General features: G+C 40.6%; 4 protein-coding genes and 1 pseudogene across 5 annotated transcripts in view; 1 reads left to right on the top strand and 4 right to left on the bottom strand.

Annotated features, from left to right (window-relative positions):
- LOC110502544 (kinesin-like protein KIF11) overlaps nt 1-7,361 on the bottom strand; it is an 18,497-nt gene extending 11,136 nt beyond the window's left edge. The window contains exons 1-11 of the mRNA XM_021580663.3: nt 7,129-7,361; nt 6,794-6,904; nt 5,103-5,235; nt 4,895-4,992; nt 1,467-1,545; nt 1,190-1,375; nt 909-1,033; nt 735-825; nt 383-625; nt 183-278; nt 1-64 (exon numbers count right to left, since the gene is read on the bottom strand). The exon at nt 1-64 is cut by the window's left edge and continues 25 nt beyond it. Of these exons, the coding sequence (XP_021436338.2) occupies nt 1-64; nt 183-278; nt 383-625; nt 735-825; nt 909-1,033; nt 1,190-1,375; nt 1,467-1,545; nt 4,895-4,992; nt 5,103-5,235; nt 6,794-6,870 (1,192 nt within the window). The 5' untranslated portion in view covers nt 6,871-6,904; nt 7,129-7,361. The remainder of the gene's footprint in view (nt 65-182; nt 279-382; nt 626-734; nt 826-908; nt 1,034-1,189; nt 1,376-1,466; nt 1,546-4,894; nt 4,993-5,102; nt 5,236-6,793; nt 6,905-7,128) is intronic.
- A 9,635-nt stretch (nt 7,362-16,996) lies between these two features.
- On the top strand, nt 16,997-17,993 carry LOC110503099 (early growth response protein 2b pseudogene; annotated as a pseudogene).
- Nucleotides 17,994-18,941: 948 nt separating this feature from the next.
- On the bottom strand, nt 18,942-26,237 carry LOC110502543 (2-aminoethanethiol dioxygenase). Its single transcript, XM_021580662.3, has one exon. The coding sequence runs from the start codon at nt 22,539-22,541 to the stop codon at nt 21,783-21,785; it is 759 nt and encodes a 252-aa protein (XP_021436337.1). The 5' UTR covers nt 22,542-26,237; the 3' UTR covers nt 18,942-21,782.
- Nucleotides 26,238-39,791: 13,554 nt separating this feature from the next.
- LOC110502542 (protein ZNF365) lies at nt 39,792-43,450 on the bottom strand. Of its 2 annotated transcripts, none has more exons than XM_021580661.3 (5): nt 42,961-43,450; nt 41,399-42,166; nt 40,988-41,159; nt 40,568-40,611; nt 39,792-40,246 (listed from the first exon to the last, which is right to left on the bottom strand). In XM_021580661.3, exons 1-5 carry the CDS (start codon nt 42,981-42,983, stop codon nt 40,066-40,068), a joined length of 1,188 nt encoding a protein of 395 aa, XP_021436336.2. In that variant the 5' UTR covers nt 42,984-43,450; the 3' UTR covers nt 39,792-40,065. The 2 variants fall into 2 exon arrangements, with proteins under 2 accessions (XP_021436336.2, XP_090073167.1); XM_090217041.1 differs by having other exon boundaries at nt 43,086-43,428.
- A 23,794-nt stretch (nt 43,451-67,244) lies between these two features.
- LOC110502541 (AT-rich interactive domain-containing protein 5B) lies at nt 67,245-143,663 on the bottom strand. The gene is made up of 10 exons (XM_021580660.3): nt 143,275-143,663; nt 142,746-143,000; nt 134,293-134,527; nt 115,790-116,020; nt 92,429-92,559; nt 91,943-92,183; nt 82,975-83,027; nt 81,374-81,471; nt 72,653-72,866; nt 67,245-72,510 (listed from the first exon to the last, which is right to left on the bottom strand). Exons 1-10 carry the CDS (start codon nt 143,293-143,295, stop codon nt 70,588-70,590), a joined length of 3,402 nt encoding a protein of 1,133 aa, XP_021436335.2. The 5' UTR covers nt 143,296-143,663; the 3' UTR covers nt 67,245-70,587.
- Nucleotides 143,664-144,179: the final 516 nt, after the last annotated feature.

Genomic DNA, 144,179 nt, shown 5'->3' with positions numbered 1-144,179 from the left:
CTCCATTCTTGTCACGAGTGGCAGCCAAATCCCGTTTTAGACGCTCAATTTCCTCTGTGTATTCCTGATAAAATACAATATTTTAGTACAAACATTTCACCAAATAAGATATTCTTAAAAACATACATAAAGTAAACAGAATTCTCCAAATTTCAATTTAGAGTTTCAGTTCTTATATTCACCTTGATAAGAGTTCTCTTCGTCAACTTCTGGTTCACCTCAGGCTTGTTCATGATGTTCTTGGCCCTGTTGGCATATTCCAGCGTGCTCAGAGTTTCCTGGGGATTTCCCGAAATGAAAAGTTAGAGTATTGAGGCATTGCTAAAAACTAGACATCAATCTAGACACACATGCCAAGAGACAATAAGACAGCCAGACACACCTCCAGGTTTATTGAGGCTGGGGAAACGGTGGCGATGATGGAGGTCTTGGTGCGGCCTCCGAGTGAGTCCTGGAGGATACGGGTGAGTTTGGACTCCCTGTAGGGCACGTGGGGCCTCTTCTCCACCAGTGCAGTGATCACCCTGCCCAGTGTCAACAGAGACTGGTTGATGTTGCCGGCCTCGCGCGCCCGCTTGTCCACAGCCCCCGATCGGCCGATGTTCTCACTGCCAGCAAGGTCCACCTACAAGATGAGGTCACATTAGCGAGAATTCCTGGTGGGCATCACAAGCAGGTGCACATACAGGACAAATATGTGATCTTTCTTTGTAAGTAATACCAGTTAACCGTACCAAATTCAGTTTTCCAATCTTGACCAGTTCCTCTCCTTCAATGGTGATCTCCTTCATATGAATCGTGACAGAGAACACAGAGTGAGAGCGGCTGAAAAACAAAAAGGGGCAGATCAATATTACACTATAACGCCTTGCTATGAGAAGTTTAGCTGGTTAGACATGCAGGTTTACCTGGAGTAGGCATTCATAAGAGTGGAGGCAGTTTTTCTCTTGGCAGATCCACGCTCCAGAATCTGGTAAATCTCATTTTTGTTGTGTACCGTGATTTCCTCCAGGCCCTTGATTATGACACCCCTCTGATGGACAGAAAGTACATTTAAACATCATAACTAGTTTAAGAACATCACCCCATTGGTGGAATAGCAGGTTGTCTATGGAAACAGCAGTGACGTGTTGACACTTGTGGAATTCAACTAATTAGGAACGTACATAAATGTGAGAGTGAGTACTACCTTATTACGTGGATCATCAAACAATTGAAGGCGTTCAGTGACATCGGGACAAGGACTTAGCAGGTCAAACAGCTCTTCATTGTAAATCTCCAGCAAGGAAACCTTGACAGAAAACTCTGTCCCATTCTCAGACAGCTTCTCAAATATCTGATGAAGTGTCCGGGGAATGATACCAGCAAGAGGGTCCTGAAAGAGTAGATTCAAATCACACATTAGTACACATACAGAGGACAATAACAAAAAGTCAACTGACAAATCTGACACAATTATGTTATACCTCTTCCCATGTAAATTCTTCATTCGGAGATCTTTCTCCTTCCATTGTGAAGGTCTTTCCTGTTCCAGTTTGGCCATATCTACATGACAAAAGCCATTTAAATAAAAAATATTTTAGAAAAACAGACAGACAAGTCTTCAGTGGCCAATGTCAGCTTCTTTTTTTGGGGGGGGGGGGGGGCACTCGGTGTTTGGTCGCTGCTCATGTTTTTGTTTGTTCATTTGTGGATTGCGCTGTACTCTGCCACTAAATGTTGTCTATTGCTTGCTAGTGAAGGGGAATATATACATTTTAGAATAAGGCTGTAATGTAACAAAATGTGGGGAGTCGAGGAGTCTATACTTTCCGAATGCACTGTAACTGCCTTAATGCTGCTGGACCCTGCGAAGAGCCTTAATAAATAAACATATTGCTCACCATATGTCTGCTGCAGAGGGACAAGAGCCATGAGAAAACAAGTTTAGATGAGTTTTGGAAATAAGTTAATTATTTAACAATATCACACCGTTTGGACACTGACGAAATGTTATTCTTGCACCAGTTCAGTACTTTTATTTCCATGACTCATCTAAACTTGTTTTCTCATGGCTCTTGTCCCTCTGCAGCAGACATATGGTGAGCAATATGTTTATATTTATTAAGGCTCTTCGCAGGGTCCAGCAGCATTAAGGCAGTTACAGTGCATTCAGAAAGTATACAGACACCTACACTCCCCACATTGCTACGATACAGCCATACTCTAAAATGGATTCAATATTATTTTTCTTAATCTACAAACAATACCCCAGAATGACAAAGCAAAATCAGGTTTAGACATTTTTGCAAATGTATTAAACAACTGAAAAACTTTATTTACATACAGTTGAAGTCAGAAGATAAACGTAGGTTGGGGTCATTAAAACTCGATTTTCAACCACTCCACAAATTTCTTCTTAACAAACTGTAGTTTTGGCAAGTCGGTTAGGACATCTACTTTGTGCATGACAAGTTATTTTTTCAACAATTGTTTAAATACAGATTATTTAACTGTATCACAATGTCAATGGGTCAGAAGTTTACATACACTAAACTGACAGTGCCTTTAAACAGCTTGGAATATTCCAGAAAATGTCAGGGCTTTAGAAGCCTCTGATAGGCGAATTGACGTCATTTGGAGAGGTACCTGTGGATGTATTTCAAGGCCTACCGTCAAACTCAGTGCCTCTGCTTTACATCAGGGGGGGCGAAAAAAAATCTAAAGAAATGAGCCAAAACCTCAGAAGAAAAGTTGTATAACTCCACAAGTCTGGTTCATCCTTGGGAGACACCTGAAGGTACCACGTTCATCTGTACAAACAATAGTATGCAAGTAGAAACACCATGGGACCACACAGCATTCATACCACTCAGGAAGGAGACGTGTACTGTCTCCTAGAGATGAAAGGACTGGTGCGAAAAGTGCAAATCAACCCCAGAACAGCAGCAAAGGACCTTGTGAAGATGCTGGAGGAAACAGGTACAAAAGTATCTATATCCAGAGTAAAATGAGTCCAATAACAACATAACCTGAAAGGACGCTCAGCAAGGAAGAAGCCACTTCTCCAAAACCACCATAAAAAAGCCAGACTAAGGTTTGCAACTGCACATGGGGACAAAGATGGTACTTTTCTGAGAAATGTCCTCTGGTCTGATGAAACAAAAAATAGAACTGTTGGTCATAATGACCATTGTTATGTTTGGAGGAAAAAGGGGGAGGCTTGCAAGCCAAAGAACACAATCCCAACTGTGAAGCGCAGGGGTGGCAGCATCATGTTGTGGGGGTGCTTTGCTGCAGGAGGGACTGGTGTACTTCACAAAATAGATAGCATCATAAGAGAGGAAAATTGTGGCTATGTTGAAGCAACATCTCAAGACATCAGTCAGGAAGTTAAAGCTTGGTCGCAAATGGGTCTTCCAAATGAACAATGACCCCAAGCATACTTCCAAAGTTGTGGCAAAATGGCTTACGGACAACAATGTCAAGGTATTGGAGAGACCATCAGAAAGCCAAAACCTCATTCCTATAGAAGATGTGGGCAGAACTGAAAAACCATGTGCGAGGAAGGAGGCCTACAAACCTGACTCAGTTACACCAGCTCTGTCAGGAGGAATGGGCCTAAATTCCCCCAACTTATTGTGGGAAGCTTGTGGAAGGCTACCCGAACCATTTGAATCAAGTTAAACAATTAAAAGGCAAAGCTACCAAATACTAATTGAGTGTATGTAAACTTCTGACCCACTGGGAATGTGATGAAAGAAATAAAAGCTGAAATTCTCCACTATCATTCTGACATTTCACATTCTTAAAATAATGTAGTGATCCTAACTGACCCGAGTTAGGGACTTTTTACTAGGATTAAATGTCAGGAATTATGAAAAACTGAGTTTAAATGTATTCGGCTTAGGTGTATATAAACTTTTGAATTCAACTGTAAGTATTCAGACCCCGTTTCCATTGATCATCCTTCTACAATTTGGGAGTCCACCTGTGGCAAATTCAATTAGACATGATTTGAAAAGGCACACACCTGTCTATATAAAGGCCCCACAGTTGACAGTGCATGTCAAAGCAAAAACCAAGACATGAGGTCGAAGGAATTGTCCATAGAGCTCAGAGACAGGATTGTGTCGAGGCACAGATCTGGGGAAGGGTTCCATGTAGCCATGGCTCTGTGGTACTGCCTTGTTCCGAGCCAATTGTAATTTGTGGCACCTGACCACACGACTGGACAGTAGTCAAGGTGTGACAAAACTATGGCCTGTAGGACCTGCCTTGATAGTGTTGAAGCAGAGCTTTATTATAAAAACAGACTTCTCGCCATCTTAGCTACTGTTGCATCAACATGTTATGACCATGACAGGTCACAATCCAGGTTTACTCCAAGCAGTTTAGTAATCTTAAATTGCTCAATTTCCATACTCATTACAAGAGTCACTTGAGGTTTAGTGAAAGGTACAAATCATTCACAATGCTTTTAGTTTGAAAGATTTAGGACTAACCTATTTCGAACCATTCTGAAACAGACTGCAGCTCTTTGATAAGTGCTGAAGTAATTTCACTTGCTGTAGTAGCTGACGTGCACAGTTTTGAGTCATCCGCATACATAGACACACTTCACTGAAAGCCAGTGGCATGTCATTAGTCAAGAAATAAAAAAGTAAAAAGGGCCTAGACAGCTGCCCTGGGGATTTCCTGATTCTACCTGGATTACGTTGGAGAGGCTTCCATTAAAGAACACCCTCTGCTATAGTGTGGATAAAGTGTTACTTGTTGTTAGACAACATCAGATGGTATCATGAGGTCCCTGGCAATTCCCAGCCCTATGGCTTACAGCAAGTAAAATTCAGAGTATGAGTAAATGTACTTGGCAAATAAAGATGATTGACGTCAGTTATTACTTAGTACTTACGCAAAAACTGTACAGTTGTATCCACTTATCACTTCATCCAAAATGGGACATACAACACTCTTGTAGACGTCGATTTGCTTTGCAGCTGGACCGAAAACCTGAGGGTTTGATAACATGTAACTTAAATGTCCAACCTTACAGATGGCCTTCCAACCCAAGTAGATATTGGTGTTAGTCCATTTTACACAACATTAGCTACATTAGTTACCATATCAAAAGTGTACATTTTCCTAGCTGCCTTGTCGCCAATCCCTCCCGTTCGCACATTGATCTCTTTTCTGTTTTCAACCGTATCAATGACTCCATGGGAGGCAGACTTGCGTTCCGCGTTGTTGAAGGGTCTGAAAAGGCAAGGGCAGAGAAGTTAACGAGACATTAGTTAAGCCTAGATACAGTGCATTCTTAAAGTATTCAGACCCCTGGACTTTTCCCACATTTTATTACGTTACAGTCCCCCCCCCCCCCCCCCCTCAAACAAACACCCCATAATGACAAAGCAAAAAAGTTGACAATTTTGCAGGACAACGCTCCCCATCCAACCTGACCGAGCTAGAGAGAATCTGCAGAGAAGATTGGGAGAAACTACCCAAATACAGATATTTCTCCCAATCTTCTCTGCAGATTCTCTCTAGCTCAGTCAGGTTGGATGGGGAGCGTCGCTGCACAGCTATTTTCAGGTCTCTCCAGAGATGTTCGATAGGCTTCAAGTCCGGCTCTGGCTGGGCCACTCAAGGACATTGAGACTTCTCAGGATTGGCTTCAGGACTTGTCTTGGCTGTGTGCTTAGGGTTGTCCTGTTGGAAGGTGAATCTTAAACCCAGCCTGAGGTCCGGAGGGCACTGGAGCAAGTTATCAACGATCTCTGTACTTTGCTCCATTCATCTTTCCCTCAATCCTGACTAGTCTCCCTGCCGATGAAAAACATCCCCACATATGGTGGTGGCAGCATCATTTTTTCACCGTAGGGATGGTGCCAGGTTTCCTCCAGACATGACACTTGGCATTCAGGCCAAAGAGTTCAATCTTGGTTTCATCAAACCAGAGAATCTGGTTTCTCATGGTCTGAGATTCCTTTAGGTTCCGTTTGGCAAACTCCAAGCGGGCTGTCATGTGCCTTTTACTAAGGAGTGGTTTCCATCTGGCCACTACCATAAAGGCCTGATTGGTGGAGTGCTGCTGAGATTGTTGTCCTTCTGGAAGGTTCTTCCATCTCCACAGACAAACTCGGTCAGAAAGGTGACCAAAACCTGATGGTCACGCTAACAAAGGCTGTTATCCTCCGATTGCGCAGTTTGGCCGTGCAGCCAGCTCTAGGATGAGTTCTTGGTGGTTCCAAACTTCTTCCAATTAAGAAATCATGGATGCCACTTCTTGGGGACCTTCAATGCTGCAGACATTGAAAGTGCCTCGACACAATCCTGTCTCGGTGCTCTACGGACAATTCATTTGACCTCATAGCTTGGTTTTTCCTCTGACATGCACTGTCAACTGTGGCACCTTACAGACTGGTGTGTGCCTTTCCAAATCATGTCCAATCAATTTACAACAGGTGGACTCAAATCCAGTTGTAGAACAATCTCAAGGATGAGCAATGGAAACAGGATGCACCCGAGCTCAATTTCGAGTCCCATGAAGGGTCTGAATACTTCCGTAAATAAGGTGTTTTTTTATATTTTTAATACATTTGCAAAAAAATGTCTAAAACCATGTTTTTCCGTTGTCATTATGGGGTATTGTGTGTAGAACGATAATGTTTTTATTTAAGCAATTTTAGAATAACGCGCAAGAAGTGTGAATACTTTCCAAATGCACTGTATCTGGCAAGTGTTGCTGTGACACCATGTCCAAATGTTTGTATTTAAGTCCCAACTGGTTTCATACAAGTCACGTTTAGCTTACCTGCATCTCACAACAACTTGAATATTTCTCCCCTTCTCATCCTTTTTGGCAACATTGAACAAGTTGTTCGAAGCCATGTTTGCAGAACACTCAAAATCCTGCCAACGTCAACTGTAACAAATAACGATACCGTTTTTCAATTGAAAAACGCACATGTTGTATTAGTTAGCTAACATAACGTTACTGTTATTCTAACTAGGCAATTAGCTAGTTAACGGTAGCTATCTACTGTTACTAACTAGCGATTATCACTTCAATATATTTGCTAACGTTATCTTGCTTAGTTAGCTTGTTTACATAGGTTACATAGGCAACCAATCCAAATTTGTCATTACCAAATCTTTGCTCTCGGATTTCTCTCGAACAATTATCTTGTAGATGGCTAGCTAATTTTAACAAAAACAACTTGATTTGATTGCTAGCGCTCTTTCGTACCGACTGTGTAGTATTTCAAACTTTAAATACTTTCATCCGAGTTCAGCCAATTGCTAAATCGGAATGTCTCAAACGCGATTTTATTGGCAGTCTGTGGTCACATGAAAAATGGAGGAGTGATGCATCACGGGAACTAAGCTATAAATTGGGACACGTGCTAAAATACACTGCATGACCAAAAGTATGTGGACATCTGCTAACAGCTTATTCCAAAATCATGGGAATTAATATGGGATAGAGGTGAGGGCTCTGTGCAGGCCACTCTCATGCCATATTCCTATTGCTAACGTTATAGTTATTGCTATTCTATTACTTCAGTTCCATTTCTATAGTTTATGTAGTCCGGTGGCCAGTTAGTATATGAAAAGATAAAGATTTCCATTCTTCTCATCACGGAGATGATGATGATGGGACACCAGGAGGGTGCAATAATGATCAAGTAGAACAGAAAAATGACAGTTCTCACAATCTCCATACACGGACCTCTAGCTACTGTCCTCTTAAATTCCACGAGTACAAAATTACTAGGTGATAACACAATTCATGTTTGTATTTACATCATATAATGTAGTGCTTAGTAGAAAGTATATTTATTGTTAAATTGTAACTAGGTTTTCCCCAATGAAAATTAAGTCGTATGCTGTAAAACTCGTTGCTGTGTAATACGCAAAATATCGTTGTAGTGAACGGGAATATGACGTCATTACAAAATCTGTATCCCTTCTAGCCATGCTATTTTTTGGGTGGGAGGAATTATCACATTTGGGTTGGCATTGTGGCTCAAGCAGAGTTTCTAACGCAGAGATGCAACATCGCGAAATTTACGGGACCGCTTGCTGAACAGACCAAGCAGACCAGGCTGGGATTTTGGGTTTACAAAATCAGCGAGAACATTTTTTCTTCCTTAGTTCATTTTCTCGAAATCTGAAGGCACAACGTAGATTCGAACCAATGTCTTAAGTACTTGAACATGTTATTACCCCAACCTCTTGAAAGAGACAAACTGACACGTTTTAATTGACGTCAAAAACAACTTTATATCAAAGGAGTGCCTTTGATTTGACGGCCGGGACATGCGCAGTTTGGCTTGAGACAATCATTAGACCCGATGATTTATTTCTACGCATGAGTTTAGCTAGCCAACAGCGATTTATTTTGGAGAAGCAGTTTCTGCCTATCTTTATACTGTACTGTCTTTGATTCAAGGCAAATAACATTTACATGACAAACATTGCACTGGAAGTCAATGTCATTTTTTTTCTCCCCACATTTTGTAAAATTTGCCATTCACAACGTAAGTCGACTATTTGTTTAAAAAACAGTTGTTTGAAACACACTGTGGTCAATACAGATCCATCAGTTGTCAATTCAACCATAGTAAGTGTCTCAATTATTGATAACAAAAAATGTAGGTGGAAGTTGCAATGTGTTGTAAATTGACCAAAGGTATGGACTTTATCATACAAAGTGAGAGACACACTTTAAAATAACTCATAGATATTACCCGTTCAACAAAAGTATTTGTTAGGATATCACCTTTCCAACAAGTCAGTTTGTCAAATTCCTGTCCTGCTAGAGCTGCCCCAGTCAACTGTAAGTGTGGTTATTGTGAAGTGGAAACATCTAGGAGCAACAATGCCACACAAGCTCACGGAACGGGACCACCGAGTGCTGAAGCTGTCCTCGGTTGCAACACTCACTGCCGAGGTCCAAACTGCCTCTAGAAGCAACATCAGCACAATAACTGTTAGTTCGTAGTTTCATGAAATGGGTTTCCATGGCACACAAGCCTAAGATCACCATGCACAATGCCAAGCATAAGCTGGAGTGGTGTAAAGCTCACTGCCATTGGACTCTGGAGCAGTGGAAGCAAGTTTTCTGGAGTGGTGAACGTTTCACCACCTGGCAGTCCGTAGGGAAATCTGGGTTTGGTGGATGCCAGGAGAACGCTACCTGCGTAAATGTATATTGCCAACTGTATGGAGTGCATACAGAAATGGTTTGTCGAGATCGATGTGGAAGAACTTGAGTGGCCTGCACAGAGCCCTCACCTCAACCCCATCAAACACCTTTGGGATGAATTGGAATGCTGACTGCGAGCCAGGCCTAATCACCCAACATCAGTGCCCGACCTCACCAATGTTCTTGTGGCTGAATGGAAGCAAGTCAATGATCCAACATCTAGTGGAACGCCTTCCCAAAAGGGTGGATGCTGGTATAAAGAGCAAAAGGGGGACCAACTCCATATTAATGCCCATGATTTTGGAATGAGATGTTATACGAACAGGTGGCCGCATACTTTTGCTCATGTAGTGTATATTCGAAATGTTCATGAGAAATTTACATTTTGTTGATCTGTTTATGTGACTATGTTCTGGGTGGATCTTCGGCTAGACTTGGGTAAAAAAAGATTTGGTAGGGACATCGATCTGCAAGCTTGATGTTCTTTTTCTTTTTGATAGTCCAAGGTATTCCACTGAGGAAAAGTATGTGTAATTTGATTATAATTCTTGCTAAATTTTACACCCATAAAAAAAAAAAATTCAATTAAAAATGATCCTATTCAGGTAGATTTAAATCATTACTTTGCCAGATACTATGCGCTATGAGAATAAGAAGGTAATGAAATCAGTACTCTTAACCTTTTCACATTTCTTTAAATGTAAAAACCCGTTATGCGTTTCTGTTTTTGTGTTTCTGTTTGTTTGATGTTTACATGATCAATTCATCAGTTATGTCACCCTACAGACTTGAAGCTGACCAAATAGCTCAGAACATAATTTCTGTTATCTCAGTGGCTACTTGACTGACTGGTGGAGGGAATCTGTATAAAAAACTATCAGGAATTTTGACACTCAACTCTTTATCACATAATTTTTTTTGCCCTTATAAACCAGGTTTCATTACAGGCCTGATGGAAACAGAACATTTTGGGGTCAACTTTCCAAGGTGGTTCTTTTTGTGTCGGTTAAATTAATTATGTGAGAAATGGCAGTGCACAAATATCGATTTAGTAACCATCATATTAAAGTAAAACTTGTAGTCACACTATGATATGGTGTGTGGTCCTTCCACTGCGATTCTGGAAACCATGCAGTTTATTTGGCTACAAATGAAATTTCTGGCTGTTGGGCTGCAACCTGGTCTCAGAGCATTTCGTATTATTCTGCTCCTAAATATGACACACTCCATTTAGTATGATATGGTATTACGTATGGTATGTATTAAGGTGTGGATGTCATTCACCCATTTCGTAAGATATGTTCTGAATTACAATTGGCATTAAATGTTACGAATTTACAAAACGTATGATATGTTACGAATTCTAGTAAGCCAGCTAACGTTAGGCACCTAAAGTTAGCTATGCTCAGGGTTAAGTTATGGCTAGCTAAAAGTTTTTTTTTAACCTTTATTTAACTAGGCAAGTCTTATTTTCAATGACAGCCTAAGAACAGTGGGTTAACTGCCTGTTCAGGGGCAGAACGAGGGCCTTGTCAGTTCGGAGATTTGACCTTGCAACCTTTCGGTTATTAGTCCAACGCTCTAACCACTAGGTTACCCTGCCGCCGGTTTAGGGGAAGGCTTAGCTAATATGCTAAGTAGCTAAAAATTAGTAAGTAGTTGCTAATTAGCTACAATACTAAAGTTGTTTGTGATGAGATTCGAACTCACATCCAGCCACCCTACTTTCGTTTTTGCCTTAAGTAACAATCTTTCTAACGTAAACATACCAGACAAAATTTGGCAGTCACTAATGTACGTTTACTATGTTACGTCTAGTGTATGAGACCAGGCTGCAACAATTTATGACGTACTTCCCTGGATGGTGAAAGTGCACTGTGATCTTGATGCTCCTTTCCAATAAACATGCTTGACTGCCGTTTGACAAATATTCTGGCTCTTAACCATAATCTCATCATGTAGACTAGCCTAAACACACTATTTGCGAGCTGTTGGGTAGAGCACATGTGCCAAGACCATTTGGAATTCACTATTTAACCCAACAGTTTTTGTGACAAAACTATTGGTAGAGTTGAAAACTGCGATAGAAACACATTATTTCATGTACCAAATAAATATCTAAAGTGATAAAGTACATGTTGTGTGCACTACGTCATCACGCACTGTTTTTTCTATCTGCAACAAGTAGGTTTGGTGGAAACACCACCGGTGAAAAAATGTGCATATTTTATTTTATGCATATTTTAGAATATTCGCATGGAAATTTGTCCCCAATTTGATGGAAACCTAGCTATAGAAACACAATATGAGCCATTTGAGGAGCACACTTCCATCTAGTGCCAATATCCTTGAATAGACATTTAGTAGGTCGTCATACAGCTATCATATTGAGGTAGATGAACAACTGTTTGAGATGAAATTTGTTATAAGCACATGCACTGGACTGGTGAAGTGTACCATTGAAAACAAGAGCCTAGTCTCTGTGCTTAATTCATGTGATAAACCTCAGCAAGAAAATAACCCATCCTTCTGTGCTTGCTCAATAATTTGCCTTCAACAGAGTTGATTTATTGTTTGTTATGTCTGACTGTTGAAATACAACATGATTATGAATAATAGAGAAAATAGATTGGATATTCTAAATTAGAGAAGGGACAAGATGTATAGGACAATGTTTGATATAATTGTTTTCAATAATTCATTGTTCTAGTATTTGATCATGTTTCCCAACAATAAGTTAAAGTAACTAGCTGTGAGTCAATTCAGTTCTGCCCTACACCTCTGTCAACAGATTCTTTGTTTTACTTGCCAAGAGAAACCTCCTCTCCCTGCAATCTTTGTCTCATATTTTATGACATAACACCACCCATCAGCCTTGCAGAGCAGTCATCCATCTCCAGTGGGGCATCCACCCACTCAACCTAGGGGGGGGGTATTCCCTCATTTTGCTCTCTCTCTCTCTCTCTCTCTCTCTCTCTCTCTCTCACCACACACACACAATTTTCCTACCCCGGTGTGACTACTCAGCAATTAAGCACTTTCTTTAAATAATCTGAGCCTGTGTTTATAAACGATGGCGGAAAAGGGCAACTCATCCCAGTCCTCAATGGTCACACAGTCCACTGATTTACTCACTTTTAGTACAATAATAAACACATTATCTAGGTAATCAAAAGGGGGAAAACTAATAAAAGCACATTGCATGCATCTTCTGTTTTTCCTATCCAAAATCACATGGGCAGCTGGTGGAGGATATGAAGAGAATGAGGGTATATCATGAACACATGAGCACATACCCCAATTATAATGTAGCGAAATGGAGTAATCTAAAACTGTGTTGTTTGGATATGAATCCTGCATAGATGGTCGCTGGGTCTCTGAGATGAGCCTCTCCTGGAGTTTCGTCGTCATGAGAGCAGCTGTCCCCCAGGCCACGCCCCAGGCATGGGGTTTGAGTGACCCAAACACCTCCGGTTCCTCCGATCAAAGAGACCTTTTCTTTTACAATCTGCTGGGTCTAACAAATCCACTTCATTATCATAACCATTTTAACTGCGAGGGTGGAAGCAAAGTGAAGTGGGAACAATCCTATTGTTTCTTTTTTCCATCAGTCAGAGGAGTAAGGAGTAATCTAGTCGGTAACTTTGGTTGATCAGATGTTAGGGGACTGCCACAGCAGAAGCATCTCTCTCTCCATCTATCTGAGGCCCTGCTATCACTGTCTCGGGGGCTATTACAGGTAAGCAATTGAGGGGCTGTTTCAGCTGTTTTTTTTGTTTTTTTTTGTCTCCTATTTTCTTAGGGCCAGATTCCCCAGACATAGATGAAATGTAGTCCTGGACTAAAATGCTATGGAGAATCTCAATCTGTGTCCAGGAAACAGGCCCATAGTAACAGTATCGTTGTTTTAAGCTTGTAAAAAAAAAGAAAGTAGAATAGATCACTTTTAAAATGCACATGTAATCAACACCTTTACAATATATACTCTATATGTAAACTGTTAGGTATGAAATTAAGCTAGTATCATCAGGATCTATTACAAATACAACTCACTCTTGACGAAGCACAGTATGTCACTGTACACATACTACTTATCACGAGTGCCACTATGTATTGGTAGGCTGCATGGTAATAGACTATCATTCGAATGTTGTAGTTTATTGATGCTCAAAATACTTGACAAACAATCAGGCCTCAATTTCACAATAAAGGGTTCTGAAAGTAAATGTAAATGTAAGTGATGTACAATAACAATACTGTACTATAAAAGATTCAAGTCATGGGTGATTCAAACACATCAAGACATACATTCATCACATTTGCAATACATGCATTTATGAATGTATATTCTCTGGTCTGTTTTTAATATATAAGAAATTTTACTGCAAACCTCAAACATATCTTCAAATCAAATTCACGCATGTATTACCTATTTTACAAAAAAAGTGTTATAAAACAAAGATTCATAATAACAAAAACCACACATGACATTTGATTAATCGTCATGCAGGGGTCTCCAGACCCCTAGGTGACACAGGCATAGGCAACACAAAACGCCCCCCTCTAAATCCCACTCAATGTGGCGGGGCGTGGGCGTGGGGTGCAGGGAGGGCACCATTCCCCACGGAGGCACGCTGTGCAGAATAACGACCGGACACTGGACCTGGAAAAACTCCCATCTGCCAGAGGGAAGAGGCATTCACCCAATACACTAACATTTTTGTAACTGTGGGCGTTAAAAAGGGAACAATTGGGTTAATTTCCCCCACTGCAAGGGGAAAGGGGAGTTAGGTAGGGAAGACCGTTCCTAAACTACCCACTAGTCATTGGGATGTCTTATTTAAGTAGGTCTATCATTTTTAGGTGGACAAGTTGTTGCCTGTGTTAAAAAGCCTATGGACAATTGTTTTTGTGTTTCCTACATAGTCATATGTGCTATAACAAATTACATACACTAACTAGTCTATTGTGGAATATGTTGAAGGTTTCACAAATAGGAATACACATAGATGATGTCATTAGGAACATGTCAGACACATTTTGTATAAGAAAGAAAGTGGGTCTAGGATGTCAGGTAAAGTAGTGGTGATATGATCCTTAACTAGACTCTCAAAGCACTTCATGATGACAGAAGTGAGTGCTATGGTGCGATAGTCATTTAGTTCAGTTACCTTTGCTTTCTTGGGTACAGGAACGGTGGGCATCTTGAAGCAAGAGGCGACAGCAGACTGGGATAGGGAGAGATTGAATATGTCTGTAGACACTCCAGCCAGCTGGTCTGCACATGCTCTGAGGACGGGGCTATGGATGTTGTCTGGGCCAGCAGCCTTGCGAGGGTTAACACGTTTCAATGTCTTACTCACGCCGGCCACGAAGGAGAGCCCACAGTCCTAGGCAGCGGGCCGCGTTGGTGGCACTGTGTTATCCTCAAAGCGGGCGAAGAAGGTGTTTAGCTTGTCAGGGAGCAAGACATCAGTGTCCGCGACATGGTTGGTTTTCCCTTTGTAGTCCGTGATTGTCTGTAGATCCTGCCACATGTCTTGTGTCTGAGCCGTTGAATTGCGACTCCACTTTGTCTCTGTACTGACGTTTTTCCTGTTTGATTGCCTTACGGATGGAATAACTACACTGTTTGTATTCGGCCATATTCCCAGTCACCTTGCCATTGTTAAATTCGGTGGTTCTCGCTTTCAGTTTTGCGAGGATGCTTCCATTTATCCACGGTTTCTGGTTTGGGTAGGTTTTGATAGTCACAGTGGATACAACATCTCCTATACACTTCCTGATGAACTCAGTCACCATATCTGTGTATTTGTCAATGTTATTCTCAGAGGCTACCCTGAACATATCCCAGTCCGTGTGATCAAAACAATCTTGAAGCATGGATTCTGATTGGTCAGACCAGCGTTGAATAGACTTTAGCATGGGTACTTCCTGTTTAGGTTTCTGCCTATAGGAAGGAGAAGAAAAATGGAGTCATGATCAGATTTGCCGAAGGGAGGGCAGGGGAGGGCCTTGTAGGCATTTCGAAAAGTTGAGTAGCAGTGGTCCAATGTTTTTCCAGCACAGTACTACGGTCAATATGTTGGTAGATTTTCGGTAGTGTTTTCCTCAAATTTGCTTGGTTAAAATCCCCAGCTACAATAAATGCGGCCTCAGGATTATCTACTTGTGTAAGGAGAAGTCTCATTACCTGTGTGTCATAGTGGACGTGCAGGCATTTTGTTTAAAGGGCCTCCTCTTGCTTTGTTACTAACTGCCACAGCCCTTGGATCAACAACCTTGTCACATGCACAGTATGCCTACAGACATCAGCCATATGTAATTTACACTGAATGAGGGCAGCTTGATGAGAAGAGAGGAAGGAGTCCCAAGATGATCCCTTCAATAGTGTGGGATGTAGAGTAGGTGCAGCTATGTCATACATACTTTCAGTCCATACAGGTTGGCAACCCATAACTCAAGAAAGATTAATAGTCTATCTAATGACCATCCTGTTCACTGGGTACAAATGTTCCAACTTTATGGGGTGATATGAAGCACATGCCTTATAAAGCATTCTAAAGCATATACCTTCATACATTTTTTGTTTATCCTACACTGATTATTTCCCCCAAAAATGTTTTAGGTAGCTATAGAACTTTGACCAATTCAAATTTCAATTGTTGCACATAAAATCGCTCTTATCATATGCCTCTGTGTGTGCTTCTTCCTTCCCACGACTCTATATTTCATGTATGCAATTTACCGGATGTATTTAATATCAGTAGAAAGTGGGTGTCATCTATTACACCAGTTGAATCCATTTTTGGTGAAGTGTTACCAGAGTTCCTGTAAGCTTTTGTCAGCATGCCGATTATTATATAGACAATAAAATGGGAAATAAACTTTACATGGTAATATTTACTCAACTGAACCAGGCTAACAAATACCATGCAAAAAGAAAACTAATTTGTCATGTATTTTTTTAATTAATTGACAAGTGTTCTTTGATGTTGTAATCAAGCTTGAGGCCTAATCCTAGCCCGGTTTTTTCCCCGTTTTAATCACCTAGTCCTTGGATGGCCAGTGACGTCAAGAGACATTATTAAGAGACTCCCTTCAAATTCAAACTACAATATTGAATCCCCATAATACAACGATATTATATTATATTTGTCATGCGTAGGCGACACTATAGGCTATGGCAGAGAATACATCACTGGATTTGAAGGTTATATATTGAGTGCGTAAAGGCACGTAAAGGCTTGAAGCGCATACTCTTGGTAAAATAAATGACAGCTAAAACCATGGATAAAATGTGGGTACCAATCTGTGTTTTTTTTACACGACATTCACGAGGGAATTTACTCAAAGGAAGAGGTCATATCCGTATCATTGCCAGAGACGGAACTGGGTTAAAAGTTGAGTCATTGTAGAAACAGCACAGCCAATTAGATAAAGCTTATTTAGAAAAGATTCATTTCAATTTCGCTGCTCTAGCCAATGGAAGGGAAGCCAGGTGTTCTCATCAACCTTACTGAAATGTCAGTATTCAAATGCATTATTAGTCATTTGAGATGATCGTAAATTGAGGAGAATAATCCAAATGATTGGTCAATATTAATCCAATAGATTCATTGTCTGCTATAGTAAGCCAATGTATTTTTTAGAAAGCACTATGTGACATGAAACTTAATTCGTACCCATTACAAAACCACAAATTGGTGCTCAACCGCAAGCGAAAAACCCATGCATAAAATGAAAAACCCGTGCGTAAAAGTCACAATAAAAAATGTTTTGGCCACATATCTAACAGTACTTTTTCTTTGCTCCGCAGGTGATCGTTTGAGTGAAGAAAAGGACAATTTCGAGTTGTCTTTCCAGAGCAACTTTACGCAGCCCCCGCGCACTCAGCCTGTTGCATACAAGGACACCGGAATCCCAGGGGCTTCAATAAGTCGTTTGTGATTTAACGACAGCAGCTTCCTCCCCGGTGTCTGCCTCGCCCTCGCCTGAACCACAGAACCTTTACGCATAAAGCCTCACGGTTCGTGAGCTGCACCATGGCGCAGAGTCAACATGATATAAACCACATGTATGCTCCATCATCTTACTCTTGTAGCAGGGAAATGTACCAGGACCAATCAACCTACCTGGCAACCTCGACCTGCCCCATGTCCTACCAACAGCCGTCCCACTCATACACGTCACCAAAGTCGACAGTGGACAGTGCGCTCTTAACCATCATGCCTGACTACAGCGGGTTCTACCAGCCAAATTGCCAACGAGACATCCAGGCTTTTCCTGACAGGAAAGTGTTACCATATTCACTGAACTCGCTGAGGCTTCCACCACCTCTGACACCTCTGAACACAATAAGGAATTTTACACGTGTGGGACCTGCGACAGAGGGCCCTTGTCAACCCAATCCCTACAACACTCCAAATGTACCCCTGAGGCCAATACCGAGGCCGAGAAAGTATCCAAACCGCTCGAGCAAAACGCCTGTCCATGAGCGACCATACCCTTGCCCGGCAGAGAGCTGCGACAGGAGGTTCTCTCGGTCGGACGAGCTGAGCAGACACGTCAGAATCCACACAGGACACAAACCCTTCCCATGTCGGGTCTGCATGCGCAGTTTCAGTCGCAGCGACCACCTCACTACGCACATCCGCACACACACTGGAGAAAAACCATTTTCTTGTGACCACTGTGGAAGAAAGTTCGCCAGGAGTGATGAAAGAAGGAGACATACGAAAATCCACTTAAGACAGAAAGAGAAAAAGTAATCATAATGACCCTGGCATAATTGGTTTGAACAATGTTTCCATGCAGTCCAAAAATAATTTTATAACATCCAAATCACATTCATGCTGAATTTAGCAGACATGGTTAACTAGGACGACTACTGAATGTGGATATAAGGTGCTGAATGAATAACATCATAAATGGACAGGGCTATCACGTGTATATTATAGAAGTTAGTCATAGAGCCAGTTAGCCATAACTTAACTGTAAATGTGCACAAACACTAGTGCTCAAGATAGAACGTGTTTAAATAGAGCAGGTTAGGAAACAGTCATAGAGATGCTGAATAGCAGGCAAGAAGATTCAACGCCAATACTAAAGGGTATCAGCCGGCAAGTAGATTCTCTTTTGCCAGTGTTTAAAGAGCAGCTGAAAAAAAGATGATACCACAATAGATGAGACTGTGATGGGCATCCCTGCATTTTAGCTGGAAAGGAGTGCAATGACCAATATCACAGAGTCTAGAGGTCTGTTCTGTTCTGCTGAATATCATCACCATTCTGAGAGTGGGGGCTTGACTCCCATGTGTGCAAAAACTGGAAGTTTTGTACAGTCTGTCAAGAGAGACAATTAACTGAATTGATTAACCTGCTGTTTGATAACTTTTTAAAATCTCCTGTTACTTGTTGGATAAAGATGACAGAGTAACAAACAATTGATGCCACTTAGCCTCTCAGCTGTAAGATCATTACAGAACGTAACAAAGGAGAAAATTTTTTTGACGTTGTTGGCATAAAGAAAACTGCTTGTTTGTTAGTGTGCTTGTGCATTGTTCCACAAATGTATTCTTAATTAGCCTAGTACAAATTAAATTACTGGGCAAAGGACATGGTTGAATATTTTAAACAACAATCAAATCCACTTTGTGTTGTAGAATATGTATTTTTGTCTTATTTTGGTCCTTTGAAAGTAGGCTATAGGCTATTGTATATAAACTCAGCAGCAACAGAAGAACATCCTCTCACTGTCAAATGTGTTTATTTTCAGCAAACTTAACATGTGTAAATATTTGTATGAACATAAACAAGATTCAAAAACTGAGACATAAACTGAACAAGATTCACAGACACGTGACTAACAAAAATGGAAAAATGTGTCCCTGAACAAAGCGGGGTCACAAAGGGTAACAGTCAGTATCTGGTGTGGCCACCAGCTGCATTAAGTACTGCAGTGCATTTCTCCTCATGGACTGCACCAGATTTGCCCGTTCTTGCTGTGAGATGTTACCCCGCTCTTCCACCAAGGCACCTGCAAGTTCCCGGACATTTCTGGGGGGAATGGCCCTAGCCCTCACTCTCCGATTCAACAGGTCCAAGACGTGCTCAAAGGGATTGAGATCCAGGCTTTTGCTGGCCATAGCAGAACACTGACATTCCTGTCTTGCAGGAAATCACGCACAGAATGAGCAGTATGGCTGGTGGCATTGTCATGCTGGAGGGTCATGTCAGGATGAGCAGGGTACCACATGAGGGAGGAGGATGTCTTCCCTGTAATGCACAGCGTTGAGATAGCTTATTGTCATTGCAGGCAGTCTGATGATGCTGTGACACACTGCCCCAGACCATGACGGACCCTCCACCTCGATCCCGCTCCAGACTACAGGCTTCGGTGTAACGCTCATTCCTTCAACGATAAACGCGAATCTGACCATCACCCCTGGTGAGACAAAACCGTGACTTGTCAAATAGCACTTTTTGCCATTCCTGTCTGGTCCAGTGACGGTGGGTTTGTGCCCATAGGTGACGTTGTTGCCGGTGATGTCTGGTGAGGTCCTGCCTTACAACAGGCCTACAAGCCCTCAGTCCAGCCTCTCTCAGCCTATTGCGGACAGTCTGAGCACTGATGGGAGTGATTGTGCGTTCCTGGTGTAACTCGGGCAGTTGTTGTTGCCATCCTGTACCTGTACCGCAGGTGTGATGTTCGGATATACCGATCCTGTGCAGGTGTTGTTACACGTGGTCTGCCAGTGTGAGGATGATCAGCTGTCCGTCCTGTCTCCCTGCAGCGCTATCTTAGGCGTCTCACAGTACGGACATTGCAATATATTGCCCTGACCACATCTGCAGTCCTCATCCTTCCGTGCAGCATGCCTAAGGCACGTTCACACAGATGAGCAGGGATCCTGGGCATCTTTATTTTGGTGTTTTTCAGTCAGTAGAAAAGCCTTTTTAGTGTCCTAAGTTTTCATAACTGTGACCTTAATTTCCTACCATCTGTAAGCTGTTTGTGTCTTAACAACCATTCCACAGTTGCATGTTCATTAATTGTGTGTGGTTCAATGAACAAGCATGGGAAACAGTGTTTAAACCCTTTACAATGAAGATCTGTGAAGTTATTTGGATTTTTACGAATTATTTCATGAAAGACAATGTCCTGAAATAGGGACGTTTCGGTCAAGGGAGGCCTATACTGTATACAGTATTCTACTAGTCACATTGTCCTTCTCAGGTAATACTCAGTATGTCCACAAGAGGCCCCTAAGCCGCAAGCAATGAACTCAATAGCACTCTGCCAAATATGAGCTAAATTCCCAAATTGATGAAGCAAGCAAAGTTATTATGGGGATTAAGTTTAATTGGTGAAGTTCGATTAACTAACCAATGTTTAAGATAATTATTCAGTAACCCATGTCCCATGGGACTATCTCAAAGAATGTAGTTTGATCCAATCAAAACATACCTATAGTAAATGATGACATATTTCATTTGTAAAGTCTGATTAATTCAGGCTGTAATACACAATTGGTATATACAACCTGAAAGTAATGACTTCAAAATAATGTAAATGTTCCATAGAAGCCAGAATGTTTAATAAAATTACATTTAAACTTACGCTACTGCTTGTCTGTTAGGTTTGTCTTTCAGTTGCTTAACCAATCTTTTTAGAGAGCCAGTTGGTATATGGTTCAGTTTGGCATAGAGGTAAAGTTAGGCAATGAAAATAGTACATTATGAATCAGGGGAGGATGGAGGACATTACACACTGTATTTTTGTTGTTGAAGGTTTGAAATCTGAATATAAATTAATAAAAATCTCACAAAGGTGTGGATTGTTCTCCATCCTCCCGATGCAGAATATAATTTTCATTATCATGGCATACTTGGTTCAACAGCTATTGACTAAATAAAATGTAAAATTCAATATAAACTGTTTATCTCAGTGCCCGGAACTGAACAATATACCTTCCAGCTCTGTAACAAGTTGGGTAAACAAAATTTTCCTTGGGATATTTTGTTTCAAATTTAGAGCAGCCAAAGAATAAACCAGACAACTGGTAGAGTAATTTTAAATGTTATTTGAGTCAACATTCTGGCTTGTAAGAAACACTTACACGATTCTTCAGGCATTAGTTTCAGGTTGTATATACCAATTAATTGTGTATTACAGCGTACCCCATTTAGTGAATTCTTGAGTCCCTCAATATTGTTCTTCTTAGAAATGTTATGTTTAATGTATGGTTTCAGTTCATTTCAAGACATGATAAACTTGGTGTAATTTCAGATACATTAGAGATGATGTACAAAGATCACAATTTATCAACTGAGTAACTACTTTCATTACAGGCTAAATGCATTGTGACTGGCCAACCCCTAAACTGAAGAGACGATTGTGAGCATTTGTCCAACTTTAGTATAAGTGCTATTAGTTCACACAACATGTTTTCCCATTACACACCACAGTGACATATCCATTCCATAATACTCCATCATTGTAGGAATTATGACCATCATACATTTATACCATGTTGTGACACAGCCCTGAGAATCAATGGTTCACATCAATTCAGCGTTCATAGTGCGCTTCAGATATTGACTTCAGGGCCGGGGTAAGGTTCACCACCACACCAAAAATCAGAAGGTTGCGGTACTTCCATGAGCCAAACTTCCTTTTGCCCCTGAGCCTCAGCCTTTTTGTCCTCCGAGTCCGAGGCAGACTCCAGAACTTTGTAATAATGACAGTCTCTACCGTCATCTGGATCATATGGTGGTGCCAGAATATCGAGGAAAGCAGTAGGTCCATCGACTGCGTCGATTTGATGAAGGTTGTCTCGGTCAGGGGTCAAAATACACGGGCCACTCTCTTCTGTAAACTCACCGACCGACCGGAGTATTGACCTCCTCAGCGTATCTCTCTGGAAAGGTAGCAGGGGAGGCTTGAATTGCGTGTCACTGGCCACGTTAGTTGATTTGTCCAACCTGTCAAAACAGGTGATTCTGACCTTGCCATACATAACTTTTAACATGCCGTACATTCCCGGGTGGTCGTGCAAGGGGATGGAAGCACCGCTCTTCAGCAGAAACACCCCCATGCTGAATTGGTCTGTCTCGCATATGTGCATGTATGTGACCGGGGGGTTGTGTGGCAGAGGTGTAGACGCGCAGTCAACTTTCCTTGGAGCAATCTTCAGATCCGCAGCTCTGATTTCGGTCATGAGGGTTTGGAGTTTACCTTGATTATCCAGAAACGCTTTATCACCTACCAAAGATGGGTTTCTAAAAGTTACAAGCGCCTGTCTACCAATTTTCTGAACGAGGGAGGTCATGTTGTCGCGAGGCATCATTAAGCCCGTGAAGTACTGTTCTGTAATTCCACACTAGCCTCGCGTTTGCTAGCTAGCGTTTTGCAGGCTGGGCTTCAAGCACAGCTGCCGTTGATCCTGTCTGTCCCTCTCTCGGTGAGAATGATTGTTTACACCTGGTGAAATATATATTCCAACTTCACATAAAAATAGAAAGTCGAATTCAATTTTAAGTGAGGGGTACTCTGTATGACACAACATCAAATTTCTCTCCAACTCCCCATTTACGGATATCTTTCACACACGTCCGCAAAGGAAAACGCTTCAGTTCGTGACGCGGGGCATTGTGGGAAATGTGGTTTAATAATGCACAGTTGGTATTTATCTTCACCCAAACACATCGTTATTAGATAAAACATATAAAGCATATGAAATGTGTATAATATTTGTTATGATACTATGTTCAATTACAAGTCTTACATTTCATATCATTGTGAGAGATGATAAACGTATTTATGTATGTACTACAATAACCAAAATACCATTCCTCCCCTCCTTAAAGGGGAACAGCAGTGAGGTTGTTGACCTTTTCATACTTGAGTCTACTGATTCTGGACAATACAGAGCGCAGCAGTGTACTATGAGTAGGCCTACCATATAAGACTAAACTCGTTTATTATTCTATCAATTGAAAAAGCAGAGCAGCATTAGGTTTGAAATAATGGCAGGACTTTGAAAGAATGGTAGAATTTTCTCTGAAACATAAGAGGGTCTATCAATCTCACCGAGCAGCAAGCCCAATGCACATTTTAATTTGAGTAATTTAGCTGACACTGTTATCCAGAGCAACAAGAGTTAAGTGCCTTGCTCAAGGGTACAACTACAGATTTTTCACTGAGCCAGCTCAATGATTCGAACCAGCAACCTTTCGGTTACGCTCTAAACACACTTTACCACTAGGCTACCTGCCATCTCAATGTATGTTACGGCAGCCTAATTTCCTTTAACAATTTGGCCACCAAAAAATAATTAATGAATCATGAGTGATCTGTCATATGGAAGCTATTAAGCATGTTATCTAAAAAGAGTGACAGATGGTTCCACATTTGGTAATCGTTCCTCATCAGGTTGTTTTTCTGTTATTTTTTCCCCACAATTCTCCATCATCACACACACACGCACGCACGCACGCACACACACACACACACACACACAAAGGATACACTCGTGCAGGAAATGACACCAACTCCCCCGTCCATTCCTTTGTTCCTCTTATTCTTGGCTCCCGGTAAAGTGTATTTCTGCTACAGATAATTTGAGGCATAGCCTAACCACATTTATAAATGTGTTTTGCAAACTTGATTAATTAGGTGGGTTCATGTGAAATACAACTGGATGAAAGCAGGTGGAAACTCTGGAGCTAAATTGAAAGTAAAGCTTAGCAAGAAGCATAGCTAAAGCAAGAGGACTCTGTCCTGCTTCCTTAATTCTATTGTGGTGCTTCTGTCGAAACAAAACAAACAAGATTTTTATCTGCAAGAAGCTGTTTATTTGTGGCCTTGGTTCACCAGCAAACCCCACAAACCACTTGTATATTTATCACTGTGTCTTAGAAATTCCTCGAGAGCAGCAGTAGTATCTTTCAAAACATCATGGAGTTTGTATGCTGCTGGGCCTGTAATGAGCTGTAGAGCACTCCTCCATTACTCAGGGAGTCAGCTTGATTTCTTGTGAAACAGCAGTATGGTAATAGGGCATTGTTGCAGTTAAATTACATAGAGATATTTTGGGTTTGATCTTAAAACGGATATCCACTGTGCTTTGGAGCTAGGCAAGACAAGCCTATTCCCCCCCCCCCCCCCCACCCCCAAAATTCTTCACATCGAATGCTACGCATGGCCAGTAAACAGGATTTATGTTTTCCAGAATCACTCTCAAGGTCATGATGGATATAATATGCTTAGAGTTGTCGGGTCTCTCAACCCAGAGTCATTGTGTGCTCTCCCGACACTCCGCTGGGTATTTGCAGGAAGCAAGGCTGTTGTACAGTCCCCCCACATGCTATCTTATCCCTAGGGATCCATAAGGAGTGGCTAACAGCTAGCTAACACAGTCTTTTTTAAATGTATGGCTTATAGCCATAATCTTTATTACTAAACAGTTGGTCCTCCCAACTAAAGTAACATCGGTTTTCTGTCTCCTGTCACCACACTTTATATGGAGCGTATATCAATTGTGGATATACCAAATTAAAAACAACTAATTGATAACAAAATATTCTAGGGTAAAGGGTCCCAAAATGTTGCATGCATATCATTCTGTCAACAGAGAAACATAAAAAAAAGTCATATTTGGCATCACTGATGTCATTTCAAGTTTAAGAATCTAGCTCACTGATTTCATAAAGCCACAATGTATTTACACAGCTTCCAAGGAAAACAAAGGTTCTGGCTGGAGCCTTTGATTCAAGCTGGCCTTTCAGGGATAAAAAGAGGAATAGAGAGAGGGTGGCGGGGAGAAGAGTGAGCTTAGGCATTGGCTTGCAAGTGCAGGGCCTCATGGCCCCCATCCACTAACAGCCCATCCTCTCTGCTTGTTTCCTATCGACATAGGGTCCCTGCACTGTGAACAGGGGACTCAGAGGACTTAGGTTCTGTTGATAATGGGCCCTGTTTCTCCTTTGAGAAGTTTATTATCTCTGGCAGAGGAATCTTCAAAAATTCTCTCTGGCCAGGCCTGGGCCCACTGACTTCATATGCTAGATTTCATATTGTCAGTTTGAGTTTGTGTTGCTGGGTGAAAAGTTATGATTTAACAGATAATTCATATCTTAACCAGGGTGGCTTTATGAATGCTATATTCAAGGAGCCATACAGTATAGATAAAATGATCAATACAGAGCCAAAGAGATACTGATTTAAATAGTTATGTGGCTGGGCACCCAAATTCAGGTCAATCTGTTGAGATTTGTTTATCTTCTCAAGGAAAGATAAAAACATGCTACATGCAGTATTATTGCATTGTAATGCAGCTTTGTGCATCATAATGTATGGTGAGGTGTTGTCTATATCAAAGATGAAGATTCTAAAGCAGAGTGGAGGATGTTTGGATTATCACTTCCAAATGGACTACAAGAGTCGCAGCGGGGACGGGACATGTACACAATTCAAGTCCCAGTATAAAGCAGAGTAGAGTTGATGTCAACAGCAGGCATGTGGTATACAAGACTGTAAAGGTCCAGTGATAAATGGTTATATATTATGGCACCACAACTTACTTTTGTCAAGCAATGTCCAGAAACATAACCTATTTATATCTTATTCCTGTCAAGGATGAGGAACATTATTTATCATTGGGAATGTTATTATTTGTTACAGTTAGCCAATGTGTTGGTACATCATTTGTGTGTGTTGTGTGTGCGGGGGGGTGTCATTACTGCTTATCTCTACGAGATCAGTGTTGTGTATTGTGTTGAGAACAAACCTGTTTTCCAAACAGTAGATTTCAATGAGAAATCCAATGTGGAAGTCTAGGATGATTCTACAGCAAGCCTACAGCAATCCACACAGATTTGAAAGGTCTAACTCTAAACTTCCTGCCTGGACAATTGCAAACTTTCTTTATCTTTACCATGATCCATCCTAGGGCTGACCCCATTTAGTCGACTGGTCGATTGTTTGGTCAATAGGCTGTTGGTCGACCGATATTTTTTTTAATTGAGCAGTTGCAAAAAAAAAAAAAAGTTTTATGGCACATTTTGATTGACGCCTGTCTCAGTAGACTAATCCATTGCGGAGGCAACGGGGATGGCACACCAGTATCACCAGTAGTATATTTACTGTTAATTCATATAATTTCTCATCTACAATGTTTGTTTGGCTGCTGTAATTTCTGTTATTAATGAATTCAATATGTTATTATTACAGTGTTTTACAGTTCTTATTGTCGGAGTCACAACCTAGGCTACGCTTGTGCGAAAGAAGTTTGGGTTTATTTCATTCCATTTACGAGTTATCAATTTATTCATTGTGTTTTGTTTGGAGTGATCCTGTCAATGTTGAGTAAGGAGGCACATCTAATTATGCATAGAAGTAGGCCTAGGCTTCCTGGCCTGCGCGCAAATGTAGGCTTATAAATGTGCCCATTTGGGGATCTGATAGTATTTCTGATTGTCTTAACTCAACACCACTAATGAGCTGTGGAGCTTCTCAAAGTCATTTTTTCCTTCACCTCAAACAAATCAAATCAAACAGCAAGTGAACAAAGTCTGTTTTTTACATCCATTGAGAACGACAATAGTTCCTCAACGTAGCCTACTTGAAAAACCTTTCCAGCTCTCTCCCTTTGACAACCACTTGGCATTAAAGGAAATAAATTGTAATGCTCTGATCTGGTGGAAACATCATAAAATAGGCCTACCTGATTACTTCTTATCCCTTGCGCAAATACAGCTGTGTCTGTCCAGAGCTCACTGGTAGCAGGAAACTACTGTTTCCTGCTGGTCCAGAATATTCTATACAATGTTGTAAGTTTGTTAGCACAAGCTTTGGGCTGCACCAAGTTGATAGTTGATACAATGTTTCAAGTTTCTGCAGACAGGCCATGAGTAACCAATGTGATTCATTTTTATCTGGATATTTTCTACCTGCAGGCTGCAATGTTGTTATTTATTGGTTTTATGTAGGCTATTTTGACTAGTTGGCGATGGCAATAGAAGTTACTTTTAGATTTTTATTATTTTCATTTAGATTTAGATATAATTTTTATTAATCTCATGACAATGATTTTAAGATATGAAGACTTGATTATAAAATAAAATGTGCATATGAAAATCCTAACTGGCACACAGATCGGTAGAAATTGTAAGATACATTGGCGCTCCAAATGGAAAAGGTTTGCCGACCCCTGATGTAGCCTATAACCGGCAACTTCGGGAACATAAAGGCAGAATCTGTGAAGGTCAGCAGCAGCTGGCAGCGAGAGGAGGGTAAGGAACAGGTTTTTGTCTTCCAGTTAGGCTATCTTGATCTCTGGCTCCCTCTTGAGTCAATTGTGTGTTTTAATTATTGAATCACAGTGTGCTTAAAGCATCAGACAAGCTCAGTAGCCTACATATACTGTAGTTGATTTTAATAAAACACATAAGGTGTTTCTATATATGGAAAAATAAACATTTTAAAATCGAAATGGTCGGACTCTTGGTCGACCAGTATTGTTTTTAGTCGGGGACAGCCCTAATCCATCCACAACACTTTTGTTGATTATGAGATGTTTGAACTTGGCAACCTTTTCATAGGAACTGAGAGAAAGGAGAAGGGACTGTCTCACCCATTGCTACCCAGAGGTACAAGGCAGCCCCTCATAAGAGTCTCATTCAAAATGCAGTTTTGTGAATGGATCAACAATTATACAGAATTCAAGGGTACATTTGGAGACAGTGTAGACAGAGATGAATCAAATAGCAAAAGTCTACAAAGGACTTGTCTACCATGCATCTGATTATGTTCTGGCAATGTTGGCAGTATTGCAATTACAGTGTAACAACTAGAGTGCATGTTGTATTATTTTATGGGGGATGGATATATATTTTTCATATATTATTATTTATTTTTTTTACAGTCAGTAACACTTTATTTGGACAGTCCATCTGTAGATGCTCTACAGACTATCGGTAACATTTCAACTACACTGAACAAAAATATAAATGCAACATGTAAAGTGTTGGTCCCATGTTTTATGAGCTGAAATAAAAGATCCCAGAAATGTTCCTATACGCACAAAAAGCTTATTTCTGTTTACATCCCTGTTCGTGAACATTCTCCTTTGCCAAGATAATTAATCCACCTGACAGGTGTGGCATATCAAGAAGCTGATTAAACAGCATGATCATTACACAGGTGCATCTTGTGCTGGGGACAATTAAAAGGCCCATCTAAAATGTGCAGTTTTGTCACACAACACAATGCCACTGATGTCTAAAGTTTTGAGGAAGCATGCAATTGGCATGCTGACTGCAGGAATGTCCACCAGAGCTATTGCCAGAGAATGTAATGTTAATTTGGCAGTACGTCCAACCGGCCTCATAACCGCAGACCGCGTGTAACCACACCATCCCACATCCAGCTTCTTCACCTGCGTGATCGGCCACCCGGACAGCTGATGAAACTGTGGGTTTACACAACCTAACCTAACCTAACCTAATTTCTACACAAACTGTCAGTAACTATCTCAGGGAAGCTTATCTTCGTGCTCGCCATCCTCATCAGGGTCTTGACTAGAGGTCGACCGATTATGATTTTTCAACGGCGATACCGATACCGATTATTGGAGGACCAAAAAAAGCCGATACCGATTAAACGGACGATTTTTTAATTTTTTTTATTTGTAATAGTGACAATTACAACAATACTGTATGAACACTTATTTTAACTTAATATAATACATAAATAAAATCAATTTAGCCACAAATAAATAATGAAACATGTTCAATTTGGTTTAAATAATGCAAAAACAAAGTGTTGGAGAAGAAAGTAAAAGTGCAATATGTGCCATGTAAGAAAGCTAACGTTTAAGTTCCTTGCTCACAACATGAGAACATATGAAAGCTGGTGGTTCCTTTTAACATGAGTCTTCAATATTTCCAGGTAATAAGTTTTAGGTTGTAGTTATTATAGGACTATTTCTCTCTATACGATTTGTATTTCATATACCTTTGACTATTGGATGAACTTATAGGCACTTAATATTGCCAGTGTAACTGTATAGCTTCCGTCCCTCTCCTCGCCCCTACCTGGGCTCGAACCAGGAACACATCGACAACAGCCACCCTCGAAGCAGCGTTACCCATGCAGAGCAGGGGGGGGGGGAAACTACTCCAAATCTCAGAGCGAGTGATGTTTGAAACGCTATGAGCGCGCACCCCGCTAACTAGCTAGCCATTTCACATCGGTTACAGCAGCCTAATCTCGGGAGTTGATAGGATTGAAGTCATAAACAGCGCAATGCGAGCTGCTGGCAAAACGCACGAAAGTGCTGTTTGAATGAATGCTTACGAGCCTGCTGGTGCCTACCATCGCTCAGTCAGACTGCTCTATCAAATCATATACTTAATTATAACATAATAACACATAAAAATACGAGCCTTTGGTCATTAATATGGTCGAATCCGGAAACTATCATTTCGAAAACAAAACGTTTATTATTTCAGTGAAATACGGAACCGTATTGTATTTTATCTAACGGGTGGCATCCATAAGTCTAAATATTCCCGTTACATTGCACAACCTTCAATGTTATGTCATAATTACGTAAAATTCTGGCAAATTAGTTCGCAATGAGCCAGGCGGCCCAAACTGATGCATATACCCTGACTCTGCGTGCAATGAACGCAAGAGAAGTGACACAATTTCACCTGGTTAATATTGCTTGCTAACCTGGATTTCTTTTAGCTAAATATGCAGGTTTAAAAATATATACTTCTGTGTATTGATTTTAAGAAAGGCATTGATGTTTATGGTTAGGTACACGTTGGAGCAACGAGTCCTTTCTCGCAAATGCGCACCGCATCGATTATATGCAACGCAGGACACGCTAGATAAACTAGTAATATCATCAACCATGTGAAGTTATAACTAGTGATTATGATTGATTGATTGTTTTTTATAAGATAAGTTTAATGCTAGCTAGCAACTTACCTTGGCTTCTTACTGCATTCGCGTAACAGGCAGGCTCCTCGTGAGGCAGGTGGTTAGAGCGTTGGACTAGTTAACCGTAAGGTTGCAAGATTGAATCCCTGAGCTGACAAGGTAAAAATCTGTCGTTCTGCCCCTGAACAAGGCAGTTAACCCACCGTTCCTAGGCCTTCATTGAAAATAAGAATGTGTTAACTGACTTGCCTAGTTAAATAAAGGTGTACATTTTTTTACATTTTTAAATCGGCCCTAATTAATCGGCCATTCCGATTAATCGGTCGACCTCTAGTCTTGACCTGACTGCAGGTAGGCATCGTAACTGACTTCAGTGGGCAAATGCTCACCTTCAATGGCCACTGGAGAAGTGTGTTCTTCACAGATTAATCCTGGTTTCAATTATACCTGGCAGATGATGGATGGTATGATTTGATTAATTAGGATCCCCATTAGCCGACGCCAATGGCGACAGCTACTCTTACTGGTGTCCGACGCATAACGAAAAAGACATTACAGACAAAAGGCAATTTACATACATTTAAAAACATTAACATGTAGTGTGTGTGTGTATCAAGTAGGTGAATGGCGTCGTGTGGCGAGTGTTTTGCTGATGTCAACGTTATGAACAGAGTGCCCCATGGTGGAGGTGGGGTTATGGTATGGGCAGGCATAAGCTACGGACAATGAACACAATTTCATTTTATCAATTTGAATGCACAGAGATACGGTAACGAGATCTTGAGGCCCATTGTCATGCCTTTTATTCACCGCTATCACCTCATGTTTCAGCATGATAATGCACAGCCCCATGTCTTAAAGATCTATACACAATTCCTAGAAGCTGAAAATTTCCCAGTTCTTCCATGGCCTGCACACTCAGCAGACATGCTACCCATTGAGCACGTTTCAGATGCTCTGGATCGACGAGTACAACAGCGTGTTCCAGTTCCCGACAATATCCAGCAACTTTGCACAGCCATTGAAAAGGAGTGGGATAACATTCCATAGGCCACAATCAACAGCCTGATTAACTCTATAGCGAAAGAGATGTGGGGCGCTGCATGAGGCGCGCTGGTGGTCACACCAGATACAGACTGGTTTTCTGATCCACACCCATACCTTTAAAAAAAAACATGCATATCTGTACTCCCAGTCATGTAAATTCCATAGATTAAGGACTAATGAAATCATTTCAACAGACTGATTTCCTTACATGAACTGTAACTCAGTAAAATCTTTCAAATTGTTGCATGTTGTTTATATTTTTTGTTCATTGTAACTATCTCTAACCCTAAACCTTACTATTATTATAAACCTACTCCTAGCAAGCAGTTGCTTATCAACAGATGGTCATACTATCAACAAACTATATAGAGCATCTACAGACGGAAAATCCAGTCTATCCAAATAGTGACACATTATTATAACTGTAGCAGGGGAGACACTGAGTGGCCATCAGTGAGTATTGCACTTTTTTGTGGCACGTGTGTGTTATAGGCTACAGTATTATATATTCCCAAATAAGTTCTGATAAATTGACATCAAGGTCTAATACATTAATTTCATGTTTTTAATTAATTATTAAATAAGTTAGTGACCTCTCACTACCTTTGGTCAAGTAGTGGTTGACCAAAGCTCCAACTACTCACCGGATATGAAAGGGCACTAGATAAAGGGCTGACGTCAAATGAGCAGAACTCTGACGCACTGTTAAAGTGAGATGAGAGCAACCCATTCATTCTCAAAAAGACAAGCCTGTCCTCTCCATTGTCAATGTCTCCACTCACAAATATGCATGACAGATTAAGGATTTCAATGTCCACTATACACATTTGTGAATAATCAAACTTTAAGTTAGGTACTTCACTAATGTAGAGTAATATGGTGTTTGAAGTACAGTAGAAGTAGCTTAATATACAACCATCAATAATGCTCGAGTCTCTAAATGTCACAAAAGATGACTGAAAAGACAGCAATAAATACACACTACAAAAAAATTGTTGTTCTCTCCATGCACATATGCACACAGGCTATTATTTTTACATTTGAATAATGAAACAGAAAGAGATTTTTTTGTATTTTGTTCTTTACTCATGTCACACAGGCCAGCAAGTTTAAACAAAAGTAGTATAATTGTTCACAGTATTGCATTTTGCACAGTGTTATACAGACTACAGTGTTTCAAGTGAAGGCACAAAACAAGAGGTTATTCTTGCAAATAAACCCCACCTACAAACATAAACCAGGGAGACTAAACTTGTAGATAGATATAAGAGTAACACATAATTAAACTAACTTTATCTCTGGTCACATCAACACCTTAATCCTCCTCTCTCTTTCTGATTGTCCAGTGTTAACAATGTCCTGATGAAACCCATAAGCCCCAAAGTGCTCTTTTGCTCAATTATGCAACTCTCTGCTACCATTAAAATATACCTCGCTCCGCTACAAAACTACAAGTTACATCATTTTAACACGTTTTATTTGCTATATAAAGGAGCATGCTCTCACAAAAGCTATGCACCTCATGCATCTAAGTCCAATTACTTCCACAATGCAAAAACAGACAAAGGTAGTGAACTGAATACCTGCGACAAAAACGTACTTGAAGCACACACATAAAATCATTAAAATCTGATTCAAAGTACTGTATAAGCATTCCGTTAACCACTTTTGGTAACAGGGCCCTCTATGCATTGTATAGTCGTGGCCAAAAGTTTTGAGAATGACACAAATATCAATTTCCACAAAGTTTGCTGCTTCTCTGTCTTTAGATATTTTTGTCAGATGTTACTATGGAATACTGAAGTATAATTACAAGCATTTCATAAGTGTCAAAGGCTTTTATTGACAATTACATGAAGTTGAAGCAAAAAGTGAATATTTGCAGTGTTGACCCTTCTTTTTTAAGACCTCTGCAATCCACCCTGGCATGCTGTCAATTAACTTCTGGGCCACATCCTGACTGATGGCAACCCATTCTTGCATAATCAATGCTTGGAGTTTGTCAGAATTTGTGGGGTTTTGTTTGTCCACCCGCCTCTTGAGGATTCACCAAAGTTCTCAATGGGATTAAGGTCTGGGGAGTTTCCTGGCCATGGACCCAAAATATTGATGTTTTGTTCCCCGAGCCACTTAGTTGTCACTTTTCCCTTATGGCAAGGTGCTCCATCATGCTGGAAAAGGCATTGTTCGTCACCAAACTGTTCCTGGATGGTTGGGAGAAGTTGCTCTCGGAGGATGTGTTGGTACCATTCTTTATTCATGGCTGTGTTCTTAGGCAAAATTGTGAGTGAGACCACTCCCTTGGCTGAGAAGCAACCCCACACATGAATGGTCTCAGGATGCTTTACTGTTGGCATGACACAGGACTGATGGTACCTCGTCTTCTCCGGACAAGCTTTTTTCCGAGTGCCGCAAACAATCGGAAAGGAGATTCATCAGAGAAAATGACTTTACCCCAGTCCTCAGCAGTCCAATCCCTGTACCTTTTTGCAGAATATCAGCATGTCCCTGATGTTTTTCCTGGAGAGAAGTGGCGTCTTTGCTGCCCTTATTTACACCAGGCCATCCCCCAAAAGTCTTCACCTCACTGTGCGTGCAGATGCACTCACACCTGCCTGCTGCCATTCCTGAGCAAGCTCTGTCCTGGTGGTGCCCCGATCCCGCAGCTGAATAAACTATAGGAGACAGTCCTGGCGCTTGCTGGACTTTCTTGGGCACCCTGAAGCCTTCTTCACAACAATTGAACCGCTCTCCTTGAAGTTCTTGATGATCCGATAAACGGTTGATTTAGGTGCAATCTTACTGGCAGCAATATCCTTGCCTGTGAAGCCCTTTTTGTGCAAAGAAATTATGACTGCACATGTTTCCTTGCAGGTAAGCATGGTTGACAGAGGAAGAACAATGATTCCAAGCACCACCCTCCTTTTGAAGTTTCCAGTCTGTTATTCAAACTCAATCAGCATGACAGAGTGATGTCCAACCTTGTCATCACTCACACCTGTGTTAACGAGAGAATCACTGACATGATGTCAGCTGGTCCTTTTGTGGCAGGGCTGAAATGCAGTGGAAATGTTTTTTGGTGATTCAGTTCATTTGCATGGCAAAGAGGGACTTAGCAATTACTTGCAATTCATCTGATCACTCTTCATAACATTCTGGAGTATATGCAAATTGCTATCATACAAACTGTGGCAACAGACTTTGAAAATTAATATTTGTGTCATTCTCAAAACGTTTGGCCACAACTGTAGACAATTAACATATTAGGCTTTGATCTTGTCCCATCGACATCCCCATGATCCATGAAAACTTCCCGTGAGAAAGGCTGTTTGGTCACGGTTTCATTATGAAATGTCAGAAAAATAACCAAATAAAAAGTTATACTTAGCCACAACATTCAATATCAATGCCAGAAGGGGACTTGGTCTACATAAGGGTTGGTGACAATTCTATTTAAATTTCAGTCAATTCAGGAGTTCTGCTTTAGAAATCCAATTATTTTCCTGAATTTTAACTTGTAATTGACTTCAACCCTGGTCTATACAGCAGCACCATGTAAATAAATAAATAACTATAAAAAGATTGGGTATATTCATTTGTTTGCTACATTGCCTTAATTTCATAAAACTACATTTCACTTTGAGACATACAGTAGCTCTATACAAAATATCAATCAACACCAATAACAAAACATACAGTTACAACAAATACCAAAAGAGACATTTGTTTTATATTGATTTCCATTCGAATACATTCTCATGGTTTGATGGTGTGGATTGACTTGTAAACATAGATACATCACCACAGCAAATAAGGATGCACAATTTCATTCAAATTTACCCCCACGTTTCGCTACATTCACAGAGTTTCCATTTCTTTTTACCAGAGAAAGGATGACCCATCACACATACATTTAAATGAAAGGACATATCTGTTATCTGTGCTTGTTAGGCCTAGAAAAAAAATGACGTGTTTTGGTTAAAAATCACGGCCTTTGATTCAAAGTATCCATCTCTGTACATTAAAAAAGAGGAATGTGACATGGAACCTTAAAGCCCATTATGAAATATGACATAGCAAGCATGATGAGCCTGTTCTTGATGACCACAGCTTTAGGCTATGTGCTTGACAGATACAGCTGCATGCTCAGGATACCAGAATGTTTTTATTCCATAGATTTCTATTGCAAATCACTACTGTTCCTCAGTTTTTGCAAAGCTAGGCCTACTGTATATGATTTGTTAATACTTAAATTACACTAGTATTATGATTATGTGCAGAAGCGCAATATAGACCTGAATACCAGGGCTGGAATAAAATACTTAGCTTTGTATTAGCTGTTTTGCGCTCCTAGAGGCAGTGCAGTCAAAAAAACAAAACAAAAATGGTATATATATATATATATATATATATATATATATATATATATATATATATATATATATATATATATATATATATATATACACACTGCTCAAAAAAATAAAAGGAACACAAACAACACAATGTAACTCCAAGTCAATCACACTTCTGTGAAATCAAACTGTCCACGTAGGAAGCAACACTGATTGACAATAAATTTCACATGCTGTTGTGCAAATGGAAGATACAACAGGTGGAAATTATAGGCAATTAGCAAGACACCCCCAATAAAGGAGTAGTTCTGCAGGTGGTGACCACAGACCACTTCTCAGTTCCTATGCTTCCTGGCTGATGTTTTGGTCACTTTTGAATGCTGGCGGTGCTTTCACTCTAGTGGTAGCATGAGACGGAGTCTACAACCCACACAAGTGGATCAGGTAGTGCAGCTCATCCAGGATGGCACATCAATGCGAGCTGTGGCAAGAAGGTTTGCTGTGTCTGTCAGCGTAGTGTCCAGAGCATGGAGGCGCTACCATGAGACAGGCCAGTACATCAGGAGACGTGGAGGAAGCCATAGAAGGGCAACAACCCAGCAGCAGGACCGCTACCTCCGCCTTTGTGCAAGGAGGAGCAGGAGGAGCACTGCCAGAGCCCTGCAAAATGACCTCCAGCAGGCCACAAATGTGCATGTGTCTGCTCAAACGGTCAGAAACAGACTCCATGAGGGTGGTATGAGGGCCCAACGTCCACAGGTGGGGGTTGTGCTTACAGCCCAACACCGTGCAGGACGTTTGGCATTTGCCAGAGAACACCCAAGATCGGCGAATTTGCCACTGGCACCCTGTGCTCTTCACAGATTAAAGCAGGTTCACACTGAGCACGTGACAGTCTGGAGACGCCGTGGAGAACGTTCTGCTGCCTGCAACATCCTCCAGCATGACCGGTTTGGCGGTGGGTCAGTCATGGTGTGGGGTGGCATTTCTTTGGGGGGGCCGCACAGCCCTCCATGTGCTCGCCAGAGGTAGCCTGACTGCCATTAGGTACCGAGATGAGATCCTCAGACCCCTTGTGAGGCCATATGCTGGTGCGGTTGGCCCTGGGTTCCTCCTAATGCAAGACAAAGCTAGACCTCATGTGGCTGGACTGTGTCAGCAGTTCCTGCAAGAGGAAGGCATTGATGCTATGGACTGGCCCGCCCGTTCCCCAGACCTGAATCCAATTGAGCACATCTGGGACATCATGTCTCGCTCCATCCACCAACGCCATGTTGCACTACAGACTGTCCAGGAGTTGGCAGATGCTTTAGTCCAGGTCTGGGAGGAGATCCCTCAGGAGACCATCCGCCACCTCATCAGGAGCATGCGTTGTAGGGAGGTCATACAAGCACGTGGAGGCCACACACACTACTGAGCCTCATTTTGACTTGTTTTAAGGACATTAGATCAAAGTTGGATCAGCCTGTAGTGTGGGTTTCCACTTTAATTTTGAGTGTCACTCCAAATCCAGACCTCCATGGGTTGATAAATTTGATTTCCATTGATAATTTTTGTGTGATTTTGTTGTCAGCACATTCAACTATGTAAAGAAAAAAGTATTTAATAAGAATATTCCATTCATTCAGATCTAGGATGTGTTATTTTAGTGTTCCCTTTATTTTTTTGAGCAGTATATATATATATACATACACACACACACGTTCAAAAGTTTGGGGTCACTTAGAAATGTCCTTACTTTTTAGAGAAAAGCAAATTTTTTGCCCATTAGAATAACATCAAATTGATCAGAAATACAGTGTATTTGTAGCTGGAAATGGCACATTTTTTTATGGAATACTTACATAGGCCCATTATCAGCAACCAATGCTCCTGTGTTCCAATGGCAAATTATGTTAGCTAATCCAAGTTTATAATTTTAAAAGGCTAATTGATCATTAGAAAACTCATTTGCAATTATGTTAGCACAGCTGAAAATGGTTGTCCTTAGTAAAGAAGCAATAAGACTGGCCTTCTTTAGACTAGTTGAGTATCTGGAATATCAGCATTTGTGGGTTCGATTACATGCTCAAAATGGCCAGAAACAAAGAACTTTCTTCTGAAACTCGTCAGTCTATTCTTGTTCTATTCCATGCGAGAAATTGCCAAAAACTGAAGATCTCGTACAACGCTTGTGTACTACTCCCTTCACAGGACAGCGCAAACTGGCCCTAACCAGAATAGAAAGAAGTGGGAGGCCCCGGTGCACAACTGAGCAAGAGGACAAGTAAATTAGAGTGTCTAGTTCGAGAAACAGATGCCTCACAAGTCCTCAACTGGCAGCTCCATTAAATAGTACCCGCAAAACACCAGTCTCAACGTCAACAGTGAAGAGGCGACTCCGGGAAGCTGGCCTTCTAGGCAGAGTTCCTCTGTCCAGTGTGTTCTTTTGCCCATCTTAATCTTTTATTTTTATTGGCCAGTCTGAGATATGGCTTTTTTTTTGCAACTCTGCATAGAAGGCCAGCATCCCGGAGTTGCATCTTCGACGTTGAGACTGGTGTTTTGCTGGTCCTATCTAATGAAGCTGCCAGTTGAGGACTTGTGAGGCTTCAGTTTCTCAAACTAGACACTCTAATTTACTTGTTCTCTTGCTCAGTTGTGCACCGGGGCCTTCCACTCCTCTTTCCATTCTGGTTAGAGCCAGTCCCCCCCCCAGAGGAAGTTAGTATATCTTTCACACACACACACACACACTACAAGGTTGGAATAATACTGTGAAAATTATGAAAGAGCTGTTTGAAAAGGTCACATGAACTTTCAGCTCGTTTTGCATGGGTGGAGTTTGGCCTACCAGGCGGTATAAGTTAATAGACCGATAACAAAGCGTTTCAAACCTCTCTGACAATAACATCTAGTTTTCAGGTTACATATCCCTTCCATTCGGCTTCTCCCATTATCCCATTAGGTCCTTCACTCAGACCAGACAGTTTTAGCAAAAGTCTTACTTATAAAATGGCTTTTTGCTCAGAAGCAATTTGTTAGTTTTTTTTACCATTTTAATTGAAAACAGTCACATTGACATACTTAATCGTTACTGATAGATGATTTGATATTGAGATAAATGTCTGCATTTGACCTTGAGTTTAAAGGACCCCCCCCCCCCTCCCCCCAAAGGAAGTTGCCGCCACTATATCGACGTAATCCCCTGTCCTAGAAAGGAAATACATATTAGGTTCCTCCAAAGAATGACAAAATATTTATAGACTTTTTTTAAACTATTAACTATTTTTTAAACTATTCAAAAGATTAGCCAGCTGGCTCTATGGCTGGTTCTGGACCTGGATTTGTCATAAGCAATGATTTATGGAAAACTTTGCCATAGACGGAAACCACTGGCCTATTTTTGACTTCACCATCTATTGTTATCTCCAAAGTTTTGGCATCTTCCATAATTTGCGTCCGCGAATCCGCGATAGAAATAGTTAGAAAGAATAAGACGAAGCACTGCTAATATGTATAAATATAGAAAGATAGCCGATATGCGTTTTTCTACATTGTAATAGACACGGTGCAACCTTTAGTAGGAACTTTAGGCTGCTAGCAGGCTTCAGTACAGCAAAGCCATGTCAGCCCATGCTCATAAAGTGAAGTGATAGGCTACAATGACATGAAACTATAAATTCCTTTAATTTTATTTTGCGGGTGCCTTTTCATTATCTGGATAGTAATTGTGGTTTATTATGCTATTATATCACGCAATTATACCATTTATAAAATGGTCCAATTTTAAATGCAGACTAGCTAAAAAGTGAAATGTGCAGTGAAATGTGTTGTTTTACAGGGTCAGTCATAGTAGTACGGTGCCCCTGGAGCAAATTAGGGTTAAGTGCCTTGTTCAAGGGCACAGGCAGGTTTTTCACCTGGCCGGCTCGGGTATTCGAACCAGCGACCTTTTGGTTCTGGCCAAAGCTCTAAACAATGCCATGCTAGTGGGTGGTAACATTCAAATAAAACCCAGCCCTGAAACATAGGCTGAAAATAATTTGTATGTCATATCACAGGAAGAGATACCACATTCACAAAGATTTGCAAGAAGTGGGACGTTTGGATGTGTCACTTAAAGCCCAAATATATTGTACTTTGACTAATATGATGACTTATTGACTTAACTTGTTGTGCAACATCTTGGGTAAGCTCTGGCCATCTTTCACCTCAAAAGTGGATTTCTACTGGAGTGGGCATTTAACAATTCCACCATCTAGTTTTTTTTGTATACAATTCTGTATTTTATTAGATCTACACCCATCAATAATATGATTTAATAGTAATTAAAACACCAATGAGGGTCAGAAATACCTATCCATCAAGTTACTACAGTACTTCCAAAATTGAAACTAGGACAGTAGCAACCTCTAGGACAGAATGGAGCAAAAACTAGCGTACACATGGCCAAAGCATCCCCTGCTCAGTATTATCTATACATTCAGTAAATACTTATCATATATACATTCATTTGTCGGGCCCTGGTCAGGTTACCTAGTCCTCAAATCCAGCTGATCTGCGGCGCTGGGTCCAGGCTTCATCCCTGCGGTCAGGTCTGAAGTAGCCAGAGTTACCCACTCTCTCATTAGGGCCTTTGGGGAACGCCCGTCCTAACTGGGAGGGGTGCGTTCTACCCTCCTGGGGACAGGACTGTGACAGCTGATAACCTGCTGACCTAGAATCAGGGGACAGTGCAACAAACCTCAGACACAAAACCAATGCTTCAACAGGCAGCAGGTAACGATGACAGACTCAGGATTAGTGGAGAAGATACAACTCAGAATCATTACTAATGAATGAGGACACAAAATCTCATTTGCGACAAGGGATCCCTATGTATAATTTATATGTAACCATGTCCTAACCTTTGAAACTGGAAACTCAGCATTGTAATCAAAGTGAGACACTAAAGGCACAGCCCAAAGCTCATGGGCCCAACTATGGAAAACGTAGATCATGTATATCAACAGTAAAAAAATGAAGTTCACAAACTCGCCTGCTTTTGGTTATTCTATGAGGTCCATTTTCAGCTGTCTGGTGCTGCAGGGGAGATGAAAAGATGTCAGGTATTTATACTGTTTACACCAAAACTCAAAAGCTGATATTATCCAGTTCTGGAATGTTTGGAAGGTTATCATGTTTCCCTTTTCTACATAAATACGGAGGAAGAAAACCTATCTGCATAGGCTTCCTCTCAACTCCACAACTGAATCTGGGAGGCCAGTTACGATCGGCAGGTCTCACGAGGGTTCAAATGTGTAACAATTATGATATTCACTAATCTCTCCCTAACCATCTTTCCGTTGCCATCTAAAAACAAGTAAGAGCAGCTGCCAGAAAATACTTTGAAAAGGAATCTGTCATTGTAAACACATTGCTGTCAGTAGTAGGAAACAGGCTTGATATTGTACAGTACCATGTAATCGGTGTAGGTTGGTGGACTGGGTGAGCTCTGATAGTACTCCAGTAGCCTCTCAGCCAAGGCGATGCGTTTGAGCAGGTTCTCAATGAAACGTTGGATCCGAACTTTACCACATATCTCATGCTGGGCTGCAGCCTCCAGAAAATTCTGAATGGTGATGACTTCTCTGAAAAAAAAAACCAGATATACAAATTCAAGACTTGGGGGGGAACGGACAATGTATCTAGTAACATGCTAAAGAATATTGCTACTGACAAAATTACAATAACTCCATTAGCAACAGCAACAATCTAAGGAGTTACCAGATTAGTGTACTGTCTGCCATTTGACCTCATGATTATGATTTTGACTAACAATACCGTAAGGAAATGTTAAGACTGAGTTACTGGGTCAGACACTACTCACTGTTCTCTCCTCTCCAGCTCGTACTCTGACTCGTTCAGCTGCTCCTTTAGTGTGGCGATCACCATCACGGCCATGTCCACCTGGTGGCTCAGCGCCCTCTCCCGCTCCTGAACCTCCTGCCTCTCCTGGGCCAGGTGCTGGGAGTGGGCACGCTCACACAGCAGCTCTGTGTCCGTCTGGGCCAGCTCTGTGCTGACCCTGTGCAGCCTCCTCTGCATGGTGCTGTCTGCTGCCAGCAGGACCTTGGCAAGCCTGCGCCTGACCGACACCTCCCCAGCACAGACACTCCACTCTGGGGACACCGCCTCAGGCTTGCTGCCTGGGTCTGGAGGGTTGTCAAATGGAAATGGGATATGATCTGTCCCAGGGCTGGACTTGTGGAATTTTAAATCATCTTTACGGGCCTCTTCTTCAGTTTGTATCTCCTCCGCTGCCTGCGTCCCCACACTATGCGTACGACACCTCTCTATGCAGCTAGTGACCTCTCGTGTGTCACTCAGGGAGCGCACATGCAGGACTCTCTCTGGGTGAGAGTGCCCCCTGCGGGTCGGGAGGCTCAGCTCGTGCATGGTGTGGTAGTAGCTGTGGCTGTATTCCAGGTGGTCTCTCAAGGAGGCCAGGCTATTGAACCTCTCACGCTCTCCACACCGAGGGCACCTAAATGGGAGCTGGGAGTCCGCAGATGCCCCACAAGCCTGCCCATTCTCAGTGATGAGAGAGGTCCTCCTGGCGCATACCTTCGCCTGCATTTCACCTACAACCTGGAAGCTAAACACACAATGGTTACAGTCAGCTGATATATGACTGATATTCATAATCCAACTACAGTAAACTTACGACGGCAGGTAGCCTAGTGGTTAGAGCATATGACTAGTTACTGAAAGGTTGCAAGATCGAATCCCCGAGCTGATAAGGTAAAAATCTGTCGTTCTGCCCCTGAACAAGGCAGTTAACCCACTGTTCATAGGCTGTCATTGAAAATAAGAATTTGTTCTTAACTGGACTTGCCTTGTTAAATAAAGGTCAAATAAAAAAATTAAAAACGACAACTGATATCTCATGCATATATTACTGCAATTGATTTAATATTCAACAATAGGTTATTCAATCAAGCATACATTTGTTTAAATCAAAACCAATTGGCTGTTTCATTTATTCAATATGTCACCTTACTGACAACTAGGTTGCAAAAGCCTACCTTCGTAAAACGAAGTGGCCTGCAGATCCTTACCAACAACCAGCCAACAATAGATGAATATGGCAATATGGTTGACGGCAGAATCATGTAAATACAATTAAAGTATTTAGCTAAGCGATGGCACATAAGGGCTCTCGATATTAACAGCTTGTTGTAAATGTAACAGGTCATTTTTAAAAGGCTAACTATTAGCTAACGCTGCTAGAATGTCTTCCTACCCCATGCATGGCTCATCACCACTAACGTTAGCTAGCTAGTTAGCCAGGCTGCTGCTCCCAATACACAGCTCCATGGTGTTTTATATTACGCCATGATCTATTTCGAGCTACTGATGCATGTAATCTCGCATAAATATATAGTTTACCTGTATTTGCATGATGATGTCATGCAAAATAGCAAGAATTCCCCACACAAATTTCCTGCGTAGGGTTGTGAAAATGTTTAGTCAGCTGAGAGCAATGAACACAGCCTCCCCTACTGTAGGCCTACCTGGGAATGGTTATGTATAAGCTAGTGACGATGAGCAACCAAATATCAATGGAATGTTGCTAATTCAGTAAAATAGCTACAATATCGCGTTTCCTGGGTACCAATTCGAACCAGAACAGTGTATTCATTGGGCATGGTAATCAGCGTTGCACATGATGGCATAAATATTATTCGCCGTCAAATACATTTTTGAATGGAATTTAAAATAGTCATAATTTCAAACTAAATTAATAAGAAATTATATGTTATTAACTGTGAGGCCGTTAAAATCGTATTTTTTTCATTGAACTCCATAATGTGCATCTCAGACAGTGGTGAGGAGGAGTCTACCGTGTCCGGAAGCGACCCTTAATTTTCTGGATTCCGACAGTGCGTTAGAGGCGAAGGAAGTGGCCCAACTCGACGGAAAATCGGTTTCTCTCCAGCAGGTGGCGTTTTTTTTTTTTTTTTTACCTCTCAAGGAAGGATGGAAGTTTCGTAACGCTTTAAGTTGTTTAAAAAATATATATAAAGTGGGGCAAAAAAGTATTTAGTCAGCCACCAATTGTGCAAGTTCTCCCACTTAAAAATATGAGAGAGGCCTGTAATTTTCATCATAGGTACACTTCAACTATGACAGACAAAATGAGAAGAAAAAAAAATCCAGAAAATCACATTGTAGGATTTTTAATGAATTTATTTGCAAATTATGGTGGAAAATAAGTATTTGGTCACCTACAAACAAGCAAGATTTCTGGCTCTCACAGACCTGTAACTTCTTCTTTAAGAGGCTCCTCTGTCCTCCACTTGTTACCTGTATTAATGGCACCTGTTTGAACTTGTTATCAGTATAAAAGACACCTGTCCACAACCTCAAACAGTCACACTCCAAACTCCACTATGGCCAAGACCAAAGAGCTGTCAAAGGACACCAGAAACAAAATTGTAGACCTGCACCAGGCTGGGAAGACTGAATCTGCAATAGGTAAGCAGCTTGGTTTGAAGAAATCAACTGTGGAAGTAATTATTAGGAAATGGAAGACATACAAGACCACTGATAATCTCCCTTGATCTGGGGCTCCATGCAAGATCTCACTCTGTGGGGTCAAAATGATAACAAGAACAGTGAGCAAAAATCCCAGAACCACACGGGGGGACCTAGTGAATGATCTGCAGAAAGCTGGGACCAAAGTAACAAAGTCTACCATCAGTAAAACACTACGCCGCCAGGAACTCAAATCCTGCAGTGCCAGACGTGTCCCCCTGCTTAAGCCAGTACATGTCCAGGCCCGTCTGAAGTTTGCTAGAGAGCATTTGGATGATCCAGAAGAAGATTGGGAGAATGTCATATGGTCAGATCAAACCAAAATATAACTTTTTGGTAAAAACTCAACTCGTCGTGTTTGGAGGACAAAGAATGCTGAGTTGCATCCAAAGAACACCATACCTACTGTGAAGCATGGTGGTGGAAACATCATGCTTTGGGGCTGTTTTTCTGCAAAGGGACCAGGACGACTGATCCGTGTAAAGGAAAGAATGAATGGGACCATGTATCGTGAGATTTTGAGTGAAAACCTCCTTCCATCAGCAAGGGCATTGAAGAAGAAACGTGTCTGGGTCTTTCAGCATGACAATGATCCCAAACACACCGCCCGGGCAACGAAGGAGTGGCTTCGTAAGAAGCATTTCAAGGTCCTGGAGTGGCCTAGCCAGTCTCCAGATCTAAACCCCTTAGAAAATCTTTGGAGGGAGTTGAAAGTCTGTGTTGCCCAGCAACAGCCCCAAAACATCACTGCTCTAGAGGAGATCTGCATGGAGGAATGGGCCAAAATACCAGCAACAGTGTGTGAAAACCTTGTGAAGACTTACAGAAAACGTTTGACCTCTGTCATTGCCACCAAAAGGTATATAACAAAGTATTGAGATAAACTTTTGTTACTGACCAAATACTTATTTTCCACCATAATTTGCAAATAAATTCATTAAAAATCCTACAATGTGATTTTCTGGATTTTATTTCTCAAAACGAGGAACGAGTCTGTCATAGTTGAAGTGTACCTATGATGAAAATGACAGGCCTCTCTCATCTTTTTAAGTGGGAGAACTTGCACAATTGGTGGCTGACTAAATACTTTTTTGCCCCACTGTATATATATATATTTTTATTAACAACAAATCAATACATAAAGCACGTGAGGGAATACAAGCATACATATATTACAAACAATGGACAATCAAGCTAGGGGTTACAATATCACATTACAATTACACAAGGACCTTATTAAGGGACATACATATACTTACAATTCTAACAGCTTTTTTGTTAGTAGAGTATTTAACCGTCTTAAAATACAGTTATATTTATTTTTGTTAGGTACGAAAATGTGGTTTTCTGTTTGTAAATTTACATTAGTGTATATGAAATTTGGCCAAAAGAATAATGAAATTAATTACATAAAAATGTTTCAGCTTATTTCTATTGTATGTAAAGAATCCAAACAGTACATCTCTCCACAATCGTGTAAAATCTTCATAAATGTGTTCAATTATAAACCTACTGATGTCTTGCCACAGTTTTCTTACATGCATACAATGCCAAAAAAGATGTAACACTGTTTCTGGGCGGTCATTACAAAAGGAGCAATTTGAGTTGATGTTTTCCTTAAACTTCTTCATATAGTGGTTGGCAGGATAATATTTATGAATAGTTTTAAAGGAAACTTCCTTAATTATGTTAACAAGTAGGTACAGTGGGGCAAAAAAGTATTTAGTCAGCCACCAATTGTGCAAGTTCTCCCACTTAAAAAGATGAGAGAGGCCTGTTTTTATTTTTATTTTTTTATTTCACCTTTATTTAACCAGGTAGGCTAGTTGAGAACAAGTTCTCATTTACAACTGCGACCTGGCCAAGATAAAGCATAGCAGTGTGAACAGACAACACAGAGTTACACATGGAGTAAACAATAAACAAGTCAGTAGAAAAAAAGGAAAAAAAGAGTCTATATACATTGTGTGCAAAAGGCATGAGGAGGTAGCCGAATAATTACAATTTAACAGATTAACACTGGAGTGATAAATGATCAGATGGTCATGTGCAGGAAGATATACTGGTGTGCAAAAGAGCAGAAAAGTAAATAAATAAAAACAGTATGGGGATGAGGTAGGTAAATTGGGTGGGCTATTTACCGATTTATTTACCGACTATGTACAGCTGCAGCGATCGGTTAGCTGCTCAGATAGCAGATGTTTAAAGTTGGTGAGGGAGATAAAAGTCTCCAACTTCAGCGATTTTTGCAATTTGTTCCAGTCACAGGCAGCAGAGAACTGGAAGGAAATGCGGCCAAATGAGGTGTTGGCTTTAGGGATGATCAGTGAGATACACCTGCTGGAGCGCGTGCTACGGGTGGGTGTTGCCATCGTGACCAGTGAACTGAGATAAGGCAGAGCTTTACCTAGCATGGACTTGTAGATGACCTGGAGTCAGTGGGTCTGGCGACGAATATGTAGCGAGGACCAGCTGACTAGAGCATACAGGTCGCAGTGGTGGGTGGTATAAGGTGCTTTAGTAACAAAACGGATGGCACTGTGATAAACTGCATCCAGTTTGCTGAGTAGAGTATTGGAAGCTATTTTGTAGATGACATCGCCGAAGTCGAGGAGCGGTAGGATAGTCAGTTTTACTAGGGTAAGTTTGGCGGCGTGAGTGAAGGAGGTTTTGTTGCGGAAGAGAAAGCCGACTCTAGATTTGATTTTAGATTGGAGATGTTTGATATGAGAGAGTCCTGTAATTTTCATCATAGGTACACTTCAACTATGACAGACAAAATGAGAAAAAAAATCCAGAAAATCACATTGTAAGATTTTTAATGAATGAATTTACTAAATACTTTTTTGCCCCACTGTATGTGTGTGGCAACATCCAATCTTTTTCCCAACAGATATTATCAATAAATCCATTCCAATAAGGCATGACATAAGGTACAACATCCTGCTGAAACAAGGTTCGTATCGCTCTGTTGTTGAATGGACCAAAAGAGAAACAAATCTTTCCTACTGATGAGTCAACAGGGTCAATAGAAGGTAGGCTCTGAGGGTCAGGTCTTGACACGTTCCTGAATAACATTGCAACACCTGAGGGAATTGCATCTAAAACAATTGCAACATTTTTAGGTGTTACAGGAACCTTGTAAAGTGATACGAATTCCTTATAACTGAGTAAAAGACCCTCTGCATTTATCAGTTGGCTCACCAATAGGTTATTATTTCGGAACCAATATTCTAAAAACAAAGAAGTATTTTTATACAATATATCCCAATTATTCCATTATTAAAATCTGTGTGGAGAAAAATTGTGTTTATAAATTAAGGACCATGACAAGAAAACCGATGAAAAGCAGAAAGTTTCACTGGAACTTTGTCAATATTATAATTGCAAAACAACATGAAGTTAAGGCCACCAAAATTAGAGAAGACATAATGAGGAATAAAATTCCAGATAGAAGTGGGTCTTCTTAGGAATTGTTTTATCCAATTGATCTTAAAATTATTATTTAAAGTAGTAAAGTCCAGAAAATTCAGTCCACCATTCTCATAAGTGTTCATTACAACAGTTTTCCTAATGTAATGGGTACGGTTTCTCCAAAGAAAGTTGAAAAGCATCTGGTCTATCTCCTTTCTTATTTTACTGTCAAGGTATAAAGATAGAGCGCCATATGTTAGTCTAGAGATACCTTCGGCCTTGGTTATTAGGACTCTACCTTTTAAAGATAAGTCCCTCTGTAGCCATTGATTTAGCTTCTTCTGGGTTTTTTTAATAAGAGGGTTAAAATGTAGTAAGCCTCTAGACTTCTTATTCTTTGTAATGGTTATGCCTAAATATGTAAGTTCTTCTTTTACTGGAATACCATAATATGAAGGTGTCACACAATCTTTGACAGCCATGAGTTTACATTTATTAATGTTAAGATATAGACCAGACGCTTTGGAAAAGGATTGTAATCACATTGATCGAGATGGGAATTTGGTTAGCGTCTTTCAGAAAAAATGTAGTATCATCAGCCAGCTGGCTTATAATAATTTATTTACCAGCTATGGAAATACCTTGTACAGGACTATTATTTAAAGAATTTGAAAGAAGTTGGGTGATTAATAAAAACAGGTACGGAGAGATAGGACAACCGTGCCTAATTCCTCTCTTTAACTCAAATCTAGGTGAGGTGCCATATTTCAATTTGATAGAGCTGTTACCATTTGCATAGAGAGTCTTAATAGCCTTACAGAAAAAATCCCCAAAGCCAAGTCTCTCAAGGGAGTGGAAGAGAAACTGATGCTCTACTGTGTCAAATGCTTTATAAAAATCTAAATATAATATGAAGGTATCCTCAGTTATTAGGTCTGAGTAGTCAAGTATGTCTAATACTAGTCTGACATTGTTAGAAATATGTCTGTTCCTCATGAAGACCGACTGTGTTTCATCTATGATTCCATCCAGGACTTCTTTAGTTATTTTTGCAAGTAGTAACTGAACACAAGACAAATAAAGTGACCAAAGGGGTCACATTCTGAGTGTAGAATATTACCACCAAAGGTATTTTTCATTGTAGTGACACCAGCGGAGCGTTCAGATCCATGGGAAAGCCAAATATCGTTGTCCCACTGTGACCTCCAGAAGTTGGCATCAGCCGAAATTGAGTGAGACTCTGGAAAAAAGAAAAATTCTGTATTCGAAATTGTTTAGCAAATAAAAATAAGGCCGTGTGCTTCACATTGCTTCGTAACCCCCTAGCATTAATATAAACTATAGACAAAGACAAAACAACAAAGATTATTTAAAAGTATAAACTGTAGTAGGACGAGTCAAAGACGTAGGAGCAGTGAACGTAAACGATAAGGAACTGAGATCTGCACCATTTAAGTCAATTTAAAGTGAAAATAGCTTATTCCATAACCTTTGAGCTAGATGTTATCCAGCTTTGAAATTCACCTCAACTGAAAATGATGTTCAAGACCAAACCAAGGGTTATTGTAGTAAGAGAGACTAAAAACCCTCTTTGGTGTAATCAGGAACTATTCTGAGAAATAAAATAACAAATAATAATTTAAATAAAAGGGTACCTACTATTTTAAGTGCATATGAAAACTGATCATAAAATAATTGAATATTATTTTTTTTTTTACATATAAACGTTCCTAAGACCTTTTTTGGAAATAAGTATTAATAACTAAATATAGCAATAACCGTGTAAAGTCAGAGCAGACCTGTATGCCCTTTACAGGCACCTAACAGTATCTTAGTTACTGTATACATCAAAAATAAATACAGCTTTCAATCTTCTTCGTAAGTTTGTAAACAAAATAGGTCTTCTGGTCATACAAGAACAAACTAATAAATTGAAATACCTGAGAGTTCCTGAAAAATAGTCACCTGATGCAACATAAGGATAATGAGAATACCATGGCTGAAACCATCAACCTGTTCATTCTAGTGAGATTTTAGGGAGGAATATGGATTTCTGAACCGTTGATGAAGCCTCGTCCTCCGACGAAGTAAGCAGCCTTTCCCTCATTTCGTGCTTTCTTGATCGTTGGTCACAACTTGTTCCTTCTTTCTATGTCCTCTGGGCTGAGATGCTCGGCGAAACGCAGACCATGGCTCTGAAGGAAGGCGTCGTTCCTAGCAGCTTTCCACAGCATCCCTGTAGAATCTGCCAGTGAAGAGGATGAAGATACCCCTAGGTCTTGAATCGTTTGCTGTTGCTTCTTTCCGAGGCGATGCACAACGTCGATGGTATCACCAACTTTGTTCTTCTCTGCAGGCAAAACTTCTTGGCAGATGCGGAAGGCCTCTCCTCGCACATCTTCATTCTCCACCTCTGGCACGCCGTAGAGTCTCAGGTTCCATCTTCTTGTGTATTGTTCCAGATCAGTGAGATGTCTATGGTAGACATTGTTATTCTTTTCCACCTTTTCCACCCTTTTTTCAACTTTTGCCACTCCTTGATTTCACCTCATGCAAACTCCACAGTCTTTTTCAAGCCTTCAATAACCATGGTGTTCGCGCCTACCATTTTCTCAATGGCGTCACACCTGGAGTTGATGAGTAAGGAGAGGGTAGCCACTATGTCAGAGTTCATGTTGGTTTTTTTGGAGGGTGGAGGTTTGCACGGAGTAACCGGTAAAGAGGGGAATTCGTCATCTTCAACAGCATTCGAAAGCATGATATTATCCATAGGGCAAGTGTAGTTATGGCAGTTGTCTATAAGCACGTTTCTCTCTTGTTGATTAGCAATAGAACGGCTAACTTCTTCCTTTCTATTTTTTCACAACTTTGCATGGACATGCCAAAATAAATTATCCAATTATTATTCCAGTCACAGGAAAGGTCTTATATCTTGAACAAATAAACATAGTAATAACTGTAAACTTGTTTTGTTTTTTTCACAATCTTTTTCTGAAGTTTGGTACGGAGCTCGTAAAAAAGCGTCTGTTCAAGCCGCCATCTTGGCACCTCCCAACGCTTTAGGTTGTTACAAGTGTACTGATATGAGTAGGACACCGTGACTTCCCGGCAACTTTGAGAAAAAAAACACTTTGGCATTCCAAACACTTAAGACACACACACACTGGCTGCGTTTCAAACTCATAAAAGACACACCCTCGATTTATGCCCTTGGGGCAATCCCCATCATCAACTTGGACGTTGGTCCTGACGATTAGCCAAACAAGGGAAGTTCGCAGGTATGTAAGGCCTTCAGTCCTTGTTTTTGATTGAGTTTGCAATTATATTCACTTCGGGCCAGAAACACCCAATAATTAAATTTGAGATTATTGTACACCAGCTAAGAAAAGACCGCCAAAACTTAAAACCTCAACATACAAGTGTAAGTAAAAACGAATGTAAATGAGTTAGAAATTGTGCTACTAATATTAATTTGCAGTAGGAGTAGGAGTAGGAGTAGGAGTATATGAATAATTATATAGTTAATATAAGTAGAGGTCGACCGATTATGATTTTTCTGCGCCAATACCGATACCGATTATTGGAGGACCAAAAAAGCAGACACCGAATGAATCAGATAATTTTTATTTATTTATTTGTAATAATGACAATTACAACAATACTGAATGAACACTTATTTTAACTTAATATAATACAGAAATAAAATCAATTTAGCCTCAAATAAATAATGAAACATGTTCAATTTGGTTTAAATAATGCCAAAACAAAGTGTTGGAGAAGAAAGTAAAAGTGCCATGTAAGAAAGCTAACGTTTAATTTCCTTTCTCAGAACATGAGAACATATGAAAGCTGGTGGTTCCTTTTAACATGAGTCTTCAATATACCCAGGTAAGAAGTTTTAGGTTGTAGTTATTATAGGAATTATAGGACTATTTCCCTCTATGCCATTTGTATTTCATTAACCTTTGACTATTGGATGTTCTTATATGCACTTTAATACTGCCAGTGTAACAGTATAGCTTCAGTCCTTCTCCTCGCTCCTCCCTGGGCTCAAACCAGGAACACAACGACAACAGCCACCCTCGAAGCCGGGTTACCCATGCAGAGCAAGGGGAACAACCACAGGCTCGGAGTGAGTGACGTTTGAAACGCTATTAGCACGTGCTAACTAGCTAGCCATTTCACTTCGGTTACACCAGCCTCATATCCGGAGTTGATAGACTTGAAATCATAAACAGCGCAATGCTTGACGCACAACGAAGAGCTGCTGGCAAAACGCACGAAAGTGCTGTTTGAATGAATGTTTACGTGCCTGCTTCTGCCTACCACCACTCAGTCAGATACTTGTATGCTCAGTCAGATTATATGCAATGCAGGACAAGCTAGATAATATCTAGTAATATCATCAACCATGTGTAGTTAACTAGTGATTGTGATTGATTGATTGTTTTTATAAGATAAGTTTAATGCTAGCTAGCAACTTACCTGGGCTTACTACATTTGCGTAACAGGCACAGTTAACTAGTCCTTGTGGAGTGCACAAGGACTAGTTAACTGTAAGGTTGCAAGATTGTATCCCCCGAGCTGACAAGGTCAACATCTGTCTTTCTGCCGTCATTGAAAATAAGAATGTGCTCTTAACTGACTTGTCTAATTAAATAAAGATGAAATAAAGGTGTACATTTTTTTTTTTAAATGGCAAAATTGGGGTCCAAAAATACCGATTTCAAAAAATCAGTCCTTCCTTCCTCAGTTGCCCTACAAGTGTATACTCATCAGACATTGTGTTTTCAGCCACGGGTAGATGGTGGGTGCTTTATATGCGCTACAGTCAATTATGATTGCATGTATACTTACATAACTATATCATTATTAATATAGGGTGTGTCTTTTATGAGTTTGAAATGCAGCCTTTATTTTGGAGTCTCGAGATGGCTATGCATGTTCTTGGCATGAGGCTGATAGTGTAGCATTTTTTTATTAATAACAAACAAAAGAGGAATAATCACATGCAAACAGGAATATATACAAACTATTTACATTGCCAGGAATACTAAACAAACAAATCATATTAATAATGCAACAAGTTTACGTTTTGATATAGACCATTTGCATTTGTGAATAGGAAATGTACCTAATATTGACCAATCAAATGTATTTGTCACATGCACCGAATACAATGTTTAGACCTTACAGTGAAATGCTTACTTGCAAACCCTTAACCAAGCAGTTTTAAGAAAATACATACAAAAAGTGAGAGATAAGAACAACAAATAATTCAAGAGCAGCAGAAAATAATAATAGCGGGGCTATATACAGGGGGTACCGGTACAGAGTCAATGTGTCAATGTGCGGGGGCCACTGGTTTCGAGGTAATTGAGGTAAATATGTACATGTAGTTAGAGTTATGAAAGTGGCTATGCATAAATAATAACAGAGCAGCAGCAGCAGTGTTGGGGGGGCATTTGATTAGCTGTTCAGGAGTCTTATGGCTTGGGGGTAGAAGCTGTTTAGAAGCCTCTTGGATCTAGGCTTTGTGCTCTGGTACCGCTTGCCGTGCGGTAGCAGAGAGAACAGTCTATGACTAGGGTGTCTGGAGTCTTTGACAATTTTTAGGGCCTTTCTCTGACTCTGCCTGGTATAGAGGTCCTGGAAGCTTGGCCCCGGTGAAATATTGGGCCGTACGCACTACCCTCTGTAGTACCTTGTGGTCAGAGACCGAGCAGTTGCCATACCAGGCAGTGATGCAACTCGTCAGGATGCTGTCGATGGTGCAGCTGTAGAACCCTTTGAGGATCTGAGTACCCATGCCAAATCTTTTCAGTCTCCTGAGGGGGAATAGGTTTTTAGTGCCCTCTTCACGACTGTCTTGGTGTGCTTGGACCATGTTAGTTTGCTGGTGATGTGGACGCCAAGGAACTTGAAGCCTCAACCTGCTCCACTACAGCCCCATCGATGAGAATGGGGGCGTGCTCGGTCCTCCTTCTCCTGTAGTCCACCATCATCTCCTTTGTCTTGATCACAATGAGGAAGAGGTTGTTGTCCTTGCACCACACGGTCAGGTCTCTGACCTCCTCCGTCTAGGCTGTCTCATCATTGTCGGTGATCAGGCCTACCACTGTTGTGTCATCAGCAAACTTAATGATGGTGTTGGAGTCGTGCCTGGCTGTGCAGTCATGAGTGAACAGGGAGTACACGGGGGGACTGAGCACGCACCCCTGAGGAGCCCCCGTGTTGAGGATCAGCGTGGCGGATGTGTTGTTACCTACCCATACCACCTGGGGGAGGCCCTTCAGGAAGTCCAGTATCTAGTTGCAGGGGGAGGTGTTTAGTCCCAGGGTCCTTAGCTTAGGGATGAGCTTTGATGGCGCTTTGGTGTTGAACGCTCAGCTGTAGTCACTGAATAGCATTCTCACATAAGTGTTCCTTTTTTCCATGTGGGAAGGGGCAGTATGGAGTGCAATAGAAATTGCATCATCTGTGGATCGGTTGGTGCGGTATGCAAATTGGAGTGGGTCTAGGGTTTCTGGGATAATGGTGTTGATGTGAGCCATGACCAGCCTTTCAAAGCATTTCATGGCTACAGAATGCTCTTTTCCTTGGTAAATCCAGTAGCCATCAAGCTAGGCATCAGCACACATTTCCCTTTCATTAACAAAAGCCTTGGCTCCCGTGAAGTATGCACTTTTCCCCTCCTTCCTTGCTCTCTCAATCATCAGCCACAAACTCTTCCGAGATTCTTTATCAAATGCTGTCAGGTTCTCCTTGAACCTCAGGTTGTTGTACTTTAAATAGTAATTTTTCTTTGCACTTTCCATGTCAGATCCCTTACTGTCCTAGAGATGAATCTCATGATCACTGGTCACGGTGGCTGGTTGTTCTCCCCATCTCTCAGCCTACCCAGGCGGTGCACCACATCCAGTGAACCCGCAACAACATTCCGGTGGTCCTCCGGGACTACTGCCCTGCAAATGTCGTTCACTTTTGCTTTGATGTTCTTGTCATATCTTTCGAAGAGGTTCCACCATTCTGAGTGACTGCTGGAGAGCATATTTCAGGTCTCTGAATAGACTGGTGTCGTGGAAATTCAATCTTAAATGAATCATTAATAGTTAACTGGAGAGGTTCCAGTCCCATTAGATCTCTTGTATACTGGTTACAGACATGTTACATCCGCATACTGTAGGTCATAGGGTTGGTTCCGGCATGTGTCTAGCACCATCTCCTATCTCATATCTTTACCAAACACAGGCAGGAACCAAGGATTATTTAAGACAAGATTAACATTTTCAAGGCTGTCTTTTCACAAGATAAAATGTTCCATCACATTCCATAATCCTTACATTTTAATGTAAGCATTAGATTTTAGCCTCTGTATCAAAATACATCATTTTAATAAATCATAATAAAGGTTATACTTAGATTCATGGAAGTGAATCTAATTTCCTTCATAATCATCAAACTAAAGCTCAAATCTACAATCAAAGTAGTAAGTAAACAAAATCAACGTATAAAACCAAAGACACTTTCAAACCCTTCATTCTGGGTTGTACAATACAACTTGCAAAACCATGGCTTAAGACCTTCACTTCATACAGTTACACATATGCTTAATTACACAATTTAATTTATGGATTCTGGCAATTACATTTCAGCTCAAGCTTATGTCGCTTGAGTGTTACAGTGGGGCAAAAAAAGTATTTGGTCAGCCACCAATTGTGCAAGTTCTCCCACTTAAAAAGATGAGAGAGGCCTGTAATTTTCCTCATAGGTACACTTCAACTATGACAGACAAAATGCCAGGTGGGACGCTAGCGTCCCACATATCTCAGAGAGGTTAATAACCTATAGTTTTGGCAAGTCGGTTAGGACATCGACTATGTGCATGACACAAGTAATTTTTCCAACAATTGTTTATAGACAGATTATTTCATATAGAATTCATGGTATCACAATTCCAGTGGGTGAGAATTTGGCATACACTAAGATGACTGTGCCTTTAAACAGCTTGGACAATTCCAGAAAATTATGTCATGGCTTTAGAAGCTTCTGATAGGCTAATTGACATAATTTGAGTCAATTGCGGGTGTACAGTGCCTTGCGAAAGTATTCGGCCCCCTTGAACTTTGCGACCTTTTGCCACATTTCAGGCTTCAAACATAAAGATATAAAACTGTATTTTTTTGTGAAGAATCAACAACAAGTGGGACACAATCATGAAGTGGAACGACATTTATTGGATATTTCAAACTTTTTTAACAAATCAAAAACTGAAAAATTGGGCGTGCAAAATTATTCAGTCCCCTTAAGTTAATACTTTGTAGCGCCACCTTTTGCTGTGATTATAGCTGTAAGTCGCTTGGGGTATGTCTCTATCAGTTTTGCACATCGAGAGACTGACATTTTTTCCCATTCCTCCTTGCAAAACAGCTCGAGCTCAGTGAGGTTGGATGGAGAGCATTTGTGAACAGCAGTTTTCAGTTTTTTCCACAGATTCTCGATTGGATTCAGATCTGGACTTTGACTTGGCCATTCTAACACCTGGATATGTTTATTTTTGAACCATTCCATTGTAGATTTTGTTTTATGTTTTGGATCATTGTCTTGTTGGAAGACAAATCTCCGTCCCAGTCTCAGGTCTTTTGCAGACTCCATCAGGTTTTCTTCCAGAATGGTCCTGTATTTGGCTCCATCCATCTTCCCATCAATTTTAACAATTTTCCCTGTCCCTGCTGAAGAAAAGCAGGCCCAAACCATGATGCTGCCACCACCATGTTTGACAGTGGGGATGGTGTGTTCAGGGTGATATGCTGTGTTGCTTTTACGCCAAACATAACGTTTTGCATTGTTGCCAAAAAGTTCAATTTTGGTTTCATCTGACCAGAGCACATTCTTCCACATGTTTGGTGTGTCTCCCAGGTGGCTTGTGGCAAACTTTAAACGACACTTTTTATGGACATCTTTAAGAAATGGCTTTCTTCTTGCCACTCTTCCATAAAGGCCAGATTTGTGCAATATACGACTGATTGTTGTCCTATGGATAGAGTCTCCCACCTCAGCTGTAGATCTCTGCAGTTCATCCAGAGTGATCATGGGCCTCTTGGCTACATCTCTGATCAGTCTTCTCCTTGTATGAGCTGAAAATTTAGAGGGACGGCCAGGTCTTGGTAGATTTGCAGTGGTCTGATACTCCTTCCATTTCAATATTATCACTTGCACAGTGCTCCTTGGGATGTTTAAAGCTTGGAAAATCTTTTTGTATCCAAATCCGGCTTTAAACTTCTTCACAACAGTATCTTGGACCTGCCTGGTGTGTTCCTTGTTCTTCATGATGCTCTCTGCGCTTTTAACGGACCTCTGAGACTATCACAGTGCAGGTGCATTTATACGGAGACTTGATTACACACAGGTGGATTGTATTTATCATCATTAGTCATTTAGGTCAACATTGGATCATTCAGAGATCCTCACTGAACTTCTGGGGAGAGTTTGCTGCACTGAAAGTAAAGGGGCTGAATAATTTTGCATGCCCAATTTTTCAGTTTTTGATTTGTTAAAAAAGTTTGAAATATCCAATAAATGTCGTTCCACTTCATGATTGTGTCCCACTTGTTTTTGATTCTTCACAAAAAAATACAGTTTTATATCTTTATGTTTGAAGCCTGAAATGTGGCAAAAGGTCGCAAAGTTCAAGGGGGCCGAATACTTTCGCAAGGCACTGTACCTGTGGATGTATTTGAAGGCCTACCTTCAAACTCAGTGCCTCTTTGATTGACATCATGGGAAAATCAAAAGAAATCAGCAAAGACCTCCGATTTTTTTTTGTAGACCTCCAATTTCCAAACGCCTGAAGGTACCACGTATATCTTTACAAACAATAGTACGCAAGTATAAACACCATGGGACCATGCAGCCGTCATACTTCTCAGGAAGGAGACGCGTTCTGTCTCCAAAAGTTTAACGTTCTTTGGGCCGAAAAGTGCAATCAATCCCAGAACAACAGCAATGGGCCTTGTGAAGATGCTGGAGGAAACAGGTACAAAAGTATCTATATCCACAGTAAAACGAGTCCTATATCGACATAACCTGAAAGGGCTCTCAGCGAGGAAGAAGCCACTGCTTCTAAACTGCCATAAAAATGCCAGACTACGGTTTGCAACTGCACATGGGGACAAATATCATACTTTTTGGAGAAATGTCCCCTGGTCTGATGAAACAAAATTATAACTGTTTGGCCATAATGACCATCATTATGTTTGGAGGAAAATGGGAGAGACTTGCAAGCTGAAGAACACCATCCCAACCGTGAAGCATGGGGGTGGCAGCATCATGTTGTGGGGGTACGTTGCTGCTGGAGGGACTGGTGCACTTCACAAAATAGATGAGGCAGGTAAATGATGTGGATATATTGAAGCAACATCTCAAGACATCAGTCAGGAAGTTAAAGCTTGGTCGCAAATGGGTCTTCCAAATGGACAATGACCCCAAGCATACTTTCAAAGTTGTGGCAAAATGGCTTAAGGACAACAAAGTCAAGGTATTGGAGTGGCCATCACAAAGCCCTGACCTCAATCCCATAGAAAATTTGTGGGCAGAACTGAAAAAGCATATGCGAGCAAGGAGGCCTACAAACCTGACTCAGTTACACCAGCTCTGTCAGGAGGAACTCATTGTGGGAAGCTCGTGGAAGTCTAACCGAAACGTTTGACCCAAGTTAAACAATTTAAAGGCAATGCTACCCAATACTAATTGAGTGTATGTAAACTTCTGACCCACTGGGAATGTGATGAAAGAAATAAAAGCTGAAATAAATAATTGTCTCTACTATTATTCTGACATTTCACATTCTTAAAATAAAGTGGTGATCCTAACTGACCCAAGACAAATAATTTTTACTAGGATTAAATGTCAGGAATTGTAAAAAACTGAGTTTAAATGTATTTGGCTAAGGCGCATGTAAACTTCCGACTTCAACTGTATACTTGAATCTGCTTCAATTCTGTACACAGTTCCATGCAATGGAAACAGATTATTGATTTAGATGACATTACCTTCTTACTTAAATCATTTGTGCTACCCAAACTATAGAATTGAGTAATAATAGTTGGAAATTGTCAAAAATTTCTCTTCAATTATTCATACCTCTGTCCCAAATTTTTCCACAGTGTCCCCCACAGCCTGTTTGAGTTCAGTTAGTACTGGCTGCTATCTATTGTTCCGCAGGAAACTTATCTCTAACCCAAACACCAGATGGCGGCCTCTAATTTAATATCAGTCCCAATGCTCAATCCCTCTGTTCGTCATGTGACCTTATATTGAAATATTTATTCTTCAAATTACTAAGACTTTGCATTATTAGAGTGCTATCTGAATGCCACTAATTATATCATTCACTTTGTTACTTTTACTAGTCTCCCTATCTGTTTCCGTCAACTAGGACTCCCTTCTTCCCAATAGGAAGACCTTCTCAATCTCTTCTGCTAATACACTCTGTTCACTCTCAAACAATGTTCTGCTTCCCCCCCTATTGCAAGGTTCAAAAACAAAACAAACATGATACCTTTCTCCATATTGGAAGGCATTGTTTTGATTTTTGTATACCCTAACAATGTTACTCTATATATTCACAGTTCTGTTGGATATTCCCTTTCTGCTTCACACTTATTCACACTTATTCACACTTATTATTTTAAGATTAACATGTGATGCGCTGAATTTATAAAATACATCGGCCAATTCAGAAGGGAAGAGAAACTTTGGAGGGAGCTTCCTTTTTTAACTTCTTGGTGACAGGGGGGCAGTATTGAGTAGCTTGGATGAATAAGGTGCCCAGAGTAAACTGCCTGCTACTCTGTCCCAGATGTTAATATATGCATATTATTAGTAGTATTGGATATAAAACACTCTGAAGTTTCTAAAACTGTTTGAATGATGTCTGTGAGTATAACAGAACTCATATGGTAGGCGAAAGCCTGAGAAAAATCCAACCAGGAAGTGGGAAATCTGAGGTTTGTAGTTTTTCAACTCTTTGCCATTCCAATATACAGTGTAAATGGGGTTATATTGCACTTCCTAAGGCTTCCACTAGATGTCAACAGTCTATATAACTTTGTTTCAGGCTTCTACTATGAAGGGAGAGAGAATGAGAGCTGATTGAGTCAGGTGTCTGGCAGAGTGCCACATGCTCGTGAGTTAACTCTCGTTCCTTTTCTACAGACAATGGAATTCTCCGGTTGGAACATTATTGAACATTTATGATAAAAACATCCTAAAGATTGATTCTATACTTAGTTTGACAAGTTTCTACGACCTGTAATATAACTTGTTGAACTTTTTGTCCCACGTTCGGCTGGACCTGAACGCGCGTTTGGATTTGTTTACCAAACGCCCTAACAAAAGAAGCTATTTGGACATAAATTCTGAACTTTATCGAACAAATCAAACATTTATTGTGGAACTGGGATTCCTGGGAGTGCAGTCTGATGAAGGTCATCAAAGGTACGTGAATATTTATAATGCTATTTCTGACTAATGTTGACTACACAATATGGCGGATATCTTTTTGACTGCTTTGTTGTCTGAATGCTGTACTCAGATTATTGCATTGTTTGCTTTTTCCGTAACGTAAAAAAAAAAAAATCTGACACAGCGGTTGCATTAAGGAGAAGTATATCTCTAATTCCATGTATAACACTTGTATTTTCATCAACATTTATGATGAGTATTTCTGTAAACTGATGTGGCTCTCTGCACAATCACCACATGTTTTAGAACTACTGAACGTAACGCTCCAATGGAAAATGCGATTTTTTGATATAAGTATGCACTTTAGCGAACAAAACATATATGTATTGTGTAACAAGAATTCCTATGAGGGTTATCTGATGAAGATCATCAAAGATTAGTGATCCATTTTATCTCTATTTGTGCTTTTTGTGACTCCTCTCTTTGGCTGTAAAAATGGCTGTGTTTTTCTGTGACTTGGTGGTGACCTACCATAATTGTTTGTGGTGCTTTCGCTGTAAAGCCTTTTTGAAATCAGACACTGTGGCTGGATTAACAAGAATTATATCTTTAAAATGGTGTGAAATACTTGTATGCTTGAGGAATTTTAATTATAAGTTTTGTTGTTTTGAATTTGGCGCCCTGCACTTTCACTGGCTGTTGCCGAGGTGGGACGCTACCGTCTCACATATCGAAGAGAGGTTAAGGTAGCTCTCGAGACTAGAGTCTGTTTCTGGGATCAACTTTCACAATACCTGGGCTGGCGCTGTCTAGATGGTGTGCTCTGTCCTAACTAAGTCTCTACCAAGCAAGTTAAACTCTCGTAATCCATTATGCATTCATTGTGCATTCATTGTTACTTTATTAAATCTAGTAATCCATTATACTATTAATTTATCTTAATACTTTTTACACCACTTACGTGGTGTGGGTGTGCAAGTTGTATATTATTATTATTTATATTGTTACTTTTTCAAATCTCTAGTAACCCATTGTGCTCTTCACATGTTACTTAATCTCTAGTAACCCATTACACTTCCTTTACACTAGTGTTCTCTAGTAATATCATATTCAGGAATAGTACTTTCTTCTTTTACATCTCCACATACAAAACGTTATACTGTCAAACTCCACTGATGAGTCATGTTATCCTTGTTATCTCTAATGAGTCATGTCATCCTTGTTATCTCTAATGAGTCATGTTACCTTCTGAGACATGTTATCCTTATTACTAATGAGCCATTTTATCCTCTTTGACATGTTATCCTTGATTGAGATCCTGAGACATGTTATCCTCTACCTGTAGATCCGACTGGCGGTGGTGGACCTGGGTATTTACATCCACACCCCCCCCCCCATGTGCATCTTCAATGATTATGTTGTTACATCCTATGCACCATATGTATCTTAAACGGTTCTCTTGCTGCTACTTTCTATACATATATAACACCCCGTGCTCAATAACACTCGTGCTTGTAGTCCCAGACTACGGTGGACGGAATCTCTCGATAACCTTAGATAACATTATAGATCGAAAAATCTCAGTTCTCAGCTCACACAGAACTGGTTGGGGTATTAATTCACCCCTTTCACACGTGAGCTAGTCCCCTGATAGCTCTAATTCACTCTGTAATTAATAGCTCAATTTCAATCATCTTATTATCCAAATTTAAATCTAATTGTTATCCACATTTCAAATTAGATTAACACGTCCTTTCCACACTCACGCAACTTTCACATCCACATTCACTTAATACTATTCCCAAACACACTCTGTAATCTCCCTTATTACCCATGCACATCTATGCACCATATGTATCTTTCACATACATATATAATAACACCACTTGCTATTCGTAGTGGCCGCAGACCATGTAGACACTTGTCTTTTAAATGCCTACAGACAGCTGTCAGTGGGGGCTTTCCATGGTACCGTTACACCCTCATGCTAGTCTTCTCATAAGACTAGTGAATAGCCTTATACAGATAAGACTATGGGTACCTTTTATGCATTACTCACCTTCATTTTATTGGTTTTATCATTTATTTAGTTTTTATACAGATTCATTTAAATTGACCTACTGAAATTCAGAAGACATGTCCCTTAATTGTTCATGGATGATGTGTTTCCTCCTGGGCACCTCGCAGAAAGGATCTGGTCTGGGCGGGTTTCGTCATCTTTTGGTCAGACGGGAATTTCCATCATGCTTCATAAAATGCGCCAACGGTTTTTCTCGCAGACCCTCACTGGAAAACTACGAAGGCAGAATCACTAATCTAGTTCATGAAGCCAAATTGTTGTGGAAAATCTACACAGGGACACTTGAAGTTGATCTTAAATTAATCATTGTTTATTAACAGTTCCAACAAACTTGATGCACCATAGTGAAAGTCAGTGAGGAGCACTCTCGGGGCAGTCCCGTTAGATCTCTTATATACTGGTTACAGACACATTACATAGGCATAGTTCATAGGATTGGTTCCGGCATGTGTCTGGCACCATCTCCTATATCTTAACTTATAGAACATATTCTAGGCATTCTGCCAGATGGTCCTGAGGGGGTCATGCCACCCCTTCATATCTTTACCAAGCACAGGAAGGAACCAAGGATTACATTATGACACCAAGACAAGATTAACATTTTCAAGGCTGTCTCTTCACAAGATAACATTTTCCATCACACTGGGTTACAATTACCAGACAGTCAACCACAGAAACAACTTTGTTGACCTCACACAGGATATCACACACAACACATTGAAAGAGTGTAGCAGAAAATAAAGAGGCAGGTCTGGAGGCTAAGGGGCAATTGGACCGAAAAAGGTTTAAAGAAGCATTGCCATTTTATTGAGTGTACTGGTTGGGTAAAGAAAATTAGGAGTACTCTCTCAACTCTTCAAAGACATTCGATTAGTATATCAATTGTAAGATTTTCACTCTTAGCATACACCGCCTAGAGGAAATAGAGCGGGGAGTACACAGTGCGGGGTACTTTGCCACGTCAATTTAAATAGCAGTCAATACCTTCCCTTTAAATGCATGCAACCCCTCCAAGCTGATTTCAATACTTGATCCTCCAGAAAGTGGAGAGCAACACTTATGCAGCTCCACTACACAATACATTTAAAAAAGCCATGTTCGACAGGATTACCAACACAGACTGACGAGCTCAAATGGACAGAAGCCCTCTATATGGCAGACTATCAAAACTCATCTCTTGGCATGTCCAACCCACTCATTACCTCAGCCAATCATGGCTAGTGGGAAGGTTGCTGTCTTTTTTTGTAGCTTAACCAACCATACTCATAATTTAACAATTTTATTCATTTTTACAGATGGCATGCAAGTTTGTTATTAAGGCACATGAAAGTTCACATGTTTGAGAAGGCATTTTTGCCAAAAAAATGCATTTTGATAAAAAATCATGTTTTACTTTCAAACGGCTCTCCTGTGAAGTCGTGACTTGCGACATACGCCCAGTTTCCTGAATCGGGTTACAAATGTGACTGGCAATATAAATCATCAATATATATATATATATATATAAGACAGATCCCGTTTGAGTGTTTGTTTAATAGCCTGCTGATTCCATGAGCATCAAGCCTCACGCAACGATATGTCAAGTAAACAATTTCACAAATTTGGCTGTTTAAATTCTTTGATTTGCTGTAATAAAGGCTTTTTATCATTAGAACAGCTTCTCTAGCAGTGCGGCTTGACAGGGTCATGTTTCAGATGACGCATAGCTCTCGACCTTCGCATCTCCTGAGTCCGTACGAGAGTTGCAGCGATGGGACAGTACTCTACCAATTGGATATCACAAATATATTTTTGAAAAATGGGGTAATATATATATATATATATATATATATATATAAAGAACACCTTCTCTGATATTATTTATAATTTATTTAGTCTTGTTGACACTGTTCCAAATTGTCCCCAAAATTATATTCATAATAATGCTACATTTTCTTGATCTCCTTCTTATTGTTATTATTATTATTATTATTAATATTATTATTTTTATTATTATTATTATTATCATACTGTAGGTAATGTCATTATCATTAGTAGGCTTAGTATAGCAGCCTTGTATAACCACCATTGAGCTGTAGGCCTAAGAGGGCATCCTGTTTAGTCTTATTACCGTAACTTACTTCGGCCTATATTTCAATACTTACATAGGCTACTATATCAGTCATTCATTCGTTAATGTCATCACACAGCATGCGAGTGATTCAAGCATTTTAGTTTTAAAATAAAATAATGTGAGCCTTGGATAATAAAGTAGAAATTGCATTCACGAATGAAAGTGATTGTTTTTAGTCTTTGCTGTATAATAAAGGCTTGACAAAATAAAAATGCTACAACAGACTCTCTGGTACGCTTAGAATTTATTTAGTGTCTTTTACAGTCTTTTACAGTCAAAAAATTTATATTGTAATCTATACAGTATCTGTTTGGCACACATACTATGCATGCAGCGCTTGCTCCTTACCCTCCTTCTTGATCTCCAGTAGTTTCCATAGGTCAAATGTCTTCCACAGATCTGACTTTCCCTTTACTTCCTAAGCAACCAGTAAACTTTCCCCTGTTTTGAGTTTATTTGTCACTTCCTCTGCATCCATTTTGCTGTCATGTGTTACGGTGTTCAGAGTTTGTTATAACCAATTTATTGATGTGAATATGATATGCTTTAGGTCAGGCCATATTGGCCATGTGCATGTGATGCATACATGTGGCACGTAAAGAGAGCAAGGGTTGAGGGAATAGGGAATATTTTTCCTAAACAAATGAGGGATTTCGATAATAAAACTTTTCAGTTAGAAATGGCTGTAATTATGTTCAGCAACATAGCACGATAAACATTTTGATGTTCTGTGGTGGTCGCTGCACCAGGGAGGAGATAGACACAATGGATGCTAGTCACTCACTGTTTCTTTTTGTTTTTTTTAACACAGTCTGAGCAAGTCTGAGCCCGGACTGGCATAATCAAATCAAGTCGGACTTCCGCTAGTCATTTGTTTGTCTTAATTATTTAATCAAACAGTGTGCTTAAAGCATCAGAAAAGCTCAGTGAATATCGTTGTTTTGATGCAAAGGATTTGTGAATATACGGAAAAATACACATAATTTTTGGGGGGACGAATTGATTGGTTGAAAGAACAGATGCCTCTTTCAACCAATATTTTTTTTCTCCATTGGGACAGCACTAAATGTTAAAATACCTATCACCTGACACATTTAGTAATGACAGCATTTGCTTTCCAAACTGTATGTTTTTTGCATGATTGAATTTTGAGATTTGGAAAAGGCAAATGACAGCTGTAACTAACCATAGGCATATAATCCATAGATGGCAGTTCCCATTCAAGTCAAGACTGGCAGCCATTGCTAGTGTACCCATGAGTTTAAGAGTCAAATTGCCAGGTTTAGAGGTTCCAAAACCATTTGATGGATTATATGTCTATGACCACAACACAACAAGCTGTTCCACAGACTGGAGAAGCAGGATGGGAGTAGGGAAAAAGGTGTGCTGCTGATACAGGGATGGTGTGTTGCCTTGGCAAACAAAGACTTGTTTGCTACAATATCTTCCTTGTACGGTCACTGTGGGGACGACATCATCAATGCACTTATTGAAGTAGCCAATGACTGTGTGGTATACTCCTCAATGCCATCGGAAGAATCCCAGAACATATTCCAGTCTGTGCTAGCTAAACAGTCCTGTAGCTTAACCTCTGCTTTGTCTGACCACTTTTTTATTGGCCGAGTCACTGGTCCTTCCTGCTTTAATTGTTGCTTGTATTCAGGAATCAGGAGGATATATTTATGGTCAGAATTGTCAAATGGAGGGCGAGGGAGAGCTTTGTACGCGTCTCTGTGTGTGGAGTAAAGGTGATCTAGAGTTTCTTTCCCTCTGGTTGAACATTTAACACGCTGATAGAAATTTGGTGAAACGGATTTAAGTTTCCCTGCATTAAAGTCCCTGGCCAGTAAGAGCGCTGCCTCTGGATAAGCGTTTTCCTGTTTGCTTATGGCAGAATACAGCTCATTGAGTGCGGTCTTAGTGCCGGCATCAGTCTGTGGTGGTATGTAGACATCTACGAAAAATACAGATGAAAACTCTCTAGGTAGATAGTGTGGTTTTCAGCTTATCATGAGATACTCTACCTCAGGAGAGCAAAACATTGAAAATCCAGGTGAAAGCTATGATCCCTTATTGATGTCAACTGTAAATCCACTTCAATCAGTGTAGATGAAGGGGAGGAGACAGGTTAAATAAGGATTTTTAATCCTTAAGACAATTGAAACATGGATTGTGTATGTGTGCCATTCAGAGGTTGAATGAACAACACAAAATATTGAAGTGCCTTTTGACACCTTGTAGAGACCTACCTTTAGTGGTGGTGAGAAATCTAGAATATCTCTCAACTGAAAACATGTTACAAGTCATTATACAACTACTATAAATGGGAACACAAACCTTTGAATTATTAGTAACCTTCCGTTCCAGACATACTGTCAGCAAATTGCACAGTGATTAAGACTTAAGACATTGAGTTAGACTCAACACTGGCAAAATGCCTGCAATATCCCCTGAAATACCGGTAGCTGTCAATATAAAGGAAACACTTGAGTAAATGAGCAATACAAAGTATATTGAAAGTAGGTGCTTACACACAGGTGTGGTTCTTGAGTTTATTAAGCAATGAACATCCCATCATGCTTACTTTTATGTATAAAAACGCCCAGTTGCCCATTATTTTGGCTACCATGGCTTGAAGAAGAGATTGCTGTGACTTTGAAAGAGTGGTCTCAAAGAAGTATAGGGGATTTAATGTCTGTGTGTGTCAATCACCAGTTTTAACCCAATTGAACATGTATGGGAGATCCTGGAGTAGCACCTGAGACAGCATTTTTCACCACCATCAACAAAACACCAAATTATGGAATTTCTCATGAAAGAATGGTGTCGCATCCCTCCAATAGAGTTCCAGACACTTTCTGGCTGCTCGTGATGTGACAATGCCCTATTAAGATACTTTATGTTGGTGTCTCCTTTATTTTGGCAGTTACCTGTACCTTTGTAGTTGGGTCTACATGACATTTCAATATTTCATCATGGATCTTCTTAGAAAATGAGTTATATTTTCCAACCTCACCCATCTGTAGTATAGTACCACCACAATTAAGGGGAGAAAGACATTCGTTGATAGTAAAATATTTTAATTAAATATACAGAGGATCATATAATACAAAATGTTTTTCTTCTTGTTTGCCAGCTAAATGATTGGTAAACAGATGGCACATCGTATCAAAAACACATTAAAGATGAACAGTATGGAAACAATGTGGGAAAACAAGCAAATAAAAAGTGTCCTACAAATAGTGTTCAGATCTAATATAGTAAGGTGACCTTTGACACATCTAGATTGTGTAAGCAGCTTTATGCATTTATACTATTTACAGATTATAACAACATATAACACATGATAAGACTATCAGAAGTCAACAGTATTTACATTATTATTTACAGAAGATGTCAGACAGAGAAAGATGCCAGAGAATAGTTTTGAATGTTAAGGAGCCTAAACAGTAGTTACTAAAGCTGCTGAAGCAAACATGACATTCAGAACATGTAATTGTAAATTAATGTTTATCTTAAGTGTCTGCTAAATCTCTTCTGATTGGCTTCAAGACAAAATTAAACGGCTATGTGTTACCTATATTTCATATGTCCCAAATATCCATTAAAACAGTTCTGATGGTTGTAAACCCAGACCAGGTGCTATTAGTCCTGAGGCACTACAGGGTTCCTTTTGATCACTGAGCCTGGCTGTGGCACATAAATCTATTCTAGTAGCCATTCTCTACACCAGTGCTTAACTATGCCTTTGCTAAACATTAACTATGATACTATACATTTACAGTCCAATGAGTTTGCACTGCAATGTGATGATGGAATGGAACCTTATAACTGTAGTGCTGCAACCAGTAATCAAAGATTAAGAAAGGCACATATTCACAAAGCAATAATCTACAAGACACATTTTTATTTATCATACAGTATGCTGTTGAACGAAGGAGGCTGAGTAAACAGCCATACATGAAAGAATAAGTGATTTTTCAGAGCTACAATGTGTCAAGATAAGTGCTGTCAGATGTCACAGTAGGCAGCATCAGTGACTCAAATGTTAAGCGTAGTACAAATACTTTCTGTTCAATATATTAATGTATCTGGGTCACCTTCCCATCTCTCAGGGGTCAACAAAACATTTTGAGAGAATGTTCCTGACAAGCGATACGACTCGCCTTAAAAAACGGATGAAAAACGTCAAATGTGGTTTCTTCACAGCTTGGGTGTTCTGATGAAAATGAGCTTTTATCTACAGTACCAGTCAAAAGTTTGGACACACCTACTCATTCAAGGGTTTTTCTTTATTTTTTACTATTTTCTACATTGTAGAATAATAGTGAAGACATCAAAACTATGAAATAACACATATATAATCATGTAGTAACCAAAAAAGTGTTAAACAAATATATATATTTTTTTGATTCTTCAAAGTAGCCACCCTTTGCCTTGATGACAGCTTTGCACACTCCTGGCATTCTCTCAACCAGCTTCACCTGGAATGATTTTTCAACAGTCTTTCAACAGTCTGTGAAGTGCTGACCCCCATGCTGAGCACTTGTTGGCTGCTTTTCCTTCACTATGCGGTCCAACTCATCCCAAACCATCTCAATTGGGTTGAGGTTAGGTGATTGTGGAGACCAGGTCATCTGATGCAGCATTCTATCACTCTCCTTGGTCAAACAGCCCTTACACAGCCTGGAGGTGTGTTGGGTCATTCTCCTGTTGAAAAACAAAATGATAGTCCCACTAAGCGCAAACCAGATGGGATGGAGTATCGCTGCAGAATGCTGCGGTAGCCATGCTGGTTAAGTGTGCCTTGACAGTGTCACCAAAAAAGCACCATCACACCTCCTCCTCCATGCTTTGCGGTGGGAACTACACATGCAGAGATCATCCGTTCACCTACTCTGCGTCACACAAAGATACATTGGTTGGAACCAAAAATGTCAAATTTGGACTCATCAGACCAAAGGACAGATTTCCACGGGTCTAATCTCCATTGCTTGTGTTTTTTTTGGCCCAAATAAGTCTCTTTTCTTATTGGTGTCCTTTAGTAGTGGTTTCTTGCAGCAATTCGACCATGAAGGCCTGATTCACACAGTCTCCTCTGAACAGTTGATGTTGAGATGTGTCTGTTACTTAAACTCTGTGAAGCATTAATTTGAGGTGCAGTTAACTCTAATGAACTCTTGGTCATCCTTTCCTGAGGCGGTCCTCATGAGAGCCAGTTTCATCATAGTGCTTGATGGTTTTTGCGACTGCACTTGAAGAAACTTTCTTGAAATTTAAAGAAAGTTCTTGACATTTTCCAGATAGACTACTTAGTAATGATGGACTGTCATTTCTCTTTGCTTATTTAAGCTGTTCCTGCCATAATATGGACTTGGTCTTATACCTCCTGTACGTTGTCACAACACAACTGATTGGCTCAAACTCCACTATTTAACTTTTAACAAGGCACACCTGTTATTTGAAATGCATTCCATGTGACTACCTCTTGAAGCTGGTTGAGAGAATGCCAAGAGTGTGCAAAGCTGTCATCAAGGCAAAGGGTGGCTACTTTGAAGAATCTAAAAAAAAACATATTTTGATTTGTTTAACAGTTTTTTTTGGTTACTACATGATTCCATATGTGTTATTTCACAGTTTTGATATCTTCACTATTATTCTACAATGTAGAAAATAGTAAAAATAAAGAAAAACCCTAGAATGAGTAGTTGAATCCAAATTTTGGACTGGTACTGTACATACAATACCTCAGGGCCTTGTGGTTTTGTACAGCACCGTGGTTTAACACAGTAATTCCTAAGAATACAGGTGTAGTTGACTTATACATGAACAGAAACAGGCCAAAGCACCACACTAGAGAGCTCTAAAAATATATTAAAAACTTGATTGAAGGTGGAGTAGCCTAATGCTTAACAGCTGCATTAACTTTTCCAATGGCAAACTTTGCGTAAAGAGTCTATTTTAGATAGGCCCCTCATGTTTTTTTTAGTGTTTCAACCTGATAAAATCCCCAGAACACATTTGGAGGATGAGGTTGTTGCATTGCAGTGATGTAGTCCATCCCTTTGGAGACCCAGCAAATCTGATTATCCCCCGACATGCATGCCAATGGCTTTTCTCTGTCTCCCGTCCCTCCACACTTAAAGATAGTAAGAACCTGACTGTTGAGCAGGAGAGAAAGGACCTGGTTGGTGAACACAAACACTACAGAGTGCAAATTGAGACAAGGTAACTTAAGTGGTGATACAGCACAGTGCAAAAACAAACAAAAAATACAAAAAAATGTAACTGTGTGCCTGACTAAATCCACCAGCTACAGTTAACCAGTGTTGTCATGCTTACTGAATAATAGAACACTAGATCCACTGTCCCAGGTAGACAGTTAAGCTCCATGTGGGTTTGTCTGTTAGAGTCTGGTGCTGGGGTGCATGGAGGACAGCTGTGGGTGGGTAAGGGTGGACAGGGGGTACAGGTGGTGCAGGAGGTCCCCGTACAGGGCCGCCCCCCCAGGGTGCCTGTAGAAGTGATGAGGGCTGGGCTGTGAGGCCATCAGCTGCCTCTGTAGCATCATGGAGTGGAAGGCTAGTGGAGGGACCAGGGGGGACACAGCTGTCTGGCTCTTCAGGTACTGGAGGTTGTGATGGAGAGCATCCTGCATCCCGGGGTACATCCCTGGGTAGAAGGGTGTGTGGGGAGGGTAGGTGTTGCCCTCAGGAATGTGGAGGTGGATGGCGTGTGCCGGTTCAGCTGGTTTGAGCTCCTCCCCCTGTGGGTCGCCCCTGCGGACAGAGCCGGCGGGGTGCATGGGGGTCACCACTCGCACCTTGCGGTCTGGCACCCCCTCGTTCTCTAGTTCCCCCAGGCTTCTCTTACTGGGTCTGGAGGCACCGACAGTCTCAGCGTGGCTTTTAGGGTTGAAGAAGGGCTGAGGGGGGTCTGGGCTTTGTTTGGGGGTAGATATTGTCATGGGGAGGACTCTGCATGCTTTGGGGTGATAGTCTAAACTCTGATGCATCATGGGATATGGGAGGCCACAGAAAGAGGGCTTTGTGAAAGACATTCTTTGAGTGACAGGCTTGGAAATACTGAAATCTCGGGGTTCCTCGTCCAATGGTCTATCCCCATGTGTTTGTGTCCTCTCAGAGAAGTGGGGAGCTCTGTAAGTCAACCCTTCTCTGTCAGGATTGTTTAAGCTGAAGCCCTCGCTGCTCTGACATTCCCCGATAAAATGTCCCTGTTTGTCTCTGTTGGGATAATTGGCCATTCGCTCTTGGCTCAGACAGTTCTCTGTCTGCCGGTAGAGGTTGTGTAGGTGAGGGGAGGAGTAGCAGTCGCCTGCAAAGCCTGGTGGTGCCTGACTGGGGTGCTGCTGTATCCGTGTCTCTCCTGCATTCTCCACTCCATCCTGGTGCTCAGTCCTGTGGAGGTAGGGGTGCCAGGGGGGGTTGAGCCGGGGCTGGAAGTGGCTCACTCTGCAAGTGAAAGGCTCAGACAGATCTCCCAGAGGACTCCTCTCTTGCTGGGGTTTGACGCTTTGGGCATGCTGGATGACAGAAGGCCTGAAGACAGGAGCCATCTCTGGGCTGTCCGGGATGGAGTCCTGCCTCAGTTTCACCACCTCCTCTACGCAGCTGTCGCTTACATCACCCACACTGACTGATGGAGTGGGAGGAGGAAGATGAGGGGAACTGAATGAGTAATGACTTGTCTCACAGACTTGGGAGAGGAGCTTCTTCTTGGCTAGTGGGGACATGACCCCCAGGTTGTCCTTGGAGTATGCTGTTGGCGTGTGCACGTGACACTGATTTATCTCTTTGTTTTTACTGGGGGAGTCCTGTTTGTCTGTGAGTGGTTCTGTAGAGTATAGCTGCAGTGGGGGTGGGCTCTGCTTACACATGGGCAGCACCTTACCCACCCTCCCACCATGTCCATAACTGTGACTGTCTGTGTCTTTAGCTACCGGAGTGTCAGGTGTGCTTGGGTCAGCTAGAATGCTATACCTAGGCTTACTGTTGTTGTTGTCCCAGTTGTGTGGATATGGGGTCTTAGAGAGGGTTCCATCGGCTTGGTCCCTTTGCTCAGGGTTGAATGTGTCTGATTGTGGCTGGCTGGGATGTCTCCACTCGGGCTGTGGACACAGATCACTGTGGAGCACAGGTGTGGCTCGGTGGCAGTCTGTGTTGGGGGGATTCAGGCAGGACACTTCCTCCTGGCTCAATGTCTCCTCTTTCTTCAGGGTGTGTTGTAACTCTTCTTCAGGCTCCTTTATGGAAAGAGGACCCTGCTTCATCACTGCAGGCTCCTGGTTCTCCTCTTTCTCCTCAGACACCTTATTGGGAAAACATGCCATACTGTTATTCAATACATATACATGATGCATGTGTGACATTGGCATATGTTATCTTTCTAGGAAAGAGTGTGTGTGAACGAGAGAGTGTGAGACAGACGGACAGAAAATGAGTAGGACTGACCTGTGAGAGCTCCTGGCTTTTTGCTGCGTCGTCGCTCTCTCTCTCCTTCCTGGCCACCTGTCTCTGGTTTAGTCCACCTTTAGGTCGTTTCGCTGTGACCCCTTTGGGTTTGGCACCCCCCTCTTGGGCCCCATGCTCCTGTTTTTTGGGTTTGGCTGAGGGGAGGGGTTTGTCCTTCTCTCCTTTGGTGTACCTCTCATAGGGTAGGAGGAGCCTGGAAAGGTCAGAGGGGAAGAGACTGAGTTAACCTTAACCTGAAACAAAGTTAAGGCTATAAATGTATCACCTCTTAGGAATGCTGTTACACACCCTGCCCATGTAGCTGCAATGAAACTTGTCAAAAAATCAACACATTTTTAAAGATTAACAACTATGTGGTCTCTCATAAGTGGTGCTAGGAATAAAACTGCAAAGTTTAATCAATTTCTAAGAATTTCCTCACACACGATTACCTCTGCATGTGTTTATTGGGTGTCGACATTTCAGGTTTGTGATCTTCTTCAACATGACAGTCAATAATGAAAAGGTCCAACTTATATTGTAAGAGGACATTCACTCTAGGAAGTAATATCTAGATAAACCAGAGATGCTAGGCCTACAACTGTGGCATAGACAAAGACACATAACTTGAATTACATCTGAAATTCAGAAAATAACTTTCAACCTTAATTTTGACACTTGACTGACCAGAGTACACTGGTGGTGGGCTTGAGTCAGTTAGTATAGACTATATAGCATGCTTCAACACAGAGCTGGTATGTGCTGAGAGAGCTGGGGAGCCAACTAACACCTGGCAGAGGGCCTTGAGATGAGGCAAGGCTGAGGCCCCCAGTTAGGGTGTGTTAATCTTTACATCACATTACCAGAGAAACAGTTAACACACTACAGCTGCTAGAGTAACTAAAACAACATCCATTCTGACTGAGCTGTGCTGTTGATGAGACTACAGTGTGGGTTCTGACACCATGGGGGTTATTATCACCAAGGTCTTATCAAATGTGTGAAACAATATAAGGACAGATGAAAATGCTGAGGAAAAACATGTGGCATACTCTAGGTTAAACACCACAAAACATTACAGTATCAAATATCGAAAAGAGGTACCAGCCAGTGAAGAAATGTTCAATATTATTTTGGAAATTCTCGCCTCACCCATTCCTTTATGAGGCCAGCTTCCATGATAGCAATCCAAATGCTATTAGGAAACAACTTAGGCATGAACACGTTCTCATGTGTGCACATTAAATAGTCGCTCAATTCCCCTTTTAAGGGACTTTGTGGTAGAACAAACAAGGAATCGTTAGTGGTTCGCTTGTTCACAAACAGAAATGCCTTTAATGTACCAGTGCAGTCAAAAACGTAATATTCCTGTGTTTTAAATATACACTGTATTTCCACACTATGAGGTTGGAATAATACTGTGAAATGTTGAAAATTATGATAATGTGTTTGAAAAGACCACTTGAAATTTCAGTCTGTTTTGGTGGGATGGTGTTTTGGCCTGCCAGGTGACATCACGACACTCGCCAGAGGTAGAGCACGACACTTGCACCCCTTAAAGCAGGGCAGTGTAAGCAGAATTGTCTCATTGAGCTATTTTTTTGTTATTTAACTAGGCAGGTTAAGAACAAATTCTTATTTATAATGACAGCCTACCCCGGTAAAACCCTAACCTGGACGATGCTGGCCCAATCATGGCCGTTTGTGGTACAGCCGGGAGTCGAACCCGGGTCTGTCGTGACACCTCTAGCACTGAGATGCAGTGCCTTAGACCACTGTGCCACTCGGCAGAGTGTTTAAATATAGTATAAATAGTAAAAACAGAGCAATGTTTTTTAAAAGGCTGAAATGTATACACATTTTCCTAATATCTGAGACTTGTTTTATTGAGTTTTTACCTGAAATTGCAGTAACAGCCTGTTACATTCTGAAATTGTTACAGTCGCTGCTGGCTGCACTGAGCCATGTAAAACTATGGAAGCCCATCCCCACCACCAAACACATGTCAAATGCAGATCATACAAATAGGATATGTTTTTTCATTGTAATATTGTGTGGACATTTCAGAGGTGGCACCACAGGTCCCTGAGTGGTGGGGGGGTAAATTGTTTTTCTGGGGCCCAGAGTTTTACCCGATCGCGTAGTAACCTAAACAACTCCGGACCCTAGGTGTAGCATACAACATAGTAATACATCAGCTGTAAAAAACAAACATTTTATATGGGCTATGATGGGACCAGATCATTTTTATAATCAGGTAAAAAAAAACGGGCCCTAAGGGAGGATGAAAACATTAAAACCCTTTACACAGACAGAGACAACAACTGCAATTGGACAAAAACTAACTGGGCTGAGGTCACTGTATGCAGCGTGGCATCGTGCAGGCCTTCTGCATCTGTAATTAAAAAGATACTGTGTGAGTATGTCATCACTGTTGATTGACTTCATTCCAATCCTTTTGGATTAAAAAGGCGAATATAAACCACATTTGATCACACTCACATTTTCTCAGTACACAAATAAATGGGCCCATTTTAAGCTATAAAAACAAAGCTTAGGCTATAAAAACATGACGTTACGTTTCCCCTGGCCAGGCCCAGATGGGATCAGAATGCATAGGCTTCTCTAGGCTACCTGCAGATGTGGTTGTTATCAGGAGGCTACAGTTGATCAGACTGAAGCACAGACTAATTGTGCACGTTGACAAATCATGAGGCATTTTATTTTTTGGTGGCGGGTAATGCCTTCCATATAAAACAGCTTGTTGTGGTGAATTCACTTATACCCACGGTTTCAGTCGCAATTTGCTTTTACCACATGATGTTTTGCATGATATTGAAAAAAATGAAGCCTAGTTTGGGGGTCAATCGTACATTTTTGATAGGCTAACGTTAATTGATGAAGACATGCTGTTAGCAACTCTGTGCTTTTGTATTGAAGCTAAAATGTAATGAGTGTAGCCTACAGATGAGAAAATAAACCCTTTGTCTGCACATACAGTACCAGTCAAAAGTTTGGATACCTATTCATTCAAAGGATTTTCTCTATTTTTACTATTTTCTACATTGTAGAATAATAGTGAAGACATAAACTATGAAATAATGCCAAGAGTATGCAAAGTTGTCATCAAGGCAAAATATTTTGATTTGTTTAACACTTTTTTGGTTACTACATGATTCCATATGTGTTATTTCAGAATTTTGATGTCTTCACTATTATTCTACAATGTAGAAAATATATTTTTTTTTAAATGGAATGAGTAGGTGTGCTGTGAATTTTTGCATTATTCAAGAGTGTAATATGGTTTGGTTGCATTATTCAATAGTGTGATATGTTTTAGAAGAACATTTTCTGTCATTGTTGAATATTTTGTGCTTACTGTGATATTTACGGTCAATTTGAGCTGTGGACCAAACATGTTGCGTTGCCAGCCACAATGTAAGGCAAGGATGTAATGTGAATTGAAAAGTTGAATTATCTTTCACCACCCTGCTCCTCAGACTCTCCTTTACACAGGATCTTGTAATGGGAATAGAGCCTAAAAAAGAGAGTTCCAAACCTCTCTGCCAATAACATCTAGTTTTCAGTTTTCCCCTCCCCACTCAGACCACTCCCTGACACTTCTAGCAAAATTCTTGCTTTAGAAATTGCTCTTTTATTTGAAAACAATCACAATAAGGTACTTCATTTTTACAGAGAAATTTGATACTGAGATAAAAATGGCTGCATTGGTTCAAGCGGCTCAGTGGGATTTCTCAGAACCAAACTGCTGGCAGCAGAAGCAGTAAAACTAAATTTCATACAGCTGGCACCGGGCCCCAGGCCAAGAAAGGAAATGTACGATTAAATGTGACTTATTTGAAAGAGGGAGAAGGAGAAAATAGAGACGGCGAGAGAGAGAAGAAAGACAGATGTTAATGGAGTGAAAAAATTATTCACCATAAACCACTGCACCATTGAGAAATAATGTGATGAACTCGACGTGACTTACTGTATAAATAGAGTAAGGAAAAAAGGGAGCAATTTCATATACACTCACATTTCAAGTCTGCAAAGATACTGTACCATCTGCTGTAAGAATGAACACCATGCCCTTCTGTGTTTGGCGACTAGCAATACCAATTACAAATCAGTATCTATCAGCAGACATGGATGACAATGAAATAATCCTGCATTGAGTTTTAGGAGCTTGGCTACAGACGAAGATACAACGTTCTATTGGATCAATTCACACCTGGGGGGGGGGCTCAACTTACTGTTTAGAGTTAGAATAATAGAATACACAAAGTGCAATTTCTAAATTTAGTTTAGGGATGGCTCTGACTGCATGTGTGGATATGGATGTGGGTATGCAAATGCACGAGCGAATGCGGTCTCTCATGACGAAACCCAATTTTTTTGTATGGCCCCCAACCCCATCAAAGTTGCCCTGCCCTACATTAATTCTCCAGAATGCCACTGAGAGGTGAGGGTACCGTCCATACTGGTGTGCTTGTCACATCTCAGTGGAACATTCTCCTTTAAATCCATGTCACATCACAATTGTTAAACTCAATATTCCAGATAGTCTTTTATTTGATTTATTTTTGGAAATGAAAAAAAAAAGTAACACTGTTCTATTAGCACGGCAGGATTATTTTCTGCTTCTCTGTTGCTGAACAGTTAACTATGAAAACTCACATTATAAATAGCACCCAGTGACTCTGTAAAATACCGATAATAAGTACAGGGAGAGCATATAACATTCTCCTGATCACATAATACAGCAATGATAATACAATATGACTTATGTAAGTAGTAATTTCCTGAAAGCAGGGGGCCGGGTATGCAATCGAGAGGCCATGAAAGGAATTCAGTCCACATGTGAAGGCAGCAGGGAGGCTCTTTGCACAGTGATAGGTTACATTTATGTAAATATAGGGCTTTCTCTTATATAAATCCTTGGTTGAGTTCAAAGCAGGAAATGCCTCTCAGGAACACTTCTCGTAATGAATATCACAGGCAATATCAAAATCAAATGCAACATACTTTCCTGCACACCAGAGGGCAGAATGAGCACAACATGACATGGAAAAGTCAATGAGGGAATTACTCAATGAGGGAAGGAGAGCTTACATTTCTGTGAGGTCAATAAATACTTAACTTCCGCTCATGGCTATTCATCATTGAGCCTTTACATGAGCAGCCATTTTCTATGATGTTCACGGTAGATTTGAGTACGCAACCTATCCACTAATAAAAAATAAAAAAGTTCAATAGGCAAAAGAGACAGACAGTGATTTCTCTAGCATATTGGAATGTAATTAGGCTGAAGACATTTCTTAGTATAATATATTGTTGTAAGATTGTTTGGAAATCAATACAATTGATGTCCCATTAAAATAATGCACTTACATGCCAAACAAGCAAATAGGTTTTTATTAACAATTAGCTGGTCTGTCATCTGAGTTAAAGGGGATTTACCTGTGGAATCCAAGAAATGCCTAAATCACCAAAGTGCCGGAAACCCCTATAGGCTATTTCATTCAGTACTTTTCCTGGTGCTGAAATTAATTTGAGCTGGCGTTCTGTTTAGTTCATAGGTTTTCTTAATGCGTTAACGGAACCCTATTTTGGGATAGTTTTAAAACAACCTCTTGAAGAGAAGAAGCATAACATAAAATACATATTCATCACCAACTGTTATGTTTAGGCTGCTTCAAAGAACTGGCAAAACAATAACTCCTGTCTGTACAAAAGCAAATACCAATCTTCAGAGCCGAGTCAGAGCGGGATAAACAGACATTGTTCCCTCAGCTTTGGAAAGATTTGGCTTCAAAGCCTCTCTTTTGTAGAAAGTCAACCACTTCAAGTGATCCTGATTCACGCAGTTAAACAGGGCAGTGAAAGGCCTTTTGTCGAGTCTGGAAATACCAGATCTAAAAATGACCTTTACCATTCCCCCAAGGCTAAACTACATTCAACTGCACACAGCTAACCTTAATCATGACAGGTGTTGGGCAATGGATGGTAAGTGTTTGTATTAACTGCTAGATATTATGTCTGTTGTTCACTGCGTAGAACATTATGTTCTTCAATCCAATCTCAACATTAGGAACAGATTTATAATATAGTTAAAAGAGTCTGTTCATCATTACACATCAACAAAAATCACATGAACTGTTCCTAAGCCAAAGGCAAGAATGTTTAAAATAATACTGTGAATTGTTATCAGTATTTCCGAATGTCTAACTCTGCAAGTATGGCACAATTTGCAAGCCCCTAAATGCAAACACTAGGTTTAAAAGCCTAGTATATTTAATGTGGGTTAGTTATTTCTTTGTTGTGCCAGGTGAATGAGGAGGGAGAGCAATCAAACTTCATTCATCTAAGTGCTATCACAGCTGTAATCTGTCCAGTAGTTTTTTCCTATAGCTTGTCATTTTAGGTTCTTACAGCAACGTGTTTTTTTTAACTCATGTTGTAAGATTTGTAATAAAGAGACTTGAGTGTTGCATAGAGGAACAAGAAGCAACACAGAGTAAGGGCTGTGTTTAGGATTTAGTCTACTCTAACATGATCCACGGGGTGGCGACTTGCCAAGTTGTTCCAATTTGTCATGAGCCTATACACTGTGGGATGCATTTTCAATTTGAGGTGCAGCTTGAGTGAGAGCAGAGGCACACCAATACCAGGAGGAATGCATAAAAGAATCAATGGTATCGTCTGCAATGTATGCAAAATAATCCAACCCTGTATCCAACCCAAATAAATATTCACACTCTAGTGTGTACATGTTGTTATTCATCAGATAAAAAAACGGCCATTACCTGGTATATTAACTAATATGAGTGAAATGTATTGTTATTTGTTATACTCTGTACAACCTCTGAGAAAATAATTATCAATTGCCTCCACTGTTGCCATGGATATTCCCCCCTGCAATTACATAAAAAATCCTATGCATGGCAGGCATTAAATCTGCATTAACACAGGAACTATCAGAGTGACAACATGTACAGTATAAATGTAATGTTTCTGTAGCACTAGCAGCTCACACAGAAAGTGAGAGCTTAAATAACTAACGGCAGCAAAAAGCCACTGACCTGTATAATCAAAAAATCAGCATGAAGCGGCATGCAGGGAGAGAATGCAGCAGTCTATTTCAAGGTTATTGATGCCATCTTTTCATGACCTCATTTTTAATTCAGGGAGCAGAGCTCTGACAGCTAATCTTGGGAAACGGTTTAAATAAATATCATTAAAGCTTTCCCAGCTGGAGCTTTAGACCTTGGGTTGGACGTTAAATATAGATTGTTCCCTTTAAGCTAATGCACAGTAGAATGGCTGCAATGAGCAACTTTCCAAATGACAAGTACCTCAGAATGAACAGAACAAAAGATAACCTATGTTCTCTACTGCCTGCTGCTCAACACCATAAATACAGTCATTATTTTGATCTCTATCATTGAAAATAATTTCTCCAAGGCAACCGTTTCAGATGACTTCCATTAAAGAGGTAAATGGATAATGTGGATCATTTCAAATTGCAGTCAGGGCTTGGGGACATTCAAAGTCCCAAACAAAAGACCAAGATCAGCACGTTCAGTTAATATAGTGCAATTACAACCAAATGTTTCCACTACTTCTGACTTGGGGGGGGGGGGGTAAATCAAAAGACGTTAGGATAAATGTTGCATGCTCTAGTTTAAATTACTTATTGTGTTCTCAATGCTGAGTAATCATTAAGTGAAAACAACGACGCCACCAGGGACCAAACACATCCTTCACCAAACCGACAAACAGGGTCATTTATCATATACTTCCAAGGGAGAGAGAATAGCTTTGTTTCCTGAGCTAATACGATGAAGTTAATTGCCCTCCTAGCTGCTGGAATAGTGAGCCTCAGCTAAAATTCTCCTCCCCTGGCCTGTTAGGGTTCAGCTGAGATTTCCCGCTCTCTTTCTGACAGGGTGATATTCACTGCAGTGGGGATATTTTGGGGATGTATTGATTCAGCACAATTTCTCAGCTTTCTGTGGCGGTATTGAGAAAGGCCAGCGCAGCAGTCACACCTCACTGGTCCCCCCCAACCCCCTGTGCTGACACTGTCTATACCAGTCCTCCTACTCATGCAGGGCTAGGAAAGGGCTTTCAAAAGGCAGAGCAAATACAGTCCCTTCTGGCTGCACAGGAAGTTTAATTAAGCTGCAGTGCTATTTGGTATAATCTAACTGCTCAACCATATTCAAGTATCCAATTTTGTATGAACTTGTTCATAGAGCATAGATAAACCTACACATATTGACAGAGCAATTCAGGCTGACTATTTGTCATTTGCCTAGATCTATACACATACTCACTATATGTATTCACAATATTGCTCTGCATGCCCTCTTTTGACACGTAATCTGTGTGTGTATGCATAATATCTTCAGGCTCCACCAGGATCATATCCGTTTGCTGTTTGCTTTGGTTCGGACCCTCTCAATAAAAAAGGCTGGTTGGAGAGAGAGATGTGTGAATGGTTTGGTGAATATAGCTGTGCTCTGTGTTAGTATGCATGGAGCAGCAGTGTGAGAGAGAGTCTGTGGACATGGCTAAAGACATCATGTCAGGAATAGCAAGGAAGCCTTACTTCCCTAAGCAGGGTTTACATGCACCTGATACTGGGGCTGAGAGTAGCGCTCCTCTTCCTCCACTGCATTAGGAAAATGGGACAGGGCTTTGTTAATAACTCACCTCTCGTAGTGTCTTCGTGTGCATGTGGCGGCACTTGTGCTCCCTGGGTTTCCACCCAGCTCATCATATACATTTTTCCACTGTCTGCGAACTGTGATCTGAGAGAGAAAATGATTTTAATTATCCTGTATATAACTATGTGATAGCATCTTTATAGATAGTATTAAACACTCACACTAGGAAAATGACCAACAAAGTTATTAAGTGTGCCACAGAGACCATAAAGATTTGTGTCTTTTAAGCCCAGATTGGCTGGGCACCAATTGGTGTATGACACTGAAATAAAATACATCCAATCACCATTATTTGATGCAAAACCATCTCCATAACATGCCACCAGCTGTAGCTGGCTACTGCAGTCTCTACCTCAGCAGGGGCAAAACAGGGAAAAGTACAGTCCAGTGGTAGAGATGCATAAAATGCCTCGCGAGTGGCGCGGTGGTCTAAGGTACTGCATCGCAGTGCTAGCTGTGCCACTAGAGATTCTGGGTTCGAGCCCAGGCTCTGTCGCAACCGGCTGCGATCGAGGGAGATCCATGGGGTGGCGCACAATTGGCCCAGCGTTGTCTGGGTTAGGGGAGTTTGGCTGGCAGGGATGTTCTTGTCCCATCGCGCAGTAGCGACTCCTGTAGCGCACAGGGAACGCTGACGTTTTTATTTGTTTTGGTCTTCAGCAATGTTTTTTTAGGCTGTTAATGCACACACAAAACTTTCTCGAGGCAAGTTGAAGTCGGTAGCCAAAGTCTAAAACCCCTTTGTTTGTGATTGGTCAACAGTAGGGATTCTTCAATGAAGTGTTTGTTGTAATTCAACAGGAGACAAAATAGTTTATGTCCATTTTTTCACTTGAGAAATACCGAACCAAACACCTTAGTTAGATGTAAAATTGCTCTACTAAGATCACCTCAGCAAAAACATCAAAATTAACAACAGATTTTTTTGAGTAATCTTAGATTAATTCTGACTATTTTAATTCTGACTAAGGTGTCTCAAGATGGACAAATATCTATTGCTGCTCTTTTCACATTTTCAGGGCAAACTTTTAAAGGAGTATGTGAGCACACTCATTTGTTCAAACCGAAGCATGCAGAAGACTTATTATACCATTAAATACATACTGTGACTACACAAACCAACCACATGGTTTCCTGCTCACAAAGCAAGCATGAAAGTGATAATCAGCTGTAGATAAAAAGCCTTCAAAGGAAACACATCCCGATTACATGACAAGTTTCCTGTTTGGTGTCTCGTCTCTCTGTATGACTATATGTGACTAACGAACTAACCAATATTCACAATGCATTTACTCTTCACATCAAAAGATACAAGAATTTCGGAAACACTTCCCAAATTAGTACTGAACAAATGTGAGGTAGGCTGCCAAGTGAAAGGCCCCGTTCTGCTGTCTCACTGTATATAATAGACAGCTTGATTTTAGAGCCTCAACATGGTGAAAAAATGACAGACTTCACAAATGTCCCTGAAATGGAAGGGTAAAGTGTTTTCCACTTAGAGGGGGTTTAAAACAAAGGTATCATTTTGCAAAATGTGGGCTTGACCAAGATTGTGAAGTATGGCGCAGGACATATGTAAACACTTACCAACTCATATCCTCCGAGTTTCTGAGCAGCTTGAAACATAGTCCAAAGGTTAACTGTTAGAGGGACAACAAACAGGGAGATCAATGGTATTCAGTCAGATCAACAAATGCAAATATACTGTCACATACACTGCATTCGGAAAGTTTTAGACATTATTGCAAATGTACAGTACCAGTCAAAAGTTTTACTATTTTCTAAAACTATGAAATCAAAACTATGAAATCACACATATGAAATCATGTAGAAACGAAAAAAGTGTTAAACAAATCAAAATATATTTTATAATTGAGATTCTTCAAAGTATCCACCCTTTGCTTTGATGACAGCTTTGAACACTCTTGGCATCCTCTCAACCAGCTTCATGAGGTAGTATATTATTTAACCATTATTTAACTAGTCAAGTCAGTTAAGAACAAATTCTTATTTACAATGACAGCCCATTTGTAAAGCCCCCCCGGCCAAACCCTCTGCTAACCCGGACGACACTGGGTCAATTGTGGGACTCCCGATCATGGCCGGTTGTAATACAGCCCGGGATTGAACCTGGGTCTGTAGTGACACCTCTGAGATGCAGTGCCTTAGACCCCTGTGCCACTCAGGAGGCTCACCTGGAATACATTTCAATTAACAGGTGTGGCTTGTTAAAAGTTAATTTGTGGAATTCCTTTCCTTCTAAATGCGTTTGAACCAATCCATTGTGTTGTGACAAGGTAGAGGTGGGATACAGAAGATAGCCCTATTTGGTAAAAGACCATGTCCATACTATGGCAAAAACAGCTCAAATAAGCAAAGATAAATGACAGTCCATCATTACTTGACATGAAGGTCAGTCAATACACAAAATTTCAAGTGCAGTCGCAAAAAACATGAAGCGCTATGATGAAACTGGCTCTCATGAGGACCGCCACAGTAAAGGAAGACCCAGAGTTACCTCTGCTGCAGAGGATAAGTTCAGTTAGAGTTAAGCGTGTCCGCCCTCGTCTCCTGTCTCTCAGGGAAGGCCCTGGATTGGGCCAACGCCGTATGGGAGGAAGGAGGAGCGGTGCTGGACCAATTTGAGGATTTCACCCGCCGCTTCAGGGCATTTTTCGAACGTCTCGTACACCTGAGAAAGGAGACGAGGAGCGCACAGGAGTTCGCATTGGACTTCCGGACCCTGGCCGCCAGCGCGGGCTGGAACGAAATGGCCCTGATCGATCACTACCGTTGTAGTTTACCTGAGGACGTCCGTTGGGAGTTGGCCTGTAGGGACACAACTCTGACCTTCGACCAGCTGGTGGACATGTCCATAAGGTCGAATAACCTGCTGGCTACACGCGGACGTCCAGATCGGGGTCTGTCGATTCCATCCCCCAGCACCACCACTCCAACGCGCATGGAGCTGGGAGGTGCTGCACTTAGGGCGACCGGAGGAGGGGCCGATCCATGCACCATCTGTGGCTGCAGAGGGCACACTGCTCAAGTTTATTTTTTGTGAAGAAGAAGGATGGAGGTCTGTGCCTGTGTATTGACTATCGAGGCATCAACCAAATCACTGTAAGATACAGTTACCTGCTGCCTCTCATCGCCAGTGTGATCGAGTCAATGCACGGGGCACGCTTCTTCACAAAATTGGACCTCAGGAGCGCTTACAACCTGGTGCGTATCCGGGAGGGGGACGAGTGGAAGACGGCATTTAGTACCACATCAGGGCACTACGAGGTCCTTGTCATGCCGTACGGGTTGATGAATGCTCCATCAGTCTTCCAGGCCTTTGTTGACAAGATTTTCCGGGACCTGCACGGGCAGGGTGTAGTGGTGTATATCGACGACATTCTGATATACTCCACTACACACGCAGAGCATGTGTCCCTGGTGCGCAAGGTGCTTGGTCGACTGTTGGAGCATGACCTGTACGTCAAGGCTGAGAAATGCCTGTTTTTTCAACAGTCCGTCTCTTTCCTAGGTTACCGCATTTCCACTTCAGGGGTGGAGATGGAGAGTGACCGCATTTCAGCCGTGCGTAACTGGCCGACTCCCACCACGGTAAAGGAGGTGCAGAGCTTTTTAGGGTTTGCCAACTACTACAGGAGGTTTATCCGGGGTTTTGGTCAGGTAGCGGCTCCCATTACCTCACTGCTAAAGGGGGGACCGTTTGCAGTGGTCGGCTGGGGTGAACAGGGCTTTTGGTCACCTGAAGGCTCTGTTTACCTCGGCTCCGGTGCTGGCTCATCCGGATCCCTCTTTGGCAATCATAGTGGAGGTGGACGCGTCCGAGGTTGGGATAGGAGACATGCTCTCTCAGCGCTCAGGTACGCCACCAAAGCTCCGCCCCTGTGCCTTCTTTTTGAAGAAGCTCAGCCCGGCGGAGCGAAACTATGACGTGGGGGACCAGGAGCTGTTGGCTGTTGTCAAGACCTTGAAGGCGTGGAGACATTAGCTTGATGGGGCTAAACACCCTTTTCTCATCTGGACTGACCACCGCAATCTGGAGTACATCCAGGTGGCGAGGAGACTGAACCCTCACCAGGCAAGGTGGGCCATGTTCTTCACCCGTTTTGTCTTCACCCTGTCCTACAGACCAGGTTCCCAGAACACTAAGGCAGACGCACTGTCACGGATGTATGACACAGAAGAGCGGCCCATGGATCCCACTCCCATACTTCCGGCCTCTTGCCTGGTGGCACCGGTGGTGTGGGAGCTGGACGCTGATATCGAGCGGGCGTTACCTACAGAGCCCACTCCCCCTCAATGTCCAGCTGGGCGTCTGAACGTTTCGTCTGCTGTCCGCGACTGTTTGATCTATTGTACCCATACGTCATCCTCCTCTGGTCATCCGGGCAACGGTCGGACAGTGCGCTGTCTTAGTGGGAAGGACTGGTGTTCCACTTTAGCTAAGGACCTGAGGGTTTATATCTCCTACTGCTCGGTGTGTGCCCAGTGCAAGGCCCCTAAGCATTTGCCCAGAGGGAAGGTTTTCCTGTCGTCTCCTCCCTTTGCCCGGTCTCCCTACGGCCCTACAGACTGTGGAAGCCCTGTTTACACACTTCTTCTGGCACTACGGGGTGCCTGAGGACATAGTATCTCATCGAGGTCCCCAGTTCATGTCAAGGGTCTGGAGGGCATTCATGGAACGTCTGGGGGTCTCGGTCAGCCTTACCTCGGGTTTTCACCTCGAGAGTAACAGGCAGGTGGAAAGAGTGAACCAGGATGTGGGTAGGTTTCTGCGGTCCTGGCCAGGGGAGGGCGGCGCTCGTACCCTGGGCAAAGATGGCCCAGAACTTGCTCCGCCACTCCTCCACTAACCTCTCCCCCCTCCAGTGCATCCTGGGGTACCAGCCAGTCCTGGCGCCTTGGCATCAGAGCCAGATCGAGGCTCCTGTGGTGGACGACCGGTTTAGGCGCGCTGAGGAAACATGGGACGCCGCTCATGTGCACCTTCAGCGGGCCGTGAGGCGCCAGAAAGCCAAGGCAGATCGCAACCGCAGTGAGGCCCCGGTGGACCGGGTCTGGCTCTGGACACAAAACCTGCCCCTCCGCCTGCCCTGCCGGAAGCTGGGCCCGCGGTTTGTAGGGCCATTTAAAGTCCTGAGGAGACTGAACGAGGTATGTTACAGGTTACAGCTTCCCCCCGATTATCGTATTAACCCCTCGTTCCATGTGTCTCTCCTCAGGCCGGTGGTAGCTGGTCCACTCCAGGAGTCTGAGGTGCGGGAGGTTCCTTCGCCCCCTCTGTACATCGAGGGGCCCCCGGCGTATGCAGTTCGATCAATACGGGATTCAAGGCGTCGGGTGAGGGGCCTTCAGTACCTCGTGGAGTGGGAGGGGTACGGTCCGGAGGAGAGATGCTGGGTGCCGGTGGAAGACGTATTGGACCCCTCGATGCTGCGGGAGTTCCACCGTCTCCGTCGGGATCGCCCTGCGCCTTGTCCTCCGGGTCATCCCCGAGGTCGGTGCGCTGCTGGAGCCACGCGTCAAGGGGGGCTACTGTCACAACTTCAGTCGAAGTCGATCCCTCTCCTTGTTCAGGCGGAGTTCGGCGGTCGATGTCACCGGCTTTCTAGTCATCACCAATCCACTTCATTTTCCATTTGTTTTGTCTTTGTTTTCTACATACCTGGTTTCTATTCCCCAATTACATGTTCATTATTTAACCCTCTGTTTCCCCCATGTTGGTGTGCGTGTTTGTTTATTATGTTCAGGTTGTATATATTTTTTTTTTCACCTTTATTTAACCAGGTAGGCTAGTTGAGAACAAATTCTCATTTACAACTGTGACCTGTCCAAGATAAAGCATAGCAGTGTGAACAGACAGCAACACAGAGTTACACATGGAGTAAACAATAAACAAGTCAATAACACAGTAGAAAAAAAGAAAAGAAAAAGAAAAAAGGAGTCTATATACATTGTGTGCAAAAGGCATGAGGAGGTAGGCGAATAATTACAATTTAGCAGATTAACACAGGAGTGATAAATGATCAGATGGTCATGTGCAGGTAGAGATACTGGTGTGCAAAAGAGCAGAAAATTAAATAAATAAAAACAGTATGGGGATGAGGTAGGTAAATTGGGTGGGCTATTTACCGATGGACTATGTACAGCTGCAGCGATCGGTTAGCTGCTCAGATAGCAGAAGTTTAAAGTTGGCGAGGGAGATAAAAGTCTCCAACTTCAAGGATTTTTGCAATTCGTTCCAGTCACAGGCAGCAGAGAACTGGAAGGAAAGGCGGCCAAATTAGGTGTTGGCTTTAGGGATGATCAGTGAGATACACCTGCTGGAGCGCGTGCTACGGGTGTGTGTTGCCATCTTGACCAGTGAACTGAGATAAGGCGGAGCTTTACCTAGCATGGACTTGTGGATGACCTGGAGCCAGTGGGTCTGGCGACGAGTATGTAGCGAGGGCCAGCCGACTAGAGCATACAGGTCGCAGTGGTGGGTGGTATAAGGTGCTTTAGTAACAAAGCGGATGGCACTGTGATAAACTGCATCCAGTTTGCTGAGTAGAGTATTGGAAGCCATTTTGTAGATGACATCGCCGAAGTCGAGGATCGGTAGGATAGTCAGTTTTACTAGGGTAAGTTTGGAGGCGTGAGTGAAGGAGGCTTTGTTGCGAAATAGAAAGCCGATTCTAGATTTTTGGATTGGAGATGTTTGATATGAGTCTGGAAGGAGAGTTTACAGTCTAGCCAGACACCTAGGTACTTATAGATGTCCACATATTCTAGGTCGGAACCATCCAGGGTGGTGATGCTAGTCGGGCATGCGGGTGCAGGCAGCGAACGGTTGAAAAGCATGCATTTGGTTTTACTAGCGTTTAAGAGCAGTTGGAGGCCACGGAAGGAGTATTGTATGGCATTGAAGCTTGTTTGGAGGTTAGATAGCACAGTGTCCAAGGAAGAGCCAGAAGTATACAGAATGGTGTCGTCTGCGTAGAGGTGGATCAAGGAATCGCCCGCAGCAAGAGCAACATCATTGATATATACAGAGAAAAGAGTCAGCCCGAGAATTGAACCCTGTGGCACCCCCTTTATGGCTGGTATTGTTTGCCGGGTTTGTTATTATGCCCGTTACTTACGAGTGAACGGTATTTTCACACACCTTTAGTATTTGTTTTATACTTGTGCAGTTCGTGGAATAAACTACCTTGTACACCTGTCTCTCCTCTCCTGCGCCTGATTCCATGCACCAGTTACCCACAGCCTGACAACTGTATATATAAAAAACTTATATATCACATTTACATATGTATTCAGTACTTTGTGGAAGCACCTTTGGCAGCGATTACAGACTAGCTTGGCACACCTGTATTTGGGGAGTTTCTCCCATTCCCTGCAGATCCTCTCAAGCTCTGTCAAGTTGGATGGGGAGCGTCGCTGCACAGCTATTTTCAGGTCTCTCCAGAGATGTTTGATCGAGTTCAAGTCCGGGCTCTGGCTGGACCACTCAAGGACATTCAGAGACTTGTCTGCATTGTCTTGGCTGTGTGATTAGGGTTGTTGTCCTGTTGGAAGGTTAATCTTCGCCCCAGTCTGAGGTCCTAAGCGCTCTGGAGCAGGTTTTCATTAAGGTTTTCTCTGTACGTTGCTCCATTAATCTTTCCCTCGATCCTGACTAATCTCCCAGTCCCTGTCGCTGAAAAACATCCCCACAGCATGATGCTGCCACCACCATGCTTCACCGTAGGGATGGTATTGGCCAGATGATGAGCGGTGCCTGGTTTCCTCCAGATGTGATGCTTGGCATTCAGGCCAAAGTGTTCAATCTTGGTTTCATCAGAACAGAGAATCTTGTTTATCATGGTCTGAGAGTCCTATAGGTGTCTTTTGGCAAACTCCAAGTGGGCTGTCATGTGCCTTTTACTGAGGAGTGGCTTCCGTTTGGCCACTCTACCATAAATGCCTGATTGGTGGAGTTCTACCATCTCCACAAAGGGACTCTGGAGCTCTGTCAGAGTGACCATCGGGTTCTTGGTCACCTCTCTGACCAAGTCCCTTCTCCCCCTATTGCTTGGTTTGGCCGGCCGGCCAGCTCAAGGAAGTGTCTTGGTGGTTCCAAACTTCTTCCATTTAAGTATGATGGAGGCCGCTGTGTTCTTGGGGACCTTCAATGCTGCAGAAATATTTTGGTATCCTTCCCCAGATCTGTGCCTCAACTCAATCCTGCCTCGGAGCTCTACGGACAATTCCTTCAACATCATGGCTTGGTTTTTGCTTAATTGCATTTACCACAGGTGGACTAAAATCAGGTTGTAGAAACATCGAAAGGATGATCAATGGAAACAGGATGCACCTGAGCTCCATTTCGAGTCTCATAGCAAGAAATACTTATGTAAATAAGGTATCTGTTTTTTATTTATAATACACTTGAAAAAAATCTAAACCTGTTTTGACTTTGTCATCATGGAGTATTGTGTGAGATTGATGAGGATTTTAAAAAAAACTACATTTTTAGAATAAGGCTGTAATGTAAAAGGATTTGGAAAAAGTGAAGGGGTCTGAATACTTTCCAAATGTACTGTAGCTACATAAACTACTGTAGATACAGCCTGATACCTACCTAGCTCTGTAACACTTCAGCTGAAGGGGATTTGAATAAACACCATTATGAGCATCAAGTATTACTTGACATGTTAGCACTCGTTACCAACGTTGGCTCAAATGCCAATGCCATTTTGCATAGAATTTTACATGCAAATATCCAATGACAGATGATATCACATGGATTAGAGCGGTTGTGTAGTATAGTGATTAGGCAGGTGATCAAAATCCAACAAAGACCCTTTCAGATGAAGCTTGAAATCATTCCATCTCTGACAGTATATTTCCCCACAAACAATGAACCCACTTTATTGTGCGATTTTCCAAACAATGACATTTGTATCTGCTTTCTGTAACATCATTGTAACATCATTTTTATATGAAGACCTATAAATAAGGAAGGTTCGCCTAGGGAGAAATCCATCAAAATTCAATCTTTGCGTACACAAAGGCTTGCATTTTTCAAAATGACATTTTCCTATCTCTGCATTTGACAGCATTGATTTTTCCTTTCTCCTCTTCCGTGGCTGTTGTCAATGAACAGGCAGAATAACAAAGGAAGCTGGGTGGGTTCTATTTGAACTGCAGAATGGCATTGTGTTTTCAACTGGATAGCAGCTAAGGCCTATTAATGGGGTTGTTATGCATAGACTGTAATTACCACAATAGCAAGCAGAATTAGGAAGCACAGAAAGGAGAAAGCAAATAAGAGAATACTTCTTTCTTAGATTACTTCCAGACTGTTTTTTCTCTAATTCACTCTATTCAACAGGGCAATTATCACAGAGATAAAGATGGCAAAACAGACGAAACACAATGTAGACTAAAACAGACAAGTTCAAACAGGTAAATAATAAACAAGGCAAAAATAACCTCTCTAAAGGCAACCTGAAATAATGTGCATCACCTCCCCCGCCCAACACATGAAAACCAATTCCCCAACTCCTCATTCTCCTATTTGCGACTAATGAAATTTAAAATGTGCAATGTGATGTCAAACTGTACCAACACTGACACACACTCCCAGCCCCCTCCTTGTACATTCAGAATGTGGTACCAACACTGGGAAGAGCTGTTTGTTCAAGTGAATGGAATATAATGAAACCTCTTTTTGTCATGTGGCTTTTCTTCTTTTGAAGTTCATTTATCTTACGTCCTGTGCAGCGAGCAGGCACACTGCTAAAGCTAAATAGAAGGCAAAGAAGACCCAGAGAAGCTTCCTTTCTAGTGGAACAGATAACAAACTTTGTGCTGGAGCTATAGCATTGCCCTGTGTAGAATATGCCATTAAAATAAAGTGGATAGATTGACTCATTCACTTACAGTATTTCACCTGTATCTGCACTGCTCTGTCTGCCCTACATTGTGCTTTAGAGGAAGTGGAATTGGTAGCTCGGTGTGCATTTCAGAGCCAATGGTTTAGAGAAGAATATGTCATTAAATGGCTTCTGTTAACAATCACGCAAAGCATGTAGGAGGCACATTGAAAGAGGACAAGAATACATGTGTATTACCGTTCGACAATCCAGTGCTTTAAAACAGTTGTTTTCTTAATTATAGACCACTCATAATCGTGAACCACAGCTTACATTTGTATAGAGAGACTAACATGTAAAACAGCTCACCTCTTTTTGTATAGAGTGAATTGCACCACAATGACGCATGGCTGTTCCGAGAAATAATATTGAATGACGGTTCTTGTATGGTTCTCTATATAAGACATAATCTTCCCTAGCATGTGAAACCTCATTGTTGTGAAGTGAAACATTCGACCTACATAAGAAGCGTTTGATCTGAGCGAGATGTGTTTCCCATGCATGCGACACTCTGACAGTGTGAGAAGAAGCGTTATGGACCCACATATGATGCTTTTTACAGGACCTGGTGTGTGAAGATTATATATCCTATATGCAAAGCTTATATGAATATAAAAGGAAGATATTTCACTCACTCTGCTTAAATCCCAGGAAGGGGATCCTATCGATAGGTGTGTCCCTGTCTTTCATGTACTTGTATAGGGCTACTAGGAAGGCCTGCTCGTCTGCACCACTCTCCTTTGATGATTCCTCGTCCTCTTCTTTCTCCTCCTTCTTCTCCCTCTCCACCTTCTCCTCCACAGATGCCTGTTTACAGATCCTGGGTTTGGCCATTGTGCCCCTGGTGGGAACCGTCAACTTGCAGTTAGGTTTTACCTGTAGGAAATAAAAGAGTGGGAGTTGACGGGTTAACATTCAACAGGAAGTGGGGGCTATTTAACGAATGCATGATTCTGTCAAAAGTATTATCATATCACTCCATATAAATCGCAACCTTTACATTTTTTTATTAAACCAAACTGAAATAAAGTGAAGTGAATGGTGAAGGCACACAAAGATGGAGGAATTCAGATATGATGTCATTGTCTGCTATTAAATCAAATGTTATGTGAGTAGTGTACCTTGGTGTGAGACTTGTTCTCTGGGGTGCTGGGTTCTTGGGGTCCCTGAGGCCCCTGACTGTGGCCCTGGGAGTCCCTTCGCTGGGACACTGACAGTTTCTTCTTCCGTGGCCGACCCTTCAGGTTAGGGGCTGAGAGTATGGGGACAAACCATGTGCTGGTTAGTATTCCTAGTGACAATGTTTCTGGGGAAAGAAAGACACAACCACACACAGGGCCTAGGGAAGGAAGATAAGCAAGCTAATTCTGAATTATTTGTATAATAAGCATTTAGCAAATAAACATTTCCATTCTAGGTTTCAGGAGTGTAGCATAAACACTATGTAAACATCTGAATAACAATTCCAATCCTCTAAAGTTAAATCCATGAGAACATTAGGTGATGTTGTTGCACAACACATACACTGATCTAATCATTATTTCCATTCTTAGTTCCCTTGTAACTCGCTGATTTGAGACCTTCAATATTGTCAGTTATAAAACACATAAACCTGTCTGATTGGAGTCCTTTGTTAGAGGTATGCAGATAATTCCACAGTACACAAAGTATTTTCAAACCTCCAGAGTCTTTCTACGGTCACATTTTATGTCAACCACCAACTGTATTGTAACATCTTGGCAGACTGCCTTCCACTGTAACAATAACAATGATAAACTAAAAGGAGAGAGGAGGCACTCGATTTGAGCCAGGTTAAGTCAAGTCGTTCAGAGCGACATTCCGTGTGCAATGACAATTAAATTACGTCCAAGGTTAGAGACAGCCAGGGGAATAATTTTTTGCAGAATCAAATTCTCATCATGGTTTGAAGAAAAAAAATGTTAAAAAAAACAAACCCCAATGAAATCAAGGAGGAAGTAATTACAGTTGGTGAACGCTATTGTGACTCAATGACCTTTCACTTCACATTCTTTCCAAAACAGGCAGGGAAAAAGGCAAGGAAAATTACACCATGTTCTGTAATCAGCTTGGCAACTGCAAGTTTTCACAATACTTGGCCTGATTGTAATACAGGACAGTGCACTGTATTTTCTTCTTTTTTTTCCCCCTTTCTTTCTTTCTTTCTTTCTTTCTTTCTTTCTTTCTTTCTTTCTTTCTTTCTTTCTTTCTTTCTTTCTTTCTTTCTTTCTTTCTTTCTCCCTCTATAAAGTTGAAGTGTTACAATACCCTGAAGTCCAATCCTTTGCGTAATGGATGACTCATGAATGTTAATACAAACAAGCTGACCTGAGCTCTACCTCATTGAGATTTGTTTTTCACCATGTGACATCAGTTTAAACAAGAGATTCCATATCTAAAACAGGCCTACGTAGGAAACAGTGCATAAATAATACTCTCAGGCCTCTATTTTTCAGCTGGGGTTAAGGAGGTGCTAGTGTCAAACACACATTAGTTTGCAATTTCGTCATGTAAAAACTGGCATTTTCCAGCCCTAAAACCAGGTTCGGCCATTTATATGTCTTATATCAGCTCGCTTGTGCTCAGATAGGCAGGGTGGGAATATTTGAGGTGTGTCCTTAAAAACATGATCCAAAGTGCTAATTTCTGGCAGTGTTGTTAGGGATATTTCAGACCAACCAAAAGCTGGTTTTAGCGGTAATGCAGTTGGTTACAGTGCAATCGGAAAGTATTCACACCTCCTTGACTTTTCCACATTTTGTTACATTACAGCCTTATTCTAAAATGTATTAAATAAAAAAATGTCCTCATCAATCTACACAAAATAGCCCATAATGAATAAGCGAAAACAGATTTTTAGACATTTTTGCACATTTATAAAAAACCAAAACAGAAATACCTTATTTACATTAGTATTCAGACCCTTTGCTATGAGCTCAGGTGCATCCTGTTTTCATTGATCATCCTTGAGATGTTTCTACAAGTTGATTGCAGTCCACCTGTGGTAAATTCAATTGATTGGCCATGATTTGGAAAGGCACACACCTGTCTATATAAGGTCCCACAGCTGACAGTGCATATCAGAGCAAAAAACAAGCCATGAGGTCGAAGGAATTGTCCGTAGAGCTCCGAGACAGGATTGTATCGAGGCACAGTTCTGGGCAAGGGGACCAAAACATTTCTGCAGCATTGAAGGTCCCCAAGAACACAATAGCCTCCATCATTATTAAATGGAAGAAGTTTGGAACTACTAAGACTCTTCTTAGAGCTGGCCGTCTGGCCAAACTGAATAATAGGGGGAGAAGAGTGTTGGTCAGGGAAGTGACCAAGAACCAGATGGTCACTCTGGCAGAGCTCCAGAGTTCCTCTGTGGAAATGGGAGAACATTCCAGAAGGACAACCATCTCTGCAGCACTCCACCAATAAGGCATTTATGGTAGAGTGGCCAGACAGAAACCACTCCTCAGTAAAAGGCACATGACTGCCAGCTTGGAGTTTACCAAAAGGCACCTAAAAACTCTCAGACAATGAGAAACAAGATTCTCTGGTCTGATGAAACCAAGATTGAACTCTTTGGCCTGAATGTCAAGCATCACGTCTGGAGGAAACCTGGCACTATCCCTACGGTGAAGCATGGTGGCAGCATCATGCTGTGGGGATGTTTTTCAGCAGCAGGGACTGTGAGACTAGTCAGGATCGAGGGAAAGATGAACGGAGCAAAATACAGAGATCCTTGATGAAAACCTGCTCCAGAGCGCTCAGTACCTCAGACTGGGGCGAAGGATCACCTTCCAACAGGACAGCGACCCTAAGCACACAGCCAAGACAATGCAGGAGTGGCTTCGGGACAAGTCTCAATGTCCGTGAGTGGGCCAGCCAGATCCTGGACTTGAACCCGATTGAACATCTCTGGAGAGACCTGAAAATAGCTGTGCAGCAATGCTCTCCATCCAACCTGACAGAGCTTGAAGAATGGGAGAAACTACCCAAATACTGGTGTGCCAAGCTTGTAGTGTCATACCCAAGAAGACTCGAGGCTGTAATCACTGAACAAAGGTGCTTCAACAAAGTACTGAGTAAAGGGCCTGAATACTTATGCAAATGTAATAGTTTTTTATTTTTAATACATTTGCAAACATTTCTAAAAAACTGTTTTTGGTTTGTTATTATGGGGTATTGTGTATAGATTGATGAGCGGAGAAAAAACGATTTAATACATTTTAGAATAAGGCTGTAACATAACAAATTGTGAAAAAAGTCAAGGGGTTTAAATACTTTCACAAATGCACTTAATAGTATGAATTTTGACAGCGGAAACGGAGCCTATCGAGCCGTGATGCACACTGCCCATATGCACATGGAATGAGAGTAGCCTAATGTGCTTTTGGTGCCTGTATACTTCGTATTTAGTAACACAAAAAAAAACATGTTTTTTTTCCATTAAAAACCAAACATATCCTCCCCTCCTCTCAATTAAGTTTTTTTTTTTGTCTGCCCATTGCAATCGCGTTGTAGTCAAAACTGTTGATAAAAAGTTTGGCTCCTGAGACCGCTTGGAAATAAATCTTAATTATAAATTAAAATATAAAGCAGTGAGCTGACATTCCCTTTTTATTTATTCATTGCAGGCAGGCCCACATTATGTTAGCGTTTTGGACCTGCATAAAACCCCTTCCGTGATGTAGGCTACGTGTCCACACCCATCATGAAATAAGAGATGAGAACCTCCGGTGAATACCGATGAACATTGTATTTAGAAGTTATCTGTAACCTGTAAAAACAGCTTGTTTTCCCAAGCCCTCCCTGAGGTCTACTATAACGAAGGCTGGTTCAACAGCAATGCGTGATGATTTTGTGATATCATTATATTTTAAATGTATTTATTGTTGTTGTTTTCGTTTAATTTTATTACAACCAATATTATTAGAATGATTCACATTCCTGGTTTTATGCTTACCAGGTCCGTGGCGCGCATGCAATGCAACTTCTGATGTGTGAATGTGATCAGATCTGTAAGATGGTTCCGACTATGTTCATAAAACATAGGCCTATTTGGGAGCAGACCCTATATCAGTGTGAATGCTATAGAAGCCATGCAACTACTTGGAACAATGTGGACTGGATACAAGTTAACTATTTATCCAAGATAGGTCTACATTTTGTTATTTCGTTTCTGTAAGATATCTAACAAACTATAAAAGACTAACATTGGAATTGGAGTCGATTCCAAGGCAACATATAAAAGACCGTAAATACACAACTTGAAGCAACCACATATTTCGTCATGAGGCATGTTCTGATTGGCCAGTGCCTCGACACACGCACAACTTGTTTTAGTCATCAAAACCCAGCCCTTTCGCACCCACGCCAGCAAGTACGTTGATAATTGTAATAGTGAAAATAGCTAAAATATTTCTGACACACCCCTGAACCTATAGAGCTACCGCCTGCGCTTAGAGTTACCATTGTGTTAGGTTTGTTAAAATAGAGCCCTCAATGTGGGTCTTTTTTAGAAACCCAATCCGTAAGCTCATGACATTGAGCATGTAACTCAGATGAGAGCGTATTGTGTAATAACACTGTGTGCAGTGCACATTTCACACATCAAATGCTGCAGATGTGAAGACTGGGAGATAAATGTTACATGCTGTTTATGATCACTATGGCTGAGATTCACTGATTTCCAGATAGTGGTTTTAGAAGTTTGTTTGATTTTCACAGCAGTGTATCCTGGATGGAGGGAGTTGACACTTGATTTAGAAACTGATAATGCAATTCACTCTCAAGTTATAACGTGTGATTTGGTTATAGTGAGAAAAATACATTCTGGGGCAAAACTAATCGTGTGTGTTAACTCCTCTGACTACATCAGAGGTTTGTCTTTGAGCTGATGCCACGGGTTTGACATGGATCTGTCGACATCTGTGCTAGTTTAAAAACATCAGAAAGCCCCCCTCAGACTTTCAGCATATCGACTTCAAATGAGCCTCAAGGTCAAGTGGAGGAATGTGAGGAATCATTTTATTATTCTGAGCCTGTATGCCACTGATCATGTTCCCTGATGGCAGTTACATAAGGAAACCTCCTCACAATAACACACAGGCATTAGGTCTGCTCTGGCTTTTTTGGGGGTCACTGACCTGACTTAAGGTTGAATTTGAAGGTTGCTGGTTCAAACCCCTTGAGGAATACACAGCTGTTTAAATGGCCAGCTGTAAAAAGTGGCAGAAATTTAGAGTGCAGGTCAAATGCATAAGTTACCTTGAATAAAAGCTTGCTCTCTTGGCAAAGGCAGACATAAAATCACACCCTGGGGAAAATCCATAATTTCTGTCATTGAGCAGCACCCCGGAGGCATGAAAGTCTCAATAAATTCAGCAGTGATGCAAGCTGACAACTTGATCTTTTGATGCAGTCAAATGCTCCTCTTAATGTCTGACAGTACTTTGTCTAATTTCTCCAATTCAATTAAGAACTAGCACTTCATTATCATTCTGCGGACGCCTTGTTTGAAAAAGCCATTAGACACCTCAGAATGGGTTCTGACATTCCACATTGACAGATTCCCTAGGATTATGCAGCAATTAATATAAAGAACACTGTATAAAAGTGAAGAATAACATTCAACCTAAATACTACCATAATGATGTCTTTATAGCTTGAAATTATAGCTTCCATTCACATACTGTATGATCCTGTTTTGAACTATATGCACTGTGTAGCGATGGTGCACTGTGGAGCGATGGTGCAATAACACTAAAATGCTTCCTTGCTAAAATACACTGCTGCTGCAACAATGTCTTATGAAATGCTACTGTACTCAGTGAAATAAAAATCCACAACCACATATAAATGAGCTGCACTCTTTACTGAATCACTACTGATGCAAGTGCCACTTTGACTCTTGGTCCAAAATAGCAACTTCTTTGTTTTTATTCCCACATGACTTTGAAACTAATTATAGGGCCTATATTTCATTGACGTCCAAATATGCTTTTGAGAGTCCGACATCTTCCCAGCAAAAGGGAGAAATGATTTCACTACAACCCTGTGACCCAAATAAGGCCAAAGTTCATATACAGAGGAGGGAAGCACAGTGAAAAATCCATCAGGCTGAAAATCCCCTCTGACTGCCAGTTGTGTGTAAAGTGTTGGGTATTATTAGAACAATACAAAGGAGCCTCCCGAGTGTGGCAGTCGTCTAAGGCACTGCATCGCTGTGCTAGAGGCAACACTACAGACCCGGGTGCTAGAGGCGTCACTTGGTCCAGCGTCGTCCGGGTAAGGGGAGGGTTTGGCCGTGGGGACTTAACTTGGCTCATCGTTTTAGCAACTCCTTGTGGTGGGCCGGGCGCCTGCAGGCTGACGTTGGTCGTCAGTTGAACGGTGATTCCTCCGACACATTGGTGTGGCTGGCTTCCAGGTTAAGCAGGCGGGTGTTAAGAAGTGTGGTTTGGCGGGTCATATTTCGGAGGACTGCATAACTCGACCTTTGCCACCCGCGCCCGTTGGGGAGTTGCAGCGATTGAGACAAGATCGAAATTGGGGAGAAAAAGGGGGCAAATAACATGGCTAACACAAAGGCTAACAAGGCTAACACAAGGCTAAAAAAAAACAGGCTAACACAAAATGTTCAGAAAACCACAATTTCAGATGCCTCTAAATTGAAATCAAATAATATATTTACAAAATAATAGCAATTGTAACAGATGACAAAGTTTTAAAATCAGAACTATAAAAGGAATGATTTATTATTACAAACTTATTATGAATTTAAGGTTTTTCAAATGTGTTTCACTTCTATACATAGACTTTGCAGGATAGTCGTGTACACTCGAATATTGGTAAGGTATTTCAGAAAAAAGGATTTGTTAGTGAACAGTCCTGAAGAATATAATGCAACCACAGCACAAGACATCATTTTGTTGCTGAGAGCTATTCTACATTTAGTGAAGAACGTGGTTTGCTTATTCTCAGTAAACACTGGGTATGTTGACACACAACACATGCATATAATGCCAAGCATGCAAACACGCGTTAGTACTTACTGTTCTTCCTTCTCACTAACCAGTGAAACAGAGACATAAAGACAGTAAAATGGAGGAAGCAGGGCCGGCATTATGGGTGGGCTTTAAAGGGCCTGGCCTGCCCTACCATACTTCCTTGCCCATCCAAATAAAATATTTAAATATTGATCATATATTTGACCTAGACGTGCTCCGACAGAAAGACGCATCAATCTCAGATTAAGCATGTGAGCAAGCGGAACAGCGCCTCTCTGTCTCACTATGTGTACAGCATGTATCTGATGTTGTCTGGACAAAAAGAGTATGGCATGTCATACTATTTTTGTCCAGACAGTGTCAGATACATGGGTTACATATAGTGAGACAGAATATGCAGACCTAAACTTGTCGTCTGCTTTCCCGCCTTTGGGACAACCAGTCCGATTGTTAGGGCGGAGACATGAGCACTTTGTCATTATATCCCGATCTCTGGTGTCAACCACTTGCGAATTGGAAAGGACTGTTGGCAGGTGCTATATTTCGCCCAAATTATATAGTTACTCCTCTCTAAATAAAATACTTTACCAGAGAGCATGACTTAGCCACAAAGGATAATGAGCTTATTGTTTTTTTGAATAGCTGTTGATTGTTTCAAATCGCAAGAACGTAGGCCTATGCCTATTTAATTAAGAAGCGTGGAATTTGGGCAGCGCACGTGGCAATAGGCCTAGCTGATTATTGAGTTGCGGGTGTCAGTGAATAGCATCAAAATTAAGTGTGAAGATAATGTTTTTTGAGTATAATTTAAAATGTTGAGACAAGAAGAAGGGGAGGGGTGTGTGGCTAAGATACACTGTAAAAATAGAAAGTCTCAAAACACCATGATTGTGTAACGAAACCATGAAAAGTAATGCACCTAAACTGAGATCTGGTGTTTGGAGGGTGTTTGAATGTCAACCCAATGTAAGTGTTTTAATAGGCAGAATGTACTCAAATACCTAAAGTGGTTCTTCAACCTGAATATTGGTGTTTTTAAGAGTGTTGTGAAAACCATTTTAGGGTTTCAGTGCATGTAATAGGCATCATACAATCAATGGTTTAAAAATGCAAAAGGTTCATAATCTAAATATTTATTGATGATTAGGGCCCATGGATTAAAAAAAAAGCGGAATTCCACCTTTATTTTTTCAATGCTTTATTTAGACAGATTAGAAACAGGAGGAGCAGATAGTTGGACTTTTTTCCACTCAACCACACAGCCACACTGTAAGAAATTATTCTGGGGTGAATAGAAATGTACAAAAAACATCTACTTAATATTTGTTGCAAATGGTGTGTAATTCAAAATGTTTATACTTTGAATCTTTCACACAATGGTGTATGCATGTTTGAAGTAGTGTTTGAAGTAGTGAAGCACCGATATTACATTTTTGGCCAATACTGATATCCAATATTTTCCTTGCCAAAAACAAATTATAACCGATATTACCATTTTTTGCGGCCTTTTAAGCATTCTAGTACAGTTAAGTAGTTAACACACACACATGGACGCAACGGTCTAAGGCACTGCATCTCAGTGCAAAAGGCGTCACTACAGTCCCTGGTTTGAATACAGGCTCTATCACATCCGGCCTTGATTTCGAGTCCCATAGGGCGGCGCAAAATTGGCCCAGCGTTGTCCGGGTTTGGCCGGGGTATGCCGTCATTGTAAATACGAATTTGTTCTTAACTGACTTGCCTAGTTAAATAAAGGTTACACACACACACACAAACACACACACACCACACTGCCCCAAAAAGTATTTTGTTGGCATTTACGTGTCCCCAGTACCAGTAAAACATAATCATAACCTATTTCTTTCAATAACAGCTGTGCTGTTTCATTGTTCATTTCTTCAGTCATTTCATTCTCAACCAGGATTTCTATGGAACGCCGTTTGGGTCTTTGCATGTCAAAAAAGATACACGTCAAATAACATATTTGATCTGAATATGACTGCACGTCACATAATAATTTAACGCTTTCATAAATGTTTTACATAGTTATTACACATTGACTACACTATCACCTGTATCTCATATGTCACAATGATTTATCGATACATATGCTATGATGTTGGTAAAGTTGTCTCGCGCACCTAAAATAATTAATGGATGCAAACAGTGTTCTTCTTGGAAGTATGCTTGGGGTCATTGTCCATTTGGAAGACCCATTTGTGACCAAGCTTTAACTTCCTGACTGATGTCTTGAAATGTTGCTTCAATATATCAACATAATTTTCCTACCTCATGATGCCATCTATTTTGTGAAGTGCACCAGTCCCTCCTGCAGCAAAGCACCCCCACAACATGATACTGCCACCCCCATGCTTCACGGTTGGGATGGTGTTCTTTGGCTTGCAAGCCTCCCCCTTTTTCCTCCAAACATAACGATGGTCATTATGGACAAACAATTTTTGTTTAATCAGATCAGAGGACATTTCTCCAAAAAGTACAATCTTTGTCCCCATGTGCAGTTGCAAACTGTAGTCTGGCTTTTTTATGGCGGTTTTGGAGCAGTGGCTTCTTCCTTGCTGAGCGGCCTTTCAAGTTATGTCGATATAGGACTTGTTTTACTGTGGATATAGATACTTTTGTACCTGTTTCCTCCAGCATTTTCACAAGGTCCTTTGCTGCTGTTCTGGGATTGATTTGCAGTTTTCGCACCAAAGTACGTTCATCTCTAGGAGACAGAATGGCGGTTTTGGAGCAGTGGCTTTTTCCTTGCTGAGCGGCCTTTCAAGTTATGTCGATATAGGACTTGCTTTACTGTGGATATAGATACTTTTGTACCTGTTTCCTCCAGCATCTTCACAAGGTCCTTTGCTGCTGTTCTGGGATTGATTTGCAGTTTTCGCACCAAAGTATGTTCATCTCTAGGAGACAGAATGCGTCTCCTTCCTGAGCGGTATGACGGCTGCGTGGTCCCATGGTGTTTCTACTTCCGTACTATTGTTTGTACAGATGAACGTGGTACCTTCAGGCGTTTGGAAATTGCTCCCAAGGATGAACCAGACTTGTGGAGGTCTACAATTTTGTTTCTGAGGTCTTGGCTGATTTCTTTTGATTTTCCCATGATGTCAAGCAAAGAGGCACTGAGTTTTAAGGTAGGCCTTGAAATACATCCACAGGTACACCTCCAATTGACTCAAATGATGTCAATTAGCCTATCAGAAGCTTCTAATGCCATGACATAATTTTCTGGAATTTTCCAAGCTGTTTGAAGGCACAGAACTTAGTGTATGTAAACTTCTGACCCACTGGAATTGTGATACAGTGAATTATATGTGAAATAATCTGTCTATAAACAATTGTTGGAAAAATTACTTGTGTCATGCACAAAGTAGATGTCCTAACCGACTTGCCAAAACTATAGTTTGTTAACAAGACATTTGTGGAGTGGTTGAAAAATGAGTTTTAATGACTCCAACCTAAGTGTATGTAAACTTCCGACTTCAACTGTAGGTATGCACGTCAGCTTTGACATCGGTTTTGCACATTTGGCGTTAAACTAGATATGTTCACTGATATATCATGCATCCCTAGTTTGAAGAAATATAATTATATTTCTATATTAGTATTAAGCTTGTTGCGTGAGCTGTAATGGATCATGATGAATGGATATCCAAACCGTCAGGCAAATTGACATTCAATTAATTTTACCCACTCAAACACACAGCCAGACTGTAAGAAATTAGTGAGTGTTGCAACTGAGGACAGACCATTTTTAATTGCTACGCACTTCAACACTCGGCGGTCCCATTCTGTGAGCTTGTGTGGCCTACCATTTCACAGCTGAGCCGTTGTTGCTCCTAGACATTTCAACTTCACAATAACAGCATTTGTAGTTGACCAGGGCAGCTCTAGCAGTGCCGAAATTTGACGAACTGACTTGTTGGAAAGGTGTCATCCTATGACGGTGCCACATTGAAAGTCACTGAGCTCTTCAGTAAGGAATTCTACTGCCAATGTTTGTCTATAGAGATTGCATGGCTGTGTGTTAAATAGTATACACCTGTCAGCAACGGGTGTGGTTGAAATAGCCAAATCCACAAATTTAAAGGGGTGTCCACATACTTTTGTATATATAGTGTGTATTTCTATGTTAGTATTAAGCTTGTTGTGCCATGAGGTGTAATGGATCATGATGAACGGCTAACCAAACCATCATTTAATGAGGACAGAACCCATTCCCACATTCATGATTGTTAATTCTTGCAGTTCAATCTCCAGTTAGTGCTGGTTGTTTGAGCATAATGCTTGACAATGCCTGCAAAACTGGTATAAAATGGCAAATGATTAAATACATAAAACAATGTTAAACATAAAGACAGGACTCTAAACACCAAAATAGTGTTTAAAAATGTATGTTTGTGCTCCCAGTCCCTGGCAAGGTGTTGCACAACACTTGATAAAGTGGTATACAACACACCATGCCATGCTTCAAAACATCTCAGAATGATGTGATTAAATACTCTAGCTAAGTTAAGGTTGTGTCCTTCAGGTTGGTGGCAACTCAACTGCCACTAGTATTGGTGTTACAAAGTACTTCATTCTAAGTGTAAGGCTTGTCTCTCTCCAGAATGCATGCACTCAGCTCTCCAGAATGCGTTCAGCGGTCTCCCGCCAATTCATGTGCATTTATTGTTTCGTTGTGTGCATTTGATTGTTTATTTTGATAAATTCCCCATTACATACGTATGTCACCAGTAGGTCTTTAATGGCTGTCATTTGGTTTTATTTATTTATTTTAATGCAACTGTGCAAATACATACAGTACCATCCAGTTTGGACACACCTACTCATTCCATGGTTTTTCTTTATTTTTACTATTTTCTACATTTAGAATAATAGTAAAGACATCAAAACGATGAAATAACACATATGGAATCAAGTAGTCAAGTAGTCAAAAAAGTGTTAAACAAATCAAAATATATTTGAGATTCTTCAAAGTAGCCACCCTTTGCCTTGATGACAGCTTTGTACACTCTTGGCATTCTTTCAACCAGCTTCATGAGGTAGTCACCTGAAATGCATTTCAATTAACAGGTGTTCTTCATTAAAAGTTAATTTGTGGAATTTCTTTCCTTCTTAATGTGTTTAAGCCAATCAGTTGTGTTGTGACAAGGTAGGGGTGGTATACAGAAGATAGCCCTATTTGACCAAGTCCACATTATGGCAAGAAGAGCTCAAGTAAAGGCATTTAAAAGTGTCCTATACTGTTTTTATTTGTTGCTTTAGACCTTTGTATTTTACTTACACTGAACAAAAATATAAATCGATACATTCAACAATTTCAAAGATTTTACTGAGTTACACTTCATGTAAGGAAATCAGTCAATTGAAATTAATTCATTAGGCCCTAATCTATGGATTTCAAATGACTGGGAATACAGATATGCTATTGTTGGTCACTGATACTTTAAAAAGGTAGGGCATGGATCAGAAAACCAGTCAGTATCTAGTGTGACCACCATTTGCCTCATGCAGCGCGACAGATCTCCTTCGCATAGAGTTGATCCGGCTGTTGATTGTGGTCTAAGGAATGTTGCCCCACTCCTCTTCAATGGGTGTGCGAAGTTGCTGGATATTGTAGGGAACTGGAACACGCCAGAGCATTCCAAATATGCTCAATGGGTGACATGTCTGGTGAGTATGCAGGCCTGGGACTGGGACAGTTTAAGCTTTCAGAAATTGTGTGCAGATCTTTGCAACATGGGGTTGTGCATTATCATGCTGAAACTTGAGGTGATGTTGGCGGATGAATGGCACAACAATGGGCCTCAGGATCTCATCATGGCATCTGTGCAATCAAATTGCCATCGCTAAAATGCAATTGTGTTCGTTGACCGTAGCTTATGCCTACCCATAACATAACCCCACCGCCACCATGGGGCACTCTGTTCACAACGTTGACATCAGGAAACCACTTGCCCACATGACACCATACACACTGTTGGCTATCTACCTGGTACAGTTGATGACTCCCGGTACAAACCGGGAGTCATCCATGAAGAGCACACCTTCTCCAGCGGCCATCTAAGGTAAGCATTTGCCCACTGAAGTCGGTTACTGTCACATCTGCTCCAGCTCTTCCCTGGCGCTTCAGGGCGCCAGGTTGCCCTGCAGATGCCCCGGATGTGGAAATCCTCGGCTGGCGTGGTTATATGTGGTGTGTGGTTGTGAGGCCGGTTGGATGTATTGTCAAATTCGCTAAAATGAAGTTGGAGGCGACTTATGGAAGAGAAATGAACATTCAATTCACTGGAAACAGCTCTGGTGGACATTCCTGCAGTCAGAATGCCAATTGCACGCTCCCTCAAAACTTGAAACATCTTTGGCATTGTGTCGTGTGACAAAACTGCACGTTTTAGAGTGGCCTTTTATTGTCCCCAGCACAAGGTGTACCTGTGTAAATGCTCGCTAACAGGGATGTAATCAAATTTGTGCCCAGAATTTGAGAGCAATAAGGTTTTTGTGGACAATTTATGGGATCTTTTATTTCAGGCCATGAAATATGGGACCAACACTTTACATTTTTGTTCAGTGTAGTTGACGATCTTAGTTATAGGCCTACTGCTGTGTTAGCCTATAAGCTATGTTTGAGCTCCATGCGCTAATTTCTTTAGTCAACAATGGATCCAGAGGTATCAATATGACAGAGGCTGGTGCTCTCGCATTAGTTGAATTTTAACTTTTAGATTTGTATAATTTTAATTCAGATTTTTTATGATTAACCATGTGACAATTTTCAGAATCCAAAACTTTGTTATGCAAATTAAAATCCTAACTGCCACGCAGATTGGTAGAAATGGTAGGATAAATTGTAAGCATCCCAAAACTTGACACTTGTGCGCTGCCTATGGTCTTTACTATAACAAGCACATGCACACACAAGAGTTCCCTTGAAAAAAACGTGCTCCTTATGGATATCGGATGCCCATCCAATTGATTTGTTCTCACACCGGCCCTGGGAGGTGGTTTGAAGAAAGATGACTGGCATACTATTTTCCTCCTCATTTCCATGATCTTTTAGTGAACACCCATTATTCATGATTTCTGTCACCCAACTAAATATGACAGATTATGAAGCGAACCAAGCACATGTACAACTTTACAGCCAATAAGCTTCTAACAAACAAAAATACTTAACAAATAACAACACATAACAAAATCCCTACTGGCAGGAAACTTTCTGATTGTGTATGTTTTTCCTGCTGGGTAGCTCCACTGTTGTGACATTTTCACAGTCACTGAGCCTGATGTGTTTGAAAGGAGGCTCTAACAGAGGGCAGCTCAGTACTCCTGACACATGTCAGGCCATGATATTACATGTACTGTAGGATTAAACAGACTTCTACAAATGAGCTAAATCCCCCGTGAACAACAGCCTAAGGTGTGACCCACCCAACCTAAAGGTCTATAACCTAATGTTTATACAAGTCTTTCTCTCTCTCCCATATGTAGGATGCTTTTTATCTTAATTTAGAAATGTCACACAGTGAGGGTAACACAGTGTGGGGGTGATATGGGGGTAGCATTGTGATCTTCACTCATCCTCTGGCATTATGCTATTCCCCAGCCAACCTCCTAATTTCCTATACAAATTGTTTAGCAGCACTTTCCTGCAGTCAAATACCAAATTGCCCTCATGGGTGGAATGTTATTAATATTTTTCATAATTAATACACTTTTTTTCCACTGACAAAAATCTGGTGTTTCTATGTCAAACGGTTGTTATATTTCAGTCTTATGTGATGTACATAAAGTGTAATATTGGGATGCAAACTCAAAATGTAATACATTCCAACTCTATATCAGACATGGTACAGGTGTACTTTTTTAAGCCCATAACCATACTGTATACTGTATGTTTCAAAGTAGATTTATTTAAGACTACGTTCTAAATGTAATCCATTACAATTACTAGTTACCTGTTCAAAATTGTAATCGTTAACATAACTTTTGGATTACCCAAACTCAGTACGCAATCTGATTACTTTCAGTTACTTTTAGATTACTTTCCCCTTAAGCTGCATTAGAGGAAGACAAAAACAAATATTACCAATTGAACGATATCTATTGCAGGATAAATCAATGATAGAGTTTACATAGATCTCCATAAATGGATGGTGCATTTGACTAAATGTGTTAGTTATGTAGGCTTCTTCTAACCTCTTGCTGCCACTTCAAATAATACAATTAGGCTTCATCTTTACATTAAAAACCAAACTCTGTCAGATTTCCAGTCATTCCAATGAATGAAATACTCCTTGATCTTCAAGAGTAGGACTTAGAAATATACAGTAGATTAGCCAAATTGTTTTACCATAACCCAAAAAGTAAGGAATTGTTTTCCTACTCTGTTTATGTTCTTGTAATGGAGGACTTATTGGGCTTATTGCTTTGAGTTGAAAAATAAATTATCCTCTCATGGAATGGTAAGATCTGAGCACTGTCGAAAAGTGCTATTTGCATGTGAAAAATGTATGCCATATGCTGTTTACGTTTTTTTTGGTGACACTTTGATATCTCGATCATTTGCAGCTGTTAAGTCTATCAAAAAGTATGCGAGTTTGAACATGTGTACCATTTGGCCTATGGACATTTGTTTTTGAATCAGTATGAATTATATTGAACAATAAAAGCCCCACTCGTGGTCTTCTTAGGAACTCCCGCAATATGCAGCTGTTCAAAAGCGCATTTTTTACTGGCTGTCCACTGGTATCAAAAAACAATGATTGATAAGCAGCTTACATTTCAATTAAACCATTATTGGGTTAAAATACACAAACATTTGTGAACAGCTATCCACAACAACCACAATCCGTAAGGCGCAAATAGCTAAATGAAAGAGTAGCAGTGTGATTAACTTCAATGCTCTATGTAGATATCAATAACAAGTTATATTCGTATCACCCGTAGGCTACACCAGCAGTCATTACCATTGGAAGACATAGCTTGGACTGTAGCCTACAAAAAAATCCTATTGCTGCTCTTTCCCACGATCCATCAAACCCATTTGGCATGTCATCATTGGTCTCTGACGTGGTCAGACTCGATCATGCAGAACAAACTTAAACTTGCGCCTTTTTTCAATGCTGATTTGAATATCATTGAGACAACGGAAAGGTATCAAATCATTTTTTCACAAACATCCTTTCTGAAGTTAAAAGTAAATTCTAGAAGTAATGTTGTTTTTCAATTGTCTCTGTGATCTTATTAAAATATTTTTGCTGGTAACGTAACAGATTACAGTTACAGTTTTTTTTGTAATCAGTTTAATGGAACGTAATTACTCCCCAAACCTGCTCACATGGGATGTTGAGTAATCATTATCTCTTTAACAGAACCCGGGCATCTTTGCATTCCTACAGTCTTCGTAACTCAAATAGAGTTTTGAGTTGGGACTATTTCCTCATTGTCTCACGTCAGCTAGCGTGACGTCCACCTGCACTGATTTGTCTGATAATTCGGGATAGCTTAAAATAATTTTGGCTACAATATGCTGTCCTATTATTTTAAAATGTTACCAAGGTGACATTGTCCACTGAACCACCTTTCATCCTCAAATGAGTCAGAGTTAATTTGACAAATTCTGTAGCTAATATTGACTTTTTTTATGAGCAAGTATTCACTACCTAATTCTACATCTAGCTAAGGTGTTTTGTGGTGGTAGAATCAGTATTTATGAAATCAGTGGTGTCAAGTACTTAAGTAAACATACTTTATAGTACTACTTAAGTCGTTTTTTGGGGGTATCTGTACTTTTCTTGACAACTTTATTTTATTTCACTACATTCCAAAAGAAAATAATGTACTTTTTACTCCATACATTTTCCCTGACACCCAAAATTACTCGTTACATTTTGAATGTTTCGCAAAACATGAAAATGTTCCAATTCAAGCACTTATCAAGAGAACATTCCCGGTCATCCCTACTGCCTCTGAGCTGACGGACTCACTAAACACAAACTATTTGTAAATTATGTCTAAGTGTTGGAGTGTGCCCCTGGCTATCTAAAAAATAAAAATAAAATAAATGAAATTATCTGTACCATTCCTTTTACTTTTGATACTTAAGTATATTTAAAACCCAAATACTTTTAGACTTTTAATAGTATTTTACTGGGTGACTTTTACTTGAGTCATTTTCTATTAGGGTATTTTTTACCTAAGTATGAACACTTAGTACTTTTCCATTACTGTGTGAAATGTGAAATTAAAATTTGCTACCTAATGGGTTAGCTATCTAGTGTGTCTGCCTGCTGGCTGAACCAGCCTCAAATCAATCCATATGAAACGAAAGGCAGGGATGCTAACAACGGCAGTTGACACACTCAATGCCGAATACTCCCTCTAGCTAGCTAGTGTAGTGAAATTCTAGCTAATGCACAAACTAGTTTTCATGATATCTTCTCTGCCGTGATTACTGCACAGAGTTCTACAGCACAGCGGACTGCTCTCTGCGACGTTATCGCGTTGGCCAATTGTTACAAAGTAGCGAGGCACGGTGCCAGCTGTCAGAGTCAGATATATGCTGATTTCTGAGAACAGTCCCATAACTTTGGTGCCGTACAACTTCATCAACAAGCTGGCAAACTAGTGTTAGGCGGATGGGCAAAATCTTGATTTTTAGAAATGAGTTCAACGTCCTACAAGACAGATCTGTTGAGGAACGAGCATCATGTAGGAGTGACGCCATCTGATGTGAGAAAATTACTATTTCCTCTCATCTAAGTGGTTTGCTATTACTGCAGGTGTTCAGAAATGTGAAATATAGTGTGACAAGTAGCCTACTGTAGTATGCTAGTAAGTGACAGTGGTAGTGAAATAATGTGATGGCTTGTTATCCTTTCAGAGCTGAATACTGTAATGAGATGGCTTCAAATTGCCTGTGTTTATGTGAGCTAACGAGTAGCACAATGCCATGCTCTTATCATGGAAATGACAAATTCAACTAATCTCATTTGAATAACAATAAAAGTAAATGCAATAGCCATTTTCAAATGCTCAAATTTCAATATGCGACTACCGACACAACACCCTCTATCCTTTTTTTTGTTGCAAGAATTTGTAAATTAAATTCTGCCACCATCCTGGATAAGCCACAAGTCACAATTGATTTTACATTGCATTTATTTCTGGGAAATATAATTACATGAGAAAATGATTGCTATACCCAACAAACGTTGACTGTTGAACATTAAAAACCTATTATTGCCCTCCAGATATATCGTGGAGGGCAAATCTAGCCATATATTTGTGAAGATGAAGACCAAACGCCAGGTAGTAATTATCAATCATCATCAAGATCCTGTCTGGACCACAGTACCCATGGCAACAGGCCCACATCGCAGCATGTATGTTTACAGGAAATTGAACAGTCCTTTTTCAGTTCAGCCTCTCGCTTCCCTACCTCACAGGTGAAAACAGCATTTAACTGCCAGCATTTAACTACATTGCCCTTAAGTGGGCATACACACTTCCATTATGTCCACTACTATTCCATCTGGTTGGCTTAACCACAGAGCCAAACGTTAACAGCCCTGCAAGCTAATGATGCAGCTGAAGACACAAGTCCGTAATATCTCGATGTTGTTTAATAAGGAGACGGAGGTTTAAGTTCCCAAGCAAAGTTCAAGGCTCTTTTTTGTTGTTCATGTCTCTGTTCCTCAGTTTGTAGTTGTACATATACTAAATGCCTTAGTGCAGAACTACATTCCATGTCATAAAGGCTCAAACTAGCTTAGATTGACAAGTGTCTACTGTATGTCATTTTAAAAGGGTTGTGTGAAGAGAATATTTTTGTCACATCTTACCCAACAACCATCTGATACTTTACTTATACTGAATAACCATGCTCTTTCATCCTTCTGGAATTAATATTCAATTTACTTAAAACAAGATCTGCTAATTAACATGATTAGCAAATAAACCAAAAGCAATTTGAGCTAAAATTGGCAGGAGTGCGGATGAATTTGCCTTGTTTATTATTGCTGTCATTTTCCACTGCAGCTTTATTTATGCAGTGTTGTGTATGCCCCCCTTGGGAGGGAACATTACTCTTTCATCATATCAAATGAAGTGAAACGGAGTTATTCCAGGAAGAGACAATTAAACTGTTCAAACACGTTTATTATGAAATCATTCTCATTGGATGGAGTGCGTTTGAGGGTGTGAATGTGTATGCTTTGTGCTGTGCAAACTCAAAGTTGTAGTGCTTGAGTGTACACTAATGTAAAGGTACACTCAAGCCATACCATTCCCACATGTACAGTACAATACATTTAACTTAAACCTAGAGATTAACACGTTTTCTTTACTCTTTCAGAATCAAATCAAAATGTAACTTAAGCACACCTAAATCTCTCCCTCTCTGTCTTCCATTATTTTTGTCCACTTTCCTCTTCATATGACACACTCATGCTCTTTGCAGTGTGTCATTGGGACTCATTAACACAGATCATTCTCTGAACTCTGCCAGCTTAAACCAAAACAAGGCTGACAAGCAGAGTAAGGAATGCACTGAACTCTGACCTCAATCTTGATAACATCACCCTACTCCATTTAGATCCAGTTACAGTGTGTGATTCTAACATACATAGGTTTTGCCCCCACACCACCATCATACATCTTATCTGCCCTATCCCATTAGAAAATATATGTAATTAAAAATATGAAAACAGATACATTAATAGTGTCATGATCTAAAAATACATATATGTAGAGTTTACATGTTGGAGAGTTTACCATGTCCAGTTTCAGATTTGCCTAGTGCCTTTGAGTTGGCAGTGTCGCTTAATGGCTTTTGTTTAAAGAGAAAAAAACCTTTTAAGGATGAAAGTCAAGCATAACAACACACAGAGGGGCTGTCCCAAATATGGCATGTCTTTCCATGAGCGCGAATGTAAAACAGACAAAATTACGTAATGTGGGATTTGCTAAAAATGGGCTAACCTTCAAACGTTTCCAGATTATTGCTATTGACAGAGTGAAACAAAAACTAAATGGGTCTGGGGTTTTAAATAACCAAACAATCTGTTTCATATATAACTACCGAGCAGTGAAGGAGCTCAAGACTTATGCTATTCATTACCGGAAGGGAGAAATCACAGCGACCTATAAATAAATGAATGCACGGAGAAACGCACCCATACATCAATAAACCATATTTATTCTCATAGATTACGCTCTGGTTACATTTGATGGGATTGAGTTAACCAAAGAGCTATCGTTACGACTTTGTCATGTAAAATCTTCCAGCATGGTGATTATAAATAATCATATTCATTTCAAATAGGTCAGGGCATGCTTTTCCACTATACCTATTGTCTGGTTGTAGGGCAATTTATTCTTCTGAGAAATAGTGAGATATTTCCCTCGATGACTAACACAGAGGCCTTCCTCCATTGTACTGTAATGAGGATGTGAGAGATTAGTGTAAGTAAGAATGATGCTATTTACGATACTCATAAACTGTGTTCAAAAAGAACAACATGCCCCTACCTGCAAATATGAGGAGCAAAAGAGCCCCCTCACAACATACTTAAACTTCAAGGGTGTATAATATCATCCCTCATGACTCATGGATCTGACTCCAGGCTTCAGCATTCTACTCCTCAACCTCTATAAGTTGTGTTGTGTAGGAATTAAGCCACATCAAGAGCCTGTGAAAGTCTTCTCCCTCCTCGCTCTGTCCAGATAAATGATACCTCTCCAGGCTTTTTTCTGCACAGACTAAAAGGACTATAATAATGTGCATCTGGGCAGTTTGTCCTGTATGTTTCTAATTAGGATGAAAAATAAGGGATATTATGCTTCACCACACAGTCATGCTAATTCAGTAGACTGAAAATGCTTTTAGTTCAATACCAATGTGAGGTTGTTGCTAACATCTTGTGGAAAAACTCAGTGTATATGAGAAAATACAATCTATATGATTACCCAAATACATTAAAATAGTGCCAGCTTTATAACCTGATCTTAGCTTTGAAAAAAGATTTCAGAGCAGAAATTATTCCAATCTATATGGGAGAGCACATGTTAACAGTTTAGCAGGATAAAAATGGGCCTGTCTTAGGCAATCTCCAGCTTTACTGGGATTCAGTGGAGGGGAGTGACACAGGCACACAAAGGAAATCATTCCTTTATCAGTGTGTTTACATTCTGGCCTCATACTGGCCATGCTACAGTGCTTTTACAGGAACATTAACACAGTTTACACTCCAGAGCAAGTGTCCTTCATTTCACAATACGTTAAAAATAGAATCTCTTTAGGGTCTATGCATCTGGTAAGCATTAATATCCAGCAATAAATCCCCCCCCCCCCCCCCCCCTCGGGGATTACTAAAATAATTCAGATGGATTCCAGAAAATGCTCCTCTTTAATGAACATTAAAACAAATATGAGTGGAAACATCTCAAACAGGGAAACAATAACAACCATTTTTGCATAAATAGATATCGATTCTATTTCCTTTCCAGACATAGCAGCTAGAATAAAAGACTAAATGAAGGAACGCGCCTGTAGTTTCACCTCAAACATGAGTGCCTCATCAGCTTTCAAAACACTGTTTGTTTAAGCAACGGGTATTATGTTTCTCAGAGATGGGGGCAGGGAGGGTAAGCAACATTATTACTTTGTTGCAGGAAAAGAAGAATGACATGTCTCAAAATATTCTGAAAGCATGTTGCCAGGCAGGTAATAATACCAATGTTCAGGATAACATGTTCTCTCACAGCATATTCCAACCACATAATTGCAATTCTAATATGATTGCCAAAGAGCAAAGGTCATCATACTACCTCTATCTCTCAGTGGAACTGCCTTGGAACACTAATATTACTTCAAACTTTTCTTCCTAGATTATGTTATGTAATTCATCATTTTTGTTCTATCTCACAAAAAATGTGAGAATAATATGTGATAGTCACATTGTCAATACAGTCTCCGCAGTTTGGTAGAAATTAGGTTACATGAATATGGAAATAGGAAGAAAGTTGTCTGACATCATGTCAAGTTGCCTTGCTATTACTAGGGCCTTGAGTAACCAAACCATAATAAACCCCCAAGTTTATATAAATGACAGTGTCACTTCTCTAGATAGCAGAATTGTAATTATCAGCAGTGTTCCAGTAATTCTGCAGTGAAACAAATGACACTATGTCCACACACCCTGAGGTGGCTGTTTGTCAACAGAACGTCTGTTAAAGGGGCAACCCTAGAAAAAGATTTGGCCAATGATAAAGGTCAGGATTAGCATTGGAAAAGCATAAATACAATCGTTTATGGTCACTTCTAGCTTTAACAACGGCCCATTATTCACTGCCCCTGGCACTTGACCTAATAAAAATCTGGATTAAACATGGGTGAATTTAATGTTTCCTAACATGAATAAAACACACATTAATGTGGCGGATTGAGAGAACTGGTGTTTACATAAAGGAATTTCAGTCAGAGTGTGAAAAAGGCTTGTGCCTGAATACGGTGTAACACTAACAGGCGCTGGCACTATGAGCCAGTAGTACGAGCACTGGCACTATGAGCCAGTAGTACGAGCACTGGCACTATGAGCCAGTAGTACGATCACTGGCACTATGAGCCAGTAGTACAAGCACTGGCACTATGAGCCAGTAGTACGAGCGCTGGCACTATGAGCCAGTAGTACGAGCGCTGGCACTATGAGCCAGTAGTATGAGCGCTGGCACTATGAGCCAGTAGTACGAGCGCTGGCACTATGAGCCAGTAGTACGAGCGCTGGCACTATGAGCCAGTAGTACGAGCGCTGGCACTATGAGCCAGTAGTACAAGCGCTGGCACTATGAGCCAGTAGTATGAGGGCTGACACTATGAGCCAGTAGTATGAGCACTGGCACTTTGAGCCAGTAGTATGAGCACTGGCACTATGAGCCAATAGTACGAGCAGCAGCAGGATGTGAGCATGCTATTCATATAGTATTTTCCTAGGCATAAAACAGTTTCCCTTCACCTCCTTGCTTCTCTTTTAAAATTAAATTACACACACTGACAATCTCTCCAAAAATGTTGACCTGTTCCACAATTACTATGAGTTAAGCTATACAACAGTGCTCTTTGTGGAAACGCACAAAGTTAAAGAAAGACTATCTTAAGGGCCGATGATACTCAGTCTGGTGTGTTTTGAAGGGTTGGGGTCAGTTCAATTTCAATTCAGTCAATTTAGGAAGTGAATTTAATACTCTCAGGTCCATAGGGTATTTTGAAATCATAAATTGAATTTCAATTCATCCCCTGAAGTGACTTGAATCAAAGTAGAAGTGACCCCACCCTGGGTGGTGTTTAGTCGGCGCAAAATTGGAGAAAACCTTTTGAAACTGAGCAGTTACTGAGCAGAAACTGAACAGTTACTACCTGCACCCTAGCGCTTTGGGATTTACCGAACTCTTCGCAGACACTCTCATTCTGCAGCAGGGTGGGGTGTTCGAAGGTGTCCCTGCAGTAGAGGATGCGTGTGGTGTCGTGTTGGGAGGCGATGCCGCCCAAAGCCAGCACGGTGTGGTCCGTCAGCAGGGCAGACGGCTGCTCTCTGAGCCGGGCCAGGACCGAGCGGTAACGACAGTACTGGGGGTAGCTCATCACCAGCACTTTCTTGCCGTCATCTTCCTGACCTGGAACAAAACAAATGTAGAAACAAACAGTTAGCCCTAGTTTCAAACAAATATAGTTTAAACCCACACACACGCTGATAATGACACATTTCACTTAGATAGGGGAATTAATAATACTTTATGTATGACGTAAACTGATAATAGCAGAGGCAAAGAGAAAGCAAATGTCAAGGCAACGGAGATTTTCACATCTAGATTGACAGGTTTTAACAAGCAACATATAGGTAAATTCAAGCAGCAGTTTTCCCAGGATTGTTCATTTTAGGAAAACAAGCATGTAAGAAATGCCCCTTAAGGCAGTCTTGTCATTCAGAAACAGGCAGTTTATGTAGAAAATGTTGTAACCTTCTTAGAGAAAACCCTAGACAATCCATCAAAATCTACCAGCTGATATGGCTATGTATATCGTGCAATATATGACAGGAAAAAACATATACTTTATGATGGGGAAATATACTAGTATTGAGCCCAAACCGTGTACTGTTAGACATGAAATAATAAAATATACCCCTTGGCCCATATAAGCATAAAAATCCACCATGTATGCATTGCAACACATCTACAGAAATGTAAGGTTGAGTTGGCAAAACTGCTAGACCTGGGCAAGGGAAAGATAAATCATAAAGAAATGGAACACTCCCTCATTCACCCTCCCTTCCCTCTCCCTATTTCTCTTGTTCTCTCTCTTTCACTGCATACAGTATAGACTGAATATCTAGCTATTAAAATTTGTTGAACAATCCCTGGGTAGCATTACTTGGCATATATCCAGCCGGAGGTGTTATGCATAATGAGGTGTTGAATGCAGGTATTCTGTAGTAGCACCTACTAAAACATTCCACAACATAACAATGGGGCTTTTTGTATGAGGTACTGTACATGTACTAGGTTTTGGGTGATATGGATAATAATTAAAATCATAATTGTCGATGATAATCATTGATATGAAATATGATCTGAATAGTCCAACAAAAATTCTATTGGAAAGGGTCAGGTGGCACACCTCTATTTGACACCATTAATTTGCAGCCCAGCCCTACTTGGTACCATAGTCCAATAGAGCCACCCTTCACAGACAACCGAGCCAGTTAGTTAACTACACATGACTAATACTTCAAAAGGGAGGGAATGAAAGCCCCCTCCTCAAACACACACACCACAGATGTGTGTCTGTGGTCGCATGCAATTACTGCTTGGTGGCACTTGGTTTTTATCCAAATGTCAAGGATTTTATTTGAACTAGCCAACCCTGGAACCTGGCAATCTCCTGAGGGCCCTCCCAGCATTCTCTTGATTAGATTCAACTTGCTGGGGAAGAAGCCATGGGGCATTTACTGTATAGTAGGACTAAGTACCTGTGTGTGAATGAAAGTGCGAGTGCGTGTGTGTGTGTGAGAGAAACTGCGTGTGCATAATGGTATACACACCTTATGTCCCTTTGTTCGTAAAGTCTGACCTTTCCAAATAAAGGACATTGTTATCTTTACATAATCATTTAAATTGGCTGGGGCCTTAGCTCTGTCACTAGAGAGTTAAAATCCGGAGAGAAAGGACATTATGTAATTGATCTCTCTCTGTTTTTACTACTTTCGACTAAAACAGCTGGTTTTTGACAAGAAGCTTTTGTGTAGGACCTAGAGGCACTTCTATGATGATTAAACTACCATGTAACAGATTTGTATTTATTTTTATGCATCGTCAAGCAATCTCAAAACTAATAAACACAACACAGTGTCTGTATCATCAGCATAAACACAATGTGACAGGATGTAATCAAAACAATTCAAGACAGGTGATTACTATTCATAACCGAGGACATATAAGAGTGTATTACACAATATGCAATTCAACTGTAACTATACAGTAGACGGATTATAGTGCCTCCATAAGAAAATCTAAGTGCAGAACTCAATTACAAGGCAACTCAAGGACAAGGTCGATGAATCTGGGATATAGGCCTACTATTTATAATACCGCTGCTTCCTGCATCACCATTACTCTGAACAACCATAGGCAATGAGCGCATTTTTGCTTTTCACTTCTCCGGTCATTGATAACAACCCTTTCAAACCTACTTGTGGGTTTCCTTCCATTGAGATTGCATGGTGAAGAGTAAAGGAAATTGTATTTTCAAAACACAGACTCCAAAAAACTATTTTATGCTAGGAAAAACCCAATGCATTAACCAAATTGCTTTTGTAAACTGTATGGCTTACATTTCAAACAAGCTTACAATCATTACACCAGACAAAAGAACTGACAAGATCTTTCAAAAGACTGTGACTGAAGTTCTGTTCACTGAGGCAAAAATGCGGACATACATCATTCTCACACAATCACTCACTCAGCTGAAATGTGCTGTTGTCAAAATGTCCACATTATCTAACCAGCCAAGGAATTTACTGAAGCTTAATGTGATAGGATTTGAGAGAGGTAATAAATGTATGAGCCAATAACGTCACTTTGATATCTGTTCTTACAGTAGGTACCCCACAGATATCAAAACAACATGTAAAGCTTTTCAAAGTAGAGGGAATAAACGAGGGAAACTGGAGAAGGAGACTATTTTGTATTCTCTCTCCATCCACTACCTTTTTGCTGTTCAGCTCTGTATTGATTTCAGAGGTTGCCTTGTTTCCATTTACCAAAGACGTCTTTCATAATGTATAACACATAACGGATTCATCCTCCTCTCTTTCCTGCAGCATATACACTTTTCATATAAAGGACGACACAGAGAGCTATATGCATGCTGGCTCTCAAGCTGTTTGTTTTTATTGAACCAAAAAAGCACAGCATCTGCCAGTAATAAATACTGGACAGAATGCAAAAAGACAATCATATTTCAGTAACGACTAGCTTGTCCTCCCTAAGGGAAAAAAAAAAATCAAAACCCCTTCATATTCATGACGCATAATGTATCCACCATGATTCAATGGGCTCCAATCACCTCTGCTACATTACACTCAAGTATTGACTCGCATCTTCACAACAACCAATAATATCAGCTGCATCAAAAAATGGCCCGGTTTAGATCAGCCCTAAGAGAACTATTAGTCCCTGTTATATTCACAAGGCATGTCCGTAAAGCCTTCAAAGCGAATGGTATTCTCACAAAAGGCCACAAACACCCAGAGGAAATGTTCTATTGAAATGGTATGAAGGGCAGCAGAGGGCTGCTCTCTCTGCAAGTTGGTTCCTGTTCTTAATTATCTAACAGCACTAAAGTGCCTCTTTCTGTTCTAGATTTTTTAAGGAGTGGAGAGGGGGAGGGTGTCCTCCTGAGACAAAAATAAACATTTATATAATTTTCACCTCCATTTATTCAAGTGTGCTGCGCAAGAATTCAGGCCAGCTACATGCATACTGAAGAAAAAAACTGCACAATTACTCTACACACTGTTCTTAATTTGGTTCCAGATGTTCTCACAGTTCACATAATTTTTTTTAGCAATAAACGACATTTAAAAAAACATACTCCTATTTCAAAATGGTTTAGAAAAAGAACGCAGCACTTTCCCTTTGTTGATTTATGTGATTCTATTACATTAAACATTCCTTCCCCTAAGCGGGCTCTGCTCCCTAGCAACAAGCGCTAGCAGTTCTAATGTCGTTGGCATGGGGCCAGTGTAAGCTGTCTGCGTTATTGATTGCTAGATTGAAAAGTTTGCATTTAATAGGCTCTGTAATACATGATGAAATTATTCAGAGCTCCTTGTGCCAAATTGGTTCCTTTGACTATCAAAGACCATGGCTATTACAAACAAGGCAGCATCCAAATGTTCCAGAGGTTTTATGCCTGAACCAAATTATAGCTTCAACCCTGCATCACCACAACCATACTCCAAACATAAGACCCATAATTGCCTATACCAGAAAGGTATTATTGTTAGGAACAAGAAAGTTGACTTAGACAAGCAGAAACAGAGATTTTACCGAACTGACAGTCAATATCTTTTGTCCGTGGTAAACAGGCCCCAACAGCGTACCCTGGTCTTTGTTTTATTCTTCCAGTGAGATTAATGGCTCTGTTTGCCTTTGCCAATCCAGATATTGCAGTATAGCACTACTCCTCATTCACAAATTATTAACAGTGGCCAGGCTGTTATGTAGAAAACCTTACCCAAAGGAGATTATCAGTGTAAATGACTGAATCTAAGGATGAAAAGAAGGCCAGGGAAAATCGGAGGCATTTAATTCCACTACTTTTACAGTACCAAAAGTTTGGACAAACCCACTCATTCAAGGGTTTTTCTTTATTTTACTATTTTCTATATTGTAGAATAATAGTGAAGACACCAAAACTATGAAATAACATTTCATGGCATTTTCTCAATCAGCTTCACCTGGAATGCTTTTCCTACAGAGTTCCCACATATGCTGAGCACTTGTTTGCTGCTTTTCCTTCACTCTCCAACTCATCCCAAACCATCTTAATTGGGTTGAGGTCAGGTGATTGTGGAGGCCAGGTCATCTGATGCAGCACTCCATCAATCTCCTTTTTGATCAAATAGCCCTTACACAGCCTGGAGGTGTGTTGGGTCATTGTCCAGTTGAAAAACAAACGATAGTCCCACTAAGCGCAAACCAGATGGGATGGCATATTGCTGTAGAATTCTGTGGTAGCCATGCTGGTTAAGTGTGCCTTGAATTCTAAATAAATCACTGACAGTGTCACCAGCAAAGCACCCCCACACCTCCTCCTCCATGCTTCACGGTGGGAACCACACATACTCCAAACGGGCTCCCGAGTGGTGCAGCAAACTAAGGCACTACATCTCAGTGATAGAGGCGTCACTACAGACCCTGGTTCGATCCTGGGCTGTATCACAACCAGCAGTGATTGGGAGTTCCATAGTGCGGCGTACAACTGACCCAGCGTTGTCTGGGTTAGGGGAGGCTTTGGCCGGGGTAGGCCGTCATTGTAAAATAAGAATTTGTTCTTAACTGACTTTCCTAATTAAATAAAGGTCAAATAAAAATATAAAATAAAACATGCAGAGATCATTAGTTCACCTACTCTGCGTCTCACAAAGACACAACGGTTGGAACCAAAAATCTCAAATTTGGACTCATCAGACCAAAGGAAAGATTTGCACCGGTCTAATGTCCATTGCTCGTGTTTCTTGGACCAAGCAAGTCTCTTCTTCTTATTGGTGTCCTTTAGTAGTGGTTTCTTTACAGCAATTCGTCCATGAAGGCCTGATTCACGCAGTCTTCTCTGAACAGTTGATGTTGAGATGTGTCTGTTACTTGAACTCTGTGAAGCATTTATTTGGCCTGCAATTTCTAAGGCTGGTAACTCTAAATGAACTTGTCCTCTGCAACAGAGGTAACTCTGGGTCTTCCTTTCCTGTGGCGGTCCTCATGAAAGCCAGTTTCATCATAGCGCTTGATGGTTTTTGCGACTGCATTTGAAGAAACTTCAAAAGTTCTCTTAATTTTCCAGATTGACTGACCTTCATGTCTTAAAGTAATGATGGATTGTCGTTTCTTTTTGCTTATTTGAGCTGTTCTTAGCATGATATAGACTTGGTCTTTTACCAAATAGGGCTGTACACCCCTACCTTGTCACAACACAACTGATTGGCACAAATGCATTAAGAAGGAAAGAAATTCTACAAATGAACTTTTAACAAAGCACGTCTGTTAACTGAAATGACTACCTCATGAAGCTGGTTGAGAGATTACCAAGAGTGTGCAATGCTGTCATCAAGGCAAAGGGTGGCTACTTTGAAGAATCTCAAATATAAAATATATTTTGATTTGTTTAACTTCTCTAGGGTAGGGGGCAGCATTTGGAATTTTGGATGAAAAGCATGCTCAAATTAAACTGCTTTCCACTCAGGCCCAGAAGATAGGATATGCATATAATTAGTCGATTTGGATAGAAAACACTCTAAAGTTTCTAAAGTTAAATAATGTCTGTGAGTATAACATAACTGATTTGGCAGGTGAAAACCTGAGAAAAATCCATTCAGGAAGTAGGATTTTTGTTGTTGTTGTAGTTTTCTATTCAATGCCATTACAGTATCCATTGACTTAGGACTCAAATTGCAGTTCCTATGCCTTCCACTAGATGTCACCAGTCTTTAGAAATTGTTTCAGGCTTGTATTCTGAAAAATGAGGGTGTAAGAGCAGTCTGAATGAGTGGACCCTGCAGTGACACAGAGCTTTTTCAAGTGCGCGACCAAGAGTGCCTTTCTTGTTTACCTTTTATATTGACAACGTTATTGTCTGGTTGAAATATTAACGATTATTTAGGCTAAAAACAACCAGAGGATTGAATATAAACATCGTTTGACATGTTTCTATGAACTTTACGGATACAGTTTGGATATTTTGTCTGCCTGTTGTGACTACATTTGAGCCTGTGGATTACTGAAGAAAACGTGCGAACAAAGCGGAGGTTTTCGGATATAAAGAGAGACTTTATCGAACAAAAGGAACATTTATTGAATAAATGAATGTCTTCTGAGTGCAAACATATGAAGATCATCAAAGGTAAGTGATTCATTTTATCCCTATTTCTGACTTGTGTAACTCTTCTACTGTGCTGGTTACTGTTTGTAATGATTTGTCTGCTGGGCTATATTCTCAAATAATTGTAAGGTATGCTTTCGCAGTAAAGCATTTTTAAAATCTGACACCGTGGTTGGATTCACAAGAAGTTAATCCTTAAACCTAAGTAAAATAGTTGTATCTTTTCTGAATTTTTATAATGAGTATTTCTGTATTTGAATTTGGCGCTCTGCAATCTCACTGGATGTTGCCAGGTGGGATGCTAGCGTGTCCAAACTTTTGACTGGTACTGTAAGTCCAAAGGGGTTTTCTCCCAGGTGATGATATACAATCTCTTCTGATGGGCCGGCCTTTCCATTTGTCACGCGGCATTGTTCGACACAAACTCAATTGAGCAGCTGTAATCTTGGATCATAACGATCATGAATGAGTTCATGGCCTATACATTTTCCGTGCATTCTAGAATATAATTGATGAGTTTTCCTTTAAATATATCTTTAATGGGACACAGAGTTCCCATTTGGGCCAAAATTTGGAATTGGGTCAGAGGGAATTATATGTCATTCCTGATTAAACTTGCTGTGTATATTTCCTCAAATACCCCCCCCCCCCCCCCCCCCCCCCCCCAATTGTAAAATCATGGCAGGTCACTGAGGGCATACAGAGTATAAAAAAGAACATGACTTAATATTTCAGTTAAAGACAGAAAGAAAGGGGAGTAAACTACAGACTATTGAGGACATGCATGTTTCCTATTCTAAGGACTATAATGAGAGAAGAGGGGGTGGGGGCTGTCACTCAACAGAGCCCATTGTGAATTCCTGTCATTATGTAAGAAACTCTCATATTAGCAGATCTGTACAGGGAAGCTTAAAATAAACAGTAGATAGGCTAAGCCAACTGGAACTAATTAAATAATTACATCCAGTACAATGAACAATTTACATGGATGAATGTAAGAACAACTACTGGAACATTTATTTCTAATAACGGAATAATGATATTAGTGCCATATTGATGAAACAATGTTGTTTTTTGTCCCTAAAATGTAAAACCTTGAACAGTTAGATATACAAATATTCATATTGTCATGCAAAAATAATATTGTCGTGTCAAAATAAGATTGGCATAAAGTGCCTCCAAAAATCCATGATGTATGGCGAAAAGAAACTGTTCACTCTCCTTTTGAATTCGTTTTCACAACAATGACTGGGATAAATGGTGGAGAGTAACAGAGCTAATGAATAAAACTGATTTTAACAAGTGGCCGACACATAGAAAACGGAAATGAAATAACTGCCACGACAACACAATGGGAAAAAAAGAGTCCATGAATGCTTAAGTCTATCAACTAGGCCTACAGTGTATGTCTTTCTTTGTTCTACCTGTGAGACGTATCACCCTTTTTAGAAACAACAAAACATTGGTCAAACTGTCTAAAGGTACATTTTGTACTTCCCAAACGTAACACTTCGTATGGATAAACTAACCGTAACATTTTATAGGTAGACTCAGCGATATGACGCAGGTGCACAAAGTAAACAGAATAGTGGGTCAATTTCCGCAACAACTAAGAGCGTTGAACGCAAGGCTAAACTTCTTAGCTGTTTTGGTCCTGTACCTACCATTCTCAAACAACGTGAAGGGAACCCATGCACATGCTCAGATACTGTGTGTGACTGTGTGATGGACGGAATCTTGCATCTTGCTCATCGCAATATCTGTAGTGCTGCTTGTGGCAACGTCATTTCACTGAGTCCACCTTTAAATACCCACAATATACAATATATATATATTTGATTTACAAATACTGAAACTTTTCTTAAACAATGTCAGTGGGAAGGAAATCATTGAACCTGAGTTTAATAGCACTAACAACCCCCCACTGACAAAAATAACTTTGTTCCTGTGCAGTGAATATGAATGGCAAAGCTGTTTTTGCAGTGTGGGTTTCTGCAGTGCAGTTCTGATTGAATTCCAGCATGTAAAAGTAATCTGCACAAAAAGACTGCAACTGGAGCAGCATGAAATGCATTCATAACACAGATGGACTAATATATGTTCTCATGAAATATTCAATGATATTATGGTGGGATGATGGGCTGGCAATAAAAACTAAAGGGCAAGGCATACTGACTCTACGAGCCTTGGCAACCTATATAATAAAAGCCACATTGTATATTCGCAAACAAAGGGAATGCCCTCAAGTTGAAATTAATAATGTCACTATGATGGCTTTAAGAAAAGGGCGTGTGCGTGTGTGTGTTTGGTTCTGTGTACGCGTGTGTCTGTGTATCGTGTCTGTGCATGCATGTGTGCATGTTGATGTCTATTTATCCTGTCTTTTTCTGCTCAACTTTAATGAAACGAATCCAATAAAGATAACTTGATTAGGGAATCTTTGAGTGGAGTAATGCTCCCTCTATGTGTCTAGCTGTTTGGGATGGCTTTCATGTTATAGGAGAGGTCACATCAATAACAGGTATGTTGTTTCAGAGCTGGTTAATGGACAGACAAAACCCTTCATTTCCTCTGTGAGATCACCCCTGGGTTTCCATTGTTTAACAGTCCACCAGAAAAGCCTCTCACCCCCTGAAGCACACAGGTGAAAAACAGCTTGAAATTACAAACATTATCTGACATTTTAAAAGAAAATGAAATGAATAAACTGGTTTTGCCATCGGAATCCAAATTTGATTACAAAGCACATGCCTGCTAGAACGTGTTTTTCTGGCCCATTCAAATTCGAGGCATGCTCAAACGCTCCCCACATCTAATAGATTTTTCCACCCCGCCACACAATTTACTGCTTACAGATTTAGAATTATTTGGCTTCCGGCCAAACTTCAGTCATAAGGGAATTAATGATATGAGCAGATCAGTGAGCGAAAAACAGCTTGTGATTCTCTCTCCAACAGGTTTGAAAATAATAAAGGACATGCCCATAAACCAAAACCCACTGCTATCAGAGTCACACAATCAATAGAACACTCCATTGAATTACTTCAAAGCTTAGGACAGTTCAAGAATTTGTTTGAGGAAATTGCATAGGGAGAGAAAATGACAAAGGGAGCGTATGGCATCTATCTGATTAATACACAGTTGAATGAAGAATATGCTTTACAACAAGACATCCTTTGATTTCAAATCCATTCCTTTGTCTATAGGATCACAATATTGGTGTCATAGTCTGTTTCCTCCCACAGTATAATAGAAAAGCTACATAAACTACAATCATATGTTTATTACTTGGATAATTCAAGCTAGAGAAAGAAATCTGGTTTCTATTCTCTTATCATTCCGCTGAGCTCTCTCTGAAAGATAATGAGAAGGTTATAATCTATAGACTGTATCAATTCAAAATATTTAAACTGAAACATTTTCTGAAGATTGCCAGTGGCAGCATCTCAACAGTTATAAATAATGTATAATGCTTTATGCAGTGGATTAATTATATTTATATGGAGCACCTGTGAAACATACAATTTTCATTCAAGTAGGAATGTAAATGTTGTTAACTAGAAAGCAGCATGGTTGACTGTTCTTCCTGTAAATAATTTAATCATCGACCTCCAGCTAGGTGAGAAGAGAGGGGGGTAGAGAAAGAGTGAAAAATGTGACCTTGCACAATTCATGTCATCATGTCACAGCACAAGTCTTTCTGGGTGAAAGAGCTGCAGTTGTGAAGAATGAATCATGACCCAAATGATCCACACATGTTCTCTCTTTCTTCTCTCTCTCTCTCTCTCTCTCTCTCTCTCTCTCTTTCTCTTTCTCTCTCTCTCTCTCTCACTCTCTCAACCCTCATTTCCTTCCTCAACATTGGGGCTTTTCTTAATTGTTGGAACATACAGTAGATGGCTAGATGCAGATACTGATGTCACAGTAATATACTGCATGTAAAAAGCTTGAAGTTAAAAATATATATTAAAATAAACATCTTAAGCCATCTTAAGTCTCCTGTCCAGTCCAGTCCACTGGAATAGAACCAATTTTGACAGGCCCAAAATTGGGACAGTTCTCTTGGGGATCGATGTAAACTTTCCCTGCTAAGGCTGCATGGTGGAATTGGTATCTTTACACCTGCAAGTCCAGATAAGTGTAATTTTGCTCTTAACCCTGATCATTTAGTATGTGGAGAGCCTTGAAAGTTAATTCTTCCTCAAGACGGCACTTGAATTATAATAGCCATCTCCACTCTCACTTCACGCTGTAAAAAGAATCACTGTGGTCGATGCGGCGCTCTAGCTAGCAGGCAAGGCAAGGGCACTGTTTTTCAAATTAATTACAGTGGAGATCTCGGTTTTCCTATCCTTTGTGATCAGAGCACATAGCTTAGTTGCTATAATATATAATAATAATTATAATATAATTCACATAAGCAATAGCACTGTGAATCTGCTATTCATAACACATTTGTAGAGAGCATTATTTAAGCTTTCCATGCACTGCACTTTTCATTGACTGTCTGCCAGGAAATATTTGGATGCACTAGGATACAAAATGTTTCCCTCGAACAATAGAACAGTGTATTACTATTTAGCGCACAATTTATTTCCATGCAATCTCTGTCAGTATCCTGTTCTTTCAATGAATAAATGGCTCTGATATATACTGTAGATCATCCATGTTATGAATAGAACTGATCAAGCACGAAAGCTCTATCCAACACTAAGAAACTCAATGGCTTATAAATAATAATTTCCCCAAAAATATCTAAAATCAAAATAATGATTCAGAAGCTTTAACAAAACCTACATTGCTAGCGGCAGGACACTCGAGGAAAGCGTGCAATATCTCTTGTTGATTCATATTTCATTTCAATCATCAGCTCATCACAGCCATATAGCTATCCAAACTGCAGCTCCCTGGAATAGCGTGCCTTTGTTGAATGATTCCTCTCTTATCGTTAGAGAGCCAACGGCAGGCAAGCGAGGGAACACATGCCACAGGGCTAGGGCTGCTGGTGCCCTGCCAGGGGAGTTCTGCTGACCCGGCACATTCAGCTGGCAGCCAGTGAGAGACTCCACTGGAGGGACAAGTGCATTTACACAGCCTGATGGAGTCATTAATGGCTACATCGCTCATTAGCATCACACAGACACAGACAATATTAGAAGGTGACGAGACTGACATCAGAAAAATCGATACAGCTTTTTTTGTCCCTCTGATATTTTCTGCTATTCCTATTACACAATCACCACAAATGCACATATAGAGAAGCACTGGCGCACGCACACGCACACACACACACACACACACACACACACACACACACACACACACACACACACACACACACACACACACACTATTGATTCCTCATGTAGTAGAATGACAAGGCGGCCATTATTGATTCTCCAATCCACTTTCTGCATGAAAATGTAATGATATAGAGTGTATTCAAGGGCAATGTAACACTCAAATGAAAAAACAAGCAAGCTCTCCAGCTACTGGAGGATATATGCATCATACACATCACCCAAAACAATAACAACCATCAATAGCCCATTCTGAAGGGCTTTTTCTCAATTTGCTTTGTCTATGTTGTACCTTCTTTCAGTTATTCTCTAGTCAAATGTTTTTGGTTGTGGAAAAAACAATTTTTTGCAAAATATTACAGCAGTATCTCTAGAAATCCCAAATTGATACAACTATGTATTACCTCCTCATGCCTTTTGCACACAATGTATATAGACTATTTTTTTCTTTTTTCTACTGTGTTAATGACTTGTTTATTGTTTACTCCATGTGTAACTCTGTGTTGTTGTCTGTTCACACTGCTATGCTTTATCTTGGTCAGGTCGCAGTTGTAAATGAGAACTTGTTCTCAACTAGCCTACCTGGTTAAATAAAGGTGAAATAAAAAATAAATAAAAATGTGTGACAAGACCTTCTACTTGTATTGACGTCAATAGGAGATTTTTATATGAAGACAGGGAGGACTCTGTAACTACGAATTAAAAGAAAAAACTAAATAGAAAAACATGAAATTGGAGTTAGAGAATGCGGAATGTGTCATTAACATTGTATGACAATTATGCTACTTCATCTGAAGGGGTAAAAACAAAAATATACTCAAAGTCCTTCACATTTCTTCTGTTTAAATAAACCAGCAAATATGTAATATCTGCAAGGATTAGCATGACTCATCAGCCTCCTTTATATCTTGTGATTCATGTTCTGTTCAATGCAGCAGTAAAATACCACAATGAGCAGTGTTGAACTGTGAGGGCCATCTATGCCATAAGAGAAGGCCTAAGGATTTATGAAATAATTGTCCTTTTGTATTTAATCTTTTCAATAATATTTTCAATATGTTCTGATTTAAAGATGCAGTCCGGGATCTTAATTAAAACCCCTTATACTGGCCTCCCGAGTGATGCAGCGGACTATGGCACTGCATCGCAGTGCTTGAGGTGTCACTACAGACCTGGGTTTGATCCCAATTTGGGAGAAAAAAAGGGGGTAAAATACAAAATAAAAAAATAAAAACTCACTTGAACTCATGGAAAATGGCCTATATGGATAGTTTGAAATGTTTCTAAAATAACTATAAAAAGCATATGCATGATCATGGTAGCAATTGAAAGAGAACACTTTATCAGACCAAAAAGTGAGGACACAACAATTCAACTGACACATGACTGAATCCAAACATTACACTGTTGATTTTATGTGCATTTGACATTTAGTCTACCTTTCACAGCATTTGTCATCAATCAAATCTGAAAATAGTCTGAATACATTCAGTAACATAATAAGAATATGGTTTGAATGAAAGGTCTAACTGATGTCTTAGTTAGACCACGCCGCACCTCTCCAAACTGGCCACGCACCTCTCCAAACTGGCCACGCACCTCTCCAAACTGGCCACGCACCTCTCCAAACTGGCCACGCACCTCTCCAAACTGTGCACAGTTCCAAAGTCATTTCAATGCACTTCTATGACTCAAGGAAAGAGCCTTCAACTATAAGGTGTTTTTTTGAGCTCTCCTAACTTTTCCGGAACTGAAGCAAGCACACTTGTAGTTTTTTGTTTGGACCACAGCCCCCAACATCATACAATTACTGTTGTTGTTTACACGATAAAAAAATACTATAAATCACATTCTGGGCAAGGTGGTCATCATTCCAAAGCTTATTATATTGCCAACTAAATCATAAAATTTGATCTTACAGTGTGAGGCATTCACAAGGCACTTCAGACAAACAAGACTAATTTTGTTGCGCATAAAATTTACATTTAAGTACGTGTTCCGCAGATAAATTCCTTCACAATACGACAAACATTGTGACCTGTACGCTCTCGTTGGTTGGCCCTCGCTCATACTCGTCGCCAAACCCACTGGCTACAGGTTATCTACAAATCTCTGCTAGGTAAAGCCCCGCCTTATCTCAGCTCACTGGTCACCATAGCAGCACCCACTCGTAGCATGCGCTCCAGCAGGTATATTTCACTGGTCACCCCCAAAGCCAATTCCTCCGTTGGTCGTCTTTCCTTCCAGTTCTCTGCTGCCCATGACTGGAACGAATTGCAAAAATCTCTAAAGCTGGAGCCTCACATCTCCCTCATTAGCTTTAAGCACCACCTGTCAGAGCAGCTTACAGATCACTGCACCTGTACATAGCCCATCTGTAAACAGCCCATCTATCTACCTACCTCATCCCCATACTGGTATTTATTTTATTTATTTATTTTGCTCCTTTGCACCCCAGTATCTCTACCTGCACATTCATCTTCTGCCAATCTACCATTCCAGTGTTTAATTGCTATATTGTAATTACTTCGCCACCATGGCCTATTTATTTCCTTAACTTACCTCATTTGCACTCACTGTATATATACTTTTTTGTTATATTATTGACTGTATGTTTTGTTTATTCCATGTGTAACTCTGTGTTGTTGTATGTGTCGAATTGCTACGCTTTATCTTGGCCAGATCGCAGTTGCAAATGAGAACTTGTTCTCAACTAGCCTACCTGGTTAAATAAAGGTGAAATAAATAAATAAATAAAAAATTATAAAAACATAGGCTCCTTCTGTTCAAGACAACTCAGGGTATACAGTTAAAGTCAGAAGTTTACATACACCTTAGCCAAATAGATTTAAACTCAGTTTTTCACAATTCCTGACATTTAATCCTAATAAAAATGGCCTGGTCAGTTAGGATCACCACTTTATTTTAAGAATGTGAAATGTCAGAATATTAGTAGAGAGATTATTTATTTCAGCTTTTATTTATTTCATCACATTCCCAGTGGGTCAGAAGTTTACATACACTCAATTAATATTTGGGTGCATTGCCTTAAAATTGTTTAACTTGGGTCAAACGTTTTCGGTTAGACTTCCACAAGTTTCCCACAATAAGTTGAGTGAATTTTGGCCCATTCCTTCTGACAGAGCTGGTGTAACTGAGTCAGGTTTGTAGGCCTCCTTGCTCGCACACGCCTTTTCAGTTCTGCCCACAAATTTTGTATAAGATTGAGGTCAGGGCTTTGTGATGGCCACTCCAATACCTTGACTTTGTTGTCCTTAAGCCATTTTGCCACAACTTTGGATGTATGCTTGGGGTCAATGTCCATTTGGAAAACCCATTTGCGACCAAGCTTTAACTTCCTGACTGATGTCTTGAGATGTTGCTTCAATATATCCACATAATTGTCCTTCCTCATGATGCCATCTATTTTGTGAAGTGCACCAGTCCCTCCTGCAGCAAAGCACCCCCACAACATGATGGTGCCACAACCGTGCTTCACGGTTGGGATGGTGTTCTTTGGCTTGCAAGCCGCCACCTTTTTCCTCCAAACATAACGATGGTCATTATGGACAAACAATTTTTGTTTCATCAGATCAGAGGACATTTCTCCAAAAAGACCGATCTTTGTCCCCAAGTGCAGTTGCAAGCTGTATCTGGCTTTTTTATGGCGGTTTTTGAGCAGTGGCTTCTTCCTTGCTGAGCGGCCTTTCAGGTTATGTCGATATAGGACTCATTTTATTGTGGATATGGATACTTGTACCTGTTTCCTCCAGCATCTTCATAAGGTCCTTTGCTGTTGTTCTAGGATTGATTTGCACTTTTTGCACCAAAGTACAATCATCTCTAGGAGACAGAACACGTCTCCTTCCTGAGCGGTATGACGGCTGCGTGGTCCCATGGTGTTTATACTTGCGTACTATTGTTTGTATAGATGAACGTGGTACCTTTACGCATTTGGAAATTGCTCCCAAGGATGAAACAGACTTGTGGAGGTCTACAATTTTTTTTCTGAGGTCTTGGCTGATTTCTTTTGATTTTCCCATGATGTCAAACAAAGAGGCACTGAGTTTGAAGGTAGGCCTTGAAATACATCCACAGGTACACCTCCAATTGACTCAAATTATGTCAATTAGCCTATCAGAAGCTTCTAAAGCCATGACATCATTTTCTGGAATTTTCCAAGCTGTTTAAAGGCACAGTCAACTTAGTGTATGTGAACTTCTGACCCACTGGAATTGTGATACAGTGAACTATAAGTTAAATAATCTGCCTGTAAACAATTGTTGGAAATATTACTTGTGTCATGCACAAAGTAGATGTCCTAACTGACTTGCCAAAACTGTAGATTGTTGACAAGACATTTGTGGAGTGGTTGAAAAACGAGTTTTAATGACTCCAACCTAAGTGTATGTATACTTCCGACTTCAACTGTATATAGTTGATACTGTAAATGACATGAGTTTTCAAATATGGAAATGTAAAGTGCACATGTGTTTGGCTTGCTTGTATGACATCAAAGCGGTATTTATTATAATCTTCAACGTCTCATCTTTCAGAACAAAGACTCGTCTCTATTTACAGCATTTCCATTACTCACACAACAACAAATGTGCAAAAGTAGCCAATTAGAGGGAGGGATGGGGAATATTCAAGTCGCGCGGCGCTCAAATTTATAACAGCTGTCAACACAAATACAGCGCTGTGAAACGGAGAACCTGCGCTCTGACATGTGTAGCATGTTACTCTACAGCCATTGCGTTCCAATTCAGGCGCTTATCAATCACAAAATCTGTAATTTTTAACATGTATACTGGATGACAGGGGTATTGAGTGGAAAAGGCTACGCACAACAAATTCGTAAGATATTGTACAAATTGGATTCGTAACATATCATACAAATTGCTAAAAATATATATTTGTTGTGGATGACTTAGTACACAATTGGATGAGAGTGTACAAAAAACGGGGACCTGTTTTGGCCCGTGAGTACAACTTTCAAAACTACTGGCTGATATTAAACAATCATTTTCATATCTTCATTTTGTGTTGGAAAAGAAAAGGGTTAACACTGAAAATAAAAAAATACCCAATCAGGAGTTTTTCTTCGGCAGTCTCTGGGGAGATACATTTAGCTATCTAAGTCAGCAATTGGCTGGGACCTCAGAAGCTACACTCTTAGTAGAAAATGTGCTATCTAGAACGTAAAAGGGTTCTTCGGCTGTACCCGCAGGAGAACCCTTTGAAGAACCCTTTGCCGACAGGTCATTGCACAATAGCAAGCACGGTCTAACTAGCTCACTTTTGTTGTAGGCTAGTGTGCAGCGGCTGCGGCAGGTTAATCGAAGAGGATGTTGTTGCTAATTTGTTAGCTTTGCCCTTTTCAAAATTAACTTTCAACAAGATGTTAAGTTTCAAATTATTGTCATCTGGTAAGTGGAGGGCTCCTGAGTGGCACAGCGGTCTAAGGCACTGCATCTCAGTGCTAGAGGTGTCACTACAGACACCCTGGTATGATTCCAGGCTGTATTACAACTGGCCATGATTGGGAGTCCCATAGGGCGGTGCACAATTGGCCCAGCATTGTGCAGGTTTGGGCGGTGTAGACCGTCATTGTAAATAAGAATTTGTTCATAACGGACTTGCCTTAAATAAAGGTTAAAGCTCGCTTGCTGTTGTTAGCTCTCTTTGAAAACAACTTGTGTGTGAAACATTGTTGCATTTAAACTTTAGATTTTGTGTGCTGAACGTGAAAAAGGTGTTTACAATGGGAAGTAATAGTTGTACATATCGACTGGGAAACACTCCATGGTGCGTGCTGCATATTACAGTCACTGTCCTTTCAGCATCACAAACCTGTTTATTCTCACATCCTTTTACGTGTCACTGTTTTCTCTTTTGATGATAGTGTGACACTGATGGCATTAGGCTACCAGTTTGGTTGTTGTTGCTGGTAGCATTGTCCATGCGGGTGCTGCCTCTGTGTGAGTGGCATCCCGAAGCATGGCTCAGCCTTAGGCCTGTTTGATTCAGTTGGGCGCATTAACTGTTGCTATATTGGTACAACATGTTGGAATATTATTTTCCCCCACTGAAGACCTAGGACCAATAGCCACGGTTCGCCACTGCTACAATGCAGCTATCAAATACCTCAATGACATCAATGATACAAATTAAGGATGTCAGAGGTCTCAGGCAATTATACAGAATGTACATGCAATTATAACTGTACAATTATGTAACATGAGCAAAAATAAATGCATAATGAAACCATTTTGAATTGGTCATACATGTATTATTGTGCATGTGTGGCTCTTACAGTGATGTGTAATCTAAACTGGTAACTATTTATACAAAGCCTATAAGAGGTTTATAATTACAGTTATAATTCCATGTATAAATTATGTCAATCATAACTCTAGTGCTTGTTCAAACTACAGATCAACAGCCAAACAAAACAGCTTGAAAGACAGGAAAGCTGCTGCCCTCACCCAGTTGAGACCTCTCCCTTTGGATGTCTCTGAAGTTGAGGCCGCTGGTGAAGGTGCTCTCCCTGTATCTGTGGAGGGCCTCTCTGTGTCCGTTGGTGCCCAGCTCCCTCAGGACAGAGGGCTTCAGAGGCGCTGCCCGCAGCCCGTGGGACCATTCCGAAAACTCTGGGACTGTCCACTTCACCAGGTCCTCCAACCGAACAATCACCTTCTCTGACACAGCAATGACCTCATGCTATAAGAGAGACAAGAGAAGGAAAGGGAAAGGGGATACCTAGTCAGTTGCACAACTGAATGCATTCAACCGAAATGTGTCTTCCACATTTAACCCAACCCTTATGAATCAGAGGTGCGAGGGCAGGGAGTGTGAGGTCAGGAGGAAAATAACTACCATGGATATGTCAACTCTTAACACCACCTTAAGACTAATATAATAGTTACTATTAGAGATGGGGTCATAACTTGCAATGGTAAATAGGGTGAACTTTTCTAAGCAATCTTTTGTTCAAATGTAATATTATATTAGAGAGAGTCTACCACCCTTGAACAAGTTGTTTGAGGCAAACTAAAATAGCTTTTCAATCTTTCCCTTCTCAGGAATTGCAATGAAAAAATTGTAACATAGAAATGTTGAAATGTGGTTTCATTTTGAGGAGTAATGGGCGCTGTTGTGCTTGTTATCGGGCCGGAGTGGTATGAGATTGTTATTAAGCTGCGGAATCTGGAGGACAGATGTGTCCATCTGGAGAAACACACTTTTTAATGCTTACCTTACATCTGTCTGTACACCTTTCCCTTGAAGCTATCTTTAAGCATTCACACACACACAAACACACACACACACACACACACACATACACACACTTTTAATTTGACCACTTTCTCACAGCAGGAACATAATCCTGCAGCAACAGGAAATTAGAATTATTGTGTGGATTCTAATTTATGTAGGGGTCGATACATTATTTGTTAGGGCAAATCAAGTCTAAAATTTGAAAGCGGAAATTACAAACTTAAGAAGCCCTTTTTAAACCTCAAACACACTACCAGTTTGCATTTCCTGCAACAGGGTGTCAAATTAAAATCCTACATCTGTACAGTGCCTTTACTACTCTTCATACAGAGTAAATTTTCACAATCCTCGTCCACTGCTAAGAAAAGTTAATCAAAAACAAATCTGTAAATAAGAAAGCTGTAATGGTTAGCTTCCTATAGCAGTGTCTTCTCAGTAAACGGAAACATAAGACATTCGCTTTTTTCACTCCTATAATGAGCTGTCAAGTGGTGGTTGGTTGGTGGTTGAAACTGTTTGCGTGCTGGCGTGATGCAAGGAAGCCTCTTTTTTTTTTAGGTACACATTTCCATAACATAGACCTCCATTTTAGTAACAATCAACAGCAGATAGCTGAAATTGTTAAGCAGTGATGCCAGCAGCCAAAAATCCTCTGGAATTCTTACTGTGCTTTGAAACAATTGCCTACGTAAAGATAATAAACTGGCAAATCATAGGGGATATATTATATTTGATACTACGTCACTCAGAAGATTTCACAAAGGATTATGTATTTTGAGTGAGTGTATTCATAACATACTTTATAGTTTTCCTCACAGAAAGTATTCTCTAACGTCATTACATTTTATGTGACAGGTGTGGGTGCCAGCATGTAACCAACTATCCTGTTTAGTAACTTGATTTACTTGAGTGACATGAGTTAGTTAATGAGCAGACCACACATTCAAATGCAGTAAAAAATCCACAATGAGTTACCATAAAGAGTTAAGGTACTGATAGTGGAAGGAACTGGAAGATAAAACCACCAAGCTGCATATATAGGTCAGAGGTCTCATGAGGCTACCAATGGAAAGAAGTGACACTTCAAATAAAACAATTCACAAGAGGTTGCTGCTATATCATTTCATGCTCTTTATCATACGATACAATAGGTTTACAACAACCTTAGATGTTTATGGAGCAGTAATATTACAATGTGATTTATTACAAAAGGTTCATGATTAATAATATAGGACATCAAGAGTGAAAGAAAGGCAATACGGTCTGTTACAGAGTCACGGTACGCCGTACCGGTAAACGTGAGCCTATCAAAATGAATAAAACATGCCCAAAAAAACGATAGGAAAGCAATAGGACACCTTAATTTAACATTACTGCATGTCAGCCACATGAAACATGTGCGAATTGACTGGAAACTGGGTGGTATACGCTCCAAAAACGCTATACGCTATACGCTCCAAAAATATAATGACTGGTTGTGTTTATGCCACATTAAATGGTATAGGCAGCATGTCCATGAGGCTAGGGGAAGCTAAACTTTCTCTAAAGTAAATGTAAGTGCCAAAATTCTATAGCCTAATTAGCTTACTCCTGTATATACAGAAATAAATAAAAATCAAAATAGGCTACTACACCAGAAAGCATGATTTGGCCATAGAGGATAATCTGCTTAAATTTTTTTTTGCATAGCCTACAGTTAGAAGGGCCCGCAATTTGGGGAGCGCGCGCTGCAAATACTAAATAGATCCTTGTTGAGTTGCGACTGTCAGTGGAAAGCAGAGAGACCCAGCCAGGCATATAACAATATTTACAAACAGAATCACATTAAACAAAATGAAAAGCATATGGCTATTGCTGTAAAGAGATGACAATGAAAAGACTGTCTATTAGTTATCAAAATTCATAACTTAATTGAGCGAACAGTAGCCTATGTTATTGGCACCGGTGGAGAACATCGGCCATATCCCCGGTGAGTGTGCATATTCACTGTCTTTATCATTGGGTCAGTGCCACCTTTGTTTGTTTCTGGACAATCATTTCCTCCTCCAGGATAGATGGACATCTTTGTATTTGTGTCTCCTCTTTTCGTAGGCCGATTATACGGATCAGACAACATCGGTTTTGTATTGATCTGTTTGTCAGTGTCAGCAGAGTAGGCTACCCTGTCATTTTTGTAGTTGGATTTTTTTATTATTAATGCGTGCGTGCACTTGGGTGTTCCATACCTGTAAGAAACGTAATCTACTTTAACCCCTGCAGGACATACTGGATTTGACCCCTTTTTTTAAAAACTTTAAAACAAATAATATATGAGAGCTTATATAACATGTGTGGAATGTCAACGGTGTAAGAGCAATTAACGTTCCCAGGACTACTAATAAATGATACAGTATATCAATTAGGTGATAATGAGTCATTAGCCAGTTTCAGATGTGCTTGAAGCTCCAGATGCATTGACATGAAGCGAAGGTCACAAGGGAAGTCTATATGTAATGTTAGGAAGACTAGATCTAAAGAGCAATCTTAGCGTCAAAGCAATCTAAAGTAGAGTTGAAGGCCCTATTGACTACAAAGAAACAGTGTGCTTTTATGACTGTTAAAATTCAACAATTAATGCCACTACACAATAATTGCATGATCTGTCAAGTTCCATAAAATCCATATTATTACATATCATTCTGTAAAAAGAACACCACAGTTTTTGAACTGTAAGGGATATTCCTTAATGTCACCATTGTAGGGCAAAGTGGTACATTGGTTGGACAGGTCTTTCAGTTAAGAGTCAAGAGTCCCACAGACAGCCCCTGTCATGCTGAGAAGGTTTCAGTCTGGTGGCTCAGGGGGTCAACCCAGGAATTCCTTGGGCCAAAAGGAGATTAGTAATTGAGTAATGGGCATGGTGACATGAACAATGCTCCATGGTGCGCTCGGCTGAGGGAGTGAAATGCAATATGAGTTCATTATCTTTCCTCCTCAGCACTGACCTTGGCTACAGTGTCTCAAAACAAACTCAACTATCTAAAAAAAAAGAGGCCAGGAGATGCTAGGGGGCTAATATATTCTACTGAGACTGTTTAAAAATGGAACTGGGTTAAATAGTTGTTTTATGCCTGCAATGTATATGGCTGCAAGATATTGGCGATCAGATATGCTATAAACTATAAGCTGCTACCATTTTGTTTTGTACAGTGTGTCATTTCAAAAATACTTAAAACACACAGTACTGAATACTATCTGACTTAGTTTGACTGTGGGGTGTGTAATCAAAGACTAAATCATATCAGGCTGAAGCAGTGCTATGAGCATTCACTAAAGAATGAAAATATGCTAAGTACATTCAAACATCTCATCTGTGGTTTCAGTCCTCTAAGGTTATAATGATCCACAATAGCTTGGGGCTTAGAGTCATGCATTATGGAAAATGTTTGATGTTAGTGGTTTGTCAATGACAAGGTGTAAACCAATCCAAATACCACCAATTTCTCATGTGTGGAGGGAAAAGTCACTGTTATAACACATCATTACATACAGTATATCAAAGAACAGCAGAATATAAAAAACTCATGTATGTGTATGGAAATAACATAAACCAAAATTATGTTTCTCTTTGAAGTGCATGACATCCAGTTTAAATTACATTTTAAATTACCACCAGTAATGCCATAAAACAAGATAATAATTTACATGTATTTTAGAAACGCAAAAGGAATTTACTTGAGGGCAACGTTCAGACTTAATGGCTTCTCCCTCCCCCTCTGCCTCAAATTCCTGCCATTGTTGAATGAATAGGGTGATTTGGTGTCATGCTCACTAAACAGTAAGCATCTCACATACACTATATATACAAAAATATGTGGAAACGCCTTCAAATTAGTGGATTAGGCTATTTCAGCCACACATGTTGCTGACAGGTGTATACAATCGAGCACACAGCCATGCAATCTCCATAGACCAACATTTGCAGTAGAATGGCCTTACTGAATATCTCATTGACCTTCAATGTAGCACTGTCATAGGATGCCACTATTCCAACAAGTCAGTTCGTCAAATGTCTGCCCTGCTACAACTTCCCCGGTCAACCTTAAGTGCTGTTATTGTGAAGTGGAAACGTCTAGGGGCAACAACGGCTCAGCCACGAAGTGGTAGGCCACACAAGCTCCCAGAACAGGACCGCTGAGTGTGCGTAAAAATGGTCAGTTCTAGGTTGTAACACTCAGTACTGAGTTCCAAACTACCTCGGGAAGCAACGTCAGCACAATAACTATTCGTCGGGAGCTTCATGAAATGGGTTTCTATGGCTGAGTAGCCCGCACACAAGCCTAAGATCACATGCGCAATGCCAAGCGTTGTCTGGAGTAGTGTAAAGCTCACCGCCATTGAACTCTGGAGCAGTGGAAACGCGTTCTCTGGAGTGATGAATCACGCTGCACCATCTGGCAGTCTGACGGACGAATCTGGGTTTTATGGATGCCAGGAGTACGCTACCCGCCCCAATGCATATTGCCAACTGTAAAGTTTGGTGGAGGAGGAATAATAGTTTGGGGCTGTTTTTCATGGTTCGGGCTAGGCCCCTTTGTTCCAGTGAAGGGAAATCTTAACGCTACAGCATACAATTACATTTTAGACAATTCTGTGCTTCCAACTTTGTGGCAACAGTTTGGGGTAGGCCCTTTCCTGTTTCATCATGACAATACCCCTGTGTACAAAGCGAGGTACATACAGAAATGGTTTGCTGAGATCGGTGTGGTAGAACTTGACTGGCCTGCACAGAGACCTGACCTCAACACTATCAATCACCTTTGGGATGTATTGGAACGCAGACTACGAGGCAGGCCTAATCGCCCAACATCAGCGCCCAACCTCACTAATGCTCTTGTGGCTTAATGGAAGCAAGTTCCCGCTGCAATGTTCCAACATCAAGTGGAAAGCCTTCCCAGAAGAGTGGAGGCTGTTATAGCAGCAAAGGGGGGACCAAATCCATATTAATACACATTGATATTGGAATGAGATGTTCGACGTGCTGATGTACACATACTTTTGGTCATGTAGTGTAAGTCGTTATAACACCTTCTATTGAGTTATTGTTTGAATATCTGGACCACCAGATAACATAACTGGAAAATGACTTTTGCAAACATACTCCCTCCAGGAAAATCTGAGAAAAAGCAAATAAACAATATATCATCTGATTTCCCTACAAACATGTCCCAAGCACTCAAACACAACCAGTATGGATTTTTGCCTTGAACCAAAGCTGATTCTGGACAGATTCCACCATTTATTTCTACTGCAATCAATAAAACTGCTGCAGTCACTGCTTTCCTACCTCACTGCTTTGTCATGTATAGTAATAGAGTGGAGAAGCAGTGACATCCGAGATAATAACAAATTATTAGCTTATGATGCAAAAATACCACACTACTTGCCAATTTTCCATTTCCACGAAGGGTACCTGGAGTACTGCAAAGATAAGGCCTAAGCAATTAGCTGTAGCAGCACTTTGGCGGTTGTAGCTGTAAGTGTTATCTAAAACAGCTCTCTTGAAACATGAGCCAAATAAAGACAGTGTATTGAGCCAACATGTACCGGAGGGGGGCGTTGAGGGCAATACCTAATACTGTGTCACTCAATAAGTAGTTTAACGCATGTGACTGTTTTGCAATAGGCGGTTCTCAGACCACAGAATGCAGCGAGACAAATAGAGGTTGTATGATATTCACAATGGGTGTGCCACACAACACAATGCCTTTTCACATTAGCATGCAGGCATTTTTTAGCTAGTGGAGTAGAGGGTTTGTCAGCGAATGCAAAATGAGCACAGTAGGACATGGGTTTCTCTTGTCCCTGCCTACACTGGGAGGGGCGAAGAGCATACAAATACCCGAGCCAGAGGGGAAATGACATAATGCGTTGAGCATTGAACTCAAGAAGGGATATCCAGAGAGATTTATAACCTCCTTTTATCACACTGAGGAAAACACTTATTGTACTCATGACATGTGCACATTTGTGCTGTAAATATGTAGTCTTAGACATACCCATTAGTCAGAGGCTATAACTACGAAGTGAATCTTAGAAATTGAAAGCTGTCTCAGGCTATGCAGATTTGCATAAATATAATTAACTGACGAGTAATAACTGCAGCCAGTTTACCTGTTTGAGTAAATGTCCAATGTAATCAAGTTTAAAATCACATTTAATGGGGTCATGATTTTGGCATCAACATCACAGTTTTAGATATCATCATATGTTATGTCATACTCTACTTCAGCTGTGCTGTAGGCTATAACTATCAATTGACCACTACCAACACACTGGAGTCTCTCTGTCGTTTGATCCTGGAAGGAGTCAAATAATATTGTCCAGATATCCAATCATGTGGATGTTACCGCTTTACAATGTAAATCAGGCTTCTCAAGGGGTGGGGCTGACTTGTCCTTATTGCAGAAGTGTGTTTCTAAATGATGGACTGTGCATGCACTCAATGTAATTACAAAGTCATTACATTGTGTAAAGGATAATGCAAATGAAGGATTTGGATGATCCTGGTTGAGTCAAGAAGAAAAAAGGATTAAGTTACATTTATTCATAGCAACATCCACTATAAATACCTTTCTCATGAAAAGGAAATGTGATAGCTACTGTATTACTCAAGAGGAAAGAATGCTTACCATCAGCAAAGGAAAATACGGTTATGTTTGCATTGCTAATCAAATACAAACCAGGCTTTGTCCTCCCTAATGGCAACTGCAGGCATATTTCATGTGACCATATAATCAAGTGATCGAAAAAATATTTCAATTTAATGTTGTGTCGAATAGAGTATTTGGGTAGGTTACAGTGGCATATAGAAAATATGTGATTCTTTCGTATACCGCACAAGAAAAGCATATACAAAACTAACCCAAGCTTTTTCGCTCTCTGCCACGCGCGTATGAAATGTGATACAGGCGTCATATTTGGCCACTTAGCAAAATGACTCAGTTAATCATATTGCTAATGCCAACATATCGGACTACAGTAAGTGTCCTTTTGTAATGCTTTGGCATTTCGACCTGTCCTGATCCTCGGGTAAGAGGGCAGTACATTTGATCTGACAACAATATCTTATCGTTAGGAATGCGAATGATTTCATAGACATTTTTTTTATTATTAAGTAACGTTAGTTAGACATGTTAGCACTCGTTTTCAATAGGTCGTGTGCACGTATTCAGCAACCATTCATATGCTATGATGAAAGACTCTGTTGTTGAATCTAGGAGTTTTGATCTCATGCATTTCGCAATTTCCTCCTATATGTCACCATTATGAAATAAAATCACAAACGCTGGATTCGTAGGCTATAGGGTTTTTTCTTCCCCTAATACAATTATCCCCGCACCAGCGTTATTACGCACAGCTGGATAAGATTGAACTGCACATTCAGCAGTCGACACAATGAACAAATAGGCTAAGTAGACAATAACACAGTAATAGACACATGCCGTTTGTGATGGATCAATGTGGGAATCACATAATGCATGCGCATATTATACAATTAATGACCAACGAATGCAGAAAATGCCACATTGATTTATCAACACAGAATATTTGTTAGTCTATACGCTGTTATTCATTTGGCAGCATAAGGCACGTCATGAGAGCAAAATAAGGTTATTACCTCTCCATGGCTAACTGTCCTTCCCGAGGGAGTATCTTCGGGTAAGAAATAAAGTTTTGAGCTTGATAAAAGTTGCTTAGTAGTCCTTTCCTCCCACAACAGCTGTAGCTCCGCTATGCAAATCGGATCCCCAGGCTTACATCTCACGAAGAAAAAGTCTCCGAGGGACAGAATTCTTGGTTTACCGTCCCGGTGAAATTTAAACGCCTTGTAGAATATATATGGTCCGTGTAAACCGCAAGAAGAGCCTACCCACTGTGGAGAAAATAACAATAAACAACTTAATTAATGACTTATTCATATTCAATAAATGAGGAAACCCATTAAATCGCACGACATGCGCAATGACTATGGCTTGACAAATCCTTAAATAACGCACTAATAACACCTGACTGATTTAGAACCATGTAACTATATATTAATATGTAAAAACAACAAAACATACAAGTATTGTAAATTAGCTGTCTCCAAATTGTTAATATTATGCGAAAGTAGAATATGATGGTGTATGATTATGTTAGTACGTTACCTTCGGTGAGTTGGGCTCCATCTCGACGTTCTGAATTGATTAAACTCAACACGCTCTCCAAACTTGTTGGATTGAATGGATTGCCGAAGGTCCTGTAAGGACCCTATATTTTTTAAGTTCAAAAACAGTTTGTTGTCAATATAGAACACTTGTAAAAATATTGAGTTCCTCCAAAATTACAAAAAATGTATGGCTTTTGTTGCTGTGCATCAGTTAAACTAATACAAATCCACAGTAGATAATCGTGTACCAATACAATCGTCCGTATTCAATCAGGAAAACGACATATGCCTATTACTATCATTGAATTCGTGGAATTCGACAAATATAACTATGGAATTAACTGTGCATCAGTCCGATAATTCCTCAATAGTGTATTTAAGTTATGCGCAATGGAAAAATTTGTGTTACCGTATAATTATTATTATTTTTTTAAATATGAAAAAATATTTATTCCAGGACCTGTGTAAAGATCGTTTGTATGAAAGAACATTTCTCACAGTAATGATATAAGGGCGCTCGGTCTGGATGCCTTCGAGAAACAATGTTACACTCTGAACTACTTAAAAAGGCTATCAAATGTTTCCTCAAATGTTTTCTAATGTGGGAACAAAGACGTTCGGTTGTGCTCTCGAACGACGTAGTCTATAAATAATAAGTGACAAATGTTCAAACGCAAATTTGGCCAAGCGTCACGAGAGCCTATTGAAATGTATGAAGCATGCGATTATGCTGAAATAACAATCAACTCTCTAGGTCATAGGTTGTGCATAGGCTAGTCTACTCTCAATTGTGCTGATGACCGATATGCAATAATCGATTAGGGGGACTGTTAATGTCAGTGCCTGAGACAGATGTCTGATATGTGAGCCTTGTAAAACGTAAGATATTTTTCAATGGTTTTA

This window comes from Oncorhynchus mykiss, chromosome 23 (assembly GCF_057628025.1).
Source record: "Oncorhynchus mykiss isolate SJ-2025 chromosome 23, ASM5762802v1, whole genome shotgun sequence".
NCBI lineage: Eukaryota > Metazoa > Chordata > Actinopteri > Salmoniformes > Salmonidae > Oncorhynchus > Oncorhynchus mykiss.
This window is presented reverse-complemented; position numbering and strand designations above follow the sequence as displayed.

Bases quoted from the DNA above. Each gene is read 5' to 3' on its own strand.
- LOC110502542 (XM_021580661.3), bottom strand. From the start codon at position 42,983: ATGACATCATCATGCAAATACAG. The intron at 41,160-41,398 runs GTGAGTAGTGTC...TTTTTTTTTCAG, and splicing joins GAGCTGGAGAGGAGAGAACA to AGAAGTCATCACCATTCAGA. The intron at 40,612-40,987 runs GTACTGTACAAT...TCTCCCCTGCAG, and splicing joins CAACCTACACCGATTACATG to CACCAGACAGCTGAAAATGG.
- LOC110502541 (XM_021580660.3), bottom strand. From the start codon at position 143,295: ATGGAGCCCAACTCACCGAAG. The intron at 143,001-143,274 runs GTAACGTACTAA...TTTTCTCCACAG, and splicing joins TGGAGCCCAACTCACCGAAG to TGGGTAGGCTCTTCTTGCGG. The intron at 134,528-142,745 runs GTAATAACCTTA...TCTCTCTTATAG, and splicing joins GGACAGTTAGCCATGGAGAG to CATGAGGTCATTGCTGTGTC.
- LOC110502543 (XM_021580662.3), bottom strand. From the start codon at position 22,541: ATGATGCCTCGCGACAACATGACCTCCCTCGTTCAGAAAATTGGTAGA.